At 41.4% G+C, this 144,179-nt stretch overlaps 1 protein-coding gene across 1 annotated transcript; it reads right to left on the bottom strand.

The window, feature by feature from the left end:
- Nucleotides 1-57,405: 57,405 nt before the first annotated feature.
- elavl2 (ELAV like neuron-specific RNA binding protein 2) lies at nucleotides 57,406-135,067 on the bottom strand. Its single transcript, XM_067982236.1, has 7 exons — nucleotides 134,984-135,067; nucleotides 130,050-130,305; nucleotides 120,611-120,714; nucleotides 92,908-93,061; nucleotides 79,943-80,168; nucleotides 58,668-58,706; nucleotides 57,406-57,852 (listed from the first exon to the last, which is right to left on the bottom strand). The coding sequence occupies exons 1-7, from the start codon at nucleotides 135,053-135,055 to the stop codon at nucleotides 57,525-57,527; spliced, it is 1,179 nt and encodes a 392-aa protein (XP_067838337.1). The 5' UTR covers nucleotides 135,056-135,067; the 3' UTR covers nucleotides 57,406-57,524.
- Between the last annotated feature and the right edge of the window lie 9,112 nt (nucleotides 135,068-144,179).

The raw sequence follows: 144,179 nt of genomic DNA, 5'->3' as shown, positions 1-144,179 counted from the left end.
AACGTATTTACCCCAAAAAATATACTTTAGAAGAGAATCCCCTACTGCATTCATCAGACATTTCTCACAATACACATCCTTGTGGGATTTCTGGATGGCACAACCAATTTAATAGCAATTTCTGCTGAATTAAGGGCAGTTCTGTGGGCTGGTGTTCCCTAGGAAATGGTTTAGATTGCCCAAGACCATTGAACATAGGCTCCTTACAGTTATCAGAGTGGAGCGACTTCCATCCCATCAATTTGCACTGAATTGGATTCAAGATTACAAAGGGGACAGGGTAGCACTGTAACCAATTTTGCAGCATTTAATCTTTGCTAATAACAACTTTGGAGCTAGAATGGTTAAATCTATTACTTTACTTATCACTGGTCATAGATCTTGGACTCAGGGAAGATTGTTAACCTCACCTCCCAAACTAGTGTATGTGTAGCTAACACTTGGAGTTACTGGCCTTGAAAATCCATGGGCTGCGCTCCTGACATAACCGCAGGGATGGTGCTGATCCCACCGGTGTCTTCCGCATTTACATGGGTGCCCACTGGCCCCATGTAAATGCGGAAGACACCGCATTTACATGGGGCCAGTGGGCACCCTTATTACTATGAAAGAAACAAAGAATTTGCATTTATATAGTGCCATTCACGACTTAAGGATGTCCCAGAGTGTTTCATAGCCAATAACGTGTTTGTGAATTGTAGTCTGTTGTAATTTAGGAAACACAGCAGTCAATTTGCATACAGCAATGTCCCACTAATACCAATAGATAATCTGTGATAGTTGAGGAATAAATATTGGCCAAGACATCAGGACAACTCCCTTGCTCTTCTTTGAATAAAGCCATGGGATCTTTCAAATCCACCGGAGAGGACAGATGAGGCCTCAGTTTAACATCTCATCTGAAAGAGGGCACCTCCAACAGTGCAGCACACCCTCAGTACTATACTGGAGTGTTAGCCTGGATTATGTGTTTAAGTCTCTTGAACGCACGACCTTCTGACTCAGAGGCGAGAGGGCACATCTCTGGTGCCAACCTGCCCCATACGGCCGGTAATCCAATGGCAGCCTGTCAACTGGGATGGGGCAAGGAAATCCAATCATTCCTCCCTTCAGTGCAAATCATTTTTAAAATATTACATACATCATTAAGGGTCCAGGCTGCTCCCTTTGCCAACTGGGTCCTTGCTATTTTCCAGTGGTTTCTGTTGGATTCCCACTGGAACTATGGCTAGAGTCTGGCAGAACTCACCAACAAAATACACGGTCACCATATCAGGATGATATTAGCGTATTAGTACTTTATTTTTTTGTCCATAATAAATATCAGCTTTGCTCAAGACTTTTATCATTAGTACACTGTGAAATCAATCAGGGTAAATAGTGATAAAATGACATAATTAATTATTTACGTTAAATTCAGCTGTATTTGGGTTATAAACCATAAGCAACTGTCCAAAATACAAGATGAGGTACTCTTAAATGTTACACTATTACATCTAAAAAAAAGTCAGTCACTGCTAGGATTGTTACTGTACTTCGGTTTACATTCATAAGTCACAAATTCTTAGCTAATTTGAGGATATACAAATACTTGAAAACCGAAAGGTTCACTAATGTCCTTTAGGGAAGGAAACCTGCCGTCCTTATCCGGTCTGGCCTATATGTGACTCCAGGCCCACAGCAATGTGGTTGATTCTTAATTGCCCTCTGAAATGGCCGAGCAAGCCACTCAGTTTTACAATCTCGCGAAAAAAAGTCATATTAAGAATAAAACCGGACGGACCACCCGTCATTGGATCACTAGGCACGGACACGACAAAGGCAAACCAAGCCCAGTTTACCCCTGCAAAGTCCTCCTCAATTACACCTGTGGATTTGTGCCAAAATTGGGAGAGCTGTCCCACAGACAAGTCAAGCAACAACCTGACATAGCCATACTCACAGAATCATAACTTTCAGCCAACGTCCCAGACTCTTCGATCACCATTCCTGGGGATGTCCTGTCCCGTCGGCAAGACAGACCCACCAGAGGTGGCAGTACAGTGATATACAGTCAGGAGGGAGTGGCCCTGGGAGTCCTCAACATTGACTCTGGACCCCATGAAATCTCATGGCATCAGGTCAAACATGGGCAAGGAAACCTCCTGCTCATTACCACCTACTGACCTCCCTCAGCTGATGAATCAGTCCTCCTCCATGTTGAACACCACTTGGAGGAAGCACTGAGGGTAGCAAGGGCACAGAATGTACTCTGGGTGGGGGACTTCAATGTCCATCACCAAGAGTGACTTGGTAGCACCACTACTGACCGAGCTGGCTGAGTCCTGAAGGACATAGCTGCCAGACTGGGCCTGCGGCAGGTGGTGAGCGAACCAACACAAGGGAAAAACTTACTTGACCTTGTCCTCACCAATCTACCTGTCACAAATGCATCTGTCCATGACAGTTTTGGTAGGAGTGATCACCGCACAGTCCTCGTGGAGATGAAGTCCCGTCTTCGCACTGAGGACACCTTCCAACGTGTTGTGTGGCACTACCACCGTGCTAAATGGGATAGATTCAGAACAGATCTAGCAGCTCAAAACTGGGCATCCAGGAGGCGCTGTGGGCCATCAGCAGCAGCAGATTTGTATTCCAGCACAATCTGTTACCTCATGGCCCGGCATGTTCCTCACTCTACCATTACTAACAAGCCAGGGGATCAACCCTGGTTCAATGAGGAGTGTAGAAGAACATGCCAGAAGCAGCACCAGGCATACCTAAAAATGAGGTGCCAACCTGGTGAAGCTACAACTCAGGACAACATGAATGCTAAACAGCGAAAGCAACATGCTACAGACAGAGCTAAGCGATTCCACAACCAACGGATCAGATGAAAGCTCTGCAGTCCTGCCACATCCAGTCGTGAATGGTGGTGGACAATTAAACAATTAATGGGAGGAGGAGGCTCTGCAAACATCCCCATCCTTAATGATGGTGGAGTCCAGCACGTGAGTGCAAAAGACAAGGCTGAAGCGTTTGCAACCATCTTCAGCCAGAAGTGCCGAGTGGATGATCCATCTCTGCCTCCTCCCGATATCCCCACCATCACAGAAGCCAGTCTTCAGCCAATTCGATTCACTCCACATGATATCAAGAAACAGCTGAGTGCACTGGATACAGCAAAGGCTATGGGCCCCGACAACATCCTGGCTGTAGTGCTGAAGACTTGTGCTCCAGAACTAGATGCGCCTCTAGCCAAGGTGTTCCAGTACAGCTACAACACTGGCATCTACCCGACAATGTGGAAAATTGTCCAGGTATGTCCTGTCCACAAAAAGCAGGACAAATCCAATCCGGCCAATTACCGCCCCATCAGTCTACTCTCAATCATCAGCAAAGTGATGGAAGGTGTCGTCGACAGTGCTATCAAGCGGCTCTTTCTCACCAATAACCTGCTCACCGATGCTCAGTTTGGGTTCTGCCAGGACCACTCGGCTCCAGACCTCATTACAGCCTTGGTCAAAAGAGCTGAATTCCAGAGGTGAGGTGAGAGTGACTGCCCTTGACATCAAGGCAGCATTTTACCGAGTGTGGCACCAAGGAGCTCTAGTAAAATTGAAGTCAATGGGAATCAGGGGGAAAGCTCTCCAGTGGCTGGAGTCATACCTAGCACAAAGATGGTAGTGGTTGTTGGAGGCCAATCATCTCAGCCCCAGGGCATTGCTGCAGGAGTTCCTCAGGGCAGTGTCCTAGGCCCACCCTTCTTCAGCTACTTCATCAATGACCTTCCCTCCATCATAAGGTCAGAAACGGGGATGTTCGCTGCTGATTGCACAGTGTTCAGTTCCATTCGCAACCCCTCAGATAATGAAGCAGTCCGAGCCCGCATGCAGCAAGACCTGGACAACATCCAGGCTTGGGCTCATAAGTGGCAAGTAACATTCACGCCAGACAAGTGCCAGGAATGACCATCTCCAACAAGAGAGAGTCTAACCACCTCTCCTTGACATTCAACGGCATTACCATCGCCGAATCCCCCACCATCAACATCCTGGGAGTTACTATTGACCAGAAACTTAACTGGACCAGCCATATAAATGCTGTGGCTATAAGAGCAGGTCAGAGGCTGGGTATTCTGCGGCGAGTGACTCACCTCCTGACTCCCCAAAGCCTTTCCACCATCTACAAGGCACAAGTCAGGAGTGTGATGGAATACTCTCCACTTGCCTGGATGAGGGCAGTTCCAACAACACTCAAAAAGCTCGACACCCTCCAGGACAAAGCAGCCCGCTTGATTGGCACCCCATCCACCACCCTAAACATTCACTCCCTTCACCACTGGCGCACCGTGGCTGCAGTTTGTACCATCGACAGGATGCAATGCAGCAACTCACCAAGGCTTCTTTGACAGCACCTCCCAAACCCACGACCTCTACCACCTAGAAGGACAAGAGCAGCAGGCACATGGGAACAACACCACCTGCACGTTCCCCTCCAAGTCACACACCAACCCGACTTGGAAATATATCGCCGTTCCTTCATCGTCGCTGGGTCAAAATCCTGGAACTCCCTTCCTAATAGCACTGTGGCAGAACCTTTACCACACGGACTGCAGTGGTTCAAGAAGGCAGCTCACCACCACCTTCTCAAGGGCTATTAGGGATGGGCAATAAATGCTGGCCTCGCCAGCGACGCCCACATCCCATGAATGAATAAAAAAAAATTGTATTATATTACTGTACTTTTCTCTCAGAGTTGTGGGTCGACCTCACAGTGGATGCAACTGTCATCCAGTTCCTGGTCCTACATTGCTTTCTAGTCTCTACCTTCTTTGAGCTTTTTACAAATTTAACTTTCGCTACCTGGTCTTTTCGATCCATATCACAGGCATTGAGCAAGGTTAGGGATTAGAAAAAATATTTTCCCACAAGGCAGTGGACATTTGGAACAAATTCCCATTGGTGATCAGGGGCTAGATTTGCATTGTATAAAATGAGCTGGTTTGATCTCAATAGCAGGATTGAAAAACCAAGAACCCTTCATAGACCATAATCTGGAGTATAGGTCCACAAGTACCAGAAACTCTCCAGTACTTTGCTCGAATGGCCATTTGTGAGGCTAGAAAGTGAGTACCAGCAGACTATTCGACAGGAAGGGATACCATAGCTGAGCCTGAGTTTGCCCTCACCTGGTGCTTGTACATGCATGCACACACACACACACACACTTTACAGCAAGAGTTATTAGACAATGGTCAGAAGTGGAAGCCTTGGCTGATTTTCTAATCTCTAACCAAGACAATGGCCCAGAATTTGCTGGAGCAGGACATCTTGCAGCATGCACCGTGAGTTGTATTTTTCTCCAATTATTTTTGCACTGCAAATTGCTAGAAGCGCAAACTGATGACGGCGAGGGCAACTGGGACCTTGGTGAACAACGGGACCAATAGCCTACCTTGTTAAACATTGAGATTTAAGGATTGAGAAGGAAAGAGTGAATGATGGAAAAGGAAATAGGGTGAATTAGAGAAAGAGAAATAAAGTTGGGGTAAGAAAGAATGAATCAAGAGAGAGAGAAAAGGAAAAGTAAGAAAACAATAAAAGAAAATAAATTAAAATTTAAAAAACCTCTTGGAATGATCTACTACCTGAGGAATGAGATGCCACAGTTTTAACTGTGCCCTTTCTGGGCCTTCAAGGTTGAGTGGCATGTCAGGACCATAAATCACCCCATTACCAGGGACCTTACGCCATGAAATAGCAGCCCTAACTTTCTGCAGCGAGTTTACTTTGTATTTACGCACAAATCCATCAATTTCTTCACACACATGGGGATTCTGCGATGCTAATGGCGGAGGCGGTGCAAATTGTCCAGCAATTTGTAACAAATCACAACTCATGGTGTATCTCTTCCTCGCCACAAACTGTTGAGCTTTTTATGCACTAATAATGGCGGGCACTATGAACTCGCTGTTATTTTTCCAGGAAATTCTGGGCCAATGAGGCCAATTGTAGTGTTCCCACTACTGCTCTAGATGAGATAAACTAACTTGCCAGAGAGCAGGGATTGAACCTGGGACCGTCCCAACCTATATGGATCTATATACCACACCATGAAGTGCCCCTGCTCACTGAGCCATGAGGGCCAGACCAGAGAAAATGCATTCAATGTTACTACTAAACCAATCAAGGCATTGCACTGGGAATAAGTATGTGGTAAAGAGGGGATTTACACACTCAAAAGGGGATTAGCAGATCGAAAGTCTGCACAAGTTCACGGGTTCTTATTCAGCTGTCATTCTTACATTGTGGCATGAAATTTGTTACCTTGGAGACGATGTTCCGAGTTTATTCTGCTGGCGGGAGGGTCACCTGCTGGCTGTGTATATAAGGAAATTGCATGCATACCATCCAGAATTTCTGACCATTAATTTTAATGGACAGAAATCATGGGCAGAGCATTGCTGGCACTGTTATACTTCCAATGTTAACTTCCATCATCAGCACCAAATTGCACACACACACAGGCAGATAGCTATGGCATAAAGCATACACTGAGCATCATAGCAACATGCATCATGTACGTGTGTGTTTATGTGCATTGGTGCTTGTAATGGTGCACCAAGATTCAGAGGAAGGCAGAGCAATCAGCTTGCATGTGGAATATCATTATGATGACACAAGCTATTAGTTAGCTACCAGCATGTCAATAGCTGAAAAGAGGGAGTCATACAAATTGTGATTTAAGAATTTGGAGTGGATTCTGGAATAGTGTGTCAACTTCTTGCATTACTCTTGGAGCTGACAGAGCATTAATTCATCACTAGACTACCATCTTGTGGATGTCTCAGTCCTGTCAGCATAATTAGGAACCTGTGTTGGCAGGTTCCATATGCTATTTTTAGTTCTACATTTGCAATTAGTGTGACATTAATATAACACTAAAAATCAAGTATAATAAGCGTAAAGAATATAAGACCATGGCTTAGAAATGTAGTTGCACAATGCCCGTTTTTCAGGTGCTAAACAGTCTCCTAAGCCTCCAATTTGGCCGGCATGAAGCGCATGCTCATTACGAGTCGGAAGTGCGCCTCCCGCCATATTGGTAAAGGCCAAATAATCGGCATGCAGGGCACACACCTGAAACAGGCGTTATACTCTTTGCATATGTAAATAAGCAGCCTCATGCCTGTTTGAGGCCCCCGCTGCAAGATTGGTTTGTCCTGAGACAGCTGGCACTGTCTGAAATCAGGAAAACCAGGTCTACATGCGGTCTAACAGATGGTCCTTAAAGGGGCTGCCCATTTGGCCGCAACCAACTAGGTAAGTTCATAAAATATACTTACCTGAATGTGGAGTACTCCTCCCGACCCCATATTTAAAGAATGCAGTTTGATGCCGGCCAGCACTCTTCTCCCCCCCGCAACCCCCAGTCGTCGCCACTAACTCCCCCTGGCCACTGCTACATTCCTGACCTGATCGCCCCACCTTCCCGGTCACCCCCTTCCTGTCGCCTGTTACTGTCCGCAGCTTGCCAGCTCAATGCTAATGAGGCCTGAGGCCCTATATCGGGTGTGCCTCGGGCCTCACTATTCAGCGCTCCCACATTTCTTGGCCCGTAACTGTCCTGATGGTTTACTGGGCAAATGCATTATGTGTTATGCTACTGAGCCATCAAAATCAGGTGGTCTCAGATTCAATCCCTGATCTGTACTGTCTTAGCTTATCTTAGCTGGGGCAATGGTAGGGTGTTAAAGTTAGCCTCAGCATCCCTCGTTGAGCGAGGTATAAATCAGCCAGGGTTTCTAAACTCTGACTGAAATTCAGTTATGTCTGTTGGAAAGTGTCACTGTATGGAGATTGATGAGGAAGGATCAGGATTGGCTCTGTTGGCCTATATGGTTCAAAACCTGCTAACACGCACGGGACAATTATAACTCTCCCCGGAGCGGGGGAGCAGTTAAAATTGAGTGGCTCCATTTCCATTTCTGCTGATCTTCAATTGTAACACCATTAATTTTGAAAGCGGATGTGGCTCCCACCAGGTGAAGCGTTGTCTATCAACCTTTCCACATTTACCACTAGACAGTGTCAAGCCCGTACACAGCCTTACATGCTCTTTTGTTGTCTTTCATGCATGCCCATATTTCAGCAACATACGCATTCAAGCTGCAACTTATAACTGACACCCTTAACACATTCACATCTTTAAAGAGCTTCACGCATAAAATGACTATAACAACACGTACCTGGATGATGCGTGGACACTTACTGAAACACAGGACAGGTTGCAGGATGGCCACATGCCTGCCATCAGTGATCTCTTTACTCTGGGAAATGCAGCAGTGTGGTGAAACCGGGCATACGTGTTATGCTGCTGTTGCTATTTGGTGAGAAAGAAGTGGAAGGTGCTGGCCATTGCTGTCTGATGCATCAGTCCCCCTGTTTGATATTTGTGTGGGCAACACATTGAGCACATTGACTGATACTACAGACGATCCCAATGCGAGTAAAAAAAATAGTTGAGGTAGGAGGTGACTTTCACTGCCACTGGTAGTGCCGTATCTATGATACAGATTGGCTGCAAGTGCCACTGTAGCAGATGGCACAGATCTGGCTCCTGCTGACCCCAAGCCTGCAGAATCAGTTCCCGTGGTGATTGCTAGTTAGAGCCTAAGAAAAAAAACAAACACAAAACAAGAACACAGCATTCGAGCATAACACAAGTGACTTAATGAAACGTTGGTGGATATTTTGCTATCCAGTATTCTAATTACCAGCAGGAAGCTTGTTAGGAAAGTTCACAACTGAATCCCCCAGTGTCAATAATTGTTATTTTTCGGTGAGGAGAGGAGGCTTACAGTAAACAAAAAAAAACGCACAACTTTTGCCAGTGACAGGCAAAATCCAAACTATTTTTATAACAAAACATTTAATTGGTGCAGATCTGACTCTATGGGGTAGATCTTGAATTTGTGCGATAGTGTAAAACGGGTGTTAGCAAATCAGCAGTCCGTTTTACACCTCTCCCCATTGACTTCAATGGAAATAAAATGGGGAGAGGTGTAAAACAGGTTGCCGACTCGCTATCACCAGCTTTACACTATCGCACAAAGTCAAGATCTACCCCTACGCATCTAAGCCAGATTTTCCAGTTCCCCATCACTTGTTCCATTCCTGCAGCACTGGCCTTAGTGAAAATCTCTCTTATAATTCCAAGATGGTGAAATTGATAATACTGAATGACAGCTGGAATTGAAATTGAAACTCAGGTACGCTTAACGGGGAAAAATGCAACAAATTTAGAAATTAACAATTACTTCAAGAGGAAGTAAAGAGATGTTCACAAGCCAGTCTAAAACAATATAGTTCAATTAGTAGTTCAAAGAAACATTAAGCTTCGATCATATTTTCAAGTACAGCATTTATAAAGTTTGTTAAAACATTATGGTTAATGGCATGTTGTTTTACATAACTGGGAAAGCAATGATCTCACTGTGTCTCTTCCCCTGCCACCTTTGTTCCAATCGCAGCCACCCACACTTGTATTCAGTAGGAAAGGCGTGGGGATTTTTGTACGATCTATGAATTAGTTTGAATACCACATTTGTCGCATGGCATAATACATTTTTCAAGTTACCTCGCAGTCCCATCTGCTAATGCGACACAAAAATGAAGAACCCAAATCTGCAACAATTAGGCAAACGCTTCTAAAGTGCAAATGAGGATCACATCCCACTAGCAACGTTTTGTGTGACATGGTGGTTTAAGTAAACAGCCATTTTAGTTTCCTCATTCTTGATTTAGCAGAAGCTTATATGTTACAATTCCTCCCAGCATCTGAATTAAGAAAGCTGAAGAAGTAAAGATGAATTACAACTTCTGTCACCCTTCTGCTGCTTGGGGAATGGCTTGTCAAGTTCAGATGAATGGCCTCAGTATTAGCTGTGTTCACAGATCTGCATATAGCACTTTCCTCATACAGCAGCCACAATTTGGAAGAGCCAGCTGTTGGAGCAAACACTTGGATATGGAGAGGTTGTCTCACATTTTTTTTTGCAGATGGTTTTTCATTATTGTGTTATTCAGATTCACGATTTGCACTTGCGAAGATGTCAAAACAAAACCAATTCTAATGGAATTAGTCTGTAGTGAAAATACAGTAGAATCCTGTTATATGTAATAGGGCAAGACTGACAAAAAAAGCTGCTGAGAAGATGTCTCGTGTATAACAGGAATGCCTATACCAGAACTGTCTAATGCTGCATCTGGTGCAGAACTGCTTTTTTAAAGCCTTACTTGTTGCTATAGAAACTACTCTGTTGCAGAACAATTTCCATAGCAGCTGGATCCACATTAAAACAACTGCAGAAGCTTGCATATATGTCACTAAAGTTGCAGTTTGCAATTATGTCCTAGGTTTGCTGCCTTCTTTGATGGCTGGTGAAAGTCTGTTTTGGTTAAAAGGATTGAAATGTTTTCACTGACCTATGTAGGGTGCACCTCAGCTGCTCAGGCCTAAAGGCTATGGGCACCTTCACTTCTGTGCAGCCATTATGCATTCATGTTACTTCTAGAGGCAGGATCAACACTAAAAGTAGTCTAACTGCCGTATGGAATTGCAGCCTAGTGGTTATGGTACCGAACTAATAACAGAGGTCATGACTTAAAATCACACCATGGCAAGTTGTAAAATTGAATTCAGTAAATCTGGCGATTTGTGGGCATCAGAAAATGACCATGAAAGCTGCTGGATTGTTGTTAAATCCTGTCTTGTTCATTAATGTCCTTCAGGGAAGGGATCCCAACACCCCTACCTGATCTGGCCTATATGCGATTCCAGTTCCACATTATGTGGTTGATTCTTAATGGCCTAAGAGCAACCAGGGATGAGCGATAAATATTGCCTTGCCAGTGTTGCCCACATCCCAAGATCGAATGTATATAAAAAAATAGCTTTAAAGTAGGTGGCAACATTAAACACTTCAAACAGCTGCCTTTTGATAACTTACAATAGAATAAGAAATATTTCTGAATGTGTGGTGCTCGGTCTGTCTTTCCATTTTTGTTTTAGTTTACAGTTATATGTAGTCTACTGAAGAAGGAAAGAATGCTGGTGGAGGGAAATCTGGGAGGGGTAAGTCCTTTTCCTTCAATCCTGCCGCCTAGTGTGTTAACCAGAGAACAACACTGATAGCATCAATGGAGATATCTGCAGATTGGGCTAACATGCCCTTCCAACTGAGGATAGCATGAAGGTTGGGTCCGGGAGAAAAATTTCACTTTTTGTTTATTCGTTCATGGGATGTGGGCGTCGCTGGCGAGGTCAGCATTTATTGCCCATCCCTAATTGCCCTTGAAAAGGTGGTGGTGAGCTGCCTTCTTGAACCGCTGCAGTCCGTGTGGTGAAGGTTCTCCAGCATACTATATGTAATTACAGAAATATTGGAAACCTTTGGGAAACACTAAGTTATATGTCCTTTGAAACAACGGCCTAGAAATTTGACCGTGCAGCACTTGTTTTTTGGGCGCTAAACGACCTCCTACGCCTCCGGTACGATGGGCAGGAAGCATACGCTCATTACGAGCCAGAAGCGCGTCACCTGTCATATTGGTAAAGGCCTAAAATCAGCGTCTTGTGCTCATGCCTGAAACAGGCATTATGCCCTTCGCATATGCAAATAAGGGGCTTAATGGCTGTTTGAAGCCCTCTCTGCAATATTGGGTTACCCTTCAGGGGAACTAGATCTACATGCGGCCTATCAGGCAGTCCTTAAAGGGACCACTGCAGGCCGCAACCAACAAGGTAAGATTTTAAAATTTACTTACCTGGATGTGGAACCAGGAGGAGCAGGAACGCTCCATATTCAAAGAATACGGGTTGCTACCGGCCACCGTTCCCCTCCGAATTTCGCCACTACCTCCCCCTGGCCACCACTACTTCCCGACCTGATCATTCCTCTTCCTGATTGCCCCCCTTCCCAATCACCCTCCTTCCCGGTCACCCCCCTTCCAAGTCCCCTTTAATCACTTACCTGAAGGCCACTGTTAGCTTCACTGCAGCCTGATCTTCCATTCCACTTTGCCAGAGAGCTGTCTGTTAGTGTCCGCAGGTCGCCAGCTTGATGATAATGAGGCCCGATGCCCATTATCGAATGCACCTTGTGCCTCACCTCAGGGATCGGTCCAAGCGCTCGAATTTCTAGGCCAACATTTCTACAGTTTCATAGTTTGACCTTGAAACTCCACGCTGTTTTCTGCATAGTTCGATTGTATAATTGAGGTAAGTAAATTTTTCTTTTGTCCGCAAAATAGGACAGAAGCCATTTCCGCCAGTTTTCCAACCCAAATTCGATCCTCCCGAACTCCCTTGCACTTTTTGGTCCTTCCCGTGATCTGCCTGCTGAATCCTGAGTGAGCTTATTCCGCATGGTACATTGAGGGCCAGTTGTGCTGCAGCAGCGCATTCCCTGCTGTTAGACTCGCAGTGCACTCGGAGTAAGTTAGACTGAGAATTATAAGGTGCAGCTATTGCCAGGATCAGCTGAGACAGGTGGAAATGAGGAGTTTATGAGCCTGGAGAGTTTCAAAATTGATCTCTGCAGCTGGAAATGAGGTTTGTGCAACGATCCTTTTGGCATTCTGCCTACACAGACCTAACTTGCTTCTGACTGTTTCTGGGATATTTTGTGCCTTTCCACCCCCCCTCCACACTGTAGGCTCCTCAGGAGCAGGTAGAATATTCCCAATGGACACACCCTTGTATGCCATTAACATGGAAGAGAAGGAGGAGCAATACAGGATGGAGCAAAGGATAATCAGGCAGCATTTAAGAAGGATGGACCACACCAAATATTACCCACCTATAAAATATACAGGCAACACAGTTCATCTGAGGAACTCAGTGAAGGGATGTGTATTAAAAAAGTGGGTTTCACCAAAAAGGCAATAGGGGATAAGAAAAACACTTACCTTTCTCAGCCTCTTCTGCAGCTGATCCTCTTCGGTCCCGGGATGGTCTGGCAGGAAAGCCGTAGCAGCTTCCCCACTTAGGCCTGAGTTAAAATTGCATATGTAAAGAAGGATCCTGCCGGCTTTGGGTGGGTGTCCTTGCCGCCTGCTCAAGAGAGCAGGTTGAAATCGCAGATGGTGGGATGCTGGCAGCTCCAAGGCGGGTAAATAACTCGGTGCATTTTAACTGCCCCCACCAGCCTGGTTTCTACCGGCTAGGTAGGGTTAAAATCACCCCCTTTCTTCCAACCCAGGATACCATCTCAGTAAAACAGATACACAATGTACTTGATGCAAGTTTTTAAAAAATGTTTCTCAGCAGTTTTTTTTCTACAAATCAGATTCACTATTTTTGTCTATAAATGCATATCTGAGCTCTCTATGGGAGGAATGGCAAGGCTATGAAAGGCATATTTTTTCTACTTTGCATTAAAATATAATATTTAGCAATCTTGGTTCTGATGTAATGTCCCTATGCACTACCTTGACAAAGGACCTTAACACCAATCTCAGAAAGATCCCTAGTGCACAGGAGTGACTTATGTTTCCCAGAGTGCTTATCCTAATAACCTCTTTGAATAAAATTGCTAATCTCATGACAACTCTCTGAAATTAGAGGGCAGTTCTTTGCACTGGACTCAAGTCCACTGGGAACCAGATTGAAACTCATTTAAGATGATTAACAGCCAGGAGATAAAGGAAACTTTTATGCCATCTGTCTGTCTGGATTCAAACGCAGGTCCCAGAGGAAAAAGGGCAGTGTGCAATCTTACTGCATCGTTCATTCCCAAACAAATTCTGTGTGTTGCTGTTTAACTCCACAACATGAGTAATAATGATTGCGACAATGGAAATCTACTGAGGACTTTTGCAGACATGCAGATGAAATTTTTAAAATTACAAATATATAAAAAACTCTGCAAAACATTATTAAAATTGAAATTGGAAAATAAATAAAAGGGAATTTTTATTTTAAAATAATACTTTTGGCAGGCTTCCAATTGACCAGATGTCAAAATAAAATCAGTAGCCAATATCAAGGATTATCCCATCTGCAAACATTAAGGCTGCTTGAGAAACAAATACACGGTAATTAGTTAGTAGTACTATGCAATGTAATATTTTTGTATGCTAAATTGAAGTCAGTTATGTCATTGAGTGAATGGATATTTTGCCACACCAAACCTAAACAGGTGTCATCGGCATAACTAGTGACCATTGCTGCCAGCCATACAGACAGCCAGCCAGTTCTTGCATTGTTAGCCTGTTTGAACCTTCCTTCAGTGGTGGTGGCCGGAATCTAAATGCAACTTGGAAGCAACTGCAAGAATGGACATGAGCAACTGCTTTAACGACACCATTTTTGACCAAATGTACATGCACAAGCTAGTATATGCGCAATTGCTTCAGTCTTACAATTGTTGCCTTGAAATTCAGAATGCCAGCAGCTTTAACATATCGCAGAATCTAAACACTACTTTAAGCACTTGACTCATATGACTTAATGTGAGAATACCACCAACATAACTTTTTGCAAAATTATATTCAAAAAAGCAATGTCCACAGAGGATGAATGTACCCATGGGTGACAAGATGTTGAAGTTACGGGCTTCCATTTTGGAACTACCACAATCCTGTTAAACTCAGTGACCTCAGAACAAGTGGCAGGCAGCTGAAATGCGACCTGTGATAATAAAGTAACCGGGTAAGGCAGGACAAATCATTTAAAGAAAATTGCCAAGTCCATAGAGTGGACTTCTTAAGTGAGACCCATGTTACTTGCTGAGGAGAGAGTTTGCCTTATGGTCTGTTGGGGAGGAGTTGAGTATGTGATTATACAACAATTTTTAGAAACAGGAACAGGCTACTAAGCCGAACCAGTCCAGGCATTTCGATAGATCTCAATCACACCTATTCACTTTGACCCCGCGGGGGTCATTTTGACCTTCAGCTTCTGGGTGGTAAACTGGTAGAGTGGATTGCCCACCCATTGTAGAACCTGCCCGATTTTCATCCCATTCTGCAAAGGGCTGCCACTCAGTTTTACCAGATTATCGCCAGGCGGTGAAGGCAAAAATTATCCCCACTTGCCTCCTGCTTGGAACAAGTGGGAAGTAGGCAGAAAGTGGCTGCCGGTCTGTGGAGGAGCACCGTTGTTGGCAGGAAAGCCACAGCGGCTTCCTCACTCAGGTTAGAGTTAAAATTGCAATTGGAGTCCGATGACATCATTGGACTCTGATCTGCATATTTAAAGAAGGACACTTCTGGCTTCATGCGGGTAACTTTGCCACCTGCTCAAGAGAGCAGCTTAAAATTGAAGACAGCGGGATCCAGGCGGGACATCAACGGGTAAGTCACCCAACTGATTTTAACCGTCTACCCACCTAGTTTCCGGCGGGCAAGTAGGGTTAAAATCGACCCCTTATTTTGGACATTAGTAATTTCAGTTATTGAGAAAATAATGATTGGCGCAATTTTTTTCAAAAAGCACTTTGAGCGATTTGCCCTCAACACACATACACACACAGGCATGTGAGTCTTAGTATCACTCTATTTGACTCTCTGGAGGGTGAATTTGGCCCTACTTGCTCGGCGGAAACCTGGCAGGTGTGCAGTTAAAATTGCCCAAATTACGTATCCAGCCTGGAGCCGCCGGGAGCTGTCAGGTTCCAATTTTCATCTGTTATCCTGAGCAAGCAGCAAGAACATCCATCCAAAGCCAGCAGGGTCCTTTTTAATATAAGCATGTTGGGTCAAGACATGCTTATATTAAAGTCAGGACCCGACTGCGATGTTTACTAGATGGCCTGAACGGGTAGTGGCAGTGTGTTTCCCGCCAGACCAACCTAGAAGAGGCCCGCCCTTAAAGTTAAGCTTTTAAAACATTTTTTTTTTTACTTGTGGGGCTAGGAGGAGCAGGAGTGCTCTTCAGAGTCCCAGAAGGACAGCTTATGTCTCCCTTGTCGTGAACTCACCCCCCCGTCCCCTGATCAAAAGACCTCCACGGAACATCCCGGCAGCCAATTCAATCCCGCCACTTATCTGCTGTCGGTGGATGGCCTCCAGTCCACGTTTCCCACCCAGAACGGCGGGATTAAAAGGAGGCTCACTCGTTAAAATCGGTTGAGTCTAATTCTGCTGCGGGGCAGGCGGGAAATTAACTCACTGGTGATGTTTCTCGCCAGAAACCTGCTTGTAGTCAAAATCCAGGCCTCTTTTCATTATTTTTGTCTTATACTTATTTTTGCTCTTCTCCCTTCTGTGTTCTCCCTCCTAAATATGTCTCCGATGTTATTTATATGGGCTCCAGAAGGCATTCGACAAGGTTCCACATAAGAGATTGTTAACAAAAATGAAAGCGCGTGGAATTGGAGGCAAATTATTGGCTTGGATGGGGAATTGGTTAGGAGGTAGGAGACAGACAGTAGGGATAATGGGTATGTACTCAAATTGGCAGGATGTGACTAGTGGTGTTCCCCCATGGATCTGTACTAGGGCCGCAGCTTTTCATTATATTTATAAATGACTTGGATGAAGGAATAGAGAGCCGTATATCTAAGTTTGCTGATGACACTAAGTTAGGTGGCACAGTAAATAGTGTAGATAGGAACAAAAAGTTGCAAAGGGACATTGATAGATTAAGTGAGTGGGAAAAATTGTGACAGGTGGAGTTCAATGTGGGAAAGTGTGAAGTCATCCACTTTGGACCTAAGAAAGATAGATAGATGAGAGTATTTTCTAAATGCTGGGAAGCTAGGAACTGAGAACGAGCAGAGAGATTTAAGGGTCCAAGTATCAAAATCACTAAAAGCTAGTGGACAGGTACAATAATTTAAAAGTCTAATGGAATGTTGGTCTTTATCTCAAGAGGGCTGCAATATAAAGGGGTGGAAGTTATGTTGTACAGCTGTACAGAGCTCTGGTTAGACCCCATCTGGAGTACTGCATTCAGTTCTGGGCACCGCACCTCAGGAAGGATATACTGACCTTGGAGCGCAGATTCACCAGAATAATATTGGGGCTAAAAGGGTTAAGTTATGAGGACAGGTTGCATAGACTAGACTTGTATTCCCTTGAATTTAGAAGAATAAGGGATAATCTAATTGAACTGTTTAGGATGATAAAAGAATTTGATAGGATAGATAGAGAGAAGCTATTTCCTCTGGTTGGAGAGTCCACAACAAGGGGCCAGAACTTTAAAATTAGAGCTAGGTCATTCAGGGTGATGTCAGGAAGCACTTCTTCACACAAAGGGTTGTGGAAATCTGAAATTCTCTCCCCCAAAAAGCTATTGAGGCTAGGTCAATTGAAAATTTCAAAACTGAGATTGATAGATTTTTGTTAGGCAAGGGTATTAAGGGTTATGGAACCAAGACGGGTAGATGGAGTTAAGATACAGATCAGCCATGATCTAACTGAATGGCGGAACAGGCTCGAGGGGCTGAATAACCTACTCCTGTTCCTATGTTCTTATGTCCCCTACGTCAAAGGAGCATGTCTGGGTGAGGCCCTGGGCTATCCCAAGAATTCTGCCCATTACACCCTTACAGAGCATCAATGGAAGTCTTGCCAGCTGAGAGCTGGGGTGAGTTCCATTGAGGCCCTTGGAAAGGTCCCAAAAGTCACAAAGGCAATGTTAATCGATCCTGGAGGAGATTGATTACCTTTCCAACAGGGGTGATAGTGAGCTCTAGCAGCATTTCTAATATTTTTGCCTTGCTTCTCTTTGGCCCTTCCCGAGACTCTGAGATCCTGTAATCCACTCCAACATCCACTAACAGATCAGAGCAAGTGCATCTGATGAACGCTCACCCTCAAGCAACCACACAAAAAAAACAGATTATCTGGTCATTATCACAATGATCAGCCATGATCATATTGAATGGCAGAGCAGGCTCGAAGGGCCGAATGGCCTACTCCTGCTCCTGTTTCCTATGTTCTACAATGCTGTTTGTGGGACCTTGGGCACAAATTGGCTGCTGCGTTTCCTACATTACAACAGTGACTACAGTTCAAAAGTACTTCATTGGCTGTAAAGCCTTTTGGGACATCCTGAGGTTGTGATAGGTACTATATAAATGCAATTCTTTCTTTCTTACAGACATGGGTCACTTCCTCCATTATGCTAATGACTCAGACTCTACGAATAGGTTCAAGGGTCTGTTTCCTTCTGTATGGCTGGCTGGGAGTTGTGCTTTGCCACACCTTCACCAAAAGAATGGCACCCTCCGAATTTTGAGCCCACTGTTTTGGAGGTGAGGATGGACAGGCTGACGGACAGATGCTGCAACATAAGACAAAGGGATCCTCCTGATCATTCAACCTAACTTCAGCAGAAGATACGCGGAAACACCAGAGAAATGGCATCAAAAGGAGCTGTGTTACCCACTTGTCTCCACTGTGCCATTGTTAATATTTAGGCAACTTTTCTGTCCCCACCATAACTTTCCTTTTCATGGTGAGCTGCAGCCCTTTAAGAGCTACTCCTGTGCCCAAGTTGCTGCTCGCCAGCCAAGTATGCTGCAGGCCAGGCTCCCCCTTTAGCCTAGTCAAAGTATGGGGTCAAACTTATATTGAAAAAATTGGCAAAGACTGCCGCCCTGCATCCTACAGATGTGAATTCACCTCAGATGTGGGCCACCATTAGCCCATTTTTGGAAAGATCAGAAGAGTGGGACCTATATACTTTTATTCATAAGGAGCTTATGACGTTCCTGTGACATGACCACTGTAAATTGATTACTGCTCGCTGGAAGCAATTTATCTATGTTACATGAAAGTCACATTGTGTGTCTCGTGTGCCAATGCCACTTCAAAGATCGATGATTGACATCTGTCTGGGTGAAATGCTTAACAAGTCCGAGTTGCAAAGTTCACCCAGGTGCTCAAAACAGTTAATATTAATTACTGGACTGCAAGAAGGAGCAGAGCTAATCATTTGGGACTATTAATCCACCAGAGGATGGGAGTCTGTTGTAGCAAGCATTATAGTATTGGGTGGGAATTTTAACTCCAAGGCGAGAAAGTGGCCCAGTGACCAGCTGGCCCATCTGGAATGGCTGCGGAAGGCCCAGACAATTTTAACAACTGGGCTAATTAACATGCCACTGGTTGACTTCCTGCCCAAAATGGGAGCAAGTCGGCGGCAAACAGTGGAAAGTTGGACAGCCCACAGGCTGACCACCCAGCCCCAAAATAAGTGCGGGGACGAAGAGTGCCTGGGTTCCGGGATGATCTGTAGTTCGTGAAGGGGAAAGGGAGTTCAGGGCAGTGGAGGCCTATACTTTTCTTCTTGAGCTCAGGGGAACACATGCTTCTCCTGGCTCCACAAAGGAAAGCTTTAAACTTAAATGGAAAGGCCTCTTCGGTCTTCACACCTGCTTGTAGCTGCCAGGGCAACCTCTGCGTTTGCCCCACTCTCTTCCAGGTTAAGATGATGTTGGGGTCCTTTTGATGTAATGTACGAGGCTCCCACCTGACTCAAGCGGGCGCCTCATATGCTTGTGGATGGGAGTTAGTGAAGGATTCAATGGGAGTTTGGGCTCATGTAAAACTTTGTATCATGGATATTGATCCAAAGTAAAAGTGAATCTCTGCATCTGCGGGTTGCTAACAAACTGGCTTAGTGGAACATTCCATGATTATCCATTTTACATATAGACTCTAGCCCAAAGTAAAAGTGTATTAATACAGAAAATGGTCAAAATGCAAGCCATTTTACTGTCTTGTAACGGGGATTGCAAGTTAACTGAAAAACTAAAGTTGGGAATTTCCTTGTAGCTGCTCCCACTCCACCACCGTAACCTACCGGACGTGCGGTGGAATTCCTATTTATGGGATTTCTGTTGCACTCCCAGCTAGGTTACGGCAGCAGGGCGGGAGCAGCTCTGAGAAAATTCCCAGCCTGTGATTGATCCATTTGTTATTGTCTGACTTTTGCTTTTTTAAATTTTATTCCTAGATTTAAAGCTTGAATTATATGGTTTGTCCGATTTTAAAAAAAGACTTGCATTTATATGCGTTGTTGGCCCATCGTTTGGTGAGATCTGGAGTTACTGGAGTAACTTTTCGTCTTCACTGCATGGGCAGTAATCTGACAGAGCATAGAATCATACAGCTCAGAAGGAGGCCATTCAGCCCATTGTGCCTGTGCTGGGTCTTTGAAAGAGCTATCCAATTAGTCTCACTTCCTTGCTCTTTCCCCATAGCCCTACAAATTTTTCCTTTTCAAGATATTTTCAATCAGATTATAGAATCTGCCCAATTTTCATTCCGTTACTTTCAATAGAATGGAAATTGGAAATATTCTATACAGGCGAGCAATCCACTCTCCCAGATTATTGCCTGTGTGGTGAAGACAAAAATATACCCCATTGTTTCCATTGTATATGTTGATAGCAAAGAAGAAAAAAAAGAAATACTTGCATTTTCTATAGTGCCTTTCACAATCTCAGGACATCCCAAAGCGCTTTACAGCTAATGAGGTACTTTTGAAGTGTAGTCACTGTTGTAATGTAGGGAAACAGGGTTATTCACTTGAGGCATGCTAATTTCCAAATTACTTTGTGCAGAAGGGCACATTTTAGTTTACAGGAAGCCTGTATGAGCTGTCCTTTGTGCTGAAAAAGTATATGGAAAGTACCAAATAGTAGTTACAATTGCTGACAGTCTAAGTGGGATCAAATTTCACTTGCAGACCAAATTAGGCTGTTCAAGTTTAAATCTAAGCGAATTATTTGAAGTAAACAATAGTTCCAATAAACATTGAAGTTAATGGAAATGAAAACCGGGAGAGATGCATAACAGGCGGCTGATCCGATATCGCCTGTTTTGCACTATCAAATTCAAAGTCAAAATTACCCCCTCTGTATCGCATCATGGTGGAATCTGATGCTACACTTTGCGTGGCAACTGCCTCATGGACAGCCCTTTCTTGCCTTTATTGGCCCTCCTCTGCCAAGTTCAGTGCTAGTGCAGCACTGAATGCCAAAACACAACTGTGTGCCAAAACACAACTGAAGTATGCAGCAGCTCACCTTTAACTGAAAACTCTAGGTTCCAGATTGCACCCTGTGTAACCAAGCTGATCCTCTAAGGATTAGCAAGGAAATACATTAGCATTATAATATGCTGTGCTGTGCTCTTAATGGACTATTATGCAGCAAAAACAAGGTTCCTGATTGTAAAGCACATCTTGAGCACTGCGCTATTCTGCTCCAACTTTCACTCAACATCAATTTCAAAGCTTTTTATGGGAAAATGCACTGTTAGGGCTAACCCAAATTCTCCAAATTACTGTTTAGCAATGCTAGAATTCCACAGGTGTTATGGTTAATGCCAGCTGCAATTTTCAGGCTAGTGTGCCAAATCTTCCTGAAGCTTTTATAACACTGGGGATTGAATGAACTCAATGAGGATGATGTGTACAAAGAAGCTATCTTATGCAAGATAGATGTGATAACAAGGCAGTGATCTCACTGAGGAGTTCTAATGATATCGTAAACTGTGAAAGCAAAGCTTCAGAAGTTTTGAACCATCATTTGAGCACTATATGGATATTACAGCCTTGAAGTTGCTCCCATGGTATTTAATATTGCGTTCTAAAACTAGCAAATCTCTTGTGGTCTGTCACTGTGAGTTGGGGGAGAAAGAACTTGGAAAGAAATTTGTGAGAAACAGTGAACTAGCTGTTTTTTGATTGGTTCTTGAATAAAATATAAGCTCACAAATTGTATGAATCGGTGAGGCACAATTGGGCCATTATTTTGGCAAGGGAGCCATAACTTGGAATGGAACCCAGATATGCCAGGTTTCGGTTGCTCCAGAAATCCCAACAAGATGCGCTCCAGGAGGCATGGTGGTACTTCTGCCCATCCCCATTACAGGAATTCAGCACGAAGCAGGCTTAGGTGCCACTGTTGGCCTACAATGGAGCCTAAAGCATAGAAGACAAATGTCAATTGATCCCAGAAGAATCGACTGTCATTGGAACAGAGGCCACATTCATTCCTGACCAAATAAATAAAAACGGTTGCTCGTTTATCTTTCGTCTTATCTAGGCTTCGGGCTCCGCCTCTTGGGATGGCAGGATACTGCTCTGAGTTCCACCTCCTCCATGGGTCAGTTACCTACCTCCTTTGTGCTGCTACAGGTGTGGGGGGCAGCCTCCAATATTTAAATGACCCTGTTCCCAGGATTTGGGATAGGATCAGTGATGGGTCAAAGCGGTGGATGGATGTTCTCTACCACCGCACCTCCGAGGGCACTACAGCGCCATGAAATTTATGCCCAGTAGTATTTTCCTTACCCGCTGTGGGTAGATAATAAATAAGTTCCCTTCACATATTACAAATAATGGTTACAGTTACAAAAGTAAACAACCCCTTGAATACAGTTACCTTGGCGAGAGTTCAGAAGTTCATGCTTTACATTGATTTGAAGTTTTATACAAAAAACAAAACAAATTCAGGTTACCTTAAAAATATTAAAATATGGCATGTCTGGCCTTTGGAGGGGGTAAAGGGCCGATCTACAAACAAAACCTTGCACATTGTAAATGGCAAGTCTTGATGTGAATCATAAAAATATCCCTCCGCCAGCTCTAAAAGGTGTCTGTGTTCCTTAGACTCAGAAGGCACACAACCTTAGTGCGTCCTGGGATTTCTTTCCTCAGAATGCTTACACACAGACACATCGATGTATACTGAGAGTTGTAGCCTGCTTCATTTGAGCTAATTGAGTAAAAGCTCTAGGAATCTTTAAGAACTGAAACCTAAAGCTTTGCAGAGGGATTGGCCTCTGAATTAAAATATTTTTGGGGGTGTTTCAAATACACAGAGGCAACTTACAGATAAGTCTAATCACTTTCTCATAAATGTTGTATTTTTTAAAATGTTTTTATTATACTATAAACCTTATTTTAGTAATAAGTTTTCACCTTAGTGAGAATCAAAGATGAGGGACAAAAATATTTAGAGTGATTTGATTGGTTCCCCTTCGTTCCTTTATTGGTTGATTTTGCTGACTGATCGTGCTTAGCTTGCTGTTTTTCTATGTCATTAGTAGTTCCTCACTGGTAGTTTATCTGCCTGCTTTCCTCATGTTTGTTTTCTACATTCTCTGCCTCTTCAGTTTTGAATTTGTTGCTTTTCTAAGAATGTGCAACTTGAGCCAATAGGGTGCAAGTGTGACACAGAAGTTTGTATTTACACAGATACGGCAACCAAAGTGCGACACTGAAATGCAATGGATAAAAAGTGTGCTGGACCTCAGACCTTTTTAGGCATGCTAACTGACCCATCGCTCATGGTGATTCAGAGGTTACACAGTTTCAAAGGGGTGTGGCAGTGAAAGAATTTTGGAAGAAGTTTCTAAGACTTCTTCCCACAATGAAGCGTGTATTTTTGATTGATTCCTTACACTGCAGCTGTATAACATTTTTCCAAGCAATGATTTTTTCAAAATCTCAATATAAACAAAATGAGGTGCTTTCTCTTTTTCTGTCTGGAACAGTAAATAAACATATGGGCCTAGAAATTTGATTGTGCCCGAAAATGGGCGTGCATGGAGTGGGGCGCGTACTACATGTGCCCGTGGGACCATGCGAAATTGGTGCTGGCAGCTCAATATAATGATTCAGGCGTGCAGCCAGCACTACCTGTTCTATTCATTACCTGTTTAGGTGGAGGAGGGAGATCCAGCGTCTTTGACACCACTCATAGGCAGCCAGCACCTCTCAAAGGGAAGATACATTCTAGCTGCAGATAACAGGGAAACATCCGAAATTGAAAAAATGGCTGGAAGAGGTCCAGAGAGGGCACCCAGGTTCTCTCATGCTGGGCACTAATCCAGACGGTGGACAGGAGGAGTGAGATCCTGTTCCCTCCAAGGGGCAGAACCTCCGCTATCAGTGGTAAGAGGTTGCAGAGGAGGTCAATGCCAGGAGCTTACCTCCCAGGACTTGGCTGCAATGCAGAAAGATGTTCAATGGCCTCACTAGAGTTGTCAAGGTAACAATACTGCTCTCCTACTCTCTGCTCACACCGCCACAATCTCCAGACTCACTACTCACAATATTTCCCTCCACCACTTCCCTCTCCTACAATCACTGCACCACACGTCCCTCCGCCTCCTTCTACTCACACAATCACCACTATTGCAACCCTCAATTCCCCACACCTCACATCTTATACACTGTATACCAACTATTCTACCATAACAGACATATTCTCTAAACCCCTCACAAGACTGTCACTAACACACTCCCTTCTTTCTTGCCTGTTCCCCTGCCATCCACTCCGCCAATGTACCTGTTAGTGTCACACAGCCAGCCGGGCCAGACTGCCCTAGCCCACGCTGATATGCTGCAGTCTGCAGCCGGGCCCTCAAAGCCCAAAGCTACTCGAGGACAGCCCAATTTCACATAAGGGTCCAGCGTAGGACCCTTATTTAAATATTATGAGCTTCCTGAATCGTTCCAGCATGCCCAGGACCCCTATGGAGGAGCCTGATCCAATAGAGCGGGCGGTGCACTTCTAGCATGGGGGGACGGGGACACACTCATGCCGTCCGTCATATTGGATCCCTCAGCGCCCAGTTTATGTCTGTGAAACGGGTGTGCATCAATGAATTTCTAGGCCATAGTGTTTTAATAAACATAAACTGGATAAACAATAAACAAAAATGACCTCATAAGTTGTTCAAAAGTAAATGTTTTATATTGTTTGCATGTTTTTATATATAATTTTTTTTTTGTCTTCAAGCCCCAGAGTGGTTTCCTACCTTAGTTCTATCAGCAAATTTTAATGACTTGGAAAGAGGGGTGAGTTTGAAGGGCTTAGGAACAGTAAATTCTGGAGCACTCTCTGTGGCCAGTCTTGCCACCAATCATAATTTCAAGAATCTTTCTTAGATAAGTATCATGGCCGAAAATCAGCTGCCTCCCATTCATCTGCCCCAAATATGGCCCCTGACGACCAAGTGGGCAGGTGGAGGGGAGAGAGTTCCCACAGTAGGACCGTCTTTGGCAGGGCCCTCTCTGCTGCCAAGGGATGTGGATGCTGGGAATAAACTCAGCTTGGGCCATAGCCTAGATTCCCCGCCCATCACCCGAACGCCAGCAGCGTAAGTAATATTGGCTCCCGTACAGAATGAAACATGTGAGCTGGTGGCAGCAGTATTTTTCTACCCCACTCCTTTGGTGAGCACCCAAGATGCATCCAGAATGGCACAGGTGCCTGGTGCTTGCATACAAATCATGTGCCCCCATTCTGACCCTGGATACTCCAGTAAGGTCAAGAGTGGGGGACATAGTCTTGCTCTGCCACAGTTATGTTGATGGAGTGAAGTCTAGAATTTTCAGCCCCCATTGATCTCACATGAAAGTTCCAAAGTTCATGGTTAACGCTATCATCACATGTCCGAGTTTTTCCATTATACAGCAAGGCAGGGAGGGCTTACAAATAGCAGATTCTTGCATACAGGCTATCTGTCTGAAGTTAAAAATTAAGCACTTGATAATAGTTTAACTGTGAAACTTAAGCTGCAAAAAAAGCTTTGACGTTTTGTGGCTTGCTTTTGAATCATTTTAAGAAAACAAGGAAACTGAGAAATCTTGTTCTAGCACGAGGACAGAAAAGTTTCCCGTTGTACCGACAGGGTGGTACTGACGTATCCTGGGAAATTCTCCACAATGCATATGCTCAGTCTGCAGCATCCTAGGAGTTGCAGAGATAGGCATTGTTGGTAACTCCCTTCAAGTGATTGAATGATACCTCGGGAAAAAATATCAACCCATCAAAGCCTAGGTTTTTGAGAGAGAGAATGAGGCCCTGAAGTAAAAATGTTAATTAGGATATTCAGAGACACATCAGCGGTAAGTTTAGAGGTAAGTTTAATCATCTTATTGTGAAATGTTATTTTTATATGTTTTTATGATGTTAGAAACCTTGGGGATGAAATGTCTGGGTCCCACTTTTCTGGCAGAAGTGTGAAGGAGTGGGCAGTATCTGGGGTCGGGACTTGATTTTCAACCAAGCAGCGATGCCTGGGCCACTATGCGTGCATCTTGGGGGCTTGCCGAGGAGAGAGTGTGGGAAAAGCAGCATTGGCAGGCTGCTTGCTGACTACCTGGTGCCGCTGGCCAGGAAGATATTTCAAAATCTACCCCACTGGCCCCTTTTCTAAAGGGACTGAAAAGAAACAAAGAAGAATGCTGTCATTTTTATCGATGGCTCAGGTGGGCTTCACTTGTGCTGTTGAACAAACCTTTACACTGGGTTTGTCACAGAATATACCAGAAGTACAACACATAAATTTGAGTCTGGGACTTGTAGTGTGACAGAGAAGTTTGACAAATAGGCAAGGAACATGACAGAGAATAAATACAATCTAGATGTACCATTTTATAATAGGTAGCCATGGGGATTGTTTTATTTTGTTTTGGTTCCATTTTTCTTGCCAGCAGCAATCGTCATGGTGGATACTGATGGTCACTGATGTATCAGCAGCACAAAGGTTACTGACCATGATAATGTTCAGACTCCAGGATTAAAAGTTGTGACATGATCAAAATAAATGTATCAAGTGTAAATACAAAGTTGATAGTGCACTATGTTATTTCTCAATCTATTTATCCATCAATATATAACAATTTTGAGATAGGCTTCAAAATAATTTCTGCATCTAAATGATCCATTTCGAAACTTTTTTTTATAATTTGCCCTGTTCAGGGCAGTTTGGGCTTTGAAGAACATCACTTTCCATTCCAAGTGAGTATAGTAGTAAGTACCTTGAAAAGCACCTAGAGCTCCTTATAAAACTGAAGAAAACTTTGGATTGGGACATCTGAAAAATAACATTCCAAATGCACATCAGCAATTCAGATTTGGATTTGCCCCAGAGTGGTTAAGCTTAGTGAGTCCTTTACCACCACGCTAAAGATTAGCATTAGAATTGTGCATCAGTTTCTAAAGAGATGCTTAAAGTAATAATAGGTTGTGGGTATTTGGTAAAAGAAATATAAAACTGACTTAATTTTCAAATTAGATTGATGACCAAATGCAAACTGATCTTACATATGGAGATGAGCCCTTTTATTTTCTGCATTGAAGCTTATAATACCTACCAGCTGTGACTATGATGTGATTGGTACGGTTAATTGCTCCCAGTCACAAAGGGAATAACACATTCAGTATGCGTTTAGAATTGTTTGCCAGCCAAATATATTAATGAATTTTTCAACAGCCGGGTTTTGTTGAAAACATTAGAGTCTAAGCCAATTGAAGGACAAATGCCCTGAAGATGTTAATAACAAAAATGTCATAGCTGCAATGATTTTTTTTATATCTGTCCCTGACAAAGTAATTGCAAAAATAACAGAACAGAGGCTTCCAAAGTACATGATTCATAGGCACTGTTACATTGAGAGAGTGCTATCTACTGCAGATGTGTAGTTCTCCCAATGTCAATATCTCTCTAGTGTTTGGAAACCAGACGGTATCGGAGCCCAACATTTCTGTCTGTCCTATGAGCTGCTGCCAGTCTCCATTTACTTTTTAATTTTGGCAATTTTTGGGGAACACCAATGTCATTAAACATAAATGGGACAGAGCTATTCAGAGGCCAAAGCTATCTGTTTTAGTGCTGCTTTCCTGCGACTGCATGTATTAAATATAAGAGTGAATTTATGAAGCCTGTAGCTCCTTTGGTGTAACATACCAACAAGGTTCTTATACCAAAGCTACTTCTTTAAAAAAACAATCACTTGATAATACATTTTGCATTCAGAACAATGTAAGTGTTTTGATTAAATGCTTTTCTCACTTGTGTGCTATGTAGTTGCAGATTCATGCTGGCTATTTTATATATATATCCCTTAGTACGTAAAGTATGAATTCTCATTATATATATATATATATATATATATATATACACACACACTCTCTCTCTCTCTCTCTCTCTCTGTGTGAACCCAGTTTAAAGGCAGGTTATATTTCATATTACACATTTTTTTTAAAAAAGTCATGTACGGGGTATTGCTGAATTATCATGGAACATGAACTTCCAATAGCTACCAAACTGGCAAGGTTCTAATATTAGATACTGGAGCTCAATGCTCGAAGTCGTGGGAGAGGTGCTGAACCCTTCTTCCACCTTCCCACAAGTGGGATGTGACCAAGAGTGATTATGAACGAATAGAGTGCAGAATCAGACTATCTGATCAATGACATTTCTTGTAACGTAACAACTGCAGGTCCAAGGATATCCAGGCCTAAAGTTTGAAGTGGATACATACTCGCCAACCCCCCACCCACCCAGAGCAACAATCTGAAAGAAAATCCCAGACTCTTAACTTAATATTTAATACACGGAACACTCCTCTCCTAGTGAAGCATTTATTTGTCTGATTTCACCTGTACAGTGAAGCCAAGTTTCAAGGTGGGGCATTTCCATCACCTGACAGTAGCCATCATTTGCTTTCGAGAGATAGTTACAGAAGAATCGCCACTATCTATGTTCAATTATCTGCCTTGTTGATTATCCATCAGAACTGTTACAGGACAAAGCCTTTCACAAGATGTTGCTTTATGGCACACCCCTCTAATGCCAATCTCCTCGTCTAACTTAAATGGGCCTCAAAGCCCCAGAAAGATTACATTTAATTTATGTTATTTGTATTCTGCATGTCTTCATTAATTTGCCTCAAGTACTGATGTACAATGTGTGTAAGACCCCATTTGGGGACTCTCAGTTATCCATTGATTTGTTATCCACCAAATGGGTCCCTCTATAGTGGTACATAGGAACAGGAGTAAGCCACTTAGCCCTTCAAAACTGTTCCGCCATTCAATGAGATCATGACTGATCTGTGACCTAACTCCATATACCCGCCATAAGCCCCATATACATTAATGTCTGGTTAACAAAAATCTATCAATCTCAGATTTAAAATTAACAATTGAGCTAGCATCAACTGCCTTTTGCGGAAGAGAGTTCCAAATTTCTACCACCCTTTGCGTTTAAAAGCGTTTCCTAACTTCACGCCTGAAAGTCCTGGCTCAAATTTTTAGGCTATGTCCCCTAGTCCTAGACTCCCCAACCAGTGAAAATAGTTTCTCTCTATCTACCCCATCAGTTCCCCTTAATATCTTGAGAACTTTCAACAAATCACCCCTTAATCTTCTAAATTTCAGGGAATACAACCTTAATTTAACCCTTGGAATCCAGGTACCATTCCAGTAAATCTACGCATCACTCCCTCTAAGGCCAATATTTCCTTCCAGAACTGAACACAATACTCCAGCTGTGTTCTAACCAGGGCTTTTTATAGCTGTAGCATAACTACTACCCCCTTGTATTCTAGTCCACTAGATATAAAGGCCAGTTTTCCATTAGCCTTTTTGATTATTTTCTGTACCTGTCTGTGACATTTTCATGATCTATGCACATGGACCCCTAAGTCTCTTTGGACCTCCACTGTTTCAGGCTTTTCACCATTTAGAAAGTACTCTGATCTATCCTTTTTAGGTCCAAAGTGGATGACCTCACAGTTGCCTACATTGAAATCCATTTGCCACAATTTTGCCCATTCACTTAATCTATTAATATCTCTGTAATTTTATGCTTCCATCTACACCACTTACAATGCTGCCTATCTTTGTGTCATCGGCAAACTTGGATATGTGGCTCTCTATCCTGTCATCTAAGTCGTTAATAAATAGTGAATAGTTGAGGCCCCAACACAAATCCTTGTGTTGGGGCCACCAGTCACATCCTGCCAATTTGAGTACCTGCCCATTATCCCTATCCATTGTCTCCTACTGCTCAGCCAATTTCCTAACCGAGTCAATAATTTGCCTTGAATTCCATGAGCTTCAACTTTAGCTAACAGTCTCTTATGAGGGACTTTATCGAATGCCTTCTGGAAGTCCATATAAATAACATCCACAGACATTCCCCTGTCCAATACTTTAATCACCTCTTCAAAAAATTCAATCAGGTTCATCAGGCATGACCTACACTTTACAAATCTATGCTGGGTCTCTGCCCAGCTGAAAATGTTCAAGGTGTTCAGTCACTTTATCCTTAATTATAGACTCTAGTAATTTCCTGACAACACATGTTAGACTAACTGATCTACAATTCCCTAGTTTCTCTCTCTCACCTCTCAAATAGCAGTGACATGCACAATTTTCCAATCTAAAGGAATGGTTCCTGAATCGAGAGAACTTTGGAAGATTATAGTTAGGGCATCTGCAATGTTCTCACTACTTCCTTTAAAATCCTAGGATAGAAACCATCTGTTCCTTGGGATTTGTCACTCTTTAGTGCCATTATTTTCTTTATTACTGTTAATTTGCTTACATTAATTATGGTGAGTCCCCATCCGAATTCAAAATTAGCCAATGGAGGTTCAACTGGAGCAGCTTGTCCTCAACAGTTTATAATTGTATGCTGCTTGACACTCCCTTTGATATATAGGAATATATCATTACTATGTTAAATTATTTTCCCTCTTAATCTGAATGCAGGTTACCCAATAACACAATGAAAACTACTCTCTATTTAATCAGTAGCAAAAAACTTATTTTTAAATGTCCCTCCTGTGTTGACATTTCTATTTTGTCTATTTATTTTAGCCAGCAGTAACTAGCAGTACAACATCATTTGGGGAGAAAAGGCAGCTACTGATATCCCTAAAGCAATTAATGGCTGTTCTGCAAGTCAGAAATCATTTACTCAAATGTGTTTTAACTGTGTGGATGCAATGAAAAAAATCAATTAGTGCAAGAGCCAGATATTAAAGGAGGTTTTGCACATTCAATTTAAGTTTATAACCTGGAGATTTCCTTTAAGAGATGTCTCATCCACATTTGCTGGCACCCCAGAATGATTTCTCTAGTCTTTTCTGCCAGCACTTACTATGATCATAATGCAACACATGACGACCCACTGGTACTACAGACCAAGTACAATCTATCCTATCATGGAATGTACCCAGTTTACTTAATCTTAGGAAATAAATTTCTGCAAAATTCCTGACCCCCCACAAAAGGCTATTGAGCAAACCTCCAGAATACTATAATAATTTATTCTCACAGTTCCATAATTCACCAGAAATCCATTTTGTTACCAAGTTCAAATGACGTGCTGGATGCAGTTGGATGAAACAAGAGCAGTTTACGGAAGGGAAAGCATGCTCTCAGCCAGTGCAGCTATGCCACAAACCATGCTGTAATCAAATTTAACAGTACACATCATCAGAGTTGTTTCAGCAAGGCTACCTGAATCAAATAAATTATTTGGTTTCCAGCAATGAAACATTTGTTTCATTGATCGTACTACAGTCATTGCTCCTTCAAACCTTCCCCTCTTGTTTATCCCACCTGCAATCCTCACTGTATTGAAATCAAGGCTCATTGCACAGTCCCCTACTCTAACTCACTCTTTCCTAGGACTTCAAAGATGTAGAACTGCTTATCCACCTCCCTCCTCTTTCCTCATTCTACAATCCATGTAGCTACTACATGATTTATTATGTACTTCTCTTTCAACCTTGGTGTCTGTAGGCCTTGCTCCTTGACCTGAGTTTCTCAATAAAAAATAACATTTCTGAACCTGGCATCAGTGTACAGCATTCAACACAAATCTTTGTCTCAGTCTTGAAATAATCACATTACCTTGACAGAAAGGGAGTGAAAAAATAATTTTCAGCCCCTGAATCTTGAAAGAGGAAAAAATTCATAAAACATTAGTTCTTGTTAAGATTGTTATACCCATTGTACGTCAAAAGAAAAAAAAGCCTTCCTAGAATCATATGTACTAATTATTAGACAGGCAATAGCTATACGAAAAGGAAAAGCATCCAGAAGTAGCTATTCAAGCAACAGTGAACTGAGAGAAATGATTTATGTTCTTATGGTCTGACAAATTGAACAGTTTTATTCGTTTACTGATGAGGCATTAAACAAACTGTTACTTTTCTCCTGCGTGTTCTATCTGCAACTATATTGCATTATCATGATTTGATATTTTATCAGAAACTGTTTTCATCTTGTTTAAAATTCATGGAGGCATTATACCTCTCAGAAAACAGGAGTATTGTTGCCTTATCCATGATCTGGTTCTTCCTTTGCAGTCGCTAGGTCAAAATCCTGGAACTCCCTACATAACATCACTGTGGGAGAACCTTCACCACACGGACTGCAGCGGTTCAAGGCGGCGGCTCACCACCTTCTCAAGGGCAATTAAGGACAGGCAATAAATGCTGGCCTTGCCAGGAAAGCCCGCATCCAGTGAATGAATAAAAAAAGACAAAATAATTAACATCATTTTCTGCAAAGAAATAAAATTAAAAACTGTGGATGCTGGAATCTGAAATAAACACAAAATGCAAGAAAGGAAGTCAACCAGCCATTTTCCAGTCAGGCTAATGCTTGGGTGGGACTCTTTATATGAACTAATTTTTTCTCTTTCAGCTGCTGTGCTGATTGACCACTTGTTCAATTTTTTGGAGACTTTCAATATTTACTGCTTGAATGCACAATATGTTCCTACGGCCCACATTTTTTACTGAGTGGACATGATAATTTGATCAACCTGCCGGCACAATGTTTTATAAATCAAAGCTTTGTCATTGTTTGCTAGATTTTCAAATGAAACAAGATTTGTCAGATCGAGCAAATGGCTAAATGACTTCAGCTTCAAATTGAAGAGAAATTGGTTCCAAGAGTCATATTTAGGCTTCCTGATTTTCAGGTTAAACTGATAAGCATCAGTGAAATTTTTTGAAATAGGTGATTATTCAGTGACACCAAAGAACAGTTAAATTGATTGTTTCTAACCCTCCCTGACCCTCCAATCTTCCTGAGCCCATGAATTCTACTGATGCTTACTCCCCAGGGCTTCCCAACCACACTCTCCTGCACTTTTCAAGTACAGGTTCATTGCTTTAATGCTTGCTCCACCAGGCTGTAGTACTGTGAGAATTTGATACTTAGAGTTTCTGGTTTTCATTGGCTTTTGCTCCAATTTTTAAGTTTTCTGAGAAAGAACAACAGTAAATACTGAAAAAAAAGAGAATCATCAAAATTAAACACTGGAAATCGAAAACCTTAATTGTGCTTTCTTTTCATTGAAAAACTAAATTGAAATGCCAAAGCCCAAACTGCAGGACAACACAGAGGTTAAAACGAGTAAAAAGACAACATAAATCAGTAAGTGCTTATTAGGTAACACTAAGCTTGATTTTTTTGTTGAAAACATAATGTTGTACTGGAACTGAAAAAGATGTTTGTGGACGTGGGACCCTCCTGGGATTTCTGGTTTTAATGATGAATGGAAAATGCTGAAGGTTTGTAGATTTAATTTAAGTGCCATCTGCCACACATTTTGGGGGAGGTTTTTCAGTGCCTGCATATGGGTTTAATGCACTGCTAGCATCCTTATTTTCATGACAGGACCCCTGGGATCATCCTCTGAATTCTCTTCAGGCATTGGCTGATATTTCCTAAGCCTCTGCTCAGGTACGTTGTGCTCAGCTTCCAATACCACATCTTTTGGCTTCCTTGTGATTTGTGCATCATAGTGTGTCAAATCTTCACCGAGACTATTTGTATCACCCGAGCAAATCTATCTGGACTGGTGAGTGCCAGTGATAGGATAAATGAATAAATGGAGTGGGTAACTTCCTGCTCAAAGGTACTGTCCGTCACAGACTGTTTCATTTGACCATTATTTGAGAATTCACCTTACTTTCCTTATGGAATACTTAAAGGGATAGTGAGGCTTCATTGGGCATGCATACATTTCAAGATTCTATAGCCAGTTAATTTAAATCTTCCATCTTAAATCTTCAGGTGCTGCTGCTTTCATTTAGTGCTCAGGATCAAACCCTTAGGTTTGACAATGCACGTTTTATGGTTAATACCAGCAGAACTATTCCAAATATAAGTTAATGGCAGCTTACAGTCATAACACTTACTTTTGTTCCTTCCTACATTGGAAAGGGTTCCTGGGGTTAGCGAGTTACCATTCATAGCCTGCACCACTTTCTTCCACGCGATTCTTGCTGCTGTATTTGCAGGTCTCACTAACCACACGGCTGCTCCATCCCGACTTATTCTTGCACTTCTGCTACCCCTGCCAAAAATATGTTCATCTCCTTAATCAGCTGCAGCATCTTAAATGTTGCAGCACCACTAAATTTCCCACCCTTCTCACACCAGTAAGCCAATGATCAGTGGTTTACTACTGTAAACCCAGCCTGCATAACTAATAAGGGCTTCTTCAGGAAGCTTTAGCAGTGAGTTCACGAGTGGACGGAAAACCCACACTGCCACTAACCCACCATTCAAAAGGAAAATCCAGCCTCGGGCCTCCATTCAGCAGCCCTGCTGGGAACTCGGTGGAGTGGGGTACAGAGTCCATCTTCCTGAACTCTATGGCACTGTGCATTGTGCAGCAGCAGTTTGAGTTCTTTTTTAAAGATGTGTCAAGAATTTAAAGAACATCAGTTGATGTTCTACTCACAGAAATAAAGGGAAGAGAAGGAGTTCTGGGGACTGCGAGCAGGAAGTCCCATAAGAGGGTGATTCAGACTTTATGGAAGGAGGTGTTAGAGGCAGTGAGTGTAATCTCCACTGCCCCACGAATGGCCTCGCAAGGTTGGCCATGGAAAGTTAAGACACTGCTTCCAATTCACATCCTGTAGGAATTATAAAGGCATGACTCACCACCTTACCTCTCATGCCCTCTCCAAGTTTTGGTGACAGGAAAACTGACCTGGTCACAAGTGAACTTCTGAAAACAGTTAGTCCTGAAAAAGAGTTGTTTAAAGGGAGCATACGTCTGAATCATGGGATGGAGGCAAACATTTGTGTGAGGAGGTGTAATTGCCACTCAGATTCCTTCATCACCGTGTCCTCTCCTTGTAAAGGAAAAGATTGCACACAGCTAGACAAAAAAACCCCGCATTTTTCTCGGAGCTGCACCTGCTCTGCCACTGTAACTTCGCTGGAAGTGCAGTGGAAACCCTGCTAACCATGCGTAAACGGGGTTTCCGCTATACTTTTGGCAAAGTTATGGCGGCAGAGCAGTAGCAGTTCCGAGGAAATTCCGGGCCAAAGAAACTTAACTGGAGGAGGAACACCCAGTTTCTGAAGTTTGAGTTCACATCAGGAAAAAGCTTTGCAGCTCATTGGAAGGTACTCAGAAGAAGCTGCAGGAGATGAGGAAGGGGAATGCAAATACCCTGTTGAAGGTGATGCAAGGGACAGCACAATTAGTTTTAGCCTCCTGTGGAATATCAAAGTATTGACACAGCCACCATTTCGACAGGCTGCCATGTGACTGTTCACACAGCTAAAGACGTTTTTGTGTTTTTAATCATCCTAAGGGTTGGGCTGGAAGAAGGGGAGAACTTGTCAGAGGAGCAGGCGGGCACTTCAAGCTGCCCCATCCTTATCAACTCTGTCATAGCATATTACGAGCTCCAGCACCAGCCCAGAGATTCCCAACCAGGAGGAAGTAGCTAGTAAGTCAGAAGGGCCTTTAAAAGATAAAGCACTGAACATTAGTGAGCATGAGTTGGGGGGAGGTGCATGAGCTGTTCCTCCATGGAGGGTGGAGAAATGTCCACCCTCGCCTGAGGAGCTTTGTGACCTAAATCTCAGGGGCCCAATATTTAAATGAGCAATGATTAAGTAGCATCAGCATCAACCACACGTATGGTTGAGATGAACAACGTAGGAAGTTTGTTATGCTATGCAGAATATGCTAGAGAGTGCAGCAGTCCATAAGATATCTGCAGCAACAAGGTGCCAGGAGGAGGTACAAAGGACAATGGTAGCTCCTGGAGTGGCAGTAAAATTGCTTTGAGGCTCGGTCTCAACATGACCTTTCACAGGGTTTCTAGGACTTAACTGGAACTATTCGGTCTGTTCTCAAACCAACCAATGGCACCTCTGAGCTTGTGCCCACATCAGTGGGCTGCGAGGAGTGGTAACAGATATCGCTGTCTCTCATTAGAGTGAAATTGAGCATGCTTCTTTAAGACCCCCTCAAATGTCAGCATATAAGGAGCTTCAGACCTGGTCCCTTGACATTGCAAGAGAAAGGATACAAGTAGCAAGATCCTCAGGGACAGCAGCTTCTCTTAAACACCTGTCAGTGACAGCTCTAGCAGAGATATTCCAGCCATTCACCTCTCACCCTGCTACCATTGCTTTGAGGGTCAGCCTCAACATGACACTTTCACATGGTTTCCAGAACTTGACTGGAACTATTCGGTTTGTTCTTAAACTGACCAGTAGCACCTCTGAGCTTGTGCAACATATAGAAGAAAGTGGTTACGAGCATAAATTAGTAAGAATTTATGCACAGGTGCTAGATACAGTGGTAAGGAGCAGTAGTAGTTAATGTTTGAAAATATTGTAATAATTTATGAAATATTACACTAGAAATTAAACTTAATTGACTACACAGACTAAAATTCATTGCTGTGGATGTATAGAATTTAGTGGACTGAGTTGTTGAAATGTGAGAATGAGATTTTTTTACTGAGACAAGTACATATAGATTCCTTTGGGAATACGGTCTTAATGGGGTAGATGGGGGTCTGTTAGGGAACAGCCACAACGGAAGGATTTTTATTTCTCCACTACTTTTTGTTTATTTAAATCATTGATAATAAGATACTGGCTCTTGTCCCTGGCTATGTGTTGATGGATCTCTTACACAACCTCTTCTTTTTGTGCAACCTTCTGCTATGGGGACTGAAGGCTATCTCCTTCTTCATCTCTTCAGCTTCAAAAAATAGTAATCCTTTCTGCATAACATTATGCAGCACACAGCAAGCTACTTTAATTCTGGACCCTCTTGTGGGCTGCATTGCAGGTCTTGTCCTGGCACTAATACAAGAGTTCACACTGCCAATGGTCTGCTCTACCATACTTCTTGTAATCCCATTGGTCTTACAATATTTATTCTCCTCCTTTGTATGTGGATGCTGTACTGGAGTCATTAGCCATGACTGCAGGGAATATCCCTGATCACTAATCAACCATTCAGATACATGGTTTAGAGTCATCATACTGTCACATTGTAAAAGCACAATGACAGCTTCTTGAGTAGTGAGTATGAATGCATACAATAAGGTGATTGGAATTATACACTAGCTGGATATTGATAGGAAAGTGTTTTATTCTATTAATGAAATTGAGATGGTTGTAGTATGAGGCTTTCAAGGCTACATGTATTCAGTCAATTGCTCCCTACAACTGTGGATATGCTGCCTGTCTATTGAACTGGAGGTGCCATTGAGAAGCTTATGAACTGAGTCCCACCTTAAAAGAGCATCAGCAACCTTCTTTGTAGAGTGTTGAACTGCTGCCTGACTGATGTGAGAAAGGTCATCTGAGGCTGCCTGGAAAGATCCAGTGGCAAAAAGATTCAAGGCCATGGTCACTTTCATTGCTACTGATAGTGCTGTACGTGTTCGTCCAGCAGCTGGCATTGTTCTCCAATTGCCTACAGGGAGAAGCACAGTTTTCTGAGGCACTGATGGGCAGAGATATCTAAGCAAGACCTGTGGGATTGTGTACTGGTTTCTGTGATGCTTCACTAAATTCTTCCAATCTAGCTCCTTCAATTTCCTCATTCTCCTCTTCTTCATAACACAGGAGAGGGATTTCCATTGGGAAATCCATTTCCAGACTCTAAAAATTAACTTTCTCCAGTACTCACTATAACTAGAAGTATTGAGAGAAGCTCTAGTGTACCAACCAGCAAAAGCCAACGTCCAAGCATAGTTTCTCAAAGATTCAGATATCAGGAAAGATGGGCTTCTTTATATCTGCCTCAGGAATACCACTGTGCTGCTCGTACCGACTGATTTAACAGTGGCGGTCCCTGATGTCAGGTTAGGGGCACTAACTGGGGTAAATTACTCAAAGACCTTGTCTATGCCCTCCCACCCCCCACTTACTCTGAACCTATCCTACCACACGTGAGTGTTAATAGCAACTGGTGGGTTTTAGTGAAAGTAAATCATAATTATTTTATTTTGGGTGGGGGGGGGGTGGGGGAGGTGGGTGTAAGCCTCATAATACTCTTTTGTTATGCCACAAAACTTTCATGAAGGAAAATCCAGCCTGAGTTTTTCCTAGAGGCAAGGGAGGGAATATTTTGAGAAATTCAGATCTGGCATCTTCACTGGGCCATTCTGGGGTCTGCTAGTGGTCAGCCAAGTGTAGCCTTCCACATCTCCCTCTTAGATGAAGGTGATAGGACGAGTAAAAGGAAAAAAAACAACAGGGGAGCGGAGAAAGAAAGTTCGTGGCCTCGTAGAAATGTAAATACACCTTAAAAACAAAGTAAAGACAACCACTTTCAAGCTTGGGATTATAGCAAATCAACCACTACTGCACTGAATTTTAAAAAGGACAGTGAAGAAGCCCACTAAAATAAAAGCAAGGAACTAAAGTTATAAGCAGGGACGATATAAAGATAAAATGGCAGCTGGAGTAGGGTAATTAAAAGCGAGAAAAGTAAACATAACTAACCAATTTTCATCTCACTACTGGTAGGAACAACAACTTGCATTTATGTAGCAATTTTAACGTAATTAAAAACATCCCAATACGCTTCACAGGAGTGCTATCAAACAAAATTTGACAGTCACGAAAGGAGATATTAGGACAGATGACCAAAAGCTTAGTCAAAGAGGTAGGCTTTAAGCAGTGTCTTAAAAGGAGGAGGAGAGAGGCGAGGAGATTTAGGGAGGGAATACCAGAGCTTAGGGCCTAGCTAGCTGAAGGCAAGACCGCCAATGGTGCAGCAATTAAAATGTGGGATGCGCAAGAGGCCAGAATTGGAGGAGCGCAGGGATCTGAGTTGTAGGGCTGGAGGAGGTCACAGAAATAGGGAGGGACGAGGCCATGGAGAGATTTGAAGACAAGGATAAGAATTTTAAAAGAGGTGTTGCCAGACCGAGAGGTCAGAGAGCACAGGGGTGATGACTGAAACTTAGTGCAAGTTAGGATATGGATAGTAGAGTTTTGGATGGGCTCAAGTTTATGGAGGATGCAAGGGGGAGGCCGGCCTGGAGAGCATTGGAACAGTCGAGTCTAGAGGTAACAAAGGCATGGATGAGGGTTTCAGCAGATGAGCTGAGGCAGGGGCAGAGACTAGCAATGTTATGGAGGTGGAAGTAGGCAGTCTTGGTGATGGAGAAGATACGGGGTCAGGAGCTCAGCTCAGGGTCAAATAGGGATGTCAAGGTCGTGAGCGGTCTGGTTCGGCCTCAGACAGTGGCCAGGAAGAGGGATGGAGTTTGTGGCGGGGACTGAAGACAATGGCTTCGGTCTTCCCCATATTTAGTTGGGAGGAAATTCTCTTTCTGTACCTAATTCATGCTATTTCCTTCTCGTGTCATTTTCTTGGTTTCTTTCCCTATCCTTAAATCTCATTGGTTATGGAAATAGACTGTTGTTCCTGTTGTTCACCAGGGTCCTGTTGTTCACCAGGGTCCCAAATGCTCCATTGACCCTGTTATCAGTTCACACTTCCAGCAATTTACAGTGCAAAAAATTTCAAGCTGGTCGGTGAAGGAAAAAAAAAATCTAACAAGCCGTGGCACGAGATGCCCCACTCCAGCAAATTCTGGGCCAATGTGTTCTCATAACAATAAAATGTTATCCATTTTAATTTTCTTCTTGGTATTTGGGATTTCTTTAATATAATATTTCACTGCCAAGTATACACATTTTATTTTCTTGCAAGTCAGGAAAGTATATGGATTAAAAGCCTTTCTTACATTTAAAAATATTTGTTAGGCCCATTTTGCAAATTGCCAACATCATTTGTTGTGGTCCATAGCACTGTCAGTCAAGTAATGTTCATAGCAATTAGACCTGGTTATTTGGTAAAATCTTATCTTTGTGTACAGTTTGTTCAGTGTCATTAGAGGGAAAACTGTCATCAGGCAAACAAGGGACCGTTGCATCCAGTTATGAATGTAATTACATGCCCTGTGAACACAACCTTTGTGAAATAGGTGGAACAAAGTTTGGGGAAAAGATCTGGTTTATTTTAACACACTCTGGCTCGTGAAATATTTTTAAAAAATTAAATACGAGTTGAAGTTTTGTTATGTCAGTACTCATACCACAGAATCCCAAATCACACATGTAATAGATGGACAGCTCATTTACCATTCTTACTGCACCAAATGTCTCAAAACTATTCACTGTTTATGATTGGATTTACACTGTGCTGTAGTAGTGTAATGTAAACTGAAAATGTCATTGATTGAAGACTATTATAAACATTGTACTTGGTTCATATTTCAGATTATTTGTGTTCCATTAGCCACAGCTAATCAGTCCAATGCATAACAAGCCATATTTCACATCAAGTATAACTCTAATTTATGATACCCCAGCATTGATTCTTAAAACATTTTCTGTTCCTGTAATAGCTGTAAAAGTTGTCTTCACCACAAGTCAACTCAATATCCTCCATTCTCACCTGCAATACTAAATATAAGGAGCTCCTGAACTTAGTTTCTAAAATCAAAATCCCCAGATTTGCATTTGCCCCCTAATCCTGCCAACTCATCCCTTATACTCTGTAGCTTCTTCCCCTCATCAAACTCATTTACTCCATGAAACCTGCCACTTACTCTCTTGCCTCCCTCACAACCCAGTTTCCCCTTCTTGGGCACACACTCACCATTCCCATTGTGCATCTTTCCAATTGGTTTCCCACCTGTTCACAGCACCTAGATCATGCGTTCCCATTTTTTAAAAAAATGCACTCTCGTGTTGTGGGCATAAGCATTTATTGCCCATCACTAGTTGCCCTTGAGAAGGTGATGATGAGCCACCTTCTTAAATCGCTGCAGTCCATGTGGTTAAGGTGCTCCCACAATGCTTTTAGGTAGGAAGTTCCAGGATTTTGACCCAGCGACAATAAAGGAACAGCGATATATATCCAAGGCAGTATGGTGTGAGACTTGGAAGGAAACTTTGCAGTGATGTTTCTATGCTCCTGCTGCCGTTGTCCTTCTAGGTAATGGAAGTTGTAGGTTTGGGAGGTGCTGCCAAAGAAGCCTTGGCGAGTTAGTGCAGTGCATCCTGTAGCATCTGCTGAAGCCTGAATCCACATATTTATCACCTCAAGGATTGACTTCTCAAAAGCTTTCTTGACCACCTCCCTATTTCCACCAATCACAAACTTCAGCTAATTCCAAACTCTGTCTCTCCTGCATAAAGTCTACTACATCTATCACCACCATCCTTCCACTGGTTCCGTGCCTAGTGACTCAACCTGCCCTCCTGCTGCCATCCTAGGCTTGAACTCCCTTTAATAAGCCCTTAATAAGTGTCTCACTTGGTATTCTTCAAAAGGGCCCATAGAGGCACATTGCAAACAGCAACCCTAGCTGCCCCATCCTCTTCTCTCGCATACCTTCCCACCCAGCAGATTGGGAGCAAACCTCACCAACCTCATTCCCATCCTGCTCACTCCCCCCACCACTGTCCCCTTGGACTCTGCTGGCAGATCAACAATCACTGCCACTCTCCTTATTTATATTCAGAATGTCAGCTCACATACGAGCAACACCCTTGCCAATCCTAACCTTATTGCGGATGATTGCATTAAGCAACGACTAATCCTTGGTGATTACAATTTCCATTTCAGCTCCCTTGCCCTATACGCTCCTGTTCTCCCTAAAACTCTCCCTCATATACAATGTCTCACCCATATTCAAAGCCACTCCCCTCACCAGTCATTTCCCACAGCCGCTCTATGGCCATGGTCTCTACTCCTGTGATCTCGAACACGGACAAGACCAGCTTCCACCACTTCCTTGTATCCCTCTATATCCCCTACCTCCTTCCAACCCCACTTACTTCTGCATCTGGAAAAAGCTGTCCCTAATTTGCTTACCACTGCACTTTCACATTTCTAATTCTCCAGCCTTAAGAACATAATAAATAGGAGTAGTAGGGCATACAGCCCCTCGAGCCTGCTCCACCATTCAATAAGATCATGGCTGATCTTCGACCTCAACTCCACTTTCCCCACTTGATCCTTATATCTCTTTGGCTCTCCATCTGCCAGAACACCCCAGCTGTTGATTTGCTCAACCAATCCCTCACCTCCACTTCTGATGTCCTAGTCTCTAGCAAAGCTTTGCTATCTTCTCTGCTGATCATTCCCTTTAGTATTACCCCCATAGTTTCTTCATGTTCAAGGACACAGGCTTGAGCATATTTGGCACAGTTGGCTAGCCATCCATCTCAAGATCTGGCTGGACCATATCAAGCTCTACCAGGCCTTGCTCTCCTCTGCGAAAACTGTCCAATAGTCTAGGATCATCCTGCAGTGCAAGTATAACCCCAGCTACTCGTCTCCATTACCAGGCACCTGCTTAAACCCTTATCCCTGTCCCTTCCACCCTCAGTTGTAACAAGTGCAAGGAGCTCACGGATCTCTGTCACCAAGATAAAGATCATCTGCTTACCCCCTTCCCAGGCCCACCATATAGCTTTTAACCCCTTCTCTCTAGTTGCTCGCTCATCTCTCATATCCTCGCTGAGCTCATCACTGTCCAAGAAACCCACCTCCCTTGAACCTATGCCCATAAAACTGCTAATCATTCAACTTCCATTTTTGTCCTTATGCTAGATTACATTGTAATTGGTTCCCTTTGCTCAGGAAATGCCTCCTCCCTTTCAAAACCATCACTGCCCCCACCTTAAAAGAAACCCACCCTCGAGCCCTCTGTCCTCACCCCAACTCCACCTTCCCCAAAGTCAATGAATATGCTTTTGCCTCTTGGATTGATGTCCATTTTTACAAGTTCTCTCTACTTGAATCTCTCCAATTAGGTTTCTGTCTTCTCAGTACTAAAATGGCCAAAATCAAATTCACGAATGGCATTCTTTGTGACTGCGAATGTGCTGCATTATTCTCATCCTCTCTGCAGCCTTGAACACAGCCGACCAGATCATCCTTCTCCACTGCTTCTCTTCCATTCTCCAGCTCAGTGGGAGTGCCCTCGCGTGGTTCACATGTCACTCTGCTACTTAAAGGTAAGAGGGGGAAACCAGGGAATTATAAACCAGTTAGCCTAACATCTGTTGTTGGGAAATGACTAGAGTCTATAATTAAGGCTAAAGTGACTGAACACACTGAACATTTTCAGCTGATCAGAGAGACCCAGCATGGACTTGTAAAGGGTAGGCTATGCCTGACAAACCTGATTAATAGTCACTTCAAAAAATTCAAAGTAGTGGACAGGGGAACATCTACAGATGTTGTTTGTATGGACTTCCAGAAGGCATTTGGTAAAGTCCCTCAGAGACTGTTAGCTAAAGTTGAAGCTCATGGAATTGAGGGCAAATTATTAGTTAGGAAATTGGCTGAGTGGCAGGCGACAGAGTAGGGATAATGGGCCGGTACTCAAATTGGCAGGATGTGATTAGTGGTATCCCAAAGGGATCTGTGTTGGGGCCTCAACTATTGACTATTTATTAACAACTTAGATGACTGGTAGAGAGCCACATATCCCAGTTGGCACAAAGATAGGCAGCATCGTAAGCAGTGTTCCCTGGAATTTGGAAGATTAAGGGGTGATTTAATCAAAGTTTAAGATATTAAGGGGAACTGAGTTTCTCTCTATCTAACCTATTTCCACTGGTTGGGGAATCTAGGACTAGGAGACATAGCCTAAAAATTAGAGCCGGGCTTTCAGGAGTGAAGTTAGGAACACTTCTACATGCAAAGAATGGTAGAAGTTTAGAACTCTCTTCTGCAAATGGCAGTTGATGCTCGCTCAATTGTTAATTTTAAATCTGAGAGTGATAGATTTTTGTTAACCAAAAGGTATTGAGGGATATGGGGCTAAGGCAGATATATGGGGTTAGGTCACAGATCAGACATGATCTCATTGAATGGCAGAACAGGCTTCAGGGGCTAAATGGTCTACTCCTGTTCCTATGTTCTACTCTTGCCTATTGGATTATAGGCAAACCATCTCTAGCAGTGGCTTCTCTTCCCACCCCTACAGCACAGAAGTTCCCAAGGATCCATCCTTGGTCGTCTCCTCTTCATGCTGTCCATTGGCGATATCAGAACACATTTGCTGAGGACACCCAGCAATACCTCCAGCACCTCTCTCGAACCCCCCACTGTCTGTTAGATAGCTTGTCTGTTGTTCAATCTTGGGTGATCCACAATTTCCTCCAGCTAAAATATTGGGAAGACCAAACCAATTGTCTGGCCCAGTCTCAAACTTTGTAGCCTGGCCAGCAACTCCATTCCCCTCCCCACCCAACATCTCAGGATGAACCAGACTGTTCACAACCTTGTCGTCCTATTCGACCCCAAGTTGAGCTTCTGACCCTACAACATTTCTAGCAAAGACTGCCTACTTTCACCTCCGTAGCATCGTTTGGAGTCTGCCTCAACCTCAGGCCATCTGCTGAAATTTTGTCACCTTCCAACTCTATTATTCCAATGCTTTCCTGGCTTCCCATCCTTCACCCTCCGTAAACTTCAGCTCATCCAACATTCTGCTGCCTGTATCGTATCCATCACCGACCTATCAATCCCCCAATACTTGACAATTCTCGTGCTTGTGTTTAAATCCCACCATTGCTTTGGCCCTCCCTAACTCTAACCATCTCCATCACTACAAGCACCCCCCCACCAAACTCACCCACCATTGGTGGCTATGCGTTCAGCCATAGTCTGAAATTCCCTTCACATCTCCACCTCACTCACCTTTAAAGGCTTGGTCAATGAGGTGGATTTTAAGGAGATCTTTAATTAACCCCTCCTAATATTTTCTTCATTGGCTCAGTTTCCAGTTTTTTCCTAATGCCTCCAAAGCACCTTTGGATGTTTTTCTATGTTTAAAGCACTATATAAATAAAAGTAGTTGTTGTTGAAGATCCTTGTCCTCAAATCACTCCAGGGCTTCACTCTATCCTATCTGAGCAATCTTTGCCAGCCTTACATCTCAATCCATATCCTCTGGTGCTCTGACTTCAAATTACTTGTTGTTCCACTCTTTTCCTCATTAGAGTCAGATCATTGAATTGCTACACCCCTCCAGAGTTTTCTCTGCAAATCACCAACTCATACCTCCCCTTCCTGCTTCAAAATGCCTTCTTTTTGGTTGAGGCTTCAATGTTCCAAGCTATATTTCTCCTTTTCCTGCTCCATATCCACCGTGTGAAGTTCAGACCTTTTTATGAGTTCTACAGGTACAAGTTGTTGTAGTTTTAAAAGTGTTCAACTGTAGAAGCATAAAAGTTTATTGTTGAAATGGCAAATGAGCTCCACCAGCACAAATAAAATCTCCCTTCAAACATTTTTAGCAGCTTGCTTAGTGCCATTATCAGAAGGATAAAGTCCACTTGCTAGATTAAAAATCTATGTAGACTTATAGCTTTTTAACATGTAAAAGAAAAAAAATGAATCCAGTCATTTTGGTTGTGGACTCTACAATATAAGTGTCATGAAAAAATTAAGGAAGTCATTTCCCAAGTTGCAGTTTTTTTAACCCTAATTTATTACCATGTTGAAAGTGGCAGTCTAAGTAATATTTGGGTAGCATTAATGCTGGCTCACAGATCCAAACAGTTTGAACACAACCGTATGAACATTCAATTAACAATTTATTTAGGTGGAATGGGGATGGGGGTTGAGGCGGGGGGGGAGCCAATTCAATTAACCTTTGGCATATTGCAAACTTATGTACACTCCAAGAGGTATAAGCCACATTCTGACTACAACTTAACCTAAGGCACCAGAATAAAGTCTATATAAATCTTTGAACCAATATTCTGAAAAATATTCAATGAGGTTCATAATACTAATGGATGTTGAGGCACATTCACTATAGCCTATTTAGAATAGCCTGCTTAAATGAATCAAATATCACTGCGCAAATCCTTTTCTAGTGACTCCCAACACTTTAGATTATTTGCAATCTGTATGCAAATGAGCATTCTGAATGTAGTGGTGGGCATAGCTAATTTTGGTGGAGCAAAATGTGTCATAGGATGCATCTGTGGTGTTTGAACTCTGGTTTTCTCTCCTTCGCTCTATCTCTAACTATGCACCTGTTGTGTTTTCTCTGTTTCAGTGTTTGATCTTTTTCCTCACTGTCCTGCTGTGTATTTGTGGTTTTGAGTATCTCCGTGTGTATCGGTGGAGGCTGATAAGATGGAAGAATGCTCCAGCTGCACGCCACCTGTTTCAAATGGGTACTGCAAGGGAGGCTCACCTGGCACCCTTACCTCACACTGGGAAAGGCAACTGAGATGGCTGTGGCCGGCGACCTCGAAGTTCGGACCCGAGGGGGCCCGGCTGCAGACTTCAGCATCACTGCTACTGCCGAGGCAGTGTGCCCCAGCTGACTTTTTGGCATTGGTTGAGAGGATGGGGGAAGCATGCATGCTGTCATCCCAAGAAAGAGGGCAAGTGTATCTCCCATAACCAGTCACATGGGATCGCATATGAGCACTCGCATAGAGGCTTCAATGCAAATGTTAGAAACCTGTGGAGACGGTGGAACCCAGAGCCTGAATGGCAGAAGTCCGAGCTGTCATCACTGGCTCCGTTAGAGGGCCCTGCTGCATTTATTGAGTTAACTGCACAGTCCATGGTTGACTACATTGCCTCAGTGCCATGCGTAATGATCCTCCACACTGTGATGCAGGAACTCTCTAGCAGGCCATCTGATGCCCTAAACAATTGCTGGTGCACACCAGTCTTCTTTTAAAGGTGGGTCCTGGAAGTTCTGTGCCCTCTACAGTGGAACTAGAACACGTGCTCACCCTCCAGAGAAGTGTACCCTGTACCCCTGCCTTCAATCCTGCTCACCTGTGCGCAGCAAACTACTCAATGCAGATCCCTGAAACTCACTGCCTAAAGTATACGGAGTGCCGATATCTGAGCTGGTGCTTGCAAGGGTCAGTTAGTGATTTCCCCCCCCCCCACCAAGAGTTGCCTTCCTCCTCTTCTGCTAAGCTAGTCTCAGGAAAGAGGGGAGATAGACAAGAGTTAGCACTTAGTGGCAATGGGAAGCAGAAGAGTGGCAGCGCTATTGGCCAGCAGGTTTTCATTCAGAGCATGTGAAGGAGTGTTCAGTCTTAAGAGGGGAAGATGGCCAAACATCCTGTGGGACACGTCCTCCAGCCTCACCATCTGCCACAGTTTGTGCTCTCCCTTTGCCCATTAACATTGATTGCTGCCTCCTCTATTGGCATGAGCTCCTGGTTCGATGGTGGCCCTCCTCTGGCTCTGGAAAGCTTCCTCTTGTTGTACACCAGCTTGTCCTGGCAGAAGAGTGGGAGTCTGTTAGCATGAGGCCTGTGGCCTGTTCACCTCATCTACCAAGACCTCCATGGCACTGAGAGAAACAGGGCACTCCAGTGAAGTCTCTAAATCTTTGCGCTCCCAACCATCAAAGTCAAATTTGCAAGACACCGGAGGGGGTTCTTTTAAATCAATATTGTCCATTTTGACTGCGAATGAGGCGATCCTGATCAGAAAAGTAGGTGGAGATCTATTATGCCAGATACCTGCCCATTTTAAGTGTCTCAAATTGTTGGAGGCAGAGAAAAGATACAAAGCACCTCCTGAAACAGAGCTTCATTTCAATATCACTTTAGGGGTAGCGACATCCTGCACATCACATCCTGATATTTAATCATGCATAATGTCCACTTGTATTCACGCCCGTGAACTGGTGTCCAGAGTTGCTAAGCAGTAAACATACAGAAGATCACAGTAATGTTAAGATCATTTCAGCCATTTACATTTAAAAAAAAAATCCTGTTGGCACTAAAAAGGAACTGGCATAAGCCCTCAAAGTTCAACACTATTATTGGCACCAATTGGCATCCAAATGGGAATCCCCCATTGGAAGTGTTTGGAAGAGGATGAGAACCAAAACAGGGATGCCAGGGAGATCAGGATGCACAAAATACTTTATGCACAAATATGGCAGTTTGAGAATTTGAATTCAGGTTTAAAACTTAGAAAAACTGGTATCAGTAAAAGTGACCACGAAGTTTCTAGATTGTCGTAAAAACCCTACTGGTTCACTAATGTTCTTTAGGGAGGGAAACCTGCCTTCCTTACATGTCTGGGCTACATGTGGTTCCAGTCCCACATCAGTAGTTGATTCTTAACCACCTTCACACCTATTTGTATCAAACTGCTACAAAGACCACACTGACTGCAGTTCAAGGCCCACCACCACCTTCAGGACATCTAGGGATGGGCAATAAATGCCAGCCTCACCAGACACCCACATCCTGATAATGAATTGAAAAGAAAAGTTAAGGGGATTGGAGAAGGTTTGGCTTGGTGGGCAAGGGGAAACGGGGAGCAAAACAGATGATTTCTATCTTAGTAGCAAGAAATGCATGAGCTCCTCCTACTTGTTAAAAGTGAGGTGAGGGGGAAGATGGTAGAGCAATTTAGCCAGGTGGTTAGTAATGGAGAAAAGCAGCCAGACGTTATGTTTGCTCTCCAGGAGATTCTAGAGTATGGGGTGCTTACGGCAGAGGAGAGCAAGGTCCAGTGGAGCTTGATGTGGTCCAGCCTGATCTGGCGATGGATGCCTAAGCCAGTTGTGTGCCAGACATGCTCAAGTCTGCTACTTGGAGTTGAGGGAGTAAAGACCTGTGCAGGAGAGGGGGGGTGCAGGGAGATACCACATATACATGGCACTAAACTCTATTTTCAATTGACTTGACCATACAGTAAAGACATTGCTTCAGTGCAGCACTAAACTGTACAGATGGGAAAGTCTTAGTTTTGATTCCTGTTTGCTCTCCCATCTTCCACCCTCCATAAACTTGAGCTCATCCAAAACTCTGCTGCCTGTATCCTAATTCGCCCAAGTCCCGTTCACCCATCACTCTTGTGTTTGCTGACCTATATTGGCTCCTGGTCCGGCAACACCACGGTTTAAAAATTCACATCCTGTAATGTATATATTGTGATGCACAAGGCATTTTTGTTTGTGGGAAAGGCTGGATGGATCGGTGGGTCTTTTCCTGAACATCACTGTCATAAGTTCGTATTATTTGACTCTAGCTAGCTGCATTCCATTTTGAATGCATATGCAACAGTGAAAAATTCTTATTGCAGAATTGCTACTTGCGATAGATTTTAAGCAGTTAATCAACCACATTAACTCTTAACTGGATGTACAGACTCCTTTTTAAGAAAGGAATCAAAGAACAAGTAGAAAGATAGATCAAACACTTCACAGACATACTGCCGAATATCTGGAAAGCAACTTGCTAGGTTTGAATATTAAGTTAAGGGTAGATATTTTGGTGTTTCACCTTTTGAGAGTCAGGTAGAAAACTTACCAGAATTTTCCATCAAGTGTTCATGATTATGCCAACTGCACTTGGTCTGTGAAGAAATAAGATTTTAAAACAAAGAGCATTCAGGTTAAGCAAAATGGAAGATCCTCAGAAAACCATGATACGGAATGACCCAAGCTGAAAACAAAGTTGAACATATATGAAACAAACAGCTTAGGAATGTACTATGTGAAAAATATTTACTGGTTAAAAAGTGTCTACTTGACTAGAATGCTACTGGAATGAAGGTATTTAAAATATCTGAACATTTTTCTAACACCTAGGAGGAAATTTTCTGAGTCCTTAAACATCCAGAATTAAATCAATTTTTAAGCAGATTTTGTTATGCACTTGTCCAGGCATCCTCCGTTATCCCTTTTCTCCACTACAATTAAAACCATGTACCATAATTCATTGCAGATCAAGAATAGCATTCCACCTGGCTGCTGCCAGTTTTGAAATTGCACCTCAAAACTAGGAGAAAATTGGAGGATAAATAGGCAGCTTGTCCTTGAGCAAAGTGTGAAGCAGACCCCTACTCTCTCTCCATTAATGCTAATCTGTGGAAGGATGAGGATACAGAAGTAGCATGTTAAAGAGTGCAATAATTTAATAGCTTTATTTTAACTACTCTCTAGTGGCATTTTTTATTACTGTTAAAACATTATTGAAGATTTCTGTGATTTGAGCTGTAATCCTTAGGGGGAAAAGGATCCAATCACAAATCAAATGGCACTAGTTTAAGCATGGGCCACTTTTGCCAACATTCTATAGCAAAGTTGGCTGTGCATGAGTTTGTAATACATTCCATAGACTACTACCTACTTTCCTGACTATCTGAAACTATCACTGAGGATCAGCAGGAATATTAATTTCAAAGTTATTCAATTTCTTTCAAATTCAATGTTCAAGTAATATGGTAATTTAGATTTTTTGAAGGTTATTAAATCTTTACAGTTTGAAGACAATGTTAACCTGTGATGAAATGGTTTAGGCATTTATTCATAGTTGGTAAGTAGATTTTGGACTAGAAGGCCCCATGTATTGATGATCTAGCCTCAGGTCTCCATGGACCTTTGGAATGAAGTCTACTCAAAAGATCATGAAATCACAAACTCAAAACCAAGCTAGGGAGGAAGGCTTCTGACCTGAAAATGTCAAAGTTCTAATGGCTTGGGGGGGGGGGGGGGGGGGTGGAAGAGGAGAGAGAGAGAAAAGAGGGGAAGAGGGGAAAGATGACAAGAAACTGGGAATTCAAGCCACTCTACTCTCCATGGCCAGAAACAAGCAACACAGATGGTGTTTGGCTAGGCTCTTGAAGTACACATTAATCCACAATACTGGATAGATGTCCTCTTTTAGATACAATGTGCTCACCTTCACTTCAATCAGCAGACAGGAAAACTCAATCTTTTATGTACATACAAGCAGAAGTCTCAAGTGGCCATAGGGATCTAAGGGGAACATTCTACAGCAGTAGCCATTTTTCATTTGGAAATATTTCCAAACGAAACATTCAATCTGGAGGCGCCTGGATAAATCAAATTTGAACACTTGGAATAGGAGACATCAGAAAAGAAAGTAAGTAATCAATCTAAATTTACTTGGAACATAATTCCTTGGAATTTCCATTGTAAGTTAGTGTGTGAGTGTGTGTGTGTGTGTGTATAAAAACATGGACTGCCACAGGTGATAGCAATGTAAAATCAGTAGTATAAGCAGCTTAAATTAGCAATCTGATTCTGAACCTCTCCAGGGTAAGAGTTCCTGAGCAACTAGCAGCAGGCAGTTCTCAGGAGCTAGAGTGCTTTTTAAAACTTCAAGTGTGTGAAATTGGTCTTAGTCAGTAGTCCAAAACACTGATGCTGGCAGCCTGTTTTACATCAGAGTCAATTTTCTCTTCCAATGGTAAAGAGTGTGCAAAATGGGCTGCTGTTTCACTGAGCATTTTATGCTACTAGCAAGAAACAATTTCACCACCCAAATGTTGTTCTTCAGAGAAGCAGCAATCTAATCTGCTACTCTGCTTCCCCTCCCTGTCCAATTTAACTTTTAAAATTAACTTTAAAACTAGTGATCAAAGCAAAACTTCCCCCTGCTAGCACCATCCTTTGTTTTCTATTGAAGCTGAACTATTAGACCATTTGATGGAACTAGGCAGTTAGAGGTTAATGTGAACTTATGGCGCCTTTAACGTAGTACAACATCCCAAGGCACTTCACAGGAGCGTCAAACAAACTATGACACTGAGCCACATAAGGTGATATTAGGACAGGTGACCAAAAGCTTTATCAAAGAGGTAGGTTTTGAGGGATCTTAAAAAAGGAGAGAGCAGTAGAGGCAGAGGGGTTTAGGGAGACCATTCCAGAGCTTAGGGCCTAGGCACAGCCACCAATGGTGGAGCGATTAAAATCTATATTTAGCAATAAGCATAAATAATAGGGAATAATAGTCGCTGTTGCTTTGCACCTGAAAGGAGCAGAAGCTAGTGACTGCTTATTTTGTTTCTGTTCTTGTGTTGTTGGCAATACTGACAAGGCAGTATTTATTTCCCATTTGGTTGCCCTAAGGGCATTAAGAGTCAAACCATAGTATTACAAATAGGCCAGATCAGGTAGGGATGGCAGGTTCTCTTCCCAATTGGGTTTTTAATAACAATTCAGCAGCTTTCATGGTCATTTTTTCCTGGTGGCAGTTCACAAATGATATTCTATTGAATTCAATTTCATAACTTGCCATGATGGGATGTGTACTTAACCTTAGTCCAGTATCATAACCATTAGGCGAATTTAGTAATCCTTACCATTATTGGTTAAAAATTTTGCCACTGCAATGCAAGCATTATAAATTTTGCTCAATTGTGAAGGTGAGGGGAATGATACCTGTATAGTTCCATGAGAAGATTTAACAAAACTGTTAGTGTCTTCTTCATTGAAGTAAGTTCAACTCCATGTTTCATTAAGTTCTTCCTTAAAAAGGAAACAAGGGTACTTTTCAGGGACACTGTGAAAAGTAAAAGGGACAATCAGTTGATCATCCACCAGCCTTGGGAACAGTCAGCTCAGTTGAGTTGCATGCTACATTCTTGTCCAAAGTACCAAGTAGAGAATCTAAAGTTTCAAGTTCAAGAGTTTGAGGAAACAATTTCCAGAAACTACTTCCATTTCCAACAAAGGCAATACCATTAAGTATTACAAGTTGTGGGGCAAAAAAATAGAAGCAGCTAACCTCTGGAAGACAACTTCCTCGTTTCAACAGGCAAATCCAATCTGCACCCAGGTCGGTGAACAGAGACATGTAGGTATATTGCTAAATACAGCCCTAGACTAGTCATAACACATTCAAACTAGAGATGTGCAGCTAACACTTTTCCCTTTGCTCAAATTTTTCAAAGGGAGAAAGTGCGAGAAAGAAAGGAGAAGGAGAAATGAACTTGCATTTATATATAGCACCTTACACAACCTCAGGACGTCCCAAAGTGCTTTACAGCCAATGAAGTGAAGTATAGTCACTGCTGTAATTTAGGAAATGAGTCAGCCAATTGGCGCACAGCAAGGTGTCACAAACAATGAGATAATGACCAGAAAATCTGTTTTAGTGATGTTGGTTGAGGGATAAATATTGGCCAGGACACAGAACTCGCCTGCTCGTCTTCAAATAGTATCATGGGATCTTTTACATCCACCTGAAATTGCAGACAGGGCCTTGGTTTAACATCTCATCCAAGTGAGAGCACCTCTGACAATGCAGCACTCCATTGAAGGGTCAGCCTAGATTTTATGCTCAACTATCTGGAGTGAGACTTGAACCCACAACCTGACTCAGTGGTGAGAATGCTAGCACTGAGCCAAGGATGATGGTCTTTTATTAACATTGAAAAGAGCTAAAAGGAAGTATTTCTACTTTTAAGATAGTTATACAAAAATGGGTGTCAGATTGATGGCCAGTTCCATGGTAATGCTTTGTCCAACGACAGCTATTCAAACAACTGTTTTTTTAAAAAACAGGTTTCGACAATAAATAGCCATTGTGCAGTAGCATTAATATTGAAGTCTTGACTGAAGTTCCATTTCATGCACAGGAGGAAAAAAAGCTAGTCAAGAAAGCGGTTTCTAATTATGCTGAACCCTGGGAACACTTCCTTGCCTTTGGACACTGCACAGTGCACACTGGTTCCTTTTCTTTTCTAGCCCAAAGACTGCACAGTGTCTAGGACAATTGCTAACTATTGGGGTGTCCAAACACATACTGGCAAGGCAGGAGGGTGGGGGGGGGGGTGGGGGTGGTAAAATAGAATGCTTGAATTAGAAGCTTTAAAAAGTGTAGTATCTGAATTATAGAATGAAGGATGAAGACTGCCTCTCAACCTGACACTAAGCACATTAAATGTTTATTTAACTTGCATAAAGGCAACACCACACTGAAAGATTCTATTGTATGGCCCAAAGAATCCACAAACCAAGCTTTCGAAGTTCACTGGGCAACTGACATTGCTATAGAATTCTTCCATTCAGGGAAGAGTGAATTAGCTAGTGAGTATACAAGCTTGTGCTGTCAAGGGCTAGGGCAGATCATGGTTATATCTTGTCATGAGACCCAATTCACAATTGACAAACATCTCTAAGTGGGAAAGGTATGAGTGATTCCAACACTCAAGCACCACAAGTGTCATATTCTTCACACTTTTCACCAAGATCCTGCACTAAACATTTTCAAATCAATTAAAAGAAAATTAAGTCGGCATTTTAATTCTTCCAGACTGCTCCAAAAACAATGAATTCAATGTGCAGTGCAGCAAGCACTTAAAGCCAGTCAGTACAGAAGAGATGGCTGAAATCTTTGCAAATAACTTGAATCATGCATGTGAGCAGAGGCAAAGTTGAACTGTTTTTATACTCAACTGGAATTTTACTGTCTTTGAACAGATTTTGAAACAAACCCAATATTAAATCTACTGGCATGAAGTCAAGAATAGCTAATTCTGGAAATCATATTTTAAAAGCATGCTTCCAAAAGTTTGAGGATAGGGAAACCCTAGTTCTTCAAAGGTGTTTTCAAAAGGGCTATAGGTTCCTTACTGGATTTTTGTCATCCGTATATACAGTAGATGAACCATTGAATCAACAACCTGTATTCCCTTCAACATAATAAACCTCCCAGAGCACAGTGAAAACAATCAGAATGAGCAGTGGAGAAGGGTTGGGGTGGAGACGAAAGGAAAGATTGAAAAGGGGTTCTAAAGAGGGGCTGGGCATAGCCCAAGTGGGCAACCATGGAGAGGAATGGATATGGGGGCTAAGGTGTGGAGTTTTTGGCAATAGCCAAACAAGATGACACTGGTTTTACAGAAGCTGAAATTGGACAAGTAGCTGACATGTTTCAAAAAGTCAAATTGCATCAAGCATAAAATTTTGTCCAGCTATAATTTAAGAACTAAATTTAGAAAATTTCCATGATTCATTTTAATCATAGTATGTAAAATTAAAATCCTTCACTTACCAGCAGTTACGTTTGTATGAAACAGATACTTTGTGTGCTCACTGTAGCCCAAGCACTGTCATGCCCTGGTTAGAATTTCATACAATTCAGGGTATTGTTAAAATGATTTGAAATCTAAGCATGAATAAGTCTCATCTCTGTATCTATGCCAGATTAAGTGAGAATCATAGCAATTAAACTGGAACTCTGCTCTCTAGTTACAAGATGTTATATTTTAAATCTCCTTTCCCCAATTCCACTTGCCTGGCAAATAAAAAGTTGGGTTCAAAACCCAATGGTTAGGTGTACTGAACCTTAAAACGAGCTTTTTTTCCCTTCAACTTTTGTTTATTGATGTACTGAACATGAAAAAGTACAAATGATCCAAACACAATATAAGGAAAGAAACATGTACAGCCTCTTAAATACTCAAAAGAACATACAATCTATTCAACCGATGTAAATTTAGTCATACTTTACAACTTCAAATAAATACAGACTTACATTTTATTAAGTGCTATGATAAACATCGTAAAGTGAAGACCAATTCACATGCTTTCCCACTAATTTTGCTGCATTTGACTAGGCTACAAATAGGCTTTAGGCTAGAACATTCATGTTACTACTGGCCTTAACAATTAACTAGAAGTTTGTTTTTAAAGCGGCACATAGGCTCTTTTGCAACCCTTTTTGTGCAAGGCCTAAAAGGATTAGTTCTGGATGACAGCATTGAGTGGGTTAGCATGAAAACATGGGTGCACACTTTCACGTGCTTCACAGTATATGTACTTCAACTAGGCTGAGAATTTATAACTACAGTATTCAAAAGCAATAGCAAAGATAAATGTACAACTATGTTATGCATAGCACATTGCTTGTTCTAAGGGGAAGAGCACATGAGCATTTCAGTTTACACAAAGCAGGACATTTAACTACAGTTATCAGTGCACCTGGTCGAGGACTGCAATTCCACGACCAATTTGTTCTTAGAAGAATAAGTTAAGCTAGATGCTTCTCTGAAAATAGAGTTTTTCAAATTTATTCCTGTTATGATAAAGAACTGCTATATCTCCCCATAGTGATTTAAGCATTAATTGCAAATTTACTTTAACGTTTCAACAGGATATCTTCCTTTTTAGTATGAAAATGTAAGCATATTTGTTCAAACTGTGGCTTTACCCATTGTACCACAAATGCATATATAACAAAAGCAGTGTCACTATAGTTTTAAAGAGCTGCAACAAGACTATCTACAGACCAACAACAAACAAATCTGATGCACTGCAATTCTGGTCATTAGGACAACAAAACAAGTAAACTTCAAGTAATGTTAATGCAGTCTACAAGAAACAAAAAACATACAAAGCATTCAGGTTCTTTTAACAGCACTTGGCATGTAGTCAAAAACAAAAAGCAGAAAGGTCCATAACACAAGGACTTATTTACATTACACAATGCTCAGGTGCAGTCTATTATGCTTTTGCATTTTCTAAATTTATTCTGACTGCTTTGAAATCTGTATTGCAAAGCAAATCCAATCATTTTTTCCACCCAATTCCAGCACAGACAATACAGCAGGAGAGTGTACATCACTAAACACCTTGAGCTTTAACAGAAGGGAATACTTTCAGGAAGAACACATTTTCCCCCAATTTTCAATAATTGATATATTTGCATGCACTGTCTCAATGTTAAGCCTCTTTTTAATTCTTGAAATCACAATTAAATGTGAGCTGTTTTGCCACAAATAACCAGGATGATCCACTGATTATACAAATGAAACCCACAGTGCCCACTGGTTCTACATCTTGGTAATACAAAGGTCTTCAAGGTAATCTCTACATCACAAGTCTTTCCAATAAATGCCAGCCACTGGAAATTTCCTGGTTTTAATTTTTCAAAAGCTCACTAGATGTCGTATGAAGAGATTCTCAAAGTAACCAAGTCAAAATATTTGTTCCAGGTCCTGTAAAAAGTTTCTCCAAATCTTTTATAAAAATAGATGCTTTTTTTTAAACCCACTTCAGCAAAGAGGCTCTCTCTCTTTGGCAAGGTACTGTGTTTACGAAAAAAAAAAGTTTTTCCAAGAACCTTACAATAAGGTATAATTGCAGCCCACCCTTTCCCAATCCAAAAATCTTATCAAAATAAAACTTTACTTAACATGTAAATAAAGAAAACAAATGTAAACCAACATTTCTTTGAAACTGATCACTTAAATGCAATGAATTAAAGGCAAATCAAATACTTGACCAAAATATATTTTCTTTTAAAAAAGGAAAAAGAAACAAAGCCTCACAAATTCACTTTATGTACTGTTTCAAGGCAGTTGTGTAAAAATCTAGGAGTCTTTCTTCCTTCAGCTGAAACAGTTTCTTTTAAAAGGTCCACCTCCATCAAAGGAGGTATTAGAATGTTTTGTGACAGGTAAAAAAAAACCTGCACCTCTTGTCTATTTTCAAAACATAAAAGCTATGAAAGAAGATTTAATGCAAAGTTACCAGCAATATAAAACCCTCTCATATTCTTAGGATGCTAAATGGTCATACTTCTGTCTTAACACTGACTTACAAAGTCTTTGCACTAGTATATAAAGTTTTGCTTTAACATGTCTTTTTGACTAGCTATATAACAGTTATGTTACATATTAGGCTTTGTGCGTTTTGTTGGTTTTGAAGGAGACCTGCAGTACTCTGTCCCCTAGACGGTATCCGTTTAAGCTGGCGATTGCCATGGCTGCTTCATCATAGTTGGTCATAGTCACAAATCCAAAGCCTTTACACTTGTTTGTGTTAAAGTCACGGATGACTTTCACATTGGTCACTGCACCAAATGGTCCAAACATTTGCCAAAGAATACTCTCATCTGCATCAGGTGCTAAATTGTAAACAAAGATACACCAGCCTGTTCCAGCATGCCCAGGGATATTGATGCCTGCCAAACTGGTCATTCCATCAATGGTCATTGGTGAAAACCTGCCAAAAATAAGAAGCTATAATGGATCCTCATACATTACTACAAAGTTGACAGTGAAAAAAGAAATCATTGTAATATAACCACTTTACACTGGGGCATATAAAAACAAGAGCACTATATTTTCTATACTTTCACTATTTAACCAAAAACATTTCAAATTACTTGTTTTTTTTGTGCGAACATCTCTATACCCAGATATAACAGACAAACTGACATTTTACATCAGTATGCAGAAGACTCATCTAATACAATCATGGCAGACAATACCATTGAGGGTCAAGTCTAGCTTTTAAAAAATGTTTAAGGCATATGGGGACTGTTCAACACAACTGCTCATCAAGCAAAGATTTTTCTTAAATGATATGTTTTAGAAAACGCTTCTGTGCTTCAATTTAACAGAGCACTTGGAGCTTAATTAAAATTCAAATAGAAATGTGAAATTTGTGGTTAGAAATGTGAATGTGAAATTTAGATTGAACTCTCTAAAAAGTGCTGGACAATCTGCACTATGAAAACAGTTTACTCATCTAAACACTGGTTTTATTCCAAACTGGTAAATTAACACCCATTTCACCCAATGAAATTAAAAGTGATTCACATCTAAAAATCAGTCAACATCTATTCTCAATCTAAGAATGGAATTAGTGTTTTAAAAAAAATCCAGTATTCTTTTAGCTTTAAGAGTAATTTAACTTGTTCAACCAAAACCAATTTCCTCAAAATTTAATTCCCCCGCAAGACGCAAGGATTGAGATTTGTAAATATAGAAATAAAAATTAGCCTCAAAGTCACTGGAAAGTATATAGGCAATTACCTCTTGACGCCATAAGCCATATTTAGAAGATTGTCCAACCTGTAAGAAACACATTTTGCAATTCAGTTGTATATAAAACAAAGCCACTACCCACCCCCACAAAAACAAAATTAGATTTGTACTCATTGTAGAAATAAGAAAGCATCTCAGCTTCAAATGCTTGCAAATATTTTAAGCCAGTCAAAACATCTGGTAATCAAAGCATCATGGGTGCTGTGTATTATTGAATAGGCTTTAAAAACTGAGGATATCACAGGTTATGGGTCTTTGAAAAGTAATTCAGAACCCACCTTTAAACAAGACTTACCATTTGCTCATGGGGGAGGGAAGGAAAAGAAACACTCAGGGATACATCAAGAAATTAGCACACTTGCATGCCCATTGTATCAAGTGGTCTCTTGTTCCGTTATACAAAAGGCATAGTTCTGAATTAGTTCTTTGATCTAAGGCTTAGGCTACAGAAAGTGACAAGGCATGTAATGGAACTTTATTTTCCAAGCAGAAGGTTTGTACATGGTCATTGACTGTCTTAAGAATGAGGAAGACCACATTTATTGCAGATTAGGCTATTACATTTGTTCCATCTTCACATACAAATAGGTTTATACCACTAGTGCAGAGACTTTCAGTCAGACATTTTAAGACCCATTCAGGCCAGCTTGCAGTACTAATGCCAGTGATAAGTCTGTTCAGAAAATAGTTGAGATTTGCCACAAAGTCAAACTCAGTTTACCAAAATGGCAGATCTAGTGTGCCAAAGTGGGTTGGTGTATCTCCTACATATGCAGTTCCTAATCAGATCAAAGCAAGGGTTAGGTGTAAAATTAAATTAAAATATCATGGAAACCCAGATTGAAGTGATTAGATTAGCTTGGCCAGGACTAATCTGAAACAGCAAATGTGATTTAGCTGATTAAAAGGTTTAAGCTTTCAGGCATTTTTCTTGAATCTGGACTCTACAAGATGTTTAAATTATCAATGATAGATAACTCAATGTTGCTGCCATGTGGATACAATATTGAAATTCCTGATCTAACAGCAATGGAAAAATCTGACATTGCAAGGTTAAAGCTTTCCTAGATACCACATGGCCAAGCCACCAAAACTGCATCTGGAGGCATTGAGAACTGCTGTACCACATCTGGTTCTCCAGATGTTGGATCCATATGTATGGGATTCAACAGATGGAGGACCAGATTTCATTTTAGAACCAGATTTCCTCAAAGCAGTAGGGGGTGACAGAATAGGGAGAAACTTTAGAAAAACCTTTCCAGTGAACCAAGAAAGTAAGAATTTCTGCTACAGAATTTTGACGATTTGTTCAGGCATAATATTTGGCTCAAATGGTCCAGACTGAATTCATCCCTCGGAACAGCTAGCGTTGATTGAGCAGGACACACTCACGCGCACCCCCCCCCCCCCCCCCCCAATCACCAGAATTTGCAAGTGATGTTGAGCATAGATCCTTTTTCTTCCTGGATTAACACATTAGAGATCAATGACCCTTTGCAGTCCAGTGGGAGGAAAACTTCACCTCAAGTGATCAAGAGTTAGATGCCTATGAAGTACTAGAGACCTACACTGCCTACACCTGGAATTTCTCCATTCACAAATGAAACCTAGCCTCACATGCTCAATAATTGAGCACGTCTAAGCGGTTTCCTGGAAAGACGCTCTTCAACTAATCGATATATAGTAGAGATGCAGATGTTTTTATCTGAGGAACTCAAATACTTGAAAACAGGAACTTGAACTCTCGCAAAAATCTACACGTGAGTGAACCCTAAATTGAGAGATTTCCTGCCAAGTGGAATTGCAGGTCTCTAATGCTGATGTGAAAGTATTTAGAAATTCGCAACTGTTGAAAAATTGCATTCTATGAAGCCTTACCATCTTCCTTTTAAAAAGAATCTCCTAAAATGTTCTAGTTCCATATGGATCAAAATACCTTCATAATCTGTGACAAGAATCCTGAATACCTTTTCTATAGTTTAGAAAGCTTCAGTATGTTGGCTCAATTTCACTTGACCCACTTACCACCTGTCCAGAAAAGAATCATGTCCCCAAAATTTATTCTCCCCCACCACAACCGAGGAAGAAAAAAATATTGCAAAGCATAGGGCAGACCTATATTACTACCCGCTACCAAACTATTTTATGCCTCACTTGCTTGAAAGCTTAATCAGATGTAGCCCCTCCCTGGATTTTCCACCAGTCAGGGTCAGTGATCAGTCACTTTTAGGGTGTGGAAGTTGGAGAACCACTGGCTGATTGATCAAAGTTCTCAGCCTGAAAAGTCTAATGGCCCTGGGGGACAATAAAAAACTATGCTGAATTGGATTGTGATTTTTTTTTTAGTAGCAAGTACAACTTTCATAATGGTACAAGTCCTCCAGGATAGCCTTCAGAAAGTCCTTTTGCTGGGAACATTCTTTACAAATGGTTGCTTTGGGGGTTTGCAGTGAACCTGAAAATATCAACCCTTGCTTTGTGTGTAACCTTATGGGCTTGGGAAGGTTTGGAATAGACAGGAGACTGCTCCATTCATTAGTCTTGGATCCAGAAAAACTCATTTTAAACATGGTCTAGAAGTGGCCACTGCACCAGTAAAATGAGCTCAAAATCTATTTGATTCATGACAATAATTTGCTCCACTAATCCCAAATTATGGTTAGAGACTGGATTGCCTAACTTCTTTAAAAAAAGGGAATTACTTATATTGGCATATGTCTACTATTTCAGCTTATCCAAGATTCAGCATAGGTACAGTGTAAGAAAAAAACAATTTTAGGTATTACAAATTCCCAATGAATGACATGAGCACCCAAGACAGGTTAAGTTCCGTGTGAAAATTCTTGCCTAAACTTGTCCAGCTACAACAGATGCAAAGCATGAAGCTTGCATACTCAGCATAAACTGATTTTATGTCTATGAATTTACCATTGGTCAAAGGCATCCGGTCTTGATTGTTATCACAGCCTTGACGTGGAGCAGACAAATGGCCTCCTACAGTTTGACTAAAGAGTTGTATAAGATGAGCTTGGTTGCTAGTTGAATTCTTGACTTCCGCACACAAGAGATTGCATAACACCTTTGGCAATCTCTATTCGCTGACATCTCTCTCCTTCAGATATACCTGAGCTGTGCATTGAACTCCCAACATTTCTGAAATGTCAACGATCTCCAAGGTTGCATTATTTAGTGGTGGAAATGGGAGGATTTGCAACTCTGAAGCACTTTGGTTTTCTGCCAGTTGAGCTTAAGGCCTAAGAATTCAATCTCATCTTTGAAGATACTCAGTGCCAGATTTACCACCTCTAACATTAGCACAAGGGCAACGTCGTCCGCATGGTTGAAGTCAGTGAATGCTTCCAAAGCCAGCTTTAGTTTGGTTCATGCTTTGACCAACAGTATGGGTAGCAGAAACGGATCAAGGCCGATGCGGCATCCTTGTTTAACTCCAGATCCAGTTGCGAAGGCAGAACTGGCACGTTGGCTACGCACGTGCAATTGGTTGTACCTTTGTATGGGAGTCAAATGAGTTGAACCAATTTATCCAGAGCACCCACACGCTTTAGAAGTAAATACATTTAGTTCCTGTCCACCAAATCAAATGCCATCTTGAAATCTATGTAGGAAACCCATAGTAGTTTGTGTTCCCCCTGTCTGGGCTATGATGTTAAGCCCCAATATTCACTCGTTGGTGGACCTGCCTGGTGTGAATTCATGCGCTATGGTTGTCTCTTATAAACAGATCTATAATCCTTCCAAGAACTGTGCGCACAAAGGCTTTTCCTGGGACTAACTAGTGATTCCTCTGGTTTCCACATATGGTTTTTCTGCCTTTGCCTCTTCAGATTGGATTACTCCACGCTTCTATCCTTGGAGTATGACCTCATGCTCCCACACACTGTGCATTAACTGATGTAGGGCTTTAATGAATGCCCCTCTGCCTTTCAGCAGATATTCCACATGCGCCAGGAAACAGTCCATTCTGGAGTTTCTTAATGGAAGTCTATTTCCAACACGATCGGCAGATTACAGTTGATTGTGGGTTCTGGTAATGGCTTCATTTATTGCTACTCAGAGCTTCAGAGGTTCTAGTTGGAGTATGGTTCAGGACGCTTTCAAACCATCTCTCCATTGTCTCCGGTGTAGTTGATAGTAGCTGACCATTATTGTCTCTGACTGGACAAGGGTCTGATTTACGATGCCCACAAAGAAGCCAAGTGTTGTGAAAGACATTTCTGATGCATTTAGATTTCAATAGCTGCTCTGCCTTGTTCACTTATTGAAATAAGTAGTTTTGAGTCTAAACACAGAACTTGCCTTTGCACTGCCCAGTGAATGCGGTATGCATCCGTGACACCCTTCATATGTGCTAAGCTCCTTTCATCTACGATGTCAAGGATTTCTTGGCTTATCCACTCATTATGCCATCTCATGTTTCCAAGGGAGGCTTTGGCTGATTGCATGGGCCACTGCACCTGTTATTCCCAGGGCAGTCTCCAATGCCTCAATTTATTGATAGTTCTGCAGTTAATGCTCATCCTTCAATTTGCTGATATCCAAACGCATTGAGTGAGCAGAGGTTGTTCAGTTTGTTGACAATCTTTTGGAGATATCAGCGGCTTGGAGAAGTGGTCAAAGCTGCATTCTGCACTGTGGTAGATGCGGTTATTCATCACTACCTTCCATTTTTCATTCACCAATGTGTGATCGATCTCTCTTCTGGTGTGGCCATCGTTAAGAGTACGATCTCCATCAATGTAGGTCCTTCCTTCAGTACCACAAGCCACCTATTTGTAGGGTGGAAACTGGCACAGAACTGGAAGTATTCTGTATTTTCATTGGCTTCACCACTGCCATATAGTTTGATTATCTGATCCTGATGAGGCCTTGAAATCTCCTAGGCAAATGACTAAATAGTTAGTGACGATTGATTTGTCCACATTTGAGGACTGCATAGAAATTCTCCTTAATCAAGTTTACAGTGCTGGTAGCAGTGTATGCCAAGATGCTAAAATGTCTACAGCAATGATGCAGGCAAGCACTGAGGGGTCTAGGTGAGTGTGATGTGCAGGACACTAAAGGCGCTCCTACTCTCTGGGGCAAACCAGTGTGAGGATCGTGTAGGATAGGCTCCCTCTACATGCCTAGCTAGGAGACCATGACTACTAGGGTATCTATAAATCGCACGGATGACTTCGTCTCAACCCATACCACATTGCCCATCGCACAGGTCAAAGGGCAAGGCACTTGTTGGTCTCTGCCAGTGACGCACCAAGTGGACTACAGCTGCCTGGAGAAGCCATGGGGGTTAGGGGACCCTCTCAGACAGCTGACCTGCAGAATATCAAGCAACTAAAGCTTAAGGACATGGTGAGAGATGCATCCTGGAACGCAATGAGGCTGTTGCCACAACTCTGCTGAGGGGGGGGGGGGGGGGGGGGACTCTGGTAGCTCATCATAACTGCCAGGCTGAAGGTGGTGCGATGGCTGGGAACCGAAGAAATACAAGCAGATAGATACATCATTTTATTTCAGATCACCCAAAACCATGGATTCAAAGCATGCGAGTTTAAGGCCACCAAAGTTTAGAATCCATGTTGGCCCTGAGGGGTGAACTATCAAAAGCTTCCAAGCATCCTTCAAGAACCTCCTCATTACCAGTGAGAATTTTTCACAGCAATTTATCTCCAACCTCATGACCTGCATGTGTTGGTGTGTCATATGCTGAAGGTAATTAAAACTTTGTAATCTGATGACCCAAGTTAATTTAATTCAAAAGAAAAAAAATCTACGGCATTATTTGCCTTGTACAAGTGATTTTCTACAGACAGCAATGGCAAGAGGCTCAGTTATTCCAAAGAGGAATGAGACTCAAGTCTAGGACACATCACCACCTACAGAAAGGGTTTGTATAAATTGGTATTAGGCAACCAGGCAGTAAAAGTTGAAAGAAGCCTTGCCGGGAAAAGGAAGGCTGAAGATACAAGTATTACCAGATGGAGCTTCAAGGGACGCTCAAATGTTTATCTAGAGATGGCAAACAGCAGTCAAATTGCTGTACAATACTGTGCAGCACTGATGGCATTGACTGGGCCAATGATAATTGGGGAGGGCTAAATTGGCAAGATTAAAACAGTATTCGAAAATGTTATCTGGAACGTAGTCATCCAAGGCCAACTGATGAGTTCGGTTTTGTTTGTGGTTCTCCCAAGAGCTAAACTGTACAAAAACCCATATCCTTGAAAGTTCAGTTCCTATTTTCTTCGTCACCAGTCATGACCAACATACTCCAATGGATAACCTGCTTCAACTAGACCACTGCTGAAAACCTAGTCGCATCCTCCTCTAGCATCAGTTCCTCCAACTTGGAGTACAACTTTTAAATTGAACCCTTTGTGACAAAAGAATGAACATTGAGGAAAGATTTCCCAGTGCTCTCTAAGCTCCACCGAAAGCTGAGTTAACAAAGACTGTTCTGGTGACCAACTGTTGGAATTGCCTGAAATCTTGGTTGCTAGTGCTGACTAGAGATTTGATTCTAACTAGAAAATCACCATTGACAATATTATTAGAGAACTGTATCTTCCACAAGTTCAGCAGTTCTGTTTTGAGCAAAAGATCCAGATCAGTGGCTAAAAAAAAAATGCTGAACTCGAGGCACAAAGACAATGCTGCACTTCTAATAAAGGGAAAAAAAAAGAACAATGCATTAGTGATGAGAGGAAGAATTGAGGGAAACTACAATTAAACAGTATAAAGATATTAGGGAAAGAGAATGATAACTACTTGGCTGAAAAAGTCAATCGAGCAACTTCTCAATTCTGGGGAAATGGATATCTTTACTAGTCAAAGAAAGAGAGATTGGTGGCACTTACTTGCAGATAGAAATTTAAACCAGGAAGAAATTTGAAAATTTGTACCTTCAAGAATTTTTTAAAAATTCGTTCATGGGATGTGGGCGTCGCTGGCGAGGCCGACATTTATTGCCCATCCCTAATTGCCCTTGAGAAGGTGGTGGTGAGCCGCCTTCTTGAACCGCAGCAGTCCGTGTGGTGACGGTTTTCCCACAGTGCTGTTAGGAAGGCAGTTCCAGGATTTTGACCCAGCGACGATGAAGGAACGGCGATATATTTCCAAGTCGGAATGGTGTGTGACTTGGAGGGGAACGTGCATGTGGTGTTGTTCCCATGCGCCTGCTGCCCTTGTCCTTCTAGGTGGTGGAGGTCGAAGAAGCCTTGGAGAGTTGCTGCAGTGCATTCTGTGGATAGTACACACTGCAGCCACAGTGCAACTGTGGTGAAGGGAGTGAATGTTTAGGATGGTGGATGGGATGCCAATCAAGCAGGCTGCTTTGTCCTGGATGGTGTCGAGCTTCTTGGAGTGTTGTTGGAGCTGCACTCATCCAGGCAAGTGGAGAGTATTCCATCACACTCCTGACTTGTGCCTTGTAGATGGTGGAAAGGCTTTGGGGAGTCAGGAGGTGAGTCACTTGCTGCAGAACACCCAGCCTCTGACCTGCTCTTGTAGCCACAGTATTTATATGGCTGGTCCAGTTAAGTTGCTGGTCAATGGTGACCCCCAGGATGTTGATGGTGGGGGATTCAGCGATGGTAATGCCGTTGAATGTCAAGAGGAGGTGGTTAGACACTCTTGTTGGAGATGGTCATTGTCTGGCGCGAATGTTACTTGCCACTTATGAGCCCAAGCCTGGATGTTGTCCAGGTCTTGCTGCATGCGGGCTCGGACTGCTTCATTATTTGAGGGGTTGCGAATGGAACTGAACACTGTGCAATCATCAGCGAACATCCCCATTTCTAACCTTATGATGGAGGGAAGGTCATTGATGAAGCAGCTGAAGATGGTTGGGCCTAGGACATTGCCATAAGATAAGAAGAAATAGGAGCAGGAATAGGCCAATCGGCCCCTTGAGTCTGCTCCACCATTCAATAAGATCATGGCTGGGCTGATCTGATCCTAACCTCAAATCTAAAGAACACGAAGTAGGAGCAGAACCCGGCCACTCAGCCCCTGGGCCCGCTCCGCCACCCACAGGGCCTTGACCGATCCGAACTCAGCTTCATGTCCAATTTCCTGCCTGCTCCCCGTAACCCCTAATTCCCTTTACTTCCAGGAAACTGTCGATTTCGGTTTTAAATTTATTTAATGATGTAGCTTCCACAACTTCCTGGGGCAGCAAATTCCACAGACCTACTACCCTCTGAGTGATGAAGTTTCTCCTCATCTCAGTTTTGAAAGAGCAGCCCCTTATTCTAAGATTATGCTCCCTAGTTCTAGTTTCACCCATCCTTGGGAACATCCTTACCGCATCCACCCGATCAAGCCCCTTCACAATCTTAGATGTTTCAATAAGATCGCCTCTCATTCTTCTGAACTCCAATGAGTAGAGTCCCAATCTACTCAACCTCTCCTCATATGTCCGCCCCCTCATCCCCGGGATTAGCCGAGTGAACCTTCTTTGTACTGCCTCGAGAGCAAGTAAGTCTTTTCTTAAGTATGGGCACCAAAACTGTATGCAGTATTTCAGGTGCGGTCTCACCAATACCTTATATAACTGCAGCAATACCTCCCTGTTTTTATATTCTATCCCCCGAGCAATAAAAAGCCAACATTCCGTTGGCCTTCTTGATCACCTGCTGCACCTGCATACTAACTTTTTCATCTTCTTGCACTAGGACCCCCAGATCCCTTTGTACTGCGGTACTTTCCAGTTTCTCACCATTAAAATAATAACTTGCTCTCTGATTTTTCCTGCCAAAGTGCATAACCTCAGATTTTCCAATATTGTATTGCATCTGCCAAATCTCTGCCCACTCACCCAGCCTGTCTATATCCCCTTGTAGGTTTTTTATGTCCTCCTCACTCTTTCCCCTCCCATCTTTGTATCATCTGCAAACTTTGATATGTTACTCTGTCCCCTCCTCCAAATCGTTAATATAGATTGTAAAGAGTTGGGGACCCAGCACCGACCCTTGCGGAACACCACTGGCTACTGGTTGCCAGTCCGAGAATGAACCATTTATCCCAACTCTCTGCTTCCTGTTAGATAACCAATCCTCCACCCATGCCAGAATATTAACCCCAATCCAGTGATTCTTTATCTTCAACAATAATCTTTTATGTGGCACCTTGTTGAATGCCTTCTGGAAGTCTAAATACACTACGTCCACTGGTTCCCCTTTATCCACCCTGTATGTTATGTCCTCAAAGAACTCAAGCAAATTTGTCAGACATGACTTCCCCTTCGTAAAGCCATGCTGACTTTGTCCTATTAAATTAAGTTTATCTAAATGTTCCGTTACTGTCTCCTTAATAATACTCCAAAATTTTACCCACCACAGATGTTAGGCTAACTGGTCTATAATTTCCAGCCTTCTGCCTACTACCCTTTTGAAATAAGGGTGTTACATTAGCAGTTTTCCAATCTGCCGGGACCTTTGCTGAGTCCAGAGAATTTTGGAAAATTACCAAAGCAACCACAATCCCTACTGCCACTTCCCTCAAGACCCTCGGATGTAAGCCATCAGGTCCAGGGGATTTATCCACCTTGAGTCCCATTATTTTACTGAGTACCAATTCCTTAGTGATTTTAATCGTATTTAGCTCCTCCCCCCCTAGAGCCTCCCGTTTGTCCAGTGTTGGGATATTCTTAGTGTCCTCTACCGTAAAGACTGAAACAAAATATTTGTTCAGCATTCTTGCCATCTCCATGTTTCCCACCATTAATTTCCCAGTCTCATCCTCTAAGGGACCTATGTTTGCCTTAGCCACCCTTTTTCTTTTTTTTTTATTCGTTCACGGGATGTGGGCGTCGCTGGCAAGGCCGGCATTTATGCCCATCCCTAATTGCCCTCGAGAAGGTGGTGGTGAGCCGCCTTCTTGAACCGCTGCAGTCCGTGTGGTGACGGTTCTCCCACAATGCTGTTAGGAAGGGAGTTCCAGGATTTTGACCCAGCGACAATGAAGGAACGGCGATATATTTCCAAGTCGGGATGGTGTGTGACTTGGAGGGGAACGTGCAGGTGGTGTTGTTCCCATGCGCCTGCTGCCCTTGTCCTTCTAGGTGGTAGAGGTCGCGGGTTTGGGAGGTGCTGTCGAAGAAGCCTTGGCGAGTTGCTGCAGTGCATCACACTCCTGACTTGTGCCTTGTAGATGGTGGAAAGGCTTTGGGGAGTCAGGAGGTGAGTCACTCGCCGCAGAATACCCAGCCTCTGACCTGCTCTCATAGCCACAGTATTTATATGGCTGGTCCAGTTAAGTTTCTGGTCAATGGTGACCCCCAGGATGTTGATGGTGGGGGATTCGGCGATGGTAATGCCGTTGAATGTCAAGGGGAGGTGGTTAGACTCTCTCTTGTTGGAGACGGTCATTGCCTGGCACTTATCTGGCGCGAATGTTACTTGCCACTTATGAGCCCAAGCCTGGATGTTGTCCAGGTCTTGCTGCATGCAGGCTCGGACTGCTTCATTATCTGAGGGGTTGCGAATGGAACTGAACACTGTGCAGTCATCAGCGAACATCCCCATTTCTGACCTTATGATGGAGGGAAGGTCATTGATGAAGCAGCTGAAGATGGTTGGGCCAAGGACACTGCCCTGAGGAACTCCTGCAGCAATGCCCTGGGGCTGAGATGACTGGCCTCCAACAACCACTACCATCTTCCTTTGTGCCAGGTATGACTCCAGCCACTGGAGAGTTTTCCCCCTGATTCCCATTGACTTCAATTTTACTAGGGCTCCTTGGTGCCACACTCGGTCAAATGCTGCCTTGATGTCAAGGGCAGTCACTCTCACCTCACCTCTGGAATTCAGCTCTTTTGTCCATGTTTGGACCAAGGCTGTAATGAGGTCTGGAGCCGAGTGGTCCTGGCGGAACCCAAACTGAGCATCGGTGAGCAGGTTATTGGTGAGTAAGTGCCGCTTGATAGCACTGTCGACGACACCTTCCATCACTTTGCTGATGATTGAGAGTAGACTGATGGGGCGGTAATTGGCCGGATTGGATTTGTCCTGCTTTTTGTGGACAGGACATACCTGGGCAATTTTCCACATTGTCGGGTGGATGCCAGTGTTGTAGCTGTACTGGAACAGCTTGGCTAGAGGCGCAGCTAGTTCTGGAGCACAAGGCTTCAGCACTACAGCTGGGATGTTGTCGGGGCCCATAGCCTTTGCTGTATCCAGTGCACTCAGCCGTTTCTTGATATCACGTGGAGTGAATCGAATTGGCCGAAGACTGGCTTCCGTGATGGTGGGGATATCGGGAGGAGGCTGAGATGGATTATCCACTCGGCACTTCTGGCTGAAGATGATTGCAAACGCTTCAGCCTTGTCTTTTGCACTCACGTGCTGGACTCCGCCATCATTGAGAATGGGGATGTTTGCAGAGCCTCCTCCTCCCGTTTTTATATAACTGTAGAAACTCTTGCTATCTGTTTTTATATTTTTTGCTAATTTATTTTCATAATCTATCTTCCCTTTCTTAATCAATCCTTTAGTTACTTTTTGCTGTCTTTTGAAGACTTCCCAATCTTCTATCCTCCCACTAAGTTTAGCTACCTTATATGTCCTTGTTTTTAAGTCGGATACTATCCTTAATTTCTTTACTTAGCCACGGATGGCTGTCATTTCTTTTACACCCTTTTTTTCCCCCTCAGTGGAATATATATTTTTTGAAAGTTGTAAAATAACTCATTGAATGAACACCACTGCTCATGTACCGTCTTACCCTTTAATCTATTTTCCCAGTCCACTTTAATCAATTCCGCTCTCATACCATCATAGTCTCCTTTATTCAAGCTCAGTACGCTTGTTTGAGAACCAACCTTCTCACCCTCTAATTGGATATGGAATGTAACCATGTTATGGTCACTCATTCCAAGGGGATTCTTAACTAGGACATTAATTAATCCTGGCTCATTACACAGGACCAGGTCCAAGGTTGCTTGCCCCCTTGTAGGATCAGTTACATACTGCTCAAGAAATCCATCCCCAATACACAATAAACTCTTCCTCAAGGCTGCCCTGCCCAATTTGATTTGTCCAGTTAATATGATAATTAAAATCCCCCATAATTATAGCTGTTCCCTCATTACATGCCCCAACTATTTCCTGATTAATACTTCTTCCAGCAGAGTTGCAACTATTAGGAGGCCTATATACTACGCCCACTAGTGTTTTTTTCCCCTTATTATTCCTTATCTCTACCCAAACTGTTTCATTATCCTGATCCTTTGTCCCAATATCATTTATCTGTATTAGTGATTCCTTCCTTTATTAACATAGCCACCCCACCTCCCCTTCCTTCCTGATTGTTAACTACCCTGGCATATTTAATTCCCAGTCGTTGTCACCCTGCAGCCATGTTTCTGTAATGGCCACAAGATCATACCCATACGTAGTTATTTGTGCCATTAACTCGTCCATTTTGTTACGAATGCTACGCACAGATAAAGAACTTTCAAATATGTTTTGTGACACTTAGTTCCTGCTTTTTCCTCTAACACTTTACCTTTTACTCCATACCTTCTGTCCCTTCCTGACACGCTTTCCTTTGTCTCCCTGCTCAGGTTCCCAACCCCCTGCCACTTTAGTTTAAACCCTCCCCAACAGCACTAGCAAACACTCCCCCTAGGACAGCGGTCCCGGCCCTGCCCAGGTGCAGACAGGCTGGTTTGTACTGGTCCCACCTCCCCCAGAACCGGTTCCAATGCCCCAGGAATTTGAATCCCTCCTCCTTGCACCACTACTCTAGCCACGTATTCATTTGAAATATCCTCCTATTTCAATCTGACTAGCCCTGAGGAATCCCTGCAGCAATGCCCTGGGGCTGAGATGATTGGCCTCCAACAACCACTACCATCTTCCTTTGCGCTAGGTATGACTCCAGCCACATGGAGAGATTTCCCCCTGATATATGTTTCATACATCCATGTAACAATTCTCTAGCTGAGGATTGAGACATCCTATGCAGAACATAAGAATAAAACACTTGCCCCCAAGCTAGTTTTATTAGACCATTTACAATTTGTCTCAGACTATCTAATACACTCTCAAGGAAGGTACCACACCTAAAACATCCTAAATTTCTGACAGTTCAACAACTAAGCAAAACTCCGGGATATGAACGTAGCCCAACATGTTACACAACCTGGTTGATATGGATGGGTACCACAGACCAGAAGGGTTGATTCTCTGTATATCACCAATAAGTGATGGAATCTCAGCTTGTGGTACTACTCAGTACCCAACTTTGAATACAACAACTATTTGCATAATCAGAATGCATCTAAAATAGAAGTCCATATAAGACTATGTGCAGTTTGCTTCAAATAAATGTAGCCAAGATATATATTGTAGGTAGTAGTTTAAATTCTATGTAGCATCTATTATACAAAAAACTATCGATTTTAATTCCCCAAAATAAAGTTCAGAATTTGTGGTGCACTTGAACAAAATATTTTACTTTTCAATCCTATATGACAACACAAGCAAAGAGGAAAACAAGCATGGAAGTTTTACAATTTAACTTGTCCTGTTTACTGCCTTTTAGTTTTGCTTATTAGTCAATTGCTTTTTAAGATAATCAGATTATTTGTGCAATTTGATGGTAGCAGACATATGGCACCATTTCAGACATTATGGCAAGGGCTCATATTTACCAAGTACTTTTACAGCCAGTGAAGAAAAACCTGAAGCGGGGGCAAGATTGCTGCAGGGCATACATGGGTATCCTTCCAGAAAAAAGGTAGGGGGAAGTATTTTAGTTCCAAAATAAATCATTTATGCACTATCCCAAAATGCAACATTTCAAACATTTAGATTTTGGATTTTTGTACTCTGGTAAACTTAAATATTTTATAAAAGAATTTTCAGAGACCATGACATGTTCAATAAGAAACCATGCATACCAAGACAATATTGTTTTTACAATTATATTGGAAGAGAAGGGTAGTCAATGGTAATATGGGCCCTTTAAAAACAGATGCAGGTAATATTGCAAATGAAAATAAGGAAATGGCAGACTTGTTGAATAATTACTTTGTGTCAGTCTTCACAGCAGAGGAAGAGGATAATATACCTGACATTCCAGGGAAACTAATAATGAATCAAGGTCTGGAACTCGCTAAAGTTATCATAAGCAAGAAAACAGTATTAGGAAAAATAATGGCACTAAAGACTGACAAATCCCCAGGACCTGATAGTTTCCACCACAGGGTTTTTAAAAGGAAGTAGGTGAAGAAATTGCAGCTGCTTTAGCCATAATCTTCCAAAGCTCTCTCGATTCAGGAATTGTCCCTTTAGCTTGGAAAACTGTAAATGTAACTCCACCATTTAAGCTAAGAGAGAAACCAGAAAATTATAGACCTTTTAGTCTAACATCTGCTGTTGGGAAATTATTGGAATCTATAATTAAGGACAGAGTGACTAAGAACTTAGAGATCCAACATGGATTTGTAATGGGTAGGTCATGTCTAACAAACCTAATTTTTTTTTTGAGACAGTAACTAAAGTAGTAGGCAGGGGAATTTTTATGGATGTATTTTATATGGACTTCCCAAAGGCATTTGATAAGGTTCCAAGTAAGAGACTGCTAGCTAAAATTAAAGCTCATGGAATTGAAGGAAAATTATTGACCTGGTTAGGAGATTATCAGGCAGTAGAAGACATGGTGAGGTGGCAGAAGACAGAGTAGGGATAATGGGTATGTACTCGAATTGGAAGGAAGTGACTAGTTTGTCGCACAAGGATCTGTGCTGGGACTTCAACTATTCACTATTTTTTTTTTATTAATGACTTAGAAATCACAAGAGAGCCATATATCCAAGGTTGCCGATGACACAAAGATTGGCGGCATAGTTGTGTAGACAGGAGCATAAAATTACAAAGATACTGATAGATTAACAGTGTGGGCAAAACTGTGGCCAATGGATTTCAACATAGGCAAGTGTGAGGTCATCAATTTTGGACCAAGGATAGATCTCAGAATTTTTTTTTAAAATGGTGAAAAGCTAGGAACAGTGGAGGTCCAAAGATTATGGGGTCAATGAACACAGATCACTAAAACGTAATAGTCAGGTACAAAAAATAATCAAAGGCTAATGGAATGTTAGCCTTTATAACTAGAGGGCTAGAACATAAAGGGAAGTTTTGCTACAGCTATATAAAAAAAACATTTAGATTACTGTGTAGCATTCTGGGCACCGCACCTTAGAAAGGAAATATTGGCCTTGAGGAGTGCAGCGTAGATTCACCAGAATGTTACCAAGGCTCCAAGGGTTAGATTATGAGGCGAGATTACATAAACTAGGCTTGTATTCCTCAGAATATAGAAGGTTAAAGTTTGTGTGAGAGAGTAAGTGAGAGACTTTTTATGCTGGTGGGCAAAGTCTAGGACAAGGAGACAAAACCTTAAAATCAGAACCACACCATTCAGGGAAAAGTTAGGAAACACTTCACACAAAAGGATGGAAGTGTGACACACTATCCTATAAAAAGCAGTAGATGCTAGCTCAATTAATAATTTTAAATCTGAATGATAGATTTTTACTAGCCAAGGGTGTTAAGGGATTATGGAGCCAAGGCAGGTGGATGGAGTTAGGATACAAATCAGCCATGATCTCAATGAATGGCAGAACAGGCTCAAGGGGCTGAATGGCCTATTCCTGATCCCATGATAAATTATATTTTCTCTTTAATGCTAATTTAATTTCAATTTTGGAATCAGACATTTATATATTTTTGTATTAGTGTTACAAAGTAATGTTGCTTGAGAAATAATCCTACAATTTTGCAGTCATTAGTTCACTGCTACAAATATAAACAATGTTAAAATCACTTCTGTTGATTGTGAGATAAATAATCTCTTCCCCATTGTTACCCTGAGCTTACTTCTGTGGTAAATATTCAGTTCCTTTTAGTTATCGACAAAAAAATGCGTAGTAATCATCACACTGTTCAGATATCCAACCTAGGTTGAAGTGTTTATTCTGGAGCCTATGGGGAAAAAAAATTAGTATTGACTGGTACTTCCAAGCATTTCTTTCACAAGGAGGTATGGTGAAGGGATTAATAATTTGTCCAGTGTCCTTTGATTAGTATCCCTTACAAACATTTATAGACTGTTCCAAGAACAGTCTAGTTGTTGTGATGTTACACTGCCAGTATCTTGTGCAATCCTTTTAGTACAGAATGCTGAAATGCAGACAGAACTGTCAGGTGTATTTAGAACACTGGCTTAAGCACTAGCAACTTTTCCAGTCACCACTTGCTTCTCCTTTAGAGACGTACTTACCAAGGAGCTGAATGTTTGTAATAGAAGGGTTACACACTTCAAAGGGCAGGCAACATTAATGGCTTATATGACAAGTTATTGATTTGCTCTTCTCATCACTGAACTTATCCAATGTTCAATTCAACATATAGCTGCCTCAGCAAGTTAATCACTGGCCATCTTTCAACATTGCATCAATATATAGCAGGCTGTGCGCAGGAAACACTATATAAGATAGATCCAAACTGTTTCAAAACAGTATTGTGGTGCTCCAAGTTGCTGTTATCTAAATAGGCATCTAAAAATTAGCTCAAGAATTGGCCATAAACCTTACTGCATGATCACTATATGAACAACTATTTTTATGATCTGTTTAATACTAGTTGAATTATTCCACAGACAAGGTCTTCATTTGTCTAAATTAAGTAAATCACAATATTGTGAATAGTCAATCAGATTCAGCTTATGTAAGTAAGAATGTCAGTCACCTGATAGTGGAAGCCATCTGGGACACTGCCCATTGAGTTTTGGCAGAGTGGGGAAATAGCTAAATTTGCACTGGACTGCTGCATGCATACAAAACCTGGTTATGTCTACTTGGTTCTTTGTCTCAAAAATGTAGACATGAGTCACGATGGTTTGGTAGCATAACATTTGTAAACATAATTAAATTGCTGCCATCTTTCATCCTAATAAATTAGGAGTCTTAACTTTGAGAGATGATTTTCTGAATGCTGGCAGCAAGAGACAATTGGAAACCCTGCTCTTTAAAGAACAAGACTTAGTTGGAAGCCAAAAAGTTGTTCTGACAGATCTAGTCATTACGATCTTCCATATTCTAGAGATTTTGCTATGGCAGCTGACATCAAGGCCTAGAACAGCAATTCCAGTATCCATGGATCACTCCCAAAAGTGGGTTATGGAAATGATGTTGTTCTTTCACCTAATTATATATTGTCCCCATAATAAAATGTACAAAATGGACAGTTACAAATTGGGACGACATTGGTTGCCACATCAGTAAGCATGGGGAAAATTCATTCTTCACACAAAATCAAGGGTTGGATGTATAATTTAGATTATTGGTTTCACTTTATGATCAGCAACTGTAGGTTTTGTACTCGTGCTTGGATTGAAACATACACACACATGGAAGCCTGTCCTCAAGGGACATCCACCAGGTAAACAGAGTCCTCACCAAGTATTTAATTCAGTTCTCAAATTTCCTCAAAAGCAGGTACATGCCAAGTCTACATTAAAGAAATGCAGAGACCAGTGGTGTTATCCTAAGGAAGCTGTGAAAATGTATACTTTATTTCTCCCCTACACACCAAAAGTTTTCCTTGACAGCAAAGCCTACTTATATAGGAGGCAAGGAGCTTCTGACCTCCAACTCAGTTAGATCCCATGCAACATCAAAAGCTATTCAGGCTCTCAACAAAGGACTGACAGTATCTCTGGGCTAATGCATCTACAAAATACATTATGGTGACTATCTTACACTCAACAATTGAAGAATTTAAGGTAATCAAAGGGAATGCTTTACTCTACAAAGACATACCCTGTTAATGCCAATGTATCAACTGGCACCACTTCCTCTTTTTAGTCTGTCAATATTGACTCAGATCAGCATTGAACCAAACCCAGAGAGTCAGTGCCCAAGGTTATTAATGAGACTACCCACATGAGACTTAATGCTCTGTTACTCCTTTGGAGCTGGCAGACTGGTCAGCTGATGGGAAAACATATGACCAGTTAGGGAGGTCAATAGAGCTCCAAAAGCAATCCCAATACTTTCACTCCAAGTTATGCAATGTGCTGAATGTGCATTCTTTCTTGTTGCCTGCTTAGTAGTGTACTTCTGTACAGAGGTCTCTCCAATTAGAGGAATCAAGCTTGGGATGATTTTCAAGCTAGTTACATCAAACCTTGTGGTGCATTGGCAGCAAGCTTCAGACTCCAAAAAGTGAGATTAGTGTTTTCAAAAATAAGTTCCCTACTAGGAAGAATATAGAACATCTGCAGATATGTTTATTAAAACAAAGCAGTTGGTCTTGACCATGGCCAGAAGTGACCAAGGTAAGCCAATGAGGAACAGAAAGTAGCTTTGTTGAAATGACTGACAGAACTTCACAAGAAGTCAACTTTCATAAGACTAATAGAACTAAACTAATATTGAAAATAATCAATGAAAGCCAGGACACTAATGCATTCAGATGATAAAAGGTTAAGAGCACAGCCAAAAGGTCAGGCAATTGGAAAGATCTGATTGAGATTGCTGTGCTTGGTAAGAAATTTAAAAGCAACCAGTATCTAGAAATTATTCCTCCCCATAGATTAAGTTACTTCATTTTCCTTTCCCCCCACCCCCCCTTAAAATTTTGACCCATCCTGAAGGCACAGTTTGCATAAAGGGCTAACAATTTTGCATTCTCATTTTCCTACACCAATTCTAGGAGTTGAGGAAGATGATGTACAAACACAAGTTATTGCAACTCAATATGCATTGTGTGCAGTTCTTTGAAATAGTGTGGCATTATAGCACTATGTAAATACAAATATTTTAATAAGATTTGAAAGCTGAAATTTGGGAGGTTGGGTGAAGGTGCAAGTTGAAGAGTTCATTTTCAACATTTACAGAAACAAAAACTATGTTACACAAATGGATGATAGCAGTGATGTTAAAGTAAACATTTAATTCAGCAAATTTTTCAAGTAGCACATAACCTATCTTTAAATTTAGGGAAAGGATTGTGGGCAAGATCTATTGAATCCTATACACATTTAGGGTGCACGTTCAAGACTGCAATGGTTCAATTGACCACTTTTCTCAGTCTGTACCCAATCTGACCACTTGTCTTCTGGTTTCTGAGATTCTACATATATGCTCCTCAGTCAGAGTTAAAATAGCCTCCCTATGCAAATATGTAGAACTACCAACCGTATTAGAGCGGATTCCACAATGTGGCAGTACCAGCAGGGAGCACATCTCAGTAAATCAAAAATATGCAACCTGTGATTTCCTGAGATGTATTTTGTGGTCATGCTGGATCACAATCACTCCTATATGGTTGAGTTATGAAGAACAAAAAATACACATAATATGCAAATAGAGTTAAAAAAAGTCACTGGCAAATTGGCCAAGGAATTTAGTACACATACCAAAATCACTGACCACAATCTTCCCACCTGTTATTGCATTTAGAGCCACTTTCCCTAAATACACCTCAGTTCTTTTGAAAGTTGACAGTATATAGTAAATATAAAAGCAAGGCTTTGACGAAATCAGGTCAGAAGATGGGTGCGTAGGGAAACAGCCATGTAAAAAAAGCTAAATTCCTAACACCATATTTAATAGGTAATCAAATTCCTCAGCTATTCAACATCCACATACAAATGAATCAGGTTAAACCAAGATACAAAGCATGAAACTTAATGAGCTGAGACCTCTACTCAACTTCAGTTATTAAACTAAGAATGTTTCTTCCAAGCATGCAAGTTGCTTCAGAAATGCTTTTGTCAATTTTTTTTTCAGCATTTCACAGCTTCATGGCATTTTCTTCACCTTTTATCCACTGTTCTGTCTGAAAATTCAGCTTCAGTTACATCGCAATCTATTAGTCTTGGGTATAAATCAAGTAATTTCTGCTGGGCTATAGGAGGAATAAAAAGGTCAAACTTAACTATTGGCCTGATGATAGTCCAAGCTATGGTCATGGTACTTGCAAGTCTTGCTGCCAAGCACTAAATCTGATGGCTAAGGAGACAGAATTGAAGTTAAGGAGGGTATTCTTGGACTTGATCCTCTACATACAAGTGCAACCCTGATAACAGTAGCCTGCTGGAAAGGGTTAGTCTTTGTTTCTGGTTCAGTCATTTACTGGCATCAGTATAATGGCCAGCATCATAACTCAGTAGTGACATTAGCTCACCCTCCCCAGTAAGGACATGAACCAAAGCCTAGTCTGACAAACAGGACTAACACCTTATCCATTAACTTTTTTAGTTTCAGTAACCAGACATCTCAGCCAACATAGTATGTGACTTATTTGTAGGAGTTTTTTGGATTATTCTTCAAAACAAAAAACAGTAGAAACTAAAACACTGCTCCTGGTTGCTGGTCACTACCATGGCTGTATTACTGAATTTGCAGATCTTGTAGCTGGCTGCAAAGACTAACTAAAGCAGAATTAACCAGAAACAACCAAAGCAACACATGTACCCACTGACCAACTTAGAATACAGAAATTAAAACATATATTCAGAAAACAGACTGAAGTTGGGAAATGCCCCAACGCCAACTTTTTTTTTAAAATGAAAAGGATACTACTTGCAACATAAGAGGACCAATTGAGTAATGAATATTTCCTGATGTGAACTAAAGACAGAAGCTGCTGAGGTACATTCTGGCCAAGTCTTGCTTATATAGCAGGATAGGAAAAGACCATGTATTATGTACATAGCACCAAAATGCAGATATTGCCCCAGTGGCTTTTCCTGGTTTTTGTGGACGAGACTTATTTGTATGTGGAGGCTGAACAAAATGAAGAATGATTAGTCAAAGTTGAGAATATATTTTCTATTCAAAACTGGTAGGGAAATAAAGACACAAATCAAGCAATAGCATTAGAGTAAACAAAATACTGGAGTAGTCAAATATTGCAATGCCCCATTTTATAACAAAATGGCAGTAAGCCATAGTATAGCTATTATATTTCAACACAAATCAGCAATTAGTGCATCAAGACTACACCTTTATATCCATATTTCATTTCCAACATTTGTAACATCTTAATTACATTGTTCCACCAGATGGGCTAACATCCAGGTCACAGTTCAGCATGATGAAATCGATATTTTGGCAGCCAAATTTACTTCATTCAGCCTCTTGGTAAACTCCATTAAGCACTTGCTCTTAATTGGTGTTAAACAGCTGTTTTAAATTGCAACAGTGCCTATTGGGAGTATTTACATACCTTAGCCTTTGTGCCTGATGATGAAGGGGCCCTGGGTATCGTCTATTTGGAGACTGGTACAGCTGCGAGAGGATTGCCTGGTTGGTTTTCTGACTTGGATTGTTGGCAAACTTGACTGTGATTGGTTCTGTGGCACTTGGAGGCTTTTGCCCATTCAAACCTTTGATTGCTTCCTCTGCTTCCACTCTCTTGTCAAACCGAATGAAGCCAACGCCCCTGGACACCCCTAAAAAACATGCAGGCCCAATTAAACAATCCATGTTTAATTCATCTCCCTTACCCTCAATTATAGTTCAATTATCTGAACAGTTAGAAGAACTGACAGACACGATTTGTTAACTGCCCATGCTTTCTGCAAAGTTGCAATAAAAGCTGAAGGGATCAAACATCTACTTTAAAAACAATTAGAAATTATATTAGGGATGAGGGCAAAAGTAACAAAAGCAGTAAAGGGCAGCTGGAATTTAGATTCCTAACTATACAGCAAGAGGTAATTTACTTGATCAGGTCAGTGATTTCAGTTTCTCCCCCATCTATTGCAATTTCTGCAGTAGCTTCAAATCGTAACTGCTTCTAAATTTTCCAGCTGCATATCAGAACAGACTATTTCATTTGTAATTTACTTACAATGTCTCAACCAGATCGTAAGGTGGTCGACTAAGCAGAATGATAATCATTTTGTGGCAGCATGCTCACCAATTGTCATTTTAGCCCATCAGTTGGATTTTTGGAATACATATTTCCTTATTTTTGTTCTTAGTTTTCTTGCAATCAGATATGAAGCTCAATATTTCCTCTACCCATAATATTGTTACAGAAAAAAAGGCAAGGTTCTTTAAATCTATTTCCCCCTCCCTTATGGTCAGACTGCTTACAGAAATCCAAATGTACTTTGTATTTTGAAATCCTAATGTGCCAGGTTCTAGGTGAACCACAACCAAATTCCCTCTATTTAAATTCAGGCAAAGCAAAACATTGCCTTGACTTTATAACTATATAGATAAAATTTACAAGTGTTTACTAACATAAGTGCTGTGCATCAACATTCACATTATATTAATTCAGTATCCAACTCATTCATTGCCCTTCCCCTCAGTATTTTAGCACCACAGTACTCTACACCGAAATGTTGTTGTATAGTGCTTAGGAGAATGACAACATTGGTGACATATGCAGATTCAGACATGTATTACAGACTAGTGAGCATTTTTTTTTAAAGATAAAGATTGGGCACAGTCTACCACCACATTTTCCTTTCTCCTTTGGAACTAGTTTCAAACCCAGCTCAAACTAAAGGGATGGAATTCTCCTGATAACTAGAAAGGTCCACTAACAATTCCAACCCAGTTCCTTATGTTAGAGGCCAATAAGTAGTAATGGCAGATATACCACAAGGCTGGCAAGATTTACAATGGTACAATAGCAGTGCTCTTAAAGATGGGGTTAAGCCACCTGGAGGTGTAAGGGAGCTCTACTTCTGGACTTGCTTTATCCAATAATGGCATTGCATGATACCGATACCAGACAAGAATGGGGCATTTCATTCCTCCATAAGGACAGTTGAATATTAATATACCCATTAAAAGTTAAATATTCAACAGAAAACTAAATGTAATTTAGTAACCTGGTATTTAAAAAAATTCTCCAAGTCATAACTGGTAGAATGCTGTGGATATTTTAAATGCCTTCAAAAGGTTGTTAACCAAAAGTGCATTAGAAATGTATAGTACAGCCTTGATAATACAGTTTGAAGCTGCATTTAAAGATCTCTACCCCATTATATTGATGTATAATTGTACCATAGATATGCATGATTAAATTACAGATGTCAACTGAATCTCAAAACCTAATATTTCATTCTTATGCACTGGTATTAAAACTGCCACTCTTTAGTTTCAAATCTCATGTATTTTTAAGAGTATGATGCTGTCTGAAAAATAGCAAGCTCACATCTTTAGATCTTCCTGTTAAGTTTTGCACTTTGACAGGTCCCCCATTGGCAGTGAAAAGGCAGAAAAGCATGAATGTACAATGCCCGAGAGATCAAAACCACCCACAATGCATTCAAGCATACATTGATCACCTAAAACCATACAACCGAAGTTTAGCATAAAAAAGACGACCGATTAATGTGTGCAAATACAACAAAAGTGCTTCTGAATAGAATGCAGTTTACTTTATGCCAAAGCCGGACAAGGTTTTGTTGCATGTTTGACAAGTGAAGTGCCAATATCTAGTGATTAGATATTGAAAGGTTTCCTCCTTATCCAAGGAAGGCATTAATATTTCACATTGCAATGGTTCCAGAAGGTGTTAATTTAAGATTAGTTCTACAATTTTCAGCAAGTCTAATAGACTGCTGAGAGTGGACATTGAATATTAGACGATCACAGAAATTAAGCTACAGTGCACTCATTAAGAAAACGTCAAACTTCTGTTTGAAAATTACAAATTAGTGTATTGAGAAGTACTACAGGTTAACTTTTTATATGGAGTACCATGATGGATCAAGTTTAAAACATACTGTGAAATTTCAGGCACTAAATCAATAACAACCCAGACCTACCAGATGAAAACTATAGCATGATGTTAAAATTGACATTCCAAAGCACATAACCACAAAATCAAATAGCAACACAACTGCAGAGGCTGGATCAAGTAGCTAGCTTTCAGTTTACATAAGCTTTTAAAATTTTGGCACATTATATAACATTGAACAAGCAGAATGAGCCTTATTCAAACCAGTTCAACTGCCAACTTACTACACAGATGCTCTATTACCATGCAAGAGTGCTTTGAGGTTGATTTAACCAAATGTTCTACTCAGTACAGTCTAGAATGGTAGATCTTTGTCCCATCTATGCAAGGGCTCATTAATGAATGCTAGGTTCTGAATCACGTCTTGGTTCAAGAAGCAGAAGAGAACTGGAACTAGAAAGTTTAAAATTCAAGGAGCTCCAAGGTACAATAAGCAAGGGAAAACATTCATACATGGAAGCTGCACAGGGAATAAATAGTGAAACTTGTACAGACACCAAAAAGAACTTGACAGTTCCAAATAACTTACATTGTAATAGATACAAGCTGCACCTTGAAGCCACAGACTTTCGCAAATTACGAACTACGGACAACCTTCAATGAGCCAAGTCGGTTTACAACTTAGAACACGAGACAAGGTCATTGCGAAGCAGCAGCTGGTGAAAGAAACAACTTTTATGGACTAGACATCTCTCCACCCAGCATCCATAGCAGCAGAGAAACCACTATCTTTGGGATTGAATGCTTGCACGACTATCTAGGGATGGAGCAGTTTCTCTGCCACTATGGATGCCGGGTAAAGAACTCCCCATTTCACACATACCATAAATAATGACTGTTAGCCTGGTGCTAGAGTCAGAATCAGGTTAGACTGCATTACTTTTAAACAACTTGCATTTATATAGCAGCTTTAACGTAGTAAAACATCCCAAGGCACTTCACAGGAGCCACAGAGATATTAGAGCAGGTGACCACAAGCTTGGTCAAACATATAGGCTTTAAGGAGCATCTTAAAAAAAAAGGCAGAGGGGTATTGGGAGGGGGGAATTCCAGAGCATAGGGCCTAGGCAGCTGAAGGCACGGCCGCCAATGGTGGAGTGATTAAAAATCGGGGATGCGCAGGAGGCCTGAATTGGAGGAGTGCAGAGATCTGAAGAGGGTTGGGGGAAGGTCAGAGATGGGAGGGGCGAGGCCATGGAGGGATTTAAAAACAAGGATGAGAATTTTAAAAAGAGACGCTGCCATACTGGAAGCCAATGTAGGTCAGCAAGCAGAGGGGTGATGGGTAAATGGGACGTGGTGAGAGTTAGGATACGGGCAGCAGAGTTTTGGATGAGCTCAAGTTTATGGAGGGAGGGTGGATGGATGAAGACCGGAGGCCAGCCAGGAGATCATTGGAATAGTTAAGTCTAGAGGTAACAAAGGCATGGATGAGGGTTTCAGCATCAGGATGAGCTGAGGCAGAGATGGCCGATGTTAGAGGTGGAAATAGGCGGTCTTGCTGATGGAGCAAATGTGTGGTCAGAAGCTCATCTCAGGGTCAAATTGGACACCAAGGTTGCAAATGGTCTGGTTCAGCCTCAGGCAGTGGCCAGGGAGAGGGATGGAGTTGGTGCCTAGGGAACAGAGTTTGTAGTGGGGACCGAAGACAATGGCTTCAGTCTTCCCAATATTTAGATGGAGGAAATTTTTGCTCATTCAGTACTGGATGTCAGACAAGCAGTGTGACAAATCAGACAGTGGAGGGGTTGAGAGGGGTGATGGTGAGGTAGAGCTGGGTGTCATCAGCGTACATGTGGAACCTGATGTCATGTTTTCAGATGCCAAGAGGCAGCATGAAAAAGAGAAATAGGAGGGGACCAAGGATAGATCCTTGGGGGCCTCGAGGAGGTAACAGTGCAGCAAGCAGGAAGAGAAGCCATTGCAGGTGATGGTCTGGCTACAGCTGGATAGATAAGAATGGAACCAGGCAAGTTCAGTCCCACCCAGAATAGTTTCCCACCTTTTCCACTGAACATGTCACCAGCTGCTGCTCAGTGCTGTCACCTGCAGAGCCATGGCTGGCTGGGGGGGGCTCAAGATAGAGACTGGGGGCTCGGAGGGAGTTTGAGAGAGTGGTTTACCCTTTTCTCCCCCGTCCTCTGTTTCCCCTCTTCGCTTGCTCACGGGTGGCCTCCTGGTTCTTGGAACTTCTCAACAGCTGCTGGTGCAAAACCACAAGCAAAGATTCTCAACTACAGGGGACCCAACCTTTATAAAAAGGTAAATCCAACAATATTTGTAGAAGTCACATGATCCGACCACCCAGAAAGCTTCCAACCAGAGCTGGCAACTCCAGTACGTCAGGTGCTGATGCTAACAGCCCCCTACCCACCCCACAGCATTTCAAACATTAGCAGCTGCAGCACAAGGAGGGAGGGGGGTCCCAGACAGGGATCTGCAAGACATTATTCCCCCCTAATTTGGCTAGGGTCTCCCAGGCACTCCAGCCCTACAGCAGCCACCTCGCCCTGTGCAGGCTGCCAACATAGCAGATCCCAGGATTAGGGTATTCCTCCCTCAATGGAAAAGGACCCCAGGATGGCAATGAACTGGGAAACCCAACAAACATAAATCACATCTTGCTGGAGATACACCCAATCCCAGGATATTTGGCTCAGTTTACTGTACATACAGGAATAAGGACACCTGCAAATAAAGGTCACCTGACAAGTCACTTAGGTTTTACTGTAATCTACATTTCCCCAGTTGAACAAACAATGTACAATTCAATTGCTCGAAGCAGACAAAACAAGAGATGGGTAACTGGCTCAATGTCAAGGTCAGCAGCAAGACATCAGATTGAGAATACTTTGTTGAAGCATGCACATTACTCCATGTAGCGACCATGCAGACATTGCTGAGAAAAAAACAGCACTGATCACTGGCAACACCACAAGTATCATGGGCTGACCGGGGAAAGGCAGGAGAACATAAGCAATAGGAGCAGGAATAGGCCATCAGGCCCCTCGAGACTGCTCCACCATTCAACAAGATCATGGCCGATTCTACCTCTGCCATTTTCCTGCACTATCCCCATATCCCTTGATGCCTTTAATATCTAGAAATCTATCAATCTGTTTTGAATGTACTCAATGACAGCCTCCACAGCCCTCTGGGGTAGAGAATTCCGAAGATTCACCACCCTGAGTGAAGAAATCTCATCTCAGTCCTAAATGGCCCACCTCTTATTCTTAGACTGTGACCCCTGGTTCTAGACTCCCCAGCCAGGGGATACATCCTCCTTGCACCCACCCTGTCGAGCCCTGTAAGAATTTTGTACATTTCAATGAGATCACCTCTCATCTAAACTATAGAGAATATAGACCCAGTCTATTCAATCGCTCCTCATACAACAATCCTGCCATCCCAGGAATCAGTCTGGTGAACCTTCGTTGCACTCCCTCTATGGCAAGTATATCCTCTTAGGTAAGGAGACCAAAATTGCACACAATACTCCAGGTGCGGTCTCACTAAGGCCCTATATAATTGCAGTAAGACATCTTTACTCCTGTACTCAAATTCTCTTTTAATAAAGGCCAACATACCATTTGCTTTCTTAATTGCTTGCTGCACCTGCATGTTAGCTTTTAGTGACTCATGTACAAGGACACCCATGTCCCTTTGAATATTTCCCAATCTCACCATTTAAAAAACTCTGCATTTCTGTTTTTCCTACCAAAATGGATAGCTTCACATTTTTTCCACATTATATTCCATCTGCCATGTTCTTAGCCCACTCACTTAGCCTGTCTAAATCCCCTTGAAGTCTCTCTGCATCCTCCTCACAACTCTCATTCCCACCTAATTTTGGAAATATTACATTTGGTCCCCTCATCCAAATCATTGATATAGATTATAAAAAGCTGGGGCCCATGCACGATCCCTGCAGCACCCCACAGTCACAGTCTGCCAACTTGAAAAAGACCCGTTTATTCCTACTCTATTGTCTCTTAACCAATTCTCAATCCATGCCAGTATATTACCCCAATTCCATGTGCTCTAACTTTGTTCACCAATCTCCTGTCCGGGACCTCATCAAAAGCCTTCTGAAAATCCAAATACACTGCATCCACTGGTTCCCCTTTATTTATTCTACTAGTCACAGCCTCAAAGAACTCCAATAGGTTTGTCAAACATGATTTCCCTTTCTTTCATGTCAACATGGATTTATGAAAGATTGTTTGGTAAGCATCTGGTCGTAAATAGGCCAAGAATATCTACAAAACATTTCTTTTCAACAGGAGAACTATATTGTGGCAAATACTTGGCCATAATATCCAAAGATAAATAAAAGTCGATAAAATTTAAAAATTTGATCTTCCCTAATGGATTAATCATGACTTGCATATTTTGGCTCACAAGCTTAAGACAAATTCAAATGCAAGACAGCAATAGTGATATGTATTACAATAGCCATTAGCTACTACAAAAGCAACTTACACCATTCTTAATTAACTGATACACTGATGTTCCAATTTCTCCATTAACAGTGGCAGTACACCGAGTGACAGACTAAATACAGGACTACCACTGCAGTCCAAGTTACAATAGCAATGGCTTCTCTTCTCACTCCTGCAGTTACCGCTGGAGTTCTCCCAAGGATCCTTGGCCTCCAATTTCTCATCTACTTGCTGCCCCTCAGTGACATCATCCGAAAACAAAGATTTGCACGTACGTTGACGATACCCAGCTATATCTCACCATCACCTCTCAACCCCTCCACGACATCCATGTTGTCAGATTGCTTTTTCGACATTCTGTCCTGGAGAGACAATTTCCTCCAATTAAACATTGGAAAGACCAAAGCTATTGTCTTTGGCTCCCGCCACAAACTCAGTTCTCTAGCTATCGATTCCATCCTTCTCCACGTTCACCGTCTTAGGCGGAACCAAACTTCACAACCGTAGCATCCTATTTGACCCGGGAGGTCAGCTTCCAACCCAATATCCTCTCCATGGCAAAGACCACCTACTTCCACCTCCTTCTTCAGCCCAGCCTCAGCCCATCTACTGCTGAAATCCTCACCCATACTTTTGCTGCCTCCAGACTCAACTATCCAATGCTCTCCTGGCCGGCCTCCCATCTTTCACCCTTAAACTTGAGCTAATTCAAAACGCTGCCGCCCGTATAAAACGCGCATCGAGTCCAGTTCACCCATGAACTTTGTGCTCACTGATCTACCTTTGCTCCAGGTCCACCAATGCAGAAATCTCATTCTCGTGTTGAAACCCTCCAAGGCCTTGCTCATCCCCATCTCTAACCTCCTCCAGCCCTACAACCTTCTGAGAACTGGGTTCCTCCATCTCTGGCCTCTTGTTCATCCCCACTTCCTTTGCTCCTCCATTGGCAGTTGCCCCTTCAGCAGTCTAGGGCCTATGCTCCAGAATTCCCTCCCTAAACCTCTCCCCTCCTTTAAGACGTTCCTTAAGACCTACCTCTGACAAAGCTTTGAGTCACCTGTCCCAATTATCTCCTCCTTTGGCTCAGTGTCAATTTTTGCCTGATTACACTCCCATGAACTGCCTTGGGACCTTTTACTACATTAAAGGCGCTATATAAATGCAAGTTGTTGTTGGCAACCTTATCCTACAGAGTTTCCAAGGGATGTGAGCTAATCCAGATGAAGCCTAATTATAGTTAGTGTACCTTTTGGCATAGCCATTCCACTTGATTCACTGGTTATCTCCACACCCTCTGCATGATCATCTATCCTGATTACTGTGTCATGTTCTTGGCTACAGTTTCCCCAGAAAAATCAATCCATGAGCTGCAGCTCACTTTTTCAACCTAGGGCTCTGATCTTCCCTGTTCCCTCTGTGACCTTTCTCCACTCCATAGCTGAAGGAATGGGTGCAAAGGAAAAGGAGTTTTAGTTTTGAGGCCCTGGTGAAGAGCACACGATTCCAACAGTGAGGACCAAAAGGATGTGAAGCCGGTGTACTGAGGCCAAAAGCAGCAACAACAAAAAAATTCAACATTGTATTCCTAAACAAAGTCAAGAAACAGCTTAGTCTAGGTGACAATTCTCTTCCTAGCACTTTAAAATGTAAAAATCACTACTTCTCAACTTCTAAATTCATCAGCATACAAATTTCCCTCATCCTTTGATCCTCAGCATGTTGAAAAAGCATCTTACGTTCCCTCAAAAAAAATCCTTTAATTCCCTTCCTCTGCAATCTATAGGCTTAAAAATATCAAATCTTGGCATAACCCAAAGTTTCACTACCACCTCTGCCACTCCAACTTTAGTGGTTTGCCACATCTATGGGCTTTGGCCCTTCACCTACATTTAAAAAAAACTTCCCCATGAAGCTCAAGAGTAGTCCAAGAAATCAACACTTCCGAGTTTTAGTAAAGAAGAATCGACAACATTGGGAACTGTAGGTTTTACAACAATTAAAGTAGCCCGCCTATAGTTTTGTTACAACTTGTTCCTTAAATAGAGCACGTCAAACTGCACCCAGATTGCATCCTTGCCATGTGAAATCTTGAGGATAAGGTGGGCAACCAGGTTACAATTAGCCAGCACCTGGAGCTGCAATCTGATCAATATCCAAGGTAGTCATCTTCTATTTTAATATCTGCTTGATTGGCACCATTGCTACTAGACTCAATATTCACTCGGAACACTCTGCAGGATGTACCATCTACTCATTAAGCTTACTTTACAGTGCATTTCAAACCCCTTCCCTTGAGAAAATCAAAACTATGCACCATCAGCTCCCAAGTTACACATCATCTTACAGGCTGCTCCTTCATAGTTGCCGGGTCAAAGTTCAAGAATTCTCTAGCTAACAGTTGCTGAAGCACCATCACAAGGGCTGCAGCAGTTTGGGGCAGTTGCTCAGCTTTTCAAACCAGCAATGGACAATAAATGCAGCCATGCCAGCCTCATCCACATCGAAAACAAAGATATGCTCAGTTAAGACTACTGTGCAAGTTTTTCTTTGCTAGCAAAAAATCTGAACAAAAGAACCTTAAGTTCAAGACCACTGCTGTCAGAAGAAATAATGTATGGCTTAAATAATTTGTATACAATGGAATGATGAAAGGTACGATTACGGGACAGTGTTCCCTCAATACAACGATTTGCACAGGCAAAGGAGAACACTGTCCTCGAAAGCAGAGGCTCAACATCCACCTATCGACATCTGAAAGAGCGCCAATTCATCACATGGACTACAACCACAAGGACCAATTTTGAGGGGATACGGTTTAATAACCACTAACCTAACAAAGCTGCATTTACCAAGAAATGCATTACACATACACCAGTCTACCCCCATCATCTAATTTACTGAATGGCCTGCTTGCTGTTCTTGCCCCATATTATCTGAATTTAAATAACTAAATGACTAGTAAATCGATCTTCATTAGTCTTTGACCTGAAAAGCAACCCCAAGTGCATCCTTCTGTAGAGCTTCCTTGGAAAACGACAATTAAAAAAACAGTAGTTTTAAATCCTGTTATGCAATAAGGCTTCGAGAAACAGCCAACAGGGAAAAAGTACCTGGCACTAAACATATGGCATTTACATTAGGGGAAAATAGAGAACCCACATGTCTTTTATTTCTCCTCTCCTTTCCACCCCTATCAACCCCTTTCTGTACTTTTGAATTGGACTATTCAGGATGTGCCTTAAGATTGAAACAAGGTTGTAAATCAGTGAAAGGCAATGCTAAACAAAGAGCTAGAGTTGGGATACCTTAAGATCTTAAATGAGAGAAAAGGTGAGTCCTTGTCTGGGTATCAGAGTTCAGAGCCCAGTCTAGTGTCAGATCAGTGACTAACACATTAGTCATTAAGGTGGGACCTTATCTGCCAGGTTAGATTCCTACCCAAGCTTGACTGTAAAAGGACATCAACATAACAGACAACAGTTATAGACCCTGGATCAGAGGAACATGGCAGACCCACGCTTCTCAACAAGGCAACAATGCTAACTGAACCCATTCCCAAGATTTAAAATGTGCACTCTGGCACCACACTGTCAAAGCTGTTTTATTAGAAGCCAGATGAAGAGGGCAGAGGAACCAAAAGCCATCTTTTCAAATGTGCAAGAGCTTATGCAATCTAGATATACACTAGAGAGACATATAACGTTCTCCTGCAAAGAACCCATGAGCTGCAGTGCTGTTAATACTGGTTTTCATAGAGGTCTCCAGAAGTAGACAAAAATCCACTGGACCGTCTTGTCTTATTCTTCCAGATCAAGTACAAACCAATATCATGGGCTTTAATCTCCTAAAGAACGAATTCTGCAGAGTCCCTTGCCATCTGTTCCCTCTACCCCAAAAAAGGGAAAATTCAGTCTATAAATTGGTTATTCCTCCTTTCTCAAACATTTGCTCCATGTGTTACTCAGAGGTTGATCCCAAACCTCTTTCTAGTCCCACTTTCCTCATTTTCTCCTCACTTCCTCCCTCCAAAAGAAACCCAGCAGATTGCCAGCTACTGTCCTGCATAATCCCAACATGCAAGTTCTCCCATTTTATTCCCCCAATGCAAATTCCATGTGTTTAGTACCCAGGCAGTTTTTCCCCTTTGGCTGTTTCTGCAAACTTTCCAGAATTCCACGCAATGGGGGCCCTGCAAAGAGTAACATCCTGGGCCTGAATGAAACCCTTGTCCATCCAACCCACTGTGCCTGGCTTTACATTCCACCAAATCCCCTGCCCAAATCATTGTGGCTCCCATCCTCAGTTTACCAACACCTTTATCTTGTTTAAGCAACTTACTATCTTCTGCCGCTCAAAACTTTTGTTTATTTTCAAGTCCCATGATGAACTCTTCACAGGAAAATGCCTCAGCCTTAAGATTCTCAGCAGTTTCAATATGACCCAAATCATCTTCACCCCCTCTCCTTCCTCTTCTCTCTTCTTCCTCCCACCCCCCACCTCTCCTGCCTTTCACAGCTTCACCCTACAGATCAGTTCCTTCTGCATCTTAGAATTATTCACGTAACCACTATTACTGCCCTTCTTCCTTATTCACTCAACTTCAATTTCTTCAGCAGCTAGTTATCCAGTACCTGGAATCAAACTTCTAGCTCTGTATTACTCCACCAGCTTCCCATATTTAGCATTATCCATTCATTCTCCTGATATTTCATGTTGGTCTACCTCCTCAGCCAACTTATCTTAAGTTCAATACCAGCAAGGAATAATAAGCTGCCCATATTCACAGATCTCTGTGCACACATCAGCCTCACTTCCCAACACCCCTCCTTTTGAATCTTAAATAATCAGACAATACCAAAATAAACAATTTCACTGCATAACCTACAAGAATTACTGTAGAGAAGATTTATATTTAGAATCATAGAAAGTTACGGCACAGAAGGAGGCCATTTGGCCATTCGTGTCCGTGCCGTGCTTAGGAGAGCAAACAAAGCACTAACAGGAAAAAATTGGTTAAGTGTAAACTTCCATTAAGCAATTGACAAGTTGATGATAGCATGGCTCCTAATAAAAGCTGTTGGGCTGAAGGATGGGCAATGTAGTTGTTCCTACTAGTAAGCATCCCAATACCAACAAGAACCATGCAGGCAGATCAAGCCTACATGAAGATTGCTAAATTGGAGGGGAGGAAAGAGACACAAAAGGAAGAGTGCACCCTCAAAATTATCTGCTAATGAGCAAGACCAGTTTCACAAGGAAATTAAATTAGATCCACTATGTGCTGTTCAAATCTATACAAAAGCTTATAGAATCTGAATTTATAGCATTTTATAGTCAATTTTAAATATAGAAAATCTATAGCTCAATCCATTTTCCCCTCTACATTTGAAGATTTCAGCACCTAAAAGATAGCTACAATTTGAACAGCAACATTTCTCTCCATCTGCATTGCAGCATAACAGAAATGGTTTAGTTTACCAATCATATCTAATTTCTGGAGACTTCATACACCACTACCTATCTGCACTATCCAGACATACTACTTCTGCATAAAACTATCGTGAAAACATAACTGTTGTTAAAGCAGTTTAAGGGCCATTTCTAAGCGTTTATATCTGCTTTACATTCCTGCTTAATTTTTAAAAAATACATTAGCAACACAATAAGGATTAGAACTCCATCCTCTACAGCAAGTTTGAAATAAAGATTATAACTCCTTTAAATTTATTACTTCACCAGCCGTGAAAGCACAGTTCAAACCTGCACCTCCAGGGTGGGAAATGACTCAAGTCAGTGTGAGCTCTTAAATCTATTTTTGTCCATGCATATTTATGAACAATTCCAGCAGAAAATTACATTTTCTGGCCCACATATCTCAACCTTTGACAAGTCCTGGAGGCCAGATAGTAGCAATTGAAGATAGCACATTGCACAACCTGCCAGTCTTAAAAAGATGCATACATACAAGAGTGGGCACATACTTACCAGTGACCTGGTCCACAAGAATCCTCGAGGTAATTATGCGACCGTATTGGGTGAAAAGCTGTTCCAGTTCCTTTTGAGACATCGTTTTGGGGAGCCCGCTGACATACAAATTTGCATCTCTGATGGAAGCAGAGCTGGGACGGGCATAAGAAACCTGAAGAAAATAATTTTATTTATAAGCTTAGAACAAGCAGTGGTCTGACAAGTTACATAAAAGATCTTTAACAGATTTTATAAAAGGCAAGCTTGCACAACATACATTTTATAAGATATGATAAACAAAAAGGCACATCCTGGAAATTTGAGAAGGATTTATTGCATCTGAAACAATGGTTAGCATCTCAGGTGACCCTGTATGAGACTGGCCAGGTCTGACGGCAATACCCAAAATAACCTTTGAGATTCTGATCCAATCTGTTTTTCCAACTTTGATTTGATCATTTCAAAAATTGGTACTCAAGTTGCATTCAATTGTTACAATAAAGCACAAAACATTCTATATCCAATATTTTAACTCTGGTCTCAGTTTAAAGGAATGCTTGATAGAAGAATATCTGTTCATCAAGTTAAATACAACAAGAACCCAACACATTCAGACTGCATTAGTATGGGGAGATCGGGTGCAAACAAGAATTCCCTTTGTCTGAAACTATTATTTAATTTCCTCTCTAATAAATGCAATAACTAGTTAAACTCATCACATAGATAATCACAATTCCTACTTAAAAATAAACTTCTTGCATTGTATGGCAAGTGCAGCTTCTGCATTTAGGTCTAAGCCGATGCTGTGATTAGTGGACACAGCATCATGTTGCTGTGAAACCACACATTCCTATTATACAGCTGAGCCTTTTACACGCCACTGATATTTACTCATCCAATCATAATCTGGTTCTGTGAGATGCCAAAACTTTGCTCATTCCATCAGCAGTCCTTCCAATTTTATGCAAGATTAATATTGCAGATTTTCTGACTCCTTGCCCATCACCAGTGGTGGCCATGATTTTACAAACAAAAACTGGAACAGATGTCAGGTCTCAACTACCACTTCAGTCTTGGGCATGTATATCATATAGTAGTTAAGGCACAGGAGGACATTCGGCCCATTGTGACTGCTCTTTGAAAGAGCTATCTAATTAGTCCCATTCCCTAGTTCTTTCCCCATAGTTACTATTGAATCTGCTTCCACCACTCTTTCAGGCAGTGCATTCCAGATCGTTACAACTCGTTGCGTAAAAAAGTTTAATGTCACCTCTGGCTCTTTTGCTGATCATCTTAAATCTGTGTCCTCTTGTTACCGACCCTTCTACCACTGGAAAGAGTTTCTTCTCATTTACTTTATCAAAACCGTTTGTGATTTTGAACACTTCTATCAAATCTCCCCTTCAACTTCTCTGTTCTGAGAACCACCCCAGTGTTTGGCTTAACTGGCTAACAGTTGGCAGATGGAGTATAATGTGGGGAAATGTGAGGTTATACACTTTGGCAGGAAAGATAGAAAGTATTTTTTTTAACATGGTGAAAACCTATTAAATGTTGGCGTTCAGAGGGATATGGGTGTCCTTGTACACAAAACACAAAGTTAGCATGCAGGTACAGCAAGCAGTCAGGAAGGCAAATGGTACATTGGCCTTTATCACAAGGAGGTTGGAATACAACAGTAAGGATGTCTTACTGCAATTGTACAGGGCTTTGGTGAGACCACATCTGGAGTACAGTGTACAGTTTTGGTCTCCTTACCTAAGGAATGATATACTTGTCTTAGAGGCAATGCAACAAAGGTTCACTAGATTGATTCCTGGGGTGAGAGGGTTGTCCTATAAAGGAGAGATTGAGTGGAATAGGCCTATACGAGTTTAAATGAATGAGAGGTGATCTCATTGAAACATATAGGGACAGAAATTACTCATGTGACAACGGCATTCCTCAATGGCGTCGATTTGCTGTCAGAGATAGACGAAGGAGCAAGTTCACGCATTTGCACATACGAACTAAAACCCGGAAATTGTGAACTTGCTCCTATTGGTTCGCTGGCGATATGACAGCTGCAAATTAAAGAAGCATCGCGCACTACAATTATTGAAATCGATGAAAAATCGTAAATTTGGCCATCTGGCACGTAACTACTCACGCCACCAAAAGAACCGGTGAAAAATATCAGGGCTACACTACAATGACTTTCAAACAACTAAAAATTAAGTTTTAAAAATGTGAATGTCATTAGTTACATTTTTTCATTAAAAAATTAAAAAATTTTAAATTTTCACTTCTGTCTAATTTAATTCAGTTATTTGCTTGGCTTTTTATTTTAAAAAAGTTTAATTATTTACAATGTTATACAGAATAGTAACTTTAAATGAAGTCTGCTTGCCTACGGAGCAGCTGCAGGGCATTCTGGAGGGGGAGGGTGAACAGCTAGTAGTCGTGGTCCATATTGGTACCAACAACATAGGTTAAAAAAAGGGATGAGGTCCTGCAAGGTGAATTTAAGGAGTTAGGAGATAAATTAAAAAGCAGGACTTCAAAAAGGTAGTGATCTCAGGATTACTACCGGTGCCATGTGCTAGTGAGTATAGGAACAGGAGAATAGACAGGATGAATGCGTGGCTGCAGGGATGGTGTAGGAGGGAGGGATTTAGATTCCTGGGACATTGGGACCGGTTCTGGGGAAGGTGGGACCTGTACAAGCAGGACGGATTACACCAGAGCAGGACCGGGACCAATGTCCTCGCGGGGGTTGTTTGGGGAAGGTTTAGACTTGTGTGGCAGGGGGATGGGAGTCAGAAGGGAATAAAGTTGAGAGCAGCAAGAGAGGGGAAGACCCAGGGGAAATTTACAATACAAATAGTACAAACAGTTGTTCAAGAACAAGTGAAAGGGAAAAGTGTACAGCAGCGGAAAGAAAGTGTACTTTAGACACTACAGATAAAGTGCAAACTAGAAGGTGTAAGGCGATTAACCCAGCATCAAAGCTGAAGGTCAGGCTAGGGTGTGTGGCCCAACTAAGAGTTCTATATACAATGCATGGAGTATAAGGAATAAATTGGAGGGTATGATATATAGCTATTACTGAGACATGGCTGCAGGATGGTCAGGATTGGGAACTAATTATGCCGGGTTATAAGGTCCACAGGAGAGATAGGGAAAATGGAAAATGGGGAGGAGTAGCCTTAGTGATTAGAGATGAAATCACTTCAATGATAAAAGGGGGATATAATGAGAGGTAAGCAGCCAACAGAGACCTTATGGGTTGAATTGAGAAATAGGAAAGGGTCTAAGACTATAGTGGGAGTTGTGTATAGGACCCCTGGCAGCAGCTCTGAAGTGCTAGATTAGACAAGTGTGTAAGAAAGGCATAGTGGTCTTAATGGGGGGACTTTAACCTTCACATAGATTGGGACAAGCAGACTAGCAACTGTCAGAAAGGTAGTGAATTTCTTGAGTGTGTCCGGGATAATTTTCTACAGCAATATGTCCTAGAGGCAACAAGGGGGCAAGCCATACTAGATTTAGTTAACAGCTTAACTGTGCGTGAACATCTATCCAATAGTGATCATAACATGATCGAGTTCAATATAGTGTTTGAAAGGGAAAAAAATGAATCAGTTGCTAAGATTCTAGACTTGGGCAAGGCCGACTTCAATGGGATGAGACAGAGACTGTCCACAGTAAACTGGGCAAATCTGTTAATGGGTAAAACGACTGATGATCAGTGGGAAATGTTTAAAGAAACATTTAACGTGATACAGAATCGGTTTATACCCTGAGGGGCAAGAACTCTACTTGCCAAAAAAAGCAGCCATGGACAACTAAAGAGGTAAGGGACAGTATAAGACATAAGGGCATACAAAAAGGCAAAAAATGGCACAGATCCTGGCGAATAGGAAAGATACAAAGATCAACAAAGGGTCACAAAACAGATAGTAAGGGCTACAAAAAGAGTGTATGAAAAGAAACTCGCAAGGGATATCAAAACCAAATATGAAGAACTTTTATAGTTATATTAGGAAAAAGAGGGTGGTCAGGAGCAGTGTTGGCCCCTTAGTATCCCCACTTTCAGTTTCTGTCATTAACAATGGGGAAATGGCGGATATGTTGAACGATTACTTTGCGTCAGTATTTACAGTAGAAAAAGAGGATAGCATGCCGAAAATCCCAAGAAAACGAATTGAATCGGGGACGGACTCGATAAAATTAACATAAGTAAAGCAACAGAAAATAATAGCACTAGAGAGAGTGACAAATCCCCAGGACCAGATGGTTTCCATCCCAGGGGGTTAAAGGAAGTAGGTGAGCACATTGCAGATGCCCTAACCATAATCTTTCAAAGTTCTCTAGATTCAGGAACTGTCCCTCTAGATTGGAAAATTGCACGTCACTCCGCTTTTTAAGAAAGGAGAAAGAGAGAAACCGGGGAATTATAGACCAGTTAGCCTAACATCTGTTGTGGGGAAAATGCTGGAATCCATAATTAAGGATAGGGTGACTGAACAGAGAATTTTCAGTTAATCAGAGAGAGCCAGCACGGATTTGTGAAAGGTAGGTCGTGCCTGACAAACCTGATTGAATTTTTTGAAGAGGTGACTAAAGTAGTGGACAGGGGAATGTCAATGAATGTTATTTATATGGACTTCCAGAAGGCATTTGATAAAGTCCCACATAAGAGACTGTTAGCTAAGATAGAAGCCCATGGAATCAAGGGAAAAGTATGGACTTGGTTTGGAAGTTGGCTGAGTGAAAGGAGACAGAGAGTAGGGATAACGGGAAGGTACTCACATTGGCAGGATGTGATTAGTGGAGTCCCGCAGGGATCTGTCTTGGGGCCTCAATTATTCACAATATTTATTAACGACTTAGAAGAAGGCATAGAAAGTCTCATATCTAAGTTTGCCGATGACACAAAGATTGGTGGCATTGTAAGCAGTGTAGATGAAAACATAAAATTACAAAGCGATATTGATAGATTAGGTGAATGAATTCCATTTGCCACAGTTTTGCCCAATGTAGACAAATGTGAGGTCATCCACTTTGGATCAAAAGAGGATAGAACAGGGTACTTTCTAAATGGTAAAAAGTTAAAAACAGTGGATGTCCAAAGGAACTTAGGGGTTCAGGTACATAGATCATTGAAGTGTCATGAACAGGTGCAGAAAATGATCAAGGTGGCTAATGGAATGCTGGCCTTTATATCGAGAGGACTAGAGTACAAGGGGGCAGACGTTATGCTGCAGCTATACAAAACCCTGGTTAGACCGCACCTGGAGTACTGTGAGCAGTTCTGGGCACCGCACCTTCGAAGGACATATTGGCCATGGAGGGAGTGCAACGTAGGTTTACTGGAATGATACCTGGACTTCAAGGGTTAAGTTATGAGGAGATTACACAAGTTGGGGTTGTATTCTCTAGAGTTTAGACGGTTAAGGGGTGATCTGATCGAAGTTTATAAAATTTTAAGGGAAACAGATAGGGTGGATAGAGACACTATTTCCGCTGGTTGGGGATTTTAGGAGTAGGGGGCAGTGTCTAAAAATTAGAGCCAGACCTTTCAGGAGTGAGATTACAAAACATTTCTACACACAAAGGGTGGTAGAAGTTTGGAACTCTCTTCCGCAAACGGCGATTGATACTAGCTCAATTGCTACATTTAAATCCGAGATAGATAGTTTTTTGGCAACCAAAGCTATTAAAGGATATGGGCAAAAGGCAGGTATATGGAGTTAGATCACAGATCAGCCATGATCTTATCAAATGGCGGAGCAGGCACGAGAGGCTGAATGGCTTACTCCTGTTCCTATGTACTTGCGGGTGTGACTTCTCTTCCCGACATTCTGTGGGCGTGTCTTCCATTCCCACAGACTGTCCCATGCGAATCAGCTTGTGTTGAATTGACAGCACACAACTTCACAATCAAGCAAGTGGATGTCATGGAGCCCGCAGTAAGTACATTCGTTCTTTTTATTTGCAGGAGCTGCGGAGAGCCTTGCCACGTGATTTCTGGCTCATAAGATTTGAGAGGGCTCGACAGGGTAGATGCTGAGAGAATGTTTCCCCTGGCTGGAGAGTCTAGAACTAGGGGACAGTCTCAGGATAAGTGGTTGGACATTTAGAACTGAGATGAAGAGGCATTTCTTCACTCAGAGGAAGAAGAATATTTGGAGTTCTCTACCCCAGTGCTGTGGATGCTCAGTGAGTATGTTCAAGGCTGAGATGATAGATTTTTGGATTCTAAGGGAATCAAGGGATATGGATCAAGCGGGAAAGTGGAGTTGAGGTCAAAGTTGAGCCATGATCTTATTGAATGGCGAAGCAGGCTCAAGGGGCCATGTGGCCTACTCCTGCTCCTATTTATGTTCTTAAAGTCAACCAAAAGAAACTGAGTCATCTTCACAATGAAGGAGTGTAGCCAGGAGCACAAACAAAAATGGAGAAAAAAAGTTTAATTTTCTCCAAATGAATGAAATGCTAGTGTATTTTTGTAGCTCAAAGTTATCCCAATAATTAGACATTTGATAGATGTAATATATTAGCATTAATCTTCTGCCATGGCACAAAAGAACATTACAGTAAGACTGGAATTTCCCTTGAACAGTTAGTTGAGTCAATCCTAGAGTTAACACTTTAGTAGGCTAACCCAACATTCAACAAAGGGTTGAGCATTTAGGTGTTCAGACATATTGCTACTAAACAAGCTGAATTAAGTATAATAGGGCCAAGGATTTAATACATAACACGGCAGAACGGTTTGAGTAATATTTTAATAGACAGCTGAAAATATTTGGTCCAATTCAGACCAACTCAAGTTCACAAATAGACAAAATCTTCAGACTTACTGATACCTGGTTTAAAGAAAAAAAGTGTTACTCCATGCTAAATTAGTTCTTGTTGTTTAGGTCTAAAAGTAGAACCTGTGGCAATTTAAGAACTGAAATGGGAAGACAAATCCCAGTCATGCATTCCTGAAGACAATTCACTGGTAAAAATTAAGTGCTAAAAACCTGCCACCAAAATTTTAATCCGATACATTCATTTTGTACAAACCTGTAGAAATCTTGAAGAAAATCTTGGTCAGATATCTTACCATTAATCAGCTTTAAGTTTACTCATTCTTTAGGTAGTGTTCATTTCAAATCCTGCACCAGCTCACCCAGCACGGAGTTGATCAGCACTAACTCATACCAAAGTAATTTTGATAAAGTAACCAAGATAACTTGCTTAAATGACAAGTTTGTGTTTACATCAATAACCACCATAAGTAAATGAGAATGTAACCGTGCACAATTAAAATGGTTCATTAGTTATAATGTATAAAGCTGGAAACAGAGCTCAGTACAGTTTTGATCACTGAGGTATTGGATCCATTTCTGCAACAGTAATGTTTTTTTCTCTTTATGGGGGGCAACACTGGCAATGGCCATTCCTAGTTGCCCTGAGGTGGTGGTTATGGGCTTTCTCCTTGAACCACTACAGTCCTTATACTAATGGTGTATCCACAATGGTGGGAGATAAGGGGGGGAAATTTTAACCAAGAACGGGTGGGCAGTCAAAATAGTAGACATTTGGAGTGGGATTGCACCCCAGCTCCAACCCAACCACTTCTGGGTATAACCCAGCAGATTTGTATGCGAGTACACAGCAGGCACCAGGAAGTCCTGCCCATAATTAAAGCTAGCAGGCTGATACGTAAAGGGACAACGTACCTCATTGAAATTCTTGAGGTACTTAATATTTTGTGTACTGAAAAACTTAATGAATTTAACTTCACCTGTTCTAGTTTCCCATCGCTTCCAATTCATGTCAGGTGAAAGTAGGCGGGAAGGGCTGGATCCATGAGGTGAGTGCCTTTATTGCATTGTTTGTGGGCCCAGAGGAGCAGGAGTGCTTCATCTAGACCCAACAAGCTCACCTGGCTGACAGAACACCTGCGATCCGCCCCCCAAAAACCCAATGGAGTGACCCCCCCCGCCCCCCGAAGTAGTCTACATCCCCCCGCACACATTCCCCTTTCCGATTTCCAAGCCCGATGGTTGATATATTTCTCACCCCCTCTGATTTGCAGCTAGTGTCAATCTGGCTGCCTGACGCGTGGGAAACCTGGAAGCTCAAATACTCACCTTCAATTGAGTTGCGATTGCAGATTTCGTCACACAATTCGCTTCTGGGTTCCCCACGCAGATATCTGCGGACACGTGGGGTAACTGGCTCAGAGTAAAAATCATGCCCCAGGAAACTGAAGCAGAAACAATGAAGGCGCAATCAGATGGTGAGCCAGTCACTGCCCTGCTCCTGTTTCCACATTGTGTTTGGTCCAGTTAAGCTTATGATCAAGGGTGACTCCCAGGATGTTGGGGGAAGCCAGTGATAATAGTGCCAGTGCAGGTTAGGGAGAAGTCACAGGGCCTTTGTTAGAGATGGCCATTAGTTGATACTTGTGGCACATGTTACTTGCCATTTGTCAGCACAAGGCTGTCCAGAACCTGCTATAGGACGGCACTTGATGTTTTGTTATGGGTGGTGAATGGGGCTGAATATTGTAGAATCGTCAAAACAGCCCAACCTTGACCTTAAGTGGGGTGATCTTGATCTTAAGTGGGGTGACCTTCCCTCCATCATAAGATAGTTGTATGAGAGTTCAGAACTTAAATGAAAAGGTTTGAAGCAAGTTACTTAGACAATATAAAACCATGGGACAAAACAAAAAAAGTTACAAACCTCAAGCAAGGTTAGAGGTTAAAAATCCCTTCTCCCCAACTAAAACACAGAATTGAAGTCATGTAGGACAGACTGAGAAGGTGGTTGATTCAGGATGAAGAGACAGCTTTAAAAAAAACTTGATTTTACAGTATCAGGACATCCCAAAGCATTTCACAGCTAATTAATCATTTCTGAAATGTAGGCAGGCATGGTTGCTAATTTGCATACAGCAAAGTCCCACAAACAGCAGAATGAATGACCAGTTAATCTATTTTGGTTGAAGGATAAATGTTGGCCAGAACACAAGAATTTATCTGCTTTAGAATAGGGTTTTAAAATTTGTAGTAACAACTAATAGCTTCAACTAGTGGTCAGCTGTTAGTGTAACAGAGGTAGCGTCCTGGGCATCAGCATTCTGTGGACTATACGTTATTGAAATAAACCCAAAACACATCCAAGAATCCTCAATGTTGCAATCACATTTTGGGATGTCTCTATTTGGCAGTGGAAGGATTGGTGTGTAATTTATATTAAATTAAGCTCAGAATAGTCACTTGCTAGGAATGAGGATCAGAGTTTAAACAAAAGCATCTATCCAGATTGAACATTGTTCAAACAAGTTACATTAGAACCTGGCCATTTGGCATTTACCCTCCATCCAAACAAATAGCTCTAATCACATTTACCCTCCCTGTTCCCATATCTCCATCCCTTTTTCCTTCATCCACCTATCCAATCCAATCTTCAATGTTGACAGTTTCTTCTTTAACCACTAAGGAAGTGAATTAGACAGTCTCATTACTCTAAAGAAATTTCTTATGTCCAGTTTTAAATTTCTTACATTCTTTCACTCTCGACCCCTCAATTATAAGAAACTGTCTGCTATGGATCCTGCTCTATCCTCTCAATTTTAAAACACCCTCACCCTGTAATCTGCAATGTTCAAATGAAAAAAGTGCCAATTTCAAGTCTTTGTATTTGAGTTTCTTCATGCCAGGAAGCATCCAAGTGAATGTACTGAACTTTTTCTAAAGTCTCAAAACCATTCCTATAGTGTGGATCCCAATACTGCACACAGTTCTCTAATTGAGGTCTTAGTTTTATATCGGCTCATCAATACCTCAGCTTTTATATTCTACACCTCGTGATAGAATTACTAGTTTTATTTTTGAAGAACTGCCTCATCAACCTACCTTTAATGTCCCGTGAATTTGTACCCCCAAATCCCTCTGCTCTTCCACAGCACCAAGCCTACTCAGTATAATTACTTCTAATATAGCTAATATTCATACATTGGGTGTTGGAATGAGTCCTACTCTTGAGTTTTTAGGATCTTTCAGCTAGGGCTGTAATCCAGTTTGTTTAGCAGCTCAATCCAGAGAGCTGGGAAGGGTCAGAGGTCAAGCCCTTGGCTTCCTGTCCAGCTAGGGAAAAAAAGCTAGCTAAGAGAAACAATCAGTTCGTAGGACTGGCAAGGAGGGGTAGTAAGTGACACAGCATGTCCTCAAGATAGAGCCAGTCAGGTTCAGAGGAATTACTAGCCAGAAGAGTTATATTTAGCCCTTTAACAGTGACTATTTTAATTTTCTGTTACAAGGAATGCAAATGAATTAAATTGAAAGATTGATAAAACATTACTATCCGTTCACATTCTGATTGCAAAACAAACCAGTTTGATCATTTATATTTGGCCTTCTAACTAAAAAGAGTCAGCCCATCTTTTAGAAGATTGGAGAAGCACATATGGCACTACATGCCAGATTTTAGTATCCAGTTCATTTAACAAAGGATTTCATGGTTACAGCCCTGAGTGATATATCTAGAAATTGTTCAGTCAAGGAAAACTGCTGATTGTAAAGGAAAAGGAATCTGCTCATGAGAGACCAGTCAAGCGGAACCGAAGAGACTACCTAGTGTATACTTTTAAAGTTGTAAGAGTTGGGGCAATGGTAATCAGAGAACACGCTAATCAAGGAACAATTTTATTTGAAGGTAAAGTAATCTATTACACTTAACTAGACCAGCTTCAATAGATATCAATATCGGCTTTTTGCCAAGTCTCTGATGACTTGGATCAGAGGAGTGGGGCTGAGATGAGCTGGAGATTCTCATGGGTCTCAGGATTCCCAACATCTCTCCATTGATATGTGAACACTGATGTTTAAGTTCTTTGGATATGAAGCTGCATGTTCACTTCTTCAAAGCAGAACGGTATGTGAGTGCAAAAGACAAGGCTGAAGCATTTGCAACCATCTTCAGCCAGAAGTGTCGAGTGGACAATTCATCTTGACCTCCTCCCGATATCCCCACCATCACAGAAGCCAGTCTTCAGCCAATTCGATTCACTACACGTGGTATCAAGAAACGGCCGAGTGCACTGGATACAGCAAAGGCTATGGGCCCCGACAACATCCCAGCAGTAGTGCTGAAGACTTGTGCTCCAGAACTAGCAGTGCCTCTCGCCAAGCTGTTCCAGTACAGCTACAACACTGGCATCTACCTGACAATGTGGAAAATTGCCCAGGTTTGTCCTGTTCACAAAAAGCAGGACAAATCCAATCCGGCCAATTACCGCCCCATCAGTCTACTCTCAATCAACAGCAAAGTGATGGATGGTGTCGTCAACAGTACTATCAAGCGGCACTTACTCACAAACGCTCAGTTTGGGTTCCGCCAGGACCACTCTGCTCCAGACCTCATTACAGCCTTGGTCCAAACATGGACAAGAGAGCTGAATTCCAGAGGTGAGAGTGACTGCCCTTGACATCAAGGCAGTATTTGACCAAACGTGGCACCAAGGAACCCTAGTAAAATTGAAGTCAATGGGAATCAGGGGGAAAACTCTGGAGTCATACCTAGCACAAATGAAGATGGTAGTGGTTGTTGGAGGCTAATCATCTCCGCCCCAGGGCATTGCTGCAGGAGTTCCTCAGGGCAGTGTCCTAAACCCAACCATCTTCAGCTGCTTCATCAATGACCTTCCCTTCATCATAAGGTCAGAACTGGGGATGTTCGCTGACGATTGCACAGTGTTCGGTTCCATTTGCAACCCCTCAAACAATGAAGCAGTCCGAGCCCGCATGCAGCAAGACCTGGACAACATCCAGGCTTGGGCTCATAAGTGGCAAGTAACATTTGCGCCAGACAATGACCATCTCCAACGAGTGTCTAACCACCTCCCCTTGACATTCAACGGCATTACCATCACCAAATCCCCCACCATCAACATCCTGGGGGTCACATTGACCAGAAACTTAAACTGGACCAGACATATAAATACTGTGGCTTCAAGAGCAGGTCAGAGGCTGGGTATTCTGCGGCGAGTGACTGACCTCCTGACACCCCAACGCATTTCCACCATCTACAAGGCACAAGTCAGGAGTGTGATGGAATACTCCACTTGCCTAGATAAGTGCAGCTCCAACAACACTCAAAAAGCTCAACACCATCCAGGACAAAGCAGCCCGCTTGAGTGGCACCCCATCCACCACCCTAAACATTCACTCCCTTCACCACAGTGGCTGCAGTGTGTACCATCCACAGGATGCACTGCAGCAACTCGCCAAGGCTTCTTCGACAGCACCTCCCAAGCCCGCAACCTCTACCACCTAGAAGAACAAGAGGAGCAGGCACATGGGAACACCACCAACTTTTTCTTTTATTCATTCATGGGATGTGGGCATTGCTGGTGAGGCTGGCATTTATTGCCCATCCCTAATTGCCCTTGAGAAGGTGATGGTGAGCTGCCTTCTTGAACCGCTGCAGTCCAGGTGAAGGTTCTCCCACAGTGCTGTTAGGAAAGGAGTTCCAGGATTTTGACCCAGCGACAATGAAGGAACGGCGATATATTTTCAAGTCGGGATGGTGTGAGACGGAGGGGAATGTGCAGGTGGTGTTGTTCCCATATACCTGCTGCTCTTGTCCTTCTAGGTGGTAGAGGTCGCGGGTTTGGGAGGTGCTGTCGAAGAAGCCTTGGTGAGTTGCTGCAGTGCATCATCAGTGGTGAAGGGAGTGAATGTTTAGGGTGGTGGATGAGTACCAAGTAGACACATTCCAAGGTATGAGCCACCCAGGAAGCTGCCTCATACAAGAGTTAGAGTGCCGTAGAAATGCATCTCAGTATGGTCTCAGCAGAAACCCAAAACGAGTGACTCCTCCCCCTCCAGATTGCTCATCTACAGCAGATAGTCGATTTTATCATTTAATTTTGTAGTAACAGCTTTCTCACAATCAACCAAACACTGAATACCGCTTTTTAAAGACACAACCTTAAACCTAATCAATAAACTGGATTCAATCCAAACAATTCAATGAGAAATTAAGTACATCCTGGACTGTTCCACAACTCCATTCAACTTGAGATTTGCTTCCAACAGGACATGTTAAAATTGATTTATACTTCACCTTCCAAACACATCCACAACTGTAATTTCAAAGATAGTTTCAAGGCTAGGCTACACTGCATTAGCAAATCTTATGAAGTTTGAATTCACTACATGGCACCTCTCCTAGATGGCTTTAAAGGGAACATATTCTTTCAATATAGTGCATGGTGAAAAACAGAGCAGCTGTAACAATATAGGCATTAGTACACTAAAGCAGATGGTTCAAGGTAAATTGGGCAGTATTTAGGCTATAGTTTTACCTTCAAAATTTACAAATGGAAAGCAAAACTAAGCCTGTTTTTATTTTGTGGCATTACTAACTAATTTCATAGTGTTAAGGGACACACTTGTACCTGCAAGTAGAAAGTCACAATGCTGCAGCTAGGGCTGTAAACCAGCAATGCTCTGACATGAACATTTACATTCCTATCAGGACATTTAAATGTCCTCCTTTTGGATCATTACTTGCTATACAGGGAAGAGGGAAGAGTACATCTTAATGTTCTGCAGGGAACGGTTAAAATTCCATTATTGCTCCTTCATTTAAGGCTTTCTGTATAAAGCCATGCCATAAAAACTTTGAATGGTAAACTTAAAGACAACATAATCATGTTTTACCACAAACTGTTGATCTTTATACGCAGAAAATAAATGCCAAAAAGTGGAGAACTTCAGCTGAAAGCATTACAGCCATAGCTAGTGTTCCTCGTTTGTACACACGCAAGTATAAGAAAATTTGAAATTATATAGCAACTTGCACATCCTCAATGTCTCAGAGCACCTCAACGGCAATTCAAAGTATAATACCTTCTGTAAAATAAACAAAGCAACCAATTTGCACACAAGGTTCCACAAACAGCAATGAGATGAATGACTAGTGTTCTGCTAGTGTTGGTTGCGGGATAAATGCTGGCTAGGACACCAGGAAACCTGCCCGGCTCCTCAGAGGGATACCTTTGGGATAATTTACATCCACCTGAACAGGCAGATGGGACTTTGGTTTAGTATTGCATCTAAATGACATCGCCTCTAACAATAGAACATACCCTCCATTCTGCAATGAAGTATTAGCCTAGACCACAACTAAGTCCTAGTGACGCTTAAACTCATGACTCGAGTACTAGCACTGAACCAAGCAAACATAAATTAAGCACTCAATGGCCTCCCACCCTCCTTCATGAATTGCAGCTGCTTGTCCAAAACTCCACCGCTCATGTCCTGTTCCACATATCTGCTGGCTACCCATCCCTCAAGATATTAAGTTGCAAGTTCCTGTTCTTGTCTGTATGTCCCTCCACAGCCTTGCCCCACCCTATCTCTGCAAGCTCCTTCAATTGTGTATTCCTTGCTGAATGTTCTGCTCCTCTGATTCTGGCATTTACATCCCACCATTGTTGGTAAAATCTTAAGTTGCATCAGGCCAGCTTTTTAGAACTCCATCTCTAGACCACTTTGCCTCTACAAAATCTTCTCAAAACCCATCTCTTCAGCCAAGCTATCTGCTTCATTTTCTAATCTCTTCCTGGGGCAGCATTCTCAATCTTATTGGGAAAGTGTTTCTATATTAAAAGGCATTATGTAAGCTGTGGAATTTTCCACTTGAAAGTTTGCCATGATTTATTTTGTATTCCAAGTGGTTGGGTGATTGACAATATCCATCAGAACACTAAGAAAATGAAGGAAATCATAGAAGGACTACATTCAATTAAGGAAGTTTTGGATAAAAAGATCTGAATTTAAACATTATGTAAGCAGAAGCCCTTTGGTAACAAATACTGTCAGGTATTTGGAGTTTAATTGTATCTCACCATGAAGCCCACTCTTTAATTTGGAGGGGGGGGGGGGGAAGAGGGAGAGGGAGGAAGAGAAAGAGGGCAAGATAAATTCAATTTAGAGACCACAATTACATCAGTTTTTTGTTCTTCGATCTGAGCTCTTGGTCTTTGCATCCAAAGAAACAGCTTTAGTGAATGGAACAAGTCAATTAAAGAAATATGGTCTCAGAATGACCCCCAAAAGTGTTGCTCTCTGCACTTTTTGGGACAAAGTGAATCAATTTAGGAGGATCATTGGGACTGTTTGATATAGGTTGAAGATGGCTCAACCCCATCAGAAGAGAATCAGGTCTGTACAGAGGCTATTAATTCAGCCATTTTAAATGATTAACAACAGCAGTTTAGGCACAAGATAATCAGAAGTTGTGGAATCAAAAGGGAAGAGGCTTTCCACCACACTGTGATTACTACATCTCTGTAGAACGGAAAGTGTCAACAGGATGACTGCGAGTCATGGAGAAGTGGGACAAGAAGTCTCTGCTTTGTTGCAAAGCCACAAATTGGGAAAAGACATCCTGTGAGAATAACGGACCTAGTTCAATGAGCCTGGGCACCAGACTACAAGTTAACTCCCACTATGCTGTACAAGCCACTGTTGCTATAATATGTCAATCAATACATATGGCCAAAAATCCTCCAGACAAGAGGACACAAGAGCATAAGTAAATAGTGGGGAAAGTTACAAGGATTAATCACACACCAGTTAAGCTAGAGGGAAGAGGTACCCAATAGTGGTGCCATTATTTCTGGCAGTACTAAAACAGGTCCAAGAAGCAGAAGAACAGGATCATAGAACCGGATCATAGAACCCATCACTTGTACAGCAATGGGTTTTTTTGGAAAGCAGGAGAAAAGATAGAGAGAGTGGGAAAATGGAAGAGAGCGCAGGGGAAGAGAGAAATGGAGCAAATGAAATACTTTTGAAGTGTCACAGAATCATAGAATAATAGTTCTGAAAGAGGCCCATCATATCTGTGCCAGCTCTTTGAATAAGCTATCCAATTTGTCTCACTTCTTCCCCCCCCCCCCCCCCCCCCACCAATGGCCCTACAAATATTTCCCCTTCAAGTATTTATCCAATTCCCTTTTGAAAATTACTATTGAATCTGCTTCAACCACCCTTTCAGGCAGTGCATTCCAGATTATTACAACTCTGTGTAAAAACAAAATCTCATCTCACCTCTGGTTCTTTGACCAATTACCTTAAATCTGTGTCCTCTGGTTACTAATCCTTCTGCCAGTGGAAACAGTTTCTCCTTATTTACTCTATCAAAACCGTTCATAATTTTGAACACCTCTATTAAGTCTGCCTTCAGCCTTCTCTACTCCGAGGAGAACCACCCCAGCTTCTCCAGTTTCTCCACATAACTGAAGTCCTGCATTTCTAGTACCATTCTAGTAAATCTCCTCTCCACCCTCTAAAGGCCTTGACATCCTTCCTAAAGTATGGTGCCCAGAATCGGACACAGTAATCACTTGTAATGTTGCAGCCAAAATGCACACAGCAAGGTCCCATAAACAGCAATGTGGTAACAACCAGACCATGTTTTTGTAATGATATTGGTTCAGGGATAAATACTGGCCAAGACACTAGGCAGAGACTAAATTTCATTTCCAAATTAAAGGCAGTAGAACCGTAATGCAACAATGGATGCAGCAATGTGACCCAAATGTGAGTAGTCACTCCAAAGCTTGAGGGATGCATGAAAGATAAAAGCAGAGCATCGATAAAGTCCAATGGGGCAGAAGGCTACTACTATGGAACATGACAAACTGAATCTTTGGTATAACTGGCAACATAGATGACACTGAATGTTAACTATTCAAGTGACATCCCACAGTTCAGGCATATTAAGACTAGTGGGAAAAACAATAAACCCACCTCAATGTTGAAGAATCTTTTAAGGCCTGCTACTAAACGCAAGAAAACTAAATCTAACATTTATTTTGAATAATGGATTAAAATCAAAAAGGAAATCACAAGTGGTAGATTAATGCACTACCCAGAGCAATGTGGAAGTTAAATACAAAGTCTTAAATTACCAAGGTAAAAAAGGCTCAGTCCTTCATCGCAATGTTCTTGTAAAGAACTCAGTTTGTTGAAGATTTCAACACTGATCTAGCCAGTATGATTAGACACTCAGGGAACCTTTGGGGGCGGGGGGGGGGGGGGGGGGGCGGGGGGGAGAGGAGGAGGAGGAGGAGGAAAAGGGTGGGTGAGGGCAAGTACAGGTTAAGGATCATGAGGCCAAGGGGCCACAGTCATGTGGCGAATACCAAAATGGTAGGTGGGTCAGTGACTTGCATACAGCGCCACCTAGTGGTCAAAGACCTGCAGCTTAGTCCACAGTGCAGCCAATTGCCCAGAGGCCCGCATCTACAGCACAACAGGTAAATGACCACTCGGGTTCTTCCCCCATTGTTAAATGCTGACAAAAGCATTGTTCAAAAATTGTGATGGAATGCAACACTGACAGTAATGCGTGCCATACTAGATGAGTAAACTGCCTGTGGCATTGGCTGGTCACTATTAAAACATCAGAATTGGGAAACTTAAAACAAATTGCTTGAGCAACTTAAAGGCGAGAGACCCCAACAGGAGAGCTGACAAACTGGGAAATGCTCACATTGCAGTTTACAAAATGGTAAATATCAAGAGTATAACCAAAAATTGAGATAATAGGAAGCAAGTTTGTGGACTGAAGTGTGTGCCACACTTAAATTTAATATAAATGAACAAATCAGATTGGTAGTACTAATGAACTGGATCGAGTTGCGATTTATTGAGTCATTTTCCTGTACTGATAGGGAGTTTTGAATTATGTTCACACCAGTTCTGGTTGTTCCAGCAGTTGATGGTGTTTTTTTTTAAAAAGGGGATTAAGGCGTGACAAGCAAAACTTTGCACATGAAATGTTGCCATTATTTTTACCATGTGTTCAGTGTAATTGGAAGAGTAGATTCTAATGATTACCAAACAACAAAGATAAGGAACTACAGAAAAAGGGTTTTTTTTAAAAAAGGAAAATCCTGGAAGCACTAAGTAAAAGGGACGTTCTGGATTAAAAGTCATGCAAGTAGCACCACGTACTGTTGCAGACAAGTTTGATAGAGAACGATGTAGTTCAAATTTTGATTCTCACTAAAAATTCACTCAGGCCCAATGGTCTGATATATTTAGGCAAGCTTCCTGTACTCAACCTCTCCATTAAGCTTTGAAAAAAATAAATTCTCAGTGCATGGTATTTTGTACCTCCAGGTGTGAAGGCAGCCTGGACGGAATTGTAAATCAGATTATGTAAAAGGCTGCATCTGAATATGGAAAAACTTAAATAAAGCAGGTAGCCATAATCTGGTTACTTTCTTTAGCTTGTGAAAGGGATCAGGTAAATGCAATATCTGACCTTTAATTTGTGCCAAACTGCTCGTCTGACATCTGGTCTTGGATGAGCTGCAATTTCCTCCATCTAAACAGTAAAAAGTTCAAAGCCATCATTTTCAGCCTTTGGCTGAAACACTATGTACCGTCAGCACCAACTCCACTGCCCCCCACCCAACCAGCCACCAACTTTGGCTGAACCAGACTGGTTGCAACCTCAGCATCCTGGACTTCTGACCCAATATCCTTTCCATCACAAAAACTGCCACCTCCATAGCATTGCATGCCTGAGAAACCCTTATTCAAGCCTTTGTCATCTTGATTCTAAGGGCCTCCCATCCTCCTTTAGTAAAGATCAGCTAATGCAAAAATATACTGCCTGTATCCTATGCTAAATCCAACTCCCACTCACCCCATTCCCACTGTTCTCACTGACCTACACTGTCCTAGTCCAATACCTCAAATTTAAAATTCTTATTCTTGCATTTCAATCCCTCCATGGCCTCATCCGTCCCCATTTCTAACCTTCATCAGCCCAAAATTCTGACTCTGGCCCTCTCCTCTCTTCTCCCCCACCCCCACTTCACCCCATTGGCAGCCATGCCTTCAGCTGCGTAGTTCCCATGCTCTGAAATTTCCTCCCAAAACTCCTCTCTACCTCCCGCGCACTTAAAATCCATCTCTTGCCTTTCGTCACCTCTTATCCATCCTTTTTTGGGTTGGTGTCTTTTCATATGCCTCTTAGAGCATCTTTGGATGTTTTCCCCACATTAAAAAAGGAGCTATATCAATCCAAATTTGTTGAGAAAATGGTTATTTTCTAAGAATTTGCTTAATCAATACTGATTGCCTAGTCTCAAATGAAACTTCTTCAATGGCAAACAAGAGGGAGCAAGCAAAGTAATAACATTTGCAGGAATGCAGTTCAGCATTTGAAGCAGGTTCCATACTAGCAAGTTATTTGCTATATTTTCTGTATGAGTGTTTCCTCTAGACAACAGAAAGCAGCTAGAGATCAGACCTGCAAATCATCATTCATTCATTGTTATGTGAAGGGCTGAGGCCAACCACGCAGGACACCCAAATTCAATAGCAGTAAATAAAGTTAGTGATGAACTGATGCTAGGCCTGGGTTTTAAAAGTCCAAGGAATGATTTAAGGAGGAAAGAGGCACCAGCAAATTTAAAGTTCTGGGAACATAGGAAGAATAGGCCATTTAGCCCCTCGAGCCTGTTCCGCCATTCGATGAGATCATGGCTGATCTGTGATCTAATTCATATACTCTCCTTAGCCCCAGATCCCTTAATACCTTTGATTGATTTTTGTTAACTAATCTTAGATTTAAAATAAATTGAGCTAGTATTAACTGCCATTTGCAGAAGTTCCAAACTTCTACCACCCTTTGCGTGTAGAAGTGTTTCCTAACTTCACTTCTGAAATCCTGGCTCTAATTTTGAGGCTATGTTTCCTAGTCCTAGACTCCCCAACCAGTGGAGAGTTTCTATCTACCCCATCAGTTCCCCTTAATATCCTGAAAACTTTGAGCACCTACCCATTATCCCTACACTCTGTCTCCTGCCACTCAACCAATTTCCTAACCAGGTCACCTCTTAAAAAATTCAATCAGGTTCGTCAGGCGTGACCTACCTTTTACAAATCTATGCTGGCTCTCTGCCCAGCTGAAAACTTTCAAGGTGTTCAGTCACTATCCTTAATTATAGACTCTAGTAATTTACCAACAGATGTTCAGCTAACTGGTCCATAATTCCCTGTCTCACCTTTAACAAAGCGACATGTGCAATTTTCCAATCTAAAAGGAACGGTTCCTGAATCGAGAGAACTTTGCAAGGTTATAGTTAGGGCATCTCTAATGGTCTCCTACTTCCTTTGAAACCCTGGGAGAGAAACCATCTGGCCCTGGGGATTTGTCACTCTTTAGTGCCATTATTTTCTTCATTACTGATAATTTGCTTACATTAATTATGGCGCATCTCCGATTCAAAATTAGTTTCTATGGAGTGTCCAGCCTGCTATCCTCTTCCTCTACAGTAAGTACTGACACAAAGTAATTATTTAACATGTCTACCATTTTCCCCCATTTTCATTTACAATATCACCATGATCAGTTTTTAAGGGGCCCACATTGCTCTTGACCACTTTCCTAATATAACTGAACATTTTATGTTGATATCCCTTGCAAGTATCTTTTCATAATTTTTGTAGCTCTTACTATCTTTTGTGACACCCTTTGCTGTTCTTTGTATCTCTCCCAGTCGCCAGGATCTGCACTTTTTAAAAAAAAGTTTTATGTTGTCTCTTACTGTTTTTTTTGGCAAGTAGAGCTCTTGCCCTTTAGGGGTATAAACTGGTTCTGTATCCTCTTAAACTTCTTTTATGAAGACCTCCCACTGATCTGTCATTTTACCCATTAAAAGATTTGCCCATGAAAACCACTCTCCCTTTGCTACATGCTTGTCTAATCTCTGCATTTATATATTCAGTCACTTCACAGCTGCTCCCAGGGGACCTATAAACAATTCCCACTACAGTCTTAAATCCTTTTCTATTTCTTAGTTCTATCCATAAAGTCTCCACTGCCCGCTTACATTATATCCTCTCTCGTCATTGAAGTAATTTCATCCTTAATCACCAAGGCTATTCCTCCCCCCCTAACAGTTTCCCTATTCATCCTATAGGCCTTAAACCTAGGATATTCACTTCCCAGTCCTGACAGTCTTGCAGTCACGTCTCAGTAATGGCTACCATTACTCCAAGTTGTACCAGCGCCTGCAATTCAGTTTGTTCCTTATATTCCATGCTTTTGTATTAACGCTTATTGGGCCCCACCCTAACCTTTTCTTCTACTCCAATGTTTCTCGTCTCTTATCCCGATTTAATTTTTTAGTTTTCCCTTTACTTGTAGTGCCTAAAGCATAATTTCTGACTATTACTCTACTCTTCCTTTGTTTGTTTTAGAATTATTTATACTATTTTTTTCACCTGAGCCCTCCCCATTTACTAGTTTAAAATCCATGTGACCAACCTATTTATCCTTTCCGCTAGGACCAAGGCTTCTTCGACAGCACCTCCCAAACCCGCGACCTCTACCACCTAGAAGGACAAGAGCAGCAGGTACATGGGAACAACACCTGCACACGTTCCCCTCCAAGTCACACACCATCCGGACTTGGAAATATATCGCCGTTCCTTCATCGTCGCTGGGTCAAAATCCTGGAACTCCCTTCCTAACAGCACTGTGGGAGAACAGTCACCACACGGAGTGCAGTGGTTCAAGAAGGCGGCTCACCACCACCTTCTCGAGGGCAATAAATGCTGGCCTCGCCAGCGATGCCCACATCCCGTGAACGAATAAAAAAAACCCCGGTTCAGGTGGAGCCCCTCTGAATGGTACAAGCTCCTGCCTGTCCCAGTACTGGTGCCAGCATCTCTTGAAATGGAACCCCTCATTCCCACACCAATCCTTCAGCCACGTGTTCACCACCTGAATCTGTTTATCCCTACACCAATTTGCACGGATAATATTCCAGAGATTATAACCCTTGAAATCCTGTTTTTTTTTAAATTTAGCTCATAGTACTCTGAACAGGACCTCTTGCCTACTCTTTCCTATGTTGTTGGTCCCAACATGGACCACAACGACTGGATCCTCCCCCTCCAATATCCTTTCAAGCTGGTTTGAGATGTCCCTCACCCTAGCACCAGGTAGGCAACATACTATGTGGGACTCTTGTTCCTGCTTACAAAAGGACGCTATCTGTCTCCCTAATTATTGAATGCCCTACAACTATTGAATCACGCTTCTCCTCCTCCCCGCTTTGGATAGCCTCCTGTTCCAAGGTGTCATGGTCAGCATTCTGACTGTTTTTCCGACAGTCTTTATCCTTATCCTCACAGGTAGCAAGTACATTATATTTGTTGGATAGGATCAGTTTCTGCAGATCCTCGTTCTCCATCTCACCTGGGTTCCCTTTACTCTATACACTATTGGTCACACCAACCTAGTTCTGATCCTGTGCCTCTCTATGAGGTGTTACCAAGGTCTGGAGCAAACTGTTCAGATACTCCTCCCCCTCCCTTATGTGTCGGAGTGTCTCCAACTCGCACTCCTGCTTAATGTCTGCGAGTTGGAGAGATTAGAGGTGGAGACATCTACTGCCAAAGTGTGCGCGTGGAACGGTCTCGCTGTTCACAAACTCCCACATACTGTATTCCCAACACAACCTGCTCTGCCATATTTTAGTGTATATTTATGTTTTTTTTAAATTCGTTCATGGGATGTGGGCGTCGCTGGCGAGGCCGGCATTTATTGCCCATCCCTAATTGCCCTCGAGAAGGTGGTGGTGAGCCGCCTTCTTGAACCGCTGCAGTCCGTGTATAGATAATCTGTTTTGGGCTTTTAAAACATTTTTTTTTAAAAGTTAGCACCTCCTTCCCCCTCTACACCTAATTCCTACCCATTAATTTCTCAAGCTTCCACTCAGTTCACGATCCACTCCGTTCGCAATGCGCTATGCTTCAGCAGATATTTTCTAATTTATACACCTTTTGAGAACACCAGTTACAACTGCTCAATCAGCTTCCAGCTCACAGTAATTACCCCTTATTAGTCAATCAGCTATATGATTGCCTAGTTAGCTGCTACTGCCTTGCAGCTTGTTAACTATTTAACTAACTTGCAATTTCTTTAAAATTTAACTTGGAACTTTAAAACTAAATTTTAATTTCACTTTACCCACTACTTTGCCAGAGTCCCACTCACACCAAATTCTCAAGTTCCTGCTCAGTTCACTATCCATTCTGCTCGCAATGTGTGCTGTGTTTCAGAACACAACAATGCTTGGAATGAAAAAAAGCCATTTGGCCTGTCAATATTGATGTTTCCATAATCCATGCATTACTCCCTTAACATCTCTCCTCAATGTGATTATACCCTTCCTATTGCCCATGTGACTCATTTCTAACCCTCAATCCCTTTGACAGGTATTGATCCACTTCTTTGGCCCAGAATTAAATTCTCTTGTAGACTTTCCACAGATCTACTATTTTATAGAAACAGAAGACCATGTAACATCTTGATTTTAAGAGAATTTAGGCAGGAGTCAGAGTACATGGAGCTTGGCAAAGCAAGCTTAGGAGTGACTGAAGGGTCTGAAGCAATCTGATTAGCTAAATGTTGCTACCTTGCACATCCTTTGAACCACAGCGTGGCTATTATTCAATGAATTTCTTGGTATTTCTTTCCTCCCTCTCATAAATTGATCACAGTAAACTTGGATACTTCAGACTTCACTACAATTTTGTTCCATATTGCCATGATTATAAAGTATAGTTCAAAGATAAATGATTCCACTTTGTACAAACAGTTCTGGCAAAAGTCAGAAGAAAAGGAATTAATGCACATGGAAGGTACGAGCATCCTGCTCCATTATGCCCTCCGAAAGTACACTTGTACAGACACTTAATAAGCATTTTGCAATAGTACTAAGACTCATTTATCCCAGCATATATTTAGTTGTCCGGCCAAACATGCCAACCTTGGACCATGGGTCACAAAACCTGAGTAAACCTGCCCAATGGCAATGTATTGGGGGAAACAAAGAATTACATTATACAGAGAACTGCACAAGAACAGCTGAAGCTAATTTAAGGCACAGGATCACCAGTATTATTGTTTTTTTTAAAAAAAGACTAAAATTAGTAATTCAGAGCAGTCTAATCCCAATGAAGCAAATATATCTCCCCACAGTTCACAGGTAGTCCTGGACAGTGGTTTAAAGATGTTTACAATGGTCCCAGTCTTGCTGCAGCCTCAATGAAAGTTCACCCACTGCTGTAATATAGAAAATATACTGAAGCCATATTATTACAACTGACTAGCTGAAGTTACAAGTTTTACTGATGAAGGAAGCAGCCCTTGGATGCGTCACAATACTCTCTGCCTACCACTTAAATATGCTTAGAAGCATGTAATTTTTGTTCTTCCTCCTCCAAAACCCCTAATACACCCCATACATTTGCTCTACTTCTGAATAGAGACGCAAGTACTGCTTCCTGTCCTTCCTCAAAAACTGCTTTGTATGCAATTCTCTCCCCACCGCCCTACCACAGTGGATTAAAGTAGTTCTCGCTGAAACTTACTGTGCAGGGACATTCTCCTCTTATCCCACTATCATCTTCTCTGCACCCCCCCCTCCACCTTCCGTTTTCATTGGCCAGCTTAATAGGGGGTTATTCAGCAAGGTAGGACTAAAGTACAGCTGCACTCAAGCATTCTCCTCCTACTGGGAGGAACCAGTGTGTGCTGGGGCCACAAAAAAAACATTTTTTTAAAAAAAAACTGACCTAAATTGATTTTATACAGTTTAAACAAAAAAGGTCTCCCCCTTCCCTGAAATCAGCCATGTTTCAGTTATTTGCAAGTTGTCTGCTGTATTTGTAGAAGTATTTTGAAAACTAATGCAGTTGTTAGTAGGTATTATCCTGCTCCATTACACATCTCAATTTGTCAACAGTTGCTAGAAATCCCAGGGCAGGTGAAATAAACCAGAGCTTAAACCAGAAGAGTAGGGCTATGCTGGGTGGAAAGTGGAGGGGAGGGGGGTGGAGAAGCAGCCATTTCTAAAATTAAAAAGTCACAAATTACTCTTCTGAAATATTATCCATTTTAACGTTAACTTAACTTCTACCTGGCTGTGTACTTAAAGGAAATGGCTGTTGAATAAATACAATTGAACAATTTGATTGCTTGTTTATGGTACATCCTGATTTGTGAATGGTAGGTTTGAATAGGGAAATAACTGCTTAATTTTCTGCCAGTTGCTCTTTCCTCATTGTACATTTAATTCATTTCACATTTAGTCACTTGGATATTTGATTTGTAAACTTAAAACTGTGCACAAGCATTATACTAGTCTAAATACTAAAAAGCATTAAAGTCTTACCAACCCTACAACCCACTGGAAGGGCATTCCATTTCCCTTTCAACAGGGCAATTTCTCCTGGGAAGGAAAGACCATGAGCCATTAGCTGACACTGTTGCCTTGATATCAACTGATGCCTATATGGGTACCAAGATTAATACCCTGTGGTATGACCTAGTTGGTCCAACATTAGTGGGACTGGGACAGTAGCCATTTAAACAAAATGACCATTTACTGCAAACAGTTTTCAATGGCTGAAAGTTTAATGAATTCAAAGGGGGATGTCCATGACCACATTTCACCTATGTAGTTAGGAGACTGCCCAGTGGTATCATCCCAGTCTGCAGTACTGCTATTACAATGTAGCAGTGAGCCTGGATTTGCACTTATACCAGAACTAAAGCATTAGATGGTGTCAAAGCAATAGCATTTGAGTGCTAGCCAGTGACCATGGCACTCTCACTTAAGCAATACCAAAACCACACCAGAATGAATGCTAATATATTTTCGCAAGAGGATAGAAATGGAGGGGGGGCGGGGAAGAGGAGGAGGAGGAGAAGAAGAGAGACCAAGGACACTGACTAGGTAATCTAGCTCAACTGGTGCATCTTGTTCACCATGTGCTTCTACATGGAGTTGGTATTGCGTTTGGAAATTGGAGTTGTTGAGAGGGTGGGGGGGGTGGTAATAGAATAGAAAGAAAGCCAAACTATGATCACCTTCCACATGAACTTGTTTTGACAAAATCTGCTCCATGCTCAAAATCAACGGGACAATAGAAGATGGGCGTCATATCACTGGCAAACAACCTTGGCATTCAAGCCAATTTTAAAATTAGCACACACAGCTAATGCATTTAAAGAAACAAGTGGGTCCTTAAAGCAGAACAAAATCTGAAGAGCAAGAATGTTAAATGAAGGTAGATTAGGTAAAGATGGACAAACACCACCAAGCTTGGGTTTAAAAATCATTAGATTGTAAGGTATACGCTACAGGATCTTAGTTTTAAAATAAAGGAGGGACAGGTAAGAATAAGACAGCATATTTTTGTCCCAGAGGAGAAATAAGAACTTCAGGAGGAGCAAGACCATACTATCAAACATAGAGAACACTTGAAGAGCCAGAGGCCACAAAATAATTGTTTATAAAATGCTTTGTAATTTGGCAGGGGGGTCCAATTTGATTTGCACGGGAATGTTGGGCACTAAAATACAAAAAAAGTCAACCATTCTTCCTACAAGAGAACTAGCTATTTGCAGGAAAAACACAGATTAGATTTTGGGTCAGGGACAATGGTTCTTCCATCAGAATTTCTACCACACCCCAGAACAAGATCATACACAGCAGAATGGAGGTTAAATTATGGGGATGGCGAGGGAAGGAAAGAGAGAGAAGAAAAGGCTAGAAGAAAAATGGAGATGTCCTGGGTTTTAATTTTTCAAACAGTCGGATGATAGCTACTCATTTACACAAAATGGAGGCTAAAAAATTTATTTTTTTTTAAAAATGAAGTCAATGCTAGGAAATCAAGCACCTTTTATATTGCATTCTTTGTCAGGCCACTGGAGTGGTGTTGGGCAAGGCCAATGCCACTAGGACTTCTGCAGCACCCTTCTAGAAAGAAACGTTGAAAAAGTCTGTCCAAACTAAAAACTGCATTAGTAATATATATTTATAAGAATTTGGATGGGCAATTAGATGTACTGCAATGCCACTGATCACAAAAACTTCTAGCAAACCAATAGTCATGGTTAGTTCTGGTCACCTGGACAAGAAGCATGGGCAAGCAGTCAGGCAAGCCTTCATGATCCTGCACTTGTGTAATGGATTTTGCTGGGCAGTTCTCTAATCTGTTCATCTTTTACACCAAATGACGTGAACTTCACTGTTGTGAACTGTAAAGAGCAGAGAATCAACCCCTTTAAAATAGTAAAAGGTGCTGTAACCTCTGGTACTACTGAGACATGTGGAAAATAGTTTTGTCCTAGCCACACAGAGTGGACATACAAGTAGACTATCTGTAGTGTTCAAATAATTGTTCACCTTCATTGCACTGAGCAACACCACCCTAGGTGCTGAAAATGATCCTAGACAGTAATTTGTTTTTCCAGTTGAGACTACCCAACCACATTTTATTTAATCGTGGGAACCAGGTTTGAACCTTGCATCATCCAAAGTCTCATTGTGCAGAGCTATACTATACCAGATGTGCACCCACTTTTAGCTGACTAATGCCAGTCATGTGCTTCAGCTGAGGAAATCATTTGAAGCTGCTCTACTCCTAGTAGCTAGCTTCAGAACTGAATACGGTACAGTTCTGAGAAGTCACCTGCTTTAGCCAAGAACAATGCATGGCAGATACAGTGACCTCTAATCTACCCCAGAAAAGTTTAAATCAGCAAAAATCAAATTCAGACTGCACCGAATACAACATACCAAGGTAGCACCCAATTCTTAATTCCACAAGTTTACCTTTATTGTTTTGGTTTGAAGTCTGAGACCATTTAGTGTGTTGATGGCTTTTTCAGCATCTTTTGGGTCCACATAGTTTACAAATCCATAACCAAGGCTCTGACCTGCAGAAAAGTAAGAGAATTGAAGTCAGTTGTGTACTCGTGGTCATTTTAGTACAATTACCAGTGTAGAAAACGACTGGTCAAAAAACAATGCAGTGGAGATTTTTACAACCACACCTCAAACTGATGCGACTTTATGCTATTGCACTACAGGAGAAGGCCTGGACTCTAGATTCAAAATCATTTAGACCAATTCGATGTGGACTAGTAATCCAGAGAATATAAATTCCAATCCCACCATGGCAGTTTGAGAATTTTGAATTCTCATTTAAAAATATGGAAATAGAAAGCTGATATTAGTAAAGTGACCATGAAGCTGTTGGATTGTTGTAAAAGCCAAACTGGTTCAACTAATGTCCTTTTAGGGAAGAAAGCCTGCTGTCCTTACTTAGTCTGGCCTAAATGTGACTTTGCCAGCACTGCACCCATCCGGAGAATTATTTTTTTTTAAAAAAGGAATGCGCAACTACAATTGAATTTTGAACTCACCCATCTTTAGTATTTATCCCATTTCCCCTTCCTACTCCAAAAGCACTCTGGACCAAGGCCATACTTTCTTTTTGTATATTTTATACATACACATTTCTGGAAAAAAGATCTTACGATGAAAATAGCAACTTAAATGACAATTCTAAACAAAGCCAAGAGTCGTGTTTTCTTCCATTTTACCACCACAGAAGCAGGCTTTACTTCAAGTGTAATTTTAAATGAGTGAACATACTAGTCTCAAGTCTATCATTTGTAATATGTTACATTTGAACTTCAAAAGCGCAGTAAAATGCTAGTCATTACATTATACAGATACACAAACTTTCACTGAACACTCAGATCTGAATTGGTGCAATCTTGATTGGCTGTAAGTCAGTCTGTTAAAATGAGTCCAAACTAACTCCCTCTTGCAATGCTCAACAGCTAGCTACACAAAAGCAAGGCTCTCCAATTTAGTGGATAACCAGAAGCCATTTGATCTATTCTTGCAAGATACAAGAAAGGAAAACTCTAGCAGTGAAGTTAGAATTTGTCATGGAGGGCCATACATCCTTGAAAACAAAAACCTCCAGCAATTCACCTTTATATTCTAAACACCAATGCCACATAATACACTACATAAAGTAATCCAGGTTTGTTAGGCTCTGAATCCTTGCTTTCACAAGATACTGGAAAAGGCTATGTTTGACACTTAAGTTTTGGCACTTAGCACCTTAACAGTTCTACTTGCAAAAAGCTCCAAGATGAGTCTTAAATAAAATTCATTCTTGGGATGTGGGTGTCACTGGCAAGGTTGGTCCTTGTCAATCTCTAGTCACCCTGAAAAAGGTGTTGGTGGGCATTCTGCAGTTTTGATACAACACAGTGGCTTGCTAGGCCACTTCAGAGGGCAGTGAAAAATCAACCAAGTTGGTGTGGGACTAGAGTTACATATATAGGCCCGTCCTGATAAGGATGGCAGGTTAGTGAACAATGGTCATAGAATCAGAAAATTTATGGCACAGGAGGCCATTTGGCCCATCGCGTCCACACCAGCCAAATCCCACTTTCCAGCTTGGTCACTTGGTCAGTTGCCTTGTAGATTACGGCACTTCAGGTGCATATCTAGGTACTTTTTAAATGTGTTGAGGGTTTCTGCCTCTACCACCCTCTCAGGCAGTGAGTTCCAGACCCCCACCACCCTCTGGGTGAAAACATTTTTCCCTCAGCTCCCCTCTAATCCTTCTACCAATTACTTTAAAATCTATGCCCCTGGTTATTGACCTATTTTCCTTAGCAGAGGTCCTACCTATCCGCTCTATCTAGGCTCCTCATAATTTTGTACACCTTAATCAAATCACCCCTCAACCTCCTCGTTCCAAAGAAAACAACCCCAGCCTATCCAATCTTTCCTCATAGCTAAAATTCTCCAGTCCTGTCAACATCCTCGTAAATCTCCTCTGCACCCTCTCTAGTGCAATTACATTCTTCCTGTAATGTGGTGACCAGAACTGTACGTATAACTCAAGCTGTGGCCTAACCTCCCTGCTCTTATATTCGGTGTCTCGGCTAAAAGGAAAGTATTCCATATGCCTTCTTAACCACCTCATCAACCTGTCCTGCTACCTTCAGGGATCTGTGGACATGCACTCCAAGGTCCCTCACTTCCTCTACACCTCTCAGTAACCTCCCATTTATTGTATATGCCCTTGCCTTGTTTGCCCTCCCCAAATGCATTACCTCACACTTCTCCGGACTGAATTCCATTTGCCACTTTTCTGCCCACCTGACCAGTCCATTGATATCTTCCTGCAGTCTACAGCTTTCCTCCTCACTATCAGCCACACGGCCAACTTTTGTATCAACTGCAACCTTCTTAATCATGCTTCCTATGTTTAACTCCAAATCATTCATACCACAAAAAGCAAGGGACTTAGTACTGAGCCCTGCGGAACCCCACTGGAAACAGCCTTCCAGTCACAAAAACGCCTGACCATCACCTTTAGCTTCCTGCCACTGAGCGAATTTTGGATTCAACTCGCCACTTTTCCCTTTGATCCCAAGGGCTTGTACTTTTTTTGACCAGTCTGCATGTGGGACCTTGTCAAAAGCCTTGCTAAAATCCATGTAGACTACATCAAATGCACTACGCTCATCAAACCCTCCTGGTTACCGCCTCAAAAAATTCAAATCAAGTTAGTCAGACATGACCTTCAGCTAATTGATTTGGTAAAAAAAAACCACCAGCAATACTTCTGTTGCCCTCTGAAGGGGAGATGTACAAGATATTTGATGAGGCCTAGGTTTTCAGATTTTATTGCTGACCACCTGTGTTACCATTGGTGTTAAGTGGACAATCTAGGCTTGGAATGCTACTTTCAAGTCTACAATGGAGAAGCTATTCAGTTGCACCTGCAGAATCTTACCCATAGTGTGTTTTTGGAGAGAGAATGAGAAGAAAAAGGAAGAAGAGGGAGGAGGGTAGAGAACATAGCCTAGTAGTTCAAGCGAAGACCCTGAAGATAAATGTGTCAACAAAACTAAAATCAATCAGTATGACTTCAGGTATATTCCACAGTCGATACCTACTAACAACTGCATTAGTAGCTGCACATGAGTACAGCACAAAAAAAACTTTCCAATTCTGGACCAACATGCCACTGTCTTCACACTGTGGAGATGCCGGTGATGGACTGGGGTGGACAAATGTAAGGAATCTTACAACACCAGGTTATAGTCCAACAATTTTATTTTAAAATCACAAGCTTTCGGAGATTATCACCTGACAAAGGGGATAATCTCCAAAAGCTTGTGATTTTAAAATAAAATTGCTGGACTATAACCTGTTGTAAGATTCCTTACATTTGTCTTCACACTAACTAGGGCAATACTTGTTCCCAATATCAACCATCAGAAAAGGGGAGGTGCATTACAGTATAAGCTTGGGAATGGGTGGCAGGTTCTTGACCAGGGAGCCCCATAGCAAACTAAAGTGGCAGTCAAAAGTTATGAAATCTGCCAAAATGCTAATTCATTCCTGAAGACTAATTGAAAAGGTTACAACAGACTCCATTTGAGATTATATATTATAGCCAAGCATCTCAGTCAGCCATCTAGAGGAACAGGCCCAAGTAACTGACACATGCCCCACAGTGCCAGGACCCCAAATGGTACATCTAAGGATCCCAAAGAAAATGATGAAAAAAATAGCAGAGGTCTTAGAAATTGCATTTTAGGGTTCTATTGAAAGTGGACGTGTGCCAGAGGACTGTAGAGTGGCCAATTCAATAACTTTTCAAAAAGGGGGACAGAACTAACCTATGTAACTATATTACAGTTAACAGCTGTGATAGGCAAGATCAATTAGTATTAGTATCTAGATGAAGAAAATTAGAAGCAGCTAATATGGATTTCAGAAAGGAACATCTTAGTTGACAAAACTGACAATTCTTTGCAGTGGATGTGATGTACATGGGCTTTTAGAAAGCCTTTGACTATCCAGGAGACTATTGAAGATTATGAAGTGTGGAACAAGGGAAAGGGTAGCTAATTGGATTAAAAACTGGTTACATGCAAGGAGACAGTAGGAGCAGAGGGCAAAATTATTTAATATAAATTTAGGTTAAAATATGTTGAGGGGGGCAGAAGGCTAGGTGGGTAAACATGAACCCCTAAATCTCAGCTCTTCCAGAAGACCATACACACAGTATCTCAACGTGGATAAAGTCATAAAAAATACCAGGTTTTATGGCAAAAAAAAAGGCACAGAACACATTTTAAGTGAAATAGTAAATGTGAATCTATATAAAATCTTCGTAAGACCACAGTTGTAGAGTACACTGCAGTTTTGGGCTCTGCACTATAGGAAGGATGATGACACAATTAAGGGGGGGGTACAACAGATTCACTAAAATGCTGCCTGGTATGAGGAAATACAAAAAAAGTTGAAAATTAAGGCTGTTTTGTTAGAACAGAAGAGATTATGGAGTGATTTGAGAGAAGTTTATAATTATGAAATGATGAGACAGTAGGTAGAAACAGACTTGGAGAAGTCTAGGTGGGAGAAGCCTTTTTTTAAAAAAAATTGAGGAGCTGTGGAATGAACTACCAAAGTTTGTGATTGAAGCAAAACATTCAAAAATTGGTTAGATATTTGGTTGAAGGAAAGGGGAATAAAGAGATATGGAAACAGCAGGCACATGGGATTAGGGCTACTTCTGTAGAGGATAAACAGAGATTGGTTGGGCTAACAGCCAGTTTCCATGTTATAATTTCCATGTAAAATTATACTAAAATTAGTGCAATTTTGCCCCATCTGCTAGCCAGCATTAGTAATGGCAAAAACATATCCTAAACTCATTCTATGAAAGCATACAAACTGCTCTGGGTTTTGAGCAAAGCCATCAAGATACTAGCACATGGAGGTGCTATAGCACTAGTAGATTAATTTTAACTTTCCCTTGTAGCTCAGCCAGCCAAGGCCCAAATTATACCAATTTCTGCTTAGATGATGGATTTACCTTGGTTTTTCCAATGGGAATGAAAGCCATTTTAATAAATTTAAATCCAAATACACAAAGCCAAAAGGCAAATAGTGTACAAGGTATAATGTAAAAGGTGCTGGAAACTCCAGGTAGCAAATATGGCATAGCAATGAGAAAATTAAATTTGTACTTTTGACCAACAAATGTGACCTTATGAACAACTTCTTTCCACAGAGGCAGAATCAAATCAAAACCAACTAATGCTAAATGTAGAACTAAGTGCTAACAAATCCCCCATTTCAGATGCAAGATTAGCTCAGGTGATTGATTGTTTAGAAGATTCCAATCTCAAGTTGGACCTTGACAAAGTTAAACACCTTTAATAAGCTTAAATTTGGTTAAGAAGGTCCTGATTTCTAAAGAGAGCAATTAGTTAAGAGCCATTTCTACCTGAAATCGACAAAGTCTTAAAGACCTGTGCGGTCTTTTAGAGAGACACCTTATCCCCAAGAGGATATCAACCATCAAGACACTTGTAACCAGGCTCCTTAGTATCAACAGTATAGATGACCAAATAGTTTGACACCCAGTACAAGTCAGATTTCAACAATTGTTTAGCTAATAGAATCTTGTTGATATGACTTTCCCAGGCTACAGAAGTGTCCTTCAGGCCAGCACCTGCCCAGATTGAACACTTTGAACATCACAAGAAATTAGCTTGTTTTTACACTTGAGCATGTGATGTGACGCAAACCTACTCAATCATTGAGAAGCAATGAAATATGATTAAGATATTGCACCAGTATTATAGCTGCTGAAAACTACTGAGTTTTAAGTAAAAGGCAAGTGGCCTCCCTGGCTGGACTTTTTAATGTTCATATCCTAGAGTGGAACCTCACCTAATCTGAAATTAAGCCCTATTTTTGGAGAAAAACAGCACTGGCTTAATTTGGACTAAATCTGGTTTTATTAGTACTACTAAATATTTAGGGGAAAATAACTAGGCTTTTTTTTAATATAAAAAAGGCAGAGATTATGGAGTCATGGAAATCTGGGGTGCAATACTTCAAATTGCACACACATTTCATGGACAGGCATAGTCCGTTTAGCTTGAACACAAGTCTATCCTGTTGAAGTGGTCAGTAAATCACACGCTTGGTAAGGTGGTCCAATTGCAAATTGCTAAAGGCATTTATATCAGTTACCTAACTAAGAGCATGGATCCTTTTCCAGTTACGAGGGAAAATCTGCTACAAGCTGTATAAAATTGAGCAACCTCAAATCATGTAAAATTATTCTAATTTGGACATAGCTAATAAAAGGTCAAACTAAGCTCTCGTACTGAGCTTATGGAATGCCAAGGATTAGAGGAGATTGGAAACTTAGTCATAATCTCTTATTTTTTTTAAAAAGAGCTAAGCCCAAAATGACAAACGAGTCACTCAAAACAAAGCTGAATCTCAACATATGTACTGGGGAACAGGTTATTGTCCCTGAACATATGTATTGGAGAAAACAGGGAAGAAGATACCTCTTCCATTTTCCTCAAGGCTATTAGTAAAGATCCAATGAGAGAATTTGGGACATCTTGCAGATTCAGAGAATCAACACCAGGTAGTCTATCCAAAGGAAATGCAAGATCAGTAGATTGCAGTTTTTAAAGTCACGTAACCTTCCTTCAGTTGAAGATCTGATTTACAACATGGAGCCGAGTCAATTTCATTTCCAAACAAATTTGGAACAAATTCCAAACAATTTCCAAACAGATTTTCATAACTTCATTTGAAAGTAAGACAAATATCATGCTAAACTGAATTAGACTTTAGACCAAAGTCCAGCCTTAATTATTGCTGTTTGGATCTGCACCAGCTTGGCTGAATTGGCAGCCAGGTGATAGCTGCAAATCAGAAAGCTGCAACACATAACCTGACCTGACATTTCCACTGAGACACTAATACATTGTTAGGAATTGCCATCTTTCAGGTGAGATGTTAAATGAAGACATCATCTACCTGTTCAAATGGACATAAAAGATCCCATGATACTAGTCAAAATAGTTCTCCTGCTGTCCAACAGTTCTCCCTTAATCCAATAGAGTGAGTCATCCCATTTGCAGTTTGTGGAACCTACGTGCAATTTGGTTACTTAGTGACTGCACTTCAAGAGTCATTCAAATGTTTAAGTACTAGAAAAAAAGGTATCCGGGAGGAAAGAGTAAGGTGCTATATAAAAACTTATTTCTTTTCACTTCCTATTTGTTAACTGTGCTGCCCCATATGCTCCAAAAGCAGGCAATTATTTGAGCACAAGACCCCAAAGATTAAACATAGATCCAAACCTAAAAACAGACAACACCACTTCCCATTATGAGGTGACTCCAAGTACAAAAGATAGTTTATGGGCCAAAATACAAATAGTAGGGAAATTATGCAATGCACACGATTAGGTCATTGAAAAGCAAAGGCAAAGCCATGCCTGAAGCCAAAGTGGCCCTAATTGAGCCAATATTCAAACTGGCATTACTCCATTTTGGTTATAGTTAACTTCAGTACTGTGGCTCAGGTCAGACAAATTCCAGTTACGTTAACTTTGAACATTCATTTGTACTGTACTGACCAAAATGTTCAAACACTGATTAATGTCAGATATAAGTGGTACATAGCACATCTCATACTTCCTAGGACCTCAAAACTGCACAACTCCTTATGTCCTCTAGTCGTGCTACAATTTATAGCATTGTACATTGTTCTTACCAAAATAGCAAGAAAAAAATTACAATTTACTTAATTTAAAGACATGGCATGATCACATTGGAGAATGTAATACAGGCCAATATTATGTTTATTCAGAGTTGTAACTAAAAGATTATAGGGAGAAACTATTCATACCTAGAGTTGAAGTGTACTTGGTTGTCAGACCACTAAACTGCTGATACAAGAAATAGTTGACATGAGGAATTTGACCTTTCATTTTATGTAGATTAAATTAAGTGATTGATTTTGTTTTGTTACACCATTTATAACCACTGATGTGCTGAAGTTCACATAAGATTAGGCACCAGACATTACATTTTACTGTTACAGCAAACCTAACCAGCTAAACCCCAAAATCAGTGCATTGTTCTAGCACAGCACTCAAATTCCACAGCTGTTTAGTTACATTCAAGAGGAGGAACTTAACTTTAGTTTATGCTGACTGTTTTAGAAAAACAGTCCCATTTTTCATAGTTTAGCACATCCGGTTTGGTTAAAATAAACCCATCTATCTAACCCACACGAATTAGACATTTACACAAATCAGTACAATTGTTCAAACCACCTGTGATTTGTAGGTAGAACAAAACCATTTATTACAGAGTTGCCAATTCTAGATGTCTTTGCACATAGGAAATTCACATTGTTTTTCACATGAAGGCCTGTAATTTAAATTCAGGCAAGATACATTATATGTGGCATAACCCAGCCCAAATAAAACCAGTTACTAACAATACCTAAATTGTTGGAAGTTATTTATCGGTTTAGCAGCTGAACATCTAGGTCCACTCAGGCACAGGCTTTGCACCCTTATGGGGGCAGCAGCACCTAGCTCCACTACAGCACTAATCTGTGGAAACAAAATCTAGACAGGGTCTTGGTACTTTAATTGATAGCACCCTAGGGTCAATCACCTTGCTCCACCAAACTCTGTCAGCTATGAGAAAGCTCATAAGGCCATCAACACGTTCTGTTCCACATGGCCTCTTCCGTAGGATCAAACCAATCTACTTTTATCTCCCATTTTGTTCTAAAGGTGGACATAGCAGTATCTGAAGGAAAATCTCAGTAAATTTTCTGCAATTAAATGTTTAAAATTTTGCAGTCTGAAGAGATTTTCAGAAATGGAGGCAGAGGAGGAAAAAAATGGGGGAAGACCCAAACTAATCTGCTCAGTGGGGCTTAATGCAAAAAAATAAAATAAAATGGAACAGTTTTATGTTTTACATTCAGGAAAATTGAGAATTCAGAGATAACAGTCAAGTCTTAATGTGGCAGTAATGTCAGTTCATATTTTATCAAGTTTCAGAAATCTCTGGAACACTATATAGCCCACTTGTATGTAAGTGGAGACTAGACATCAGCCCAGTGGGCACTGGACTGAATAGAAAATCTTGAAGAGGATCCGGAGCAATCACTACCCATCAAGAAACCAATATACAGAGTCAAGTTTTAAAAGGAATGAAAAAGGGTAACCAATAACTATTTGAAGCAAAGTTAAATAAAGACTAAGAGAGCACTGGGGTTGTCTGCACTGGAGGTTCTGCACATATTTGCAGATAATTCTTAAAAAAAAGTGGCTACAAGAACTGAAGCAAATAGAACATACAACTCTGAAGTGCTAAGATACCTGTTATTTTGTCCCGTACTAGTTTGCAGGATTCTATTTCTCCAATGCTGCCAAACAGGCTTTTGAGCTCCTCTTGTGTCATGTTTTGAGGCAAGTAGTTGACTATTAAGTTGGTTTTGCTGTCCTCTGGCATGGTGTTACTGTCAACAGGTGATGAGCAGTTGTTTGTGCCAGTGTTGGTGTTTGAAGGACCATTTGTTGTGTTATTACAAGTTGGACCATTTGATAGTTGTGTTTCCATGGCAGCAATTACCTGCTAAAGATAGATAAGTCAACATTACCTTTTGAACTCATTTAAACAACTCATTCAACATAGCTCCAAGACCTTAGTTAATTTTAAGTATCTTTCTGAAATGGCAACATATCACATTCAGATTTAAGCCTCCCTTGACTTACAGGTTATCACCATATATCATTGCTAAAGCATTCCAACAAAAAAAGATAAATTGCCTCAATGTATTTGCTTCTATTTTGATAGATTTGAAAATTGGCTAATTGAGCTCAACACATCACAAATCCAGTAGCTATATCTAGCTTTAAAGGTCCATTACTAGATTCCACCACTATGCAAAGCCAATTGATAAGCTTCTAAAAGCTCAAATTTTGATATTCCTTGCAGCATAGGTTGGAAATCGGTTGGGAGGTAGAAACAGAGTAGGGATAAAAAGGGAACCTACTGATTGGCAGGATATGACAAGTGGTGTTCCCCAGGAATCTGTACTGGGGCCTCAGGGTTTCACTAATATATACATCACTAAGTTAGGAAGCATGAAGTTAAAAGGGACACAAGACAGATTAAGTGAATGGGCAAAACTGTGGTAAATGAGTTCAATATGGGAAGTGAGGTCATCCACTTTGAATCCAAGACAAATCAGAATATTTTCCTTGGTGAGAAACTAGAAACCATGGAGGAGCAAAGAGATTTGCACATCCAGGTACACTAAGAGCTAGTGGACAGGTACACAAAGTAATCAAAAGGCTAATGGAATGTTGGCCTTTATCTCAAGGGGGTTGGAATACAAAGGGCAGGAAGTTATGCTTCCGTTGTAGAGCCTCAGTCAGACTCATTTGGAATACTGCTTCTGTTCAGGGCACCACACCTCAGGAAGGTGACATTGGCCTTGAAGGGGTACAGTGCAGATTCACCAGAATGATACTGGAGCTTAAAAAGGGTCAAATTATGAGAACATGTTGCATAAACTTGGCTTGTATTCCCTGAGTTTAGATGGTTGAGGAAGGATCTAATTGAGGTGTTTAAAATGACAAAAGGATTCAATAGGGTAGATAGACAAACTTTCTTCTGGTGGAGGAATCCGGAGCATGGAGGTACAATCTTAAAATTAGAGCTAGGCCTTTCACGAGTGAAATCAGGAAGCACTACTTCATAAGGGGTAGTGGGAATATAAAACTCTTCACCCCCCCCCAAAAGGCTGTGGATGCTGGGTCAATTGAAATTTTGAAGACTGAGATCGATAGATTGTTAACTAAGGGTATCAAGTGATATGGAACAAAAAGGCAGTTAAACGGAGTTGAGGTACAGATCAGCCATCATCCAACTGAAATGGCAGAACAGGCTTTGTCTGAATGGCCAACTCCTGTTCCTACATTCCTTTGATATTTGAGGAATTGCATCTTGGTGACTAACCAGATGACATTTGCATGGATAGGTTTCATTTAATTTCTCTGCATTCAATAGTATATTTGCTGTAAGCATGCATTTATGACAGTAGCAATAACCTGCAAATCAGTGCAGAACCTCAACTATCCCAAAAATAAATTCAATTCATATACTTAAAATGTTAAAAGCAATAGGCACTCTCAATTCACAAAGTGACAAGAACCGTCCAACAAGCAAGATGCTAAACTCAGTCTTGGAATTCATAAAAGTTACATCTCCATAAGGATATAATGAAGAATGCTGTGAACCTAGTTGTGATTGTCACACAAGCAAGATCACTTTTCAGTCTTTCATAGCTTAGATTTTAAAATTTACATGGTAGTTTTTGTAACCTGGGCTTATTATTTGAGGTCACCAAGTCTCGGTTACGTGAATAGCCACAATCTTCATTCTACAGCCATTACATTTACTGTTTAACATGCTGAATAGTTTTACAAGTTTCATAAGTTCTTAGCCCACATTAAAAATTAGTCTGATGTTCTGTACACACTGGCAAGTCACTCATGCTTCAATTACGCACTGCAGGATTGCTGAAACTATGCATGAAGAGTTATGCATACCCACAGCTACTAGACCAATGCCATCTGGTGGTGAAGTACTGCTTCGTACTACTTCAAAACAGACTATAAATAGTACATTCTTTCACCTAAATCGGCTCAACAAAGCAATCTGGTAACTATTAGGAATAGTTTTGCATGAAACCAAGTGGCACATGCATAACATTGATCAAATATTTCATTACTTGCAGGTTGTATGCTAACCACCCATTTTAAAGTCGAGGTTAGTCACACAAAGTAATCTTAAAAATACAGCATTTGCTGCTGGTAATCTAAACCCATAGCTCCAAGACAAAACTGCAGTTTACTTAAAAAAAATATTGAACAGTCTTCAGTTTTTTCACATTTTTTTTCCTTTCACACAAGATCTGCAAAAATTAGCTGGTTGCAAGTTATGGTAACAGCCTCAGTTATAAGTGTAATGGTGAATTTTAAGATATGATATACAAATTCATCTTTGTACCTTTTATCTGAAATCATCATCCACCATTTCTACTGTAACTAAAAGACTTGTTAGCTACTCAATGAGCAGAAACTCACATGGGCAGCACTTTCCTTTACCAATTTAGCAACAGACATGCAGGATCATATTCTTAGTTCACCTTTCCATATAGCATCTCACTCCCTCTCCTTCCAGCCAAAGTTGTTTTTAAGATTGAATTCTACTACGGCAATCCTTAAATGTCACATGCTTGCTACCAGACAATACAAACTGCAACTTGAAAGCAAACTGTCATTTTACAAATTCACACTTGGCATAGAACAGGAGAACTTGGGCAATGGTCCCCATAGAAAAATCAGTTTTGGGAGGGGGAGAGGCGCACTTCACAATTTCAGGTAGATGCAACCAGTTGAAGCTCTGCACCATGAGTGTTACCCCCTTTTTTCCTACCAACTTTATCCACTGTTGCTACAAGGAAGCTGGATGTAAAAAAGGTTTCAATGTTTTAAGATGCAGGGTGAGGGAATCAATTATCTGTACTTGTGGTCTATGAAGAGACAAGTTCTGACAGCAGCAATCGGTTGCAATAGTCAAGTTGTAGAGACTACAAGGGTCATCCTAGATAAAAGGATTTATTTGACTTTGCTGAGGAATACAAGTTTTTGGATTCACAACTACTAAATTTACCTCTTTACACCATCTTCTACAGTGGATGCCTTTTAAAAAAAAGTACTCCAGCTATCATTTAGAAACAAACTTGTGCATTTCAGAGAATACGGATATATCCCATCTAATCCTCCTCTTGATCTATTCTATTAAACCCCATTGAAAATAGCGCTAGCATTTAACTGGAGTGTGCTACAGAATTCAGAACACAATATACTGAAGTAGTGTTGAAGCTACCAAGGAACTTATGCATCAGTAACTGAAGAACAAGACTGAAACGTGCAACCCTGTTGCATGATGTTCTGTTAAGACCCTTGGAAATCAAAAAATTAGAATATGATTTGGCAGTAACATGTGCTTAGCAAGGTCAGAATGAAGTTAGTGTCCCAAAGCAGATTGCATTCTCTTAAGAACAGGTCTAATGAATTTAGAAGTGGTCAGGGTACAATGGTGCTGTAGTTGCGAATAAGGGGGAAGGGAAAAAATATTCAATGAGGTAATAAAGTTACTCAAGAACTTCAATTGAAAGTATTTTGATGGTTTCACATGAATACATCCATGTATTCAGTTTAGACATTGTACAAATGTCATGTTCAATACAGCAAGTAGGCTAGACATCCAAGAAGCCAGATGCAAACAGAGGCTTATTTGGCAAATAACTAAATTCTGTTCAACTAGTATTCCCATATTGCACAGAACACAAAACATCAGTATAAAAAGTCACTATAAGCTTTAAACTCCAAGAGGAGGGTGGGAATAATGCCACTAGCTTTTTTTGTTTAGGTACAGCAATTATATATTTATAAACTCTGCAGTCGTACAATAACAAAAGCAAAAAATGAAAGCACGTAAAAACAAGTGTATAGCACTTGCAAACAAGGGGCAGAGAGCTAGACATTAATGCAGTAATGTTTGTGTCTATTAAAAGACATTTGTACTGACAGTGACATGTCAGATTTGTTTTGCTTTACAGGTGGCAAAAATTATGCCATTAGGCCAGAATTCCAGTGAACAGCTGTATTAACCTATGCACTCTACAGAAGCAATTATCTTCCTACCGAAGGGACCATCTGCTCTGAATTTTTAAAATGATCACTGCATTTCACTTAAGGAAATTTGCATTTGAATCACCACATACACTGAACCTTAAACAATACAGATTCAGTGTTATAAATATGGGGAAGCAGCAAATCATTTCAAACTCAAGTGTTTGGGTATCAAAATAAAAATTTCACTCAAATGCCATTTGCAATTGGCAACTCAACCTAGAGGTTAACAGCAGTTAAACATGTGCACCACTACTACAGCAGACATAATACAACAAATCCACTTTCAGCAAATACTGTTATTATACGAGTTCTAATCAGACCATACCAAAAATGTTAGATTGGTTTCACTTTATATATTGCCTTTTTTTTGAAAAAAAGTCTGTTGCTGTTCCAAAAAAGAACCATTAATGTTTCTGAACCAATTACATTTTTGCAAGACTACAGGACTTTTGACAGCCACATGCATTATATTTTTTGGTATGGCCTCAATAAAGATAAATATATCTTAGTCACTACTGAATTTAAAGAAAAGTCCCACAGACCCCAGTCCAAGGCTCTGCAGCCCACGAACCACTTCTAAGCAGAGTAGCCACATCACACAGTCTGACTGCCATGTTAGTTTGGAGTTGCCGTCTGCAATATGGACACAAAAGAGTACCGTATGTTAGATTAACAAGATAATGCAACAATCAGTTTACAATGCCTTATGTATATTCAGAGCATGTCCATGCAGTTTAGGCTCAAGAAAATTTGAGGCAATTCCAATCTAATCCTCTAGTTCTAAAAAAAGATGCAGATGGGAATTCCCCATGCATAAAAGTTAGTGTAATGAATGGCTATAGATGTGTCGAGATATTGACAAAATTGCAGACAGGCTCTGCAATTTTTGAATCAATACATTAAACAAAGTACAAAATAGTAAAATCACAATACTGCATTTCAACTAGGACAGATCAACTTGGTGTTTAATAAAGTAGGTCAAACAGAAGCAACTTGAGTTTGTGATGCATAAGTGGGTTTCAGTAGCATCTATTTGAGAAGCCTACTTGTTATTTACACACACGCTGTCTAAAATTTTAGTTTTAAGCTTTTTCTTTTGGCTTTACACAAATAGATTAATTTCTTGAAATGGTAAGTGTGCAGCATTCATCATGTACAAGGCTATCTGAGCATTCCAGTGAAACTTTTCACGCACTCAGGGTTCAATCCAGCGCCTCATCTCAGTGAACCTCTAGAAGGGAAGCATATGGTTACTACAAAAAAAAGTTACCTTTGTAACTGACCAACTCGAGCACTATGCATACACTTCACATTTGGACAAAATAGATTAAGCCCAAGGGTCACAAACCAATTAAGTGAACCAGTTTGTTGTGCAGCAACCGATGCCTTTATATTTGCACAAGAGTAGGATGTTTAGTGTTCTAGTTAAATGTATTTACAGACTTTCAGAAAGTTCCGACTTTAAGACTTCAGAACAACATCAGACATGAAAGTTTAAAATCAAGTCCAGGTTGCACCTTAACGTTGCATCAAGGTTTGTGCCTTATTGAATTCAGGTACTCATAAGTATTAACTGTCTAACCATTTGGAATTAGTTCACAAAATTCACAAATCCACTGTGGGAGCCCTATCACCACAAAAGGACTGCAGTAGTTCAAGGCAGCTCACCAACTCAGGACAAGCAAGGATGGATAATACAGCCTTGCCAGCATCTCCCCACAAGGATGGGCAATAAATACAGCCTTGATAGCATCTCCCACATCTGAACAAAAAAGGTCAGATGGCCATTTAGGTCAAATAGCTGAAACCACCAGTTTCGTATTAACTGATATGCCATGCAATTTAAATATTTGTATCTTCAGTGTACTATAAAAAGGAGGTAATACGTAGTTTGAACAAGCCAAACTTGAGTATAACCACTTCACAACAGCTCGACTATGCATTTCTGGAAAAAGATTTAGAAATTTAGTACAAGGGTTGTCTGCCAATAAGTTTAGGTAATAGCAGAAAGAATATCATTGGCCAAAGTTGTTACTGAAGAACTTCAAATCAGAACCTAATCAGAATCAAAAACTAGAGACACCACAATGGACAACTTAGCTAGTGCTTAGAGGACACCCACTACACAGGCCAGTGAATAAATGCACAAACATAATTCAGAGTGTACACAGACATTTGCCAGACACAACTAATGCATTCAAGTCAAGAGACTAAGCTACTCAACATCCAGGATTATAAAAGGAAGCTCAGATGAGAAGCTACAGAAAGAAACATTATAGCAGAATCTTTTCCAAATTGAATCAGCCAATTTTCAGCAACCCAGTAGGTATATGCTATTTGTATAACCTTGACATTAGTATAAGACTCAGCAAAACATTAGAAAATTTAGTGTTTCCACAAACCTATATTAGTGGAATTGTCACAGGCAAACTGGTAATAGAACCTAGCATTTTTTTTTTGATAGTGATTCAACCCAGACTAGGCTATGCTGTCATAATATACTTCGGGCTTGCAGTCACTATCAGCACAAGAGGGAAAATTAGTTTTCATCCATAATCATGTGAATCCAGTTTATCCCAGGTTTTACTCATGAAAACAGTCTGCATCACTTCTGTGACTGGAGTATTGAAATGAATAAAGTTCACAAGACAGATTGAACTCCAAAGCAAAGTTAAAAGAACATCTACACATTTTAGGTTAATGTGCAGATTAAAGGGTTTGCATCTGGTGACACAGTAGGTCAGATACTGGCCTTTTAATTCTATGACTAGTTCAAATCTAGCCAAGGCTGATGAAAGTCTTTTCTAGCTGCACAAAATGGTTAGGTAACAATCAACCTAGTTCCTGCTAGGTAGGGGTGACCAACTCAAAACTGCCCCCAATTAGCAATCTTGGGTTACAGAATTGCTGCTGTAGGAAGTGGAAAAGTAATAGTAGATTGCTCTTTAAGTTAGGGCGGAGGTACTTTTTGGGGGCAGTGGGGGTGAAAAAATTGAAGCAGCGGTCAATGCAGACAAAGTGTGACTGAAACGGAGCATCAATTCCCTACCACCAATATCCTCATTGAGTGATGTGGAGATGCCGGTGATGGACTGGGGTTGACAATTGTAAACAATTTTACAATACCAAGTTATAGTCCAACGATTTTATTTGAAATCTACAAGTTTTCGGAGGCTTCCTCCTTCCTCAGGTAAATGTGTGAGTGAAAAAGTACTCATTGAGTGAAGCAAGAAAAGCTATTCAAAACCCAACCAAACCTTCACATGGAACCCCATCATAGCAACCATTTACTGGATTCCAGACCAAACTAACTTACGGATTGAGAGAAAATTTTGTAAGCACGAGGCGCAATCTTAGGGTTCTGATAGAAGCTAGAAACCCCAAAAGCAAAGATCAAGCAATATGCACACTAGACAAATTCTTGCATTGGTAAGATCTATGAAATACAATTTTGTGCATTTAGTATTTTCAGTTTCTTCATCTATATAAACTGTACACGTCCCTTAGTTTTTTGGGGGGCCGAGGGATGGCAAGGAGAGAAAGAAAAAAACACTAAAAAGTAATTGTACCCAAGAAAAAACACTAAAAAGTCATTGTACCCAGCACCATTAGAAGGTGCATTTGCAAACCCAAATCTTGACTATATACCAAAGCTCTACTTAACATGGCAATAAGTTTTGCTTTGAACCCTTCAGCACTGGAATAATGCCATAAATATGCTCATTTTTAAAAACAAAAAAGTGTAGGATTTGAGTGCCAACTCAAAAGGAAGGGGTTAATTATCTTGTATGCAAGAGGAAATAACCAAAAGCTGGATCACACTGGAAACCCCAAAAACCCATACCAATGGATACAATATACCAACATTCATTTGTATAGTACTGCACATAAACCATTTGGGGAAACAAGTTAAACCTATTTTGAGATTAAGTCCCAATACTATTGACATATGTTCATAGATGGCTTTTACACTCCACAGTTTAATTTATACTGCAGAACCCTATTTGTAGGCAAGGACAACCAGGTGTTTTGTTACAAGCAGCAAGATAGTTGCATACAAGAGATAGTTACAATTTTAACCTCTAAACATTATGCTGTGATGCAAGCAGCCTACAGGGCTAAATTTTCAGTGCATCACCTATTTCCTAGAGTCACATTAATGCAAATGTAACTGCTGAAGATCTCCAGCTGCCACATACCATTTTTGGAGAGGTGGACAAAGAGCATTCTACTAGAATTATGAAATAGGATATTTAATTGAAGAGCAAATTTCTAGAAACCAGATTTGCACTACAGCTTCAAAATGCTTTATAAAAAATAAATGAATTTTGAGTCAGGTCATTTGTATTAGAAAATAAACTGGAGTGATAGCATGAAAAGCTACTGTACCCAAAATTTGGGGTCAATATACCCATGAACAATACGCTCATTAGTACAAGTGTGCCTTATGGTGCATTTGCATTACACTGAAGCTTCAGTGTGAGACTACAGTTGTAATGTTAAGTGCAACGGAACCAGTCAGGGCCCAGAGTGGAATAAGCTTTGCTCAGCTCAGACCTTAACATCTGATTTGCAGTACACAAATTTTTACCAAGTGTGAAGCTGAAACTGCTTCACATCAAAACAAACTTGCAGCGCAAGTTCACTCTCACCCCAACATGATAGATTTGCCCTTAAATCTGTGTAGGGGTTTGTTATTTAGTATTTGTTCCGCCAAACAATGACTACATTTGAGGGTTCTCACTTCTAAAAATACAAATATCACCATCAAAATCTAATGCAGGATTTAGTCTATTCAAAAAGTTATAATTCCTAAATGGCAGCTTTTGACAGTGGGTTAACATGGCATCCAATCAACTCTAAGCTTGATATATACGCAACATAAGGTTAGAAAGAACCTAAGATAATCACTGACAGCAATTTTTACTTAATATTGTAGCAATATTAAGCAAGATTGCATTCACCAGTTGCAGAGAAGTGCTTTAATAAGGCATCCTAGCATACAGTGAGATAGCAGTCGGCAAAGAGTGTGCGCTAATCAGTATCTGGAACTAGAGTTATTCCCAAGCTTTAAAAACAGCGTTACAGGCACATGCTTGTGAAGCTAGACAAAAATGGGTTTGATATGCATGACAATAATGTCTTCTAGCATTGGAGAAGTGTATTGACAAGTGAAACTGGATTCTCACATGCAGAGATGACTTAACCTGAAGGTAGATTGCACAAGAGCCAAAATCTAAGCAGAAGCCCATCTAAATATAGACAAAAAACTCAAAATAAACTAAGTGCTGAATTTAAACAATTACCTTTGTCTAATAGTTTTTGCATCTTGAAGTTTTATAAACAGATCCAGTTTAGCAGATAAAAGGCAACCTGAACTCATTGCAAAAAAAAGTTGGGAAAGTAGCATATTATAGAAAGTTACAGTACAGAAGGAGGCCAGTCGGCCCATTGTGTCCGTGCCGGCCAAAAAAAGAGCCATCCAGCTTAATCCCACTTTCCAGCACTTGATCCCAAGTGCACATCTAAGTACTTTTTAAATGAGTTGAGGGTTTCTGCCTCTACCACCCTTTCAGGCAGCGGGTTCCAAACCCCCACCCCACTCTGGGTGAAAAAAAAACTTTAGCTCCCCTCTAATTCTTCTACGAATTACTTTAAATCTACCCCCAGTGACTGACCCCTCTGCTAAGGGATATAGATCCTTCCTATCCATGCCCCTCAATTTTATACACTTCAATTAAATCATCCCTCAGCCTCCCCTGTTCCAATGAAAACAACCCCAACCTATCCAATCGTTCCTCAGCTAAAACTCTCCAGCCCTGGCAACATACTTGTAAATCTCCTCTGTACCCCATCTAGTGCAATCACATCTTTCCTATAAAGTGACGACCAGAACTGTACGCAGTACTCAAGCTGTGGCCTAGTGTTTTATACAGTTATAGCACAACCTCCAGGAAAAAAAAATTGGAGCAGTGATCCCATTTTTTCCCCCCAGACAGCCAGTGCTGCTAATGGTTCTAATGTTACCACTTACAACTCCTCTAGACTCAACTTGTTTCTTTACTTGTCCTATTACCACCCTCCTTGCCTAGCACCATCATCCCTTTTGTCACTTAATCACTCCTACCCTCCTCCCTATCAGAGACCTTCCCTTTTGTTCTTTCCTCCCCAGCTCTGTACTTGCTTAAAAACTGTTTCATCAGAACTAGAAGAAATTGAGGATTAAAGAACATCAACATGAAACGTTAACCATTTTTCTCCACAGATGCTGCCTCACTTGCTGAGTATTGCCAGCATTTCCCATTTTTACTTCAGATTTCCAGCATCTGCAGTATTTTGCTTTTGATTTATATATATGTAATACTGCCTCTTTCTCTAACTTTTCAGTATGCACAGATGCAATCCATCCAGACCAGGAGTTTTATCCTCTCTAAGTTTGATGAGGTTATTATCTTAGATGTCTTTAGAAGAGATCAAAAAATATATAATGTCCTGCCCATCTTGTTAGTCTCCCTGGTAAATATAGAGGCAAAGTATCCATTCAATATTTCTGCCATTATCTATGAGCATCCCTTGGTGGCCCTTACCTGATTTTTCTTATTTGTGTCTGTAGAATATTTTCCTATTTCTTTTCATGTTCCTTGATAATTTAATTTTGTAGTTCCCCTTTGATTTCCTAATTTTTTAAAACTTCATTCTTAGCCTCTTCGTATTCCCTTTTAATCATCCTCTCTTATTGTCTAGGAGTACGCCTTTTTCTTTAGTTTCAATTTTCCCCCTATTCAGCCATGGTGTTTTATTGTCTAGTTTGTTTGTTTTTCCAAAGGGAACATATTTCTCCTGAACTCTGTTTTTAATATTTCCCACTGCTGTTCTATCTCAATGTTGCCCGTTTAGCTTCTAGTTCCATTCTCATCCCCTCGAAATTCACTTCCAATCTATACTTCGGTCTTTGTCTAATGTCTCTCAATTATTTTAAACTTTATCACTATTGCTTAGATGTTCCCCAATGCTTACTTCTCTTATCTGCACTGGTTCATTTCCCATTACTAGATCCAGCAGTGGTTCTTCTCCTGTTGGGCTTGGGCTTCTCACATACTGGATTAAAAAGTCATGTACACACTGTAGAAACTCCTTTCCCTACCTCTTCTTGCCAGTTTATTTAGAGGTTCCCCATTTTGCTTCAGATGCTTTGCACATTGGTGTATAGGCAATTTAATTTGTTTTTAATAATTGCTCCCCATACTTCATTTTTAAACAGTAATTTTGTACTTATGTTCTTTAACTATGTTACCTGCTATTTGTTACCCTTATTCTTTACTTTGATCTAACTTTTACTCTCATCTATTTCTTTTATGTTCAGACTTGTTATTTTCACAAGATCCCTCCCCGTCTTACTAGTTTATAGTTCTATCCACAGCCCTATTTACCCTTTCTGCTCGGACACGAGTCCCATTCCAATTCAGGTGGAGCCCATCCCAGCGGTACAGCTCCTTTCTGTCCCAGTGCTGGAGCGAGTGTCCCTTCTTCCTACACCAGTCTTTCAGCCGTACATTCACCTTCCTGACCTGTCTATCCCTATGCCAATTAGCTCGTGGCTCAAGTAGTAATCCCATTACCACCAGTGAAGTCCTTTTTCTTTAGGGACTTTAACTTGATATTCTCTTAGGGAAGAAAAGGGAGGAGGTCCTGCTACATCATTGGTCCCAACATGGACCATCATAACTGGATCTTCCCCCTCTTTTTAAGTTCCTCGCCAGTTGCTAGAGATATCTTTTATCCTTACACCAGGTAGGCAACACCCTCCTGGACACTCAGCGTCCTCTGCAGTCGCGACTATCTCCCCAATTATCAAATCCCCGATGACTACAACTTTAATATTCTGCTCCTCCCCCCAGTGCCATGGAAAGCATTCTCGCTGTCCACCCCGCAGCCTACTTCCTTATCCTCACAGATAACAAGTACATTGTATCTGTCGGGATAGGACCAGTGTCCACAGGACCCCCTTCTCTACCACCCCTTACCCTGCTGACTAACAGTCACACTCACCCCTTCCTGTACTTTCCTCTGGAGGTGAAACTGTACTGGAGAAAAGCTATCCAAAAATTCCTCCCTTTCCCATGTCGGAGTGTCTAACTCTCACTCCAGCTCAAGGACTCTAACCTGGAGTGTCAAGAGGGAGATATGTCTTGCAGATGTGACAATCCAAGACAGTCTCACTGTCCACAAACTCCCAAATATCAGTCTCGAAAAAAGCCTGCACTGCAATTTCTAGTTTTTATTAGTAATTAATGCTAGATAAAAACTAGAAACGGCAGTGCAGAGTAGGAGGTTTAGGGGTGATCTTATAGAAGTCTATAAAATAATGAGGGGCATAGATAAGGTAGATAGTCAAAATCTTTTCCCAAAGGTAGGGGAGTCTATAACGAGGGGGCATAGATTTAAGGTGAGAGGGGAGAGATACAAAAGGGTCCAGAGGGGCAATTTTTTCACTCAAAGGGTGGTGAGTGTCTGGAACGAGCTGCCAGAGGCAGTAGTAGAGGCAGGTACAATTTTGTCTTTTAAAAAGCATTTGGACAGTTACATGGGTAAGATGGGTATAGAGGGATATGGGCCAAGTGCAGGCAATTGGGACTAGCTTAGTGGTATAAACTGGGCGACATGGACATGTTGGGCCGAAGGGCCTGTTTCCATGTTGTAAACTTCTATGATTCTATAATACAATCTAGATTATATTTGGTAGATGGATTTAGCTTATTTCAGATTAACTTGTAAATAATTAAGCTTTTTTTAAAAACTTAATATCCCTTTAACTTCGTTATTTATGTATACCAGATTTTTATTTAATGCAATTCAGATCCCTTTAATGTTGGTACCCTCTACAGTTAATTTTATTCCCTTAGATCAAATTACTCTGATTAAATATATATTTACTTATTTACTGTTGCCCTTTGGTTTAAATTACGTGGTACCTCCCTCCCCCTCGGCACCTAATTCCCACTCTCCAAATTCCCGTCACAGTGTAGCAGATTCACTTGACTCTCACCGAGCTCTGTGCTTAAAGAGCGCAAAAAATCGTATAAACAAAGTGATCAGAATCCTTTTGGTGGTGCGAAGGAGGTATGTCCTAATGTACTGGCCAACTTCGTACTCTGATGATGCCATGGAATCTTTTAGATCTACTAGGGCAGGTAGACAAAAATCTTTGTTTAACATCGCACCTGAAAGATGGCAACTCAATGCAGCACTTTGGCACCGAACTGAAATGCCAGCCTAGTTTGGTAAGTGTATTTGCTTTAAATACTCGTCCTGATATAATGCTAAGTGTCAGCAACTGCATCATACAGGTTGATAATGCCACTAGTGGTGCAGACGTCAAATCAGTAGACGCTAATGCTTTTATCATCAGACATTGTGGCATAAGGTTGGCTGCTAGTCCTTTCTATGCTGCTCAAGATCCTTGATGTCTCCCATTCTCTCCCTGCCTAGAACCAAATGAGAGCTGCTTTGAGGAATTTGTAAAAACGTGTGTGTTTTGGGGGGGGGGGGGGGGGGGGGGGGGGAGATAGAGAAAGGAAGAGAGAAACCAATCACATTCTTGCCAATAGAATAGCCTCTAGAACAGCATTGTCCAATAAAAATTGCTGCCTAGTACAAGTATGGCTATGGCAATTCTTTTAGCCACTTTTTTTTTGTGGGTGTCACTGGCAAGGCCAGCATTTATTGCCCATCCCTAGC

Source organism: Heptranchias perlo, chromosome 4 (assembly GCF_035084215.1).
Source record: "Heptranchias perlo isolate sHepPer1 chromosome 4, sHepPer1.hap1, whole genome shotgun sequence".
NCBI lineage: Eukaryota > Metazoa > Chordata > Chondrichthyes > Hexanchiformes > Hexanchidae > Heptranchias > Heptranchias perlo.
This window is presented reverse-complemented; position numbering and strand designations above follow the sequence as displayed.

Excerpts from the sequence above, each read along its gene's own strand:
- elavl2 (XM_067982236.1), bottom strand. The coding sequence starts at position 135,055 with ATGGCAGTCAGACTGTGTGATGTGGCTACTCTGCTTAGAAGTGGTTCG. Across the intron at positions 130,306-134,983 it reads CTGCAGAGCCTTGGACTGGG|CAGGTAATTGCTGCCATGGA; the intron begins GTCTGTGGGACT and ends ATCTATCTTTAG. Across the intron at positions 80,169-92,907 it reads TCTTGTGGACCAGGTCACTG|GGGTGTCCAGGGGCGTTGGC; the intron begins GTAAGTATGTGC and ends CATGTTTTTTAG.